The sequence below is a fragment of the Tinamus guttatus genome, unplaced genomic scaffold (genome assembly GCF_059628265.1).
Source record: "Tinamus guttatus ecotype Peru unplaced genomic scaffold, ASM5962826v1 Tinamus_guttatus_pri_ptg000477l, whole genome shotgun sequence".
Classification (NCBI taxonomy): domain Eukaryota; kingdom Metazoa; phylum Chordata; class Aves; order Tinamiformes; family Tinamidae; genus Tinamus; species Tinamus guttatus.
In genome coordinates this window covers 499,045-640,662 of record NW_028289011.1, presented here as the reverse complement: position 1 = coordinate 640,662, position 141,618 = coordinate 499,045, and the positions used below count along the sequence as shown (strand labels likewise).

The window sequence follows — 141,618 nt, the reverse complement described above, 5'->3', positions numbered from 1 at the left end:
GGAAGGAAAGAAAATAGGAAAGAAGGAAAGAAAAATGGAAAGAAGAAAAGAAGCAAAGAAAGAAAGTGAGAGAGAGAGAAAGAAAGAAAGGGAGAGAGAGAAAAAAATGAGAAAGAATGAGAGAGACAGAGAAAGAGAGAGAAAAAAGAAAAAGAAAGTATAAAAATAAAAAAAAAAGAAAAAAGACAAAGACAAGGAAAAAGATGAAAAAGAAAAGGAAAAGAAGAAGGAAAAGGAAACAAAAAATAAATGAATAAAAAAGAAAAAAGAAGAACAGGAAGAAGAGTAAGATAAAAAAAAAGAATAAAAAAGGAAAAGGAAAACGAAAAGAAAAAGAGAAAAAATAGAATAAGTAAAAAGGAAAAGAAAAAGAAGAATAAGAAAAAGAAAAAAGATGGCAAAGGGATTGTGGCATCCCCAGGGCCACATGTGAGGGGAAGTCCTAGAAGTACCTTTTCCTGGACCTCACTTGCCCCAGGGGCTGGAATCTTAGTGACACAAAAATGCATCTTCAGTGGGGATGATTTTAGTACCTGAGATCACCTGGAAACAACATGCAACACTTAAGCAATGATACAGGAATATATATTTAAACAACAACAATTAAAATAAAAAATTAATAAACAATAACAAGAAGAAAATTACAACAATATAATCAAAAATAACAACAATATTATCGACAACAACATTAACAACAACAAATGCTATTATAAGCGTCTATAGAGAAAAATCCACAGAGCAGGTTATCGGTGACATCCATGGGCCCAGCACTTGCTGGCAGCAGCCTGGGTGAAGGGGAGCTTGGCCTGCAAGGGAAAAGGAGGCGTGAGCAGGGCCGAGGAGCGGCTCGGGGGCTCCCGTGGATGAGAAGCCCTGTGTCCCTGTCCACGTGGACGTCCATGGGAAGCTGTTGCTGTCCTTGGACAGCACAGGGACACGCTGCCCTCACCAAACAGAGTCCCCACAGGGAGCTGCAGCACCCGCTCCCCACAGCCTCTGCAAGGGGCAGTGTGGGGCTGCTGGAGCAGCGCAGCAAGGTGTGCGGCCAAACGCACCCGTCTGCCAGCCAAGGCAGGCGCCCTCGCGCAGCGCCTCTCTGCAGGAGCACCGGGGCATGGCCTGGTACCAACTGCCGCCACCATGGCCAGGCCAAGCCCAGCATGCAGCTGCCACTCGTTCCTTCCCACCCATTTCAATTGCAGGATTTTGGTGACATTTCAGTGGAAAACAAACCTGGTGTAAATGTTTTTTGTGGAGCTTAACGATCTCTTTGCAAAGTTCCTCATTCCTTGAGCTTAAAAGAGCCAGGTTATTAACCACCATAGCAGCATTTCTAACCAAAACACTACGACTTAAGCAGGCCAGGAGTGCCAGGAGCTGCTGTCACTCTAACCCATTCCTGGCGCCCAACACAGGGCTAGGACCGGCCAGGTGATGCCTTGAACTGCAGCTGCCCCCTCTTGAGAAGCAGGTGGAGGTGTTTAGGATATTCACCAAACTACAGCTGCTGGCAGTTAAGAAATGATGAGTTATGTGTGAAACTTATGCATTGATTCTTGGACAAAAGCATCTTGCAGCAGTTTGAAGGAGGGTGATCCAGTCTAGAAGAGACATGGTGTTATTGGAGTAAGTCCAACTAAGGGCCCCTTAGATGATTAGGGGACTGGAGCCTCTCTCATATGAGGTGTAGCTGAGCGAGCTGGGGCTGCATAGCCTGGAGAAGAGAGGACGGAGGAGAGTTTTATCAATGTGCTTAAGTATCCAAAGGGAGGCTGTGATAAGGACAGGTCCAGATTTTTTTTCAGTGATGCTCAGTGACAATGATGAAAGGTAATGGGCACAAATTTAAGCACAGGAAGGTTTTTCTGAAAATAAGGAAGGTGTCTGAGCATAGGAACAGGCTGCAGAGGAAGGCAGTGGAGTTTCCAGCCCTGGCAATACTGAACAGGTGTCTGGGCAGGGTCTTGGGCCGCCTGCTGGAGGTAGCCCTGTCAAAGCATGAGGATGAACAAGGTCTGTGAAGGCCCTTTCCAATCTGAGCCATCCTGGAATGTTTAAAGCTGGAATATATCCTTCATGCAGGCAATGTGGAACTTCAGTGTTTCAGAGTGAAACTGATACCTGAGCTCCTGCGTTGGTATTTGTCCAGTGTAAGATGGTTATTGCAATCTATCTTATGACCTTGGCGTTTGCAAATGTTTTGTTCTTTTATTTATTTATTTACTTATTTTTCCTGGCCACGTCTGTCTATGATGTATGCTCTACCCCTTAGAAAACTCCTTATAGTCCATGAAAATGCAAATATTATTTTCTAGGAGTTCTCTGTAACATGACAAGTTCTACATTTTTTTTTTTTTGCTTATTTTTTTTTCCTTACGCTGACCAAGAAACCCTGAAGTGTTTTGACTTTTCTTTGGGAGGCCAAGGCAGGATGCCCCACACTGTCTCCTGAGGAGCTCTCAAATCTACTCGAACTGTCTCCTTATGTCCGCTGTGCAGCGCTTGAGGAGCTACTTCCCAAGAAGCAGCTTGATATTCCTGACAGAAAAGAACATGCCTGCATGTCCGAGATGGAACCTGCCTCAGTGGGTGGGTTCACATGCCGCACTTGCCACCATGTGCTCTGCTGGTCACTGACTCCTTGAGAGATGTTCTGCAGGTGTCCTCACTACTCCTCTAACTGCATCAGGGGGGAAAGGAAACAACGGAATCCTCCAAGCAATTAACCTGAGCGAACTCTGTGTCTCCTGGAAGTCAGGACATTGAACAGCTTCGGCATAAGGTCTTCTGCTGTGCTGGAGAAGCAGATGGTGCCTACAGTGATGATCTGGAAATCACAAGAGCACTAGGACCTGCCATAGTCCCTGTTCCCCAAGGGGCTGAGGGACAGAGCAGCCTCCATCGTGGTCCCCAGCATGGGGCCCTTCCTGGCAGCAGCCCATTTCTGCACCAGCTGCCTCCAGGGACACTGCCCCCCGTGACGTGGTCCCTGAGCGTGTCCCAGCCCTGCTGGGCCCTGTGTCCCCCAGGGACTCAGGGAGCTCGGCCCTGCATCTCCAGGCCCCGTGTCCCTGGGGTGCGACAGCTTCCCTTTGCCTGTGGCTTGCGCCCTGAGGGGACCCATTGTGTGCGGCACCCGGAGAGTTGAGAGCTGCCACACGGTGGGGCTGGGGCTTCTTCCCCTTTGGGCATCCTGTGGGACACGTGTGCAGGTCAGGTGAAGGAAGGCCCTACACTTAGGGATTAATAGCAGGTTGATTTTTAATTGTCCTTGGTATAAGAATCTAATTTGACACATTTTGAGGATGCCCTGAGGCCTTCCCAAATCTCGTACACAGAATTGCTAGCATCGTACATGAGGGAAGCACTACTTGTACGTGGTAAATGCTAGGACATTTCTTCCTGAATGTTCAGGGGATTCTCATCCTTGCAAGCAGTTTCCTTTAGTGCAGGGTGCCGGGTTAAGGGTAAGGGAGGGATTCTCACGGTCCAGCCATAAGTGTTGGTCAGGTGTCATTCCCGATCCCTGCTCCGCTTATCAGTGCTAGGCCCTGTCATTTATACAATTAGGTGGAAGAAGACACGCCCATGATATGGTCATCCTCATAAGGTGATCCTTCCAGAATCTGCAGACAAGTTGTGTAAGATTCTCTGCTCCCTGCTGCATGAGTGAGTTGAGTTGTGCACTGCCAGTGGGTGCCTCTGCAAGACTTTCCAGATCCTTATTTGAGCAGTCCTTGAAAAGTGCATGCAAACTCCAGCATCTGTTCTTGCTGCATCAGTGTCTGTGTGTGCCTTTTTGCTTGCCCATTCCATATGTGTTGTTGGAGGGAGGTATTTGAGTAGGGCAGGTGGATTACTCTAGGCCTGAAGAGAAAAGTGTATTGTTGACAGAGATTTTATGTGGAATGTGTGGGTGTTGGGGACAGCTTTTTAGTAGGGAAATGCTGCAAAGGGAAATGCAGCTGTGGTGCCCGTGCTGGGAAGGGATGAAAGGAAGCAGGGGCAATGTTTGGAGGCTTTGCTAAGCATGCAGTGGCTAGTGATTTTAGCTGTGAGGCCTGTCTTTTGTGGGAGGTGATTGAGCAGGGTGACCATGCTGGTAGCAAGGTGTGAGAAGTGTGGTGTAATGGTTGGGAGGGAATGAAGCAGAGCAAGCAGGTGTTGTGAGGCTGCCCTCCTCACAGAGAGTGAAGGCTTTGTTCTGTCAGTCATTTACATGTAAATCCCCCTTGCCGGTGCACATGTGCAGCATGAACAAAGAACTGTGTGAATGAAGCATGCAGCTTCCTGAATGCATGAATGAAGCATGCAGCAACAAGAATGAAGGGCAGCATGAATGAAGGACTACCATCTCTACATGTGCTTTGGTGAAATCCTGGCTCCAGAAATGACTTCTCAAGCAAACTCTCTTAAGCAGCTCTGTGGAGAGGGGTTTGGGAGGTCTGCTTGACAACAGGTCAAGCAGGAGGCAACAATGTGCCCTTGTGTCAAGGATGGCAGAGGGATGCTGGCCTGCACGAGGAGGAGTGTTGGCAGCAGGTGGAGGGGGCTGATCATGCCCCTCTCCTCAGCTCTGCTCAGGCCACACCTGGACTCTTGTGTGCAGAAATATTGTGGACTGCCCAGGACAAGAGGGATGTGGAACTTGCAGAGTGTGACCAGCTTAGTGCCACAAAGATGATGAAGGAACTGGAGCGTCTATCTTATGAGGAAAGAGTAAGCGAGCTGGGCCTGTTTATCCTGGGGAAGACAAGAGTGAGAGGGGAACTTATTAAGAGGTAAAAACAGCTGAGGGGAGGATGTAAAAAGGACAGGGCCAAACTCTTCTCAGTGGCGCACAGCAATAGCACAAGGGCTAAAGAGTACAAATTGCAATACAGTTTCAATGGATGCAAATTTCTACACACATTCAATGTGCATATGAGGAAGGGCTTTTTGACAGTTAGGGTGACGGAGCACTGGAAGCGGGTGTCCAGCGAGGTTGTGCAGGCTCCTTCTTTGGAGCTCTTCCAAACCCTCCTGGGTGTGATCCTGTGCAACGCACTGTAGGGGTCCCTGCTTGTGCAGGGGGGTTGGACTGATGATCTCGAGAGGTCCCTTCCAAAGTCAACCCCTGTGTGACTGTGTGACTCGGGAGGGCTCCGCGGGCACCCAGGATGGCAGCGATGTTGGAAGGGCAGCGGTGGGGTTTTGTCAGGCCGTAAGGCCTCTTCTCCTGTGGCACCAAGTTTTTGCCATGAGCAGCTGGCAGATGACCCTGCAGACGGCAGAGGGACAGAGCAGCCTCCATCGTGGTCCCCAGCACAGGGACCTTCCTGTCAGCAGCCCATTTCTGCACTAGCTTCCTTCGGGGACCCTGTCTCCTGTGACATGGTCCCTGAGCGTGCCCAGCCCTGCAGGGCCCTGTGTCCCCCAGGGGTTTGTGGAGTTCAGCCCTGCATCTCCAGGCCCCGTGTCCCTGGGGTGCGACAGCTTCCCTTTGCCTGTGGCTCGGGCCCTGCGGAGACACGTTGTGTGCGGCAACTGGAGAGTTGAGAGCTGCCCCGCGGTGGGGCTGGGGCTTCTTCCCCTTTAGGCATCCCCAGGGCCACGTGTGAATGGAAGTGCCGGAAGGAATTTTTTGCTGCCTGTACCCTGCACCTGGTGCACACAGGGCTCCACACAGACACGTGCAGTGGGGATGCCTCTTGTGCCTGAGCTCGCTTGGAAAAAATACGCAACATATGAACAATGATACAGGAATATATATTTAAACAACAACAAAAAAGAATAACAATAACAACAATAACAACAACAATAACGACAACAACAGTAACAACAATATCAAAAATAATATAAACAATATCAACAACTAAGAACTACTGTGACACTACATAGAAAACAATCCACAAAACAGTCCAGGGCCGGAGTCCTCATGCCCAGCGCTTCCTGGCAGCAGCCAGAGTGAAGGGGAGCTTGGCCTGCAAGGGAAAAGGAGGCGTGAGCAGGGCCGAGGAGCGGCTCGGGGGCTCCCGTGGAGCAGAGGCTCTTTGGCGGCTGCGCGGGCTCTTTGGCAGCAGCGCTGCCGTCATTGGTGCCCTGGCAGAGGCTTGGCGTGGCCAGCGCAGCCCAGAGGCCGGCAGAGGGGCTGAGGCAGCAGGTGCCCAGGCCTTGGGCGCTCCTGCGCCCTGTGCAGCTCTGCCCCGGCGCCGCGGCCCGCCAGAGCGCCCGCACACCTGGGCCAGGCTCCCGCGCGGCTGCTCCCCAAAGGCAGCGCGGAGCAGCGCCAAGGGGCCGGGCACAGCCCCAGCTCTGCCCGTGCAGCCGGCAGCAGGGACCATACCTGGGGGCTGCAGCCGGAGCTCTCCCAGTCCATCGGCTCCTCTGTGCTGCAGCCAACCAGGCCGCTGCTCCCCATCATCTGGAAGAGAGCAAGAGACCTTGGTGGCGATGTTGCATGGGGAAGAGGAAGCACAAGGGCATCCAGTGGCTGCGGGGGCTGTACCTGGCTGCTGCTGTAACTGAGCCACTCCATTGCCTCAGGCTGGTCCCCTGTGGGGCTCCCATTCGTGCATGGAGCCTGCAAGAGAGCAAGAAGCTTTTGCAGGACAGGTCCCAGAGCCGGTGCTTCCTGGTCCCCAGGACCTCTCTTCCTCATCTGGTAAACAGGAAAGAGGGAAGGGGCCAGGCTCAACCCCACCTCTTCTCATGTTGCCAGAACCAGGGGCAATACCTGGATGTTGCAGCTGGAGCTCTCCCACTCCATGGGCTCCTCACAACTGCAGCTGCCCAGGCCTTGGGCTCCCGGAGTCTGGAAGAGAGCAGGAGAGCTTGTGGGGACGGTCATGGTGGCAGCGCTGGTTCTGTGCACGGGGCCTCGTGTCCCCTGCGTGCGCGGGGCAGGCGGTGCACAGAGCCAGGGCACCAGGCTCAGGCAGCAGCCCCCGAGGCCTTGGCCGCTCCTGGCCCTGGCGCAGCTCTGCCCCAGCACCCAGGCCTGCCAGAGCTCCCTGCCACCTCTGCCACCAGCCCTGCGACTGCTCTCGCAGAGCCAAGCACCAGCCATCCCCGTGCAGCCTCTGCCTGCGTGCACAGTACCTGCCCGGAACTCTCCCATTCCATCTCTTCAACGCGACAGTTGTCCATTTTTTTTTAGTGTCCAGAGACTGCAAGAGAAAATCAGTTGTTGTCATTTGCAATTCTGAGAGCAGGGGGGGGTCTCTGTCCCAGGAGCCTCTTGGCGTCTCCATGTGTGGGAGCGGTGGGGCATGGAGCAGGCACTGCTGGACCTGCCTGCAGCAGGCTCCTTGCTCCTGGCAGATCCTAGGCAGGCAGGGAGCCCAATGAAAAGTGAAGGAGAGAAAAGGGCAATGTGAGAGGTGTGAGTGCCAAGTGTCGCGCGGTGGCTTTGGAGCCTCCCCCGGAAGGCAGCGCCCAGGCTACCCTGCAGCCCCGCAGCTCCCCTGCATCTTGTGGGCACCACGGGTGGCCCCTGGTGCTGCGCGGCCCTGCTGCTCACCTGGCCTTGCTGCTGCGTGGCCAGCACTGGGGCCACTGTGAGGCGCAGCCCTGGGAAGCATCCGTGTTCCCGTGGCGATAACTGCCCCTCTGGGATGTTCCACTGCTCCGTAGGGGGAGGAGGGCAGTGGCAGGGGCCAGGGGGGCTGCCGTGAGGAAGGGTCTGTGTGTGCTGGACTCCCCCTGGCACTGATGAGCCTGGCGGCAGAGAGCAGTGCGTGGCCTTGGGCTTGCTGGGTGCCAAGGAGGGCTCCTCACGCAGCCCCATGGTGTTGTAGAGGCCGGGCTGTACTTGGGGCTCTGCTTCCATCCCTGCAAATAGCTTTGAATGCCTTCATCTTTCTACCCTGCTCCACTCCTGCCCTTACAGCCCTATTTCCTAAAAAAGATTTTGTTTTCCATGGTCAAGACGTGTTCCTTGGTAGTGCAATGAGCACGAAGGGCAGTTGTGCCCTGGGGCCAGGCGTGCATGTCCTCAGCAGAGCCCTTGTGAGTTGGTGGTGGCCTGGGAGCCCCTGGTGCTGCTGGGCTCCTTCTCTTGTCCTGCCGCGCACCTTGCAGGCGCCATGTGCTGTGGCTGAGAGCAGCCTTGGTGCGGCTCCTGCACTGCTGCCCCTGCCACAGCTTCCTAGGGCTGCAGAGGGCAGAGCAGGCACAAATGTGCCCTCAGCAGCAGCAGGGACCTGCAGCTGCTGCAGCTCTGCCCAGCACAGGGCTACAATGCTCCCTTGCTAACGGAGATAAATTCCTTACACTCAGGTATGAACGGTAAAGCCAGGAGCAGATGGAGCAGGAGATCCTACTCACGCAGGGGAAAACCCTCCAAAAGCAAGCAGCGCAATCCCTGCCACCAAAATGCTGGAGCCCAGAGGAGCATCTTGCTGCTGGCAAGCTTGCTTGCTGGCATGCCACAAGGGGCTGCTGCTGGACAGAGAAACCTCCATCCTGGTCCCCAGATCTTGGCATCACTCATTCCAACGGAAATGCTCTTCGCATCTCTGACATCACAAGCTCAGAAACAAGAACCCTGCTGATCCAGTGTCACCTTTTTCTAAGTAAAGACCAAACGTCGTAAATATATTTTAAGTGACTGACTTTCCCAAGTATGGAAACCTGTGCTGTGCTTGCTGAAGCCAAGGCACCCTCTCCTTTGACACTTTTAGTGCTGGGAATGCGATTGCATGCTGAGTGTTTGGGTCCGGTTTTATCCGGGGCGATGGGCCAGGGATTATACACCAGAGGGGATTTACCCTCCTCTCCCTCTGCCTCCCCCTTCCCCAAACACAGTCTCAGAATACGGGATTGGGATCGTGTCAAACCCTGGTTGCTTTGGTTCCAACAGCAGTTCAGCGGCACACAAAGAGTTAATTTATGGCATGACAGTTTGGCCATGTGTGAAGAGGCCACTTGGCTTTTACCGGAGGATCTCTAAGCCGTGCGCCTGTTCCTGTGCTGCGCACGGCGGCATCAGGGAGGCCGGTGCGCAGGACAGGAGCTGCTCCCTGGGGCAGTGCAGCCCCGCGGCGCAGGGGACAGGGACACTGCATCCTGGGCACCTGTGCAGAGCAGGGGGGTCTTTTCTCCCCTTTGGAAGCAGCTTGGGAAACAGCCAAATACAGGGGTGGAAAGCAGGTTTGGTTGAACTTCCCAGCAAGTGAACAAACTCCCAAGAGCTGAGTGCTTAGCTCTAGGTTAGGGGATCAAGTGCAGCACGGGCAGCTACCAGGACACGTAGCCCCTCTTCCCCCGCACACCTCAGCCCCAGCCCAGCGCCCTCCTGCCAGCAGCCCGTGTGCTTGCGGTGCGCTCCGCGAGCGGCCGTGCCGGCCTCTTGTGCAAGCGCTGTGGCCTCCAGGGCCTCCGCTCCAAGGAGCCCCATCTCTATTGAAGCCATGGATGAGAAGCCCTGTGTCCCTGTCCACGTGGACGTCCATGGGAAGCCGTTGCTGTCCTTGGACAGCACAGGGACACGCTGCCCTCACCAAACAGAGTCCCCACAGGGGGCCGCAGCACCCGCTCCCCACAGCCTCTGCAAGGGGCAGTGTGGGGCTGCTGGAGCAGCGCAGCAAGGTGTGCGGCCAAACGCACCCGTCTGCCAGCCAAGGCAGGCGCCCTCGCGCAGCGCCTCTCTGCAGGAGCACCGGGGCATGGCCTGGTACCAGCTGCGCCACCAAGACCAGGCCAAGCCCGGGACGGAGCTGCCGCTCCTTCCTTGCCATCCATTTCACTTGGGGGGTTTTGGTGAGCTGTCAGTCCAAAGCAAAGCACATGTAAATGCTTTTTGTTGAGCTTAAGAATTTACCTGTAAAGTTCCTGATTCCTTGCAGTTAAAAGAGACAGGTTATTAACCACAAAAGCAGCATTTCTATCCAAAAGACTACCAGGGTCTTATGCAGCCCGGAGTGGCGGGAGCTGCTGCAGCGCTAACCCACTCCTAGCGTCCAAAGCAGAGCTGGGATGGGTCTGGTGTTGCCTTAAACTGCAGCTGTCCCATTTGGAGAAGGAGGTGGAGGTACTTAGGATGTTCACCAAAAAACAGAGCTGGTGAAAGTTAAGAAATGATGTATAATGTGGTGTTTTGGGTGGAGGAAAGAGTCTTGTGGGAGATTGAAGGGGGATGATCCAGTGCAGGAGAGATGATAGGGTGTTACTGGATTGAGTGCAGGTAAGGGCCTCTGAGAAGATTAGAGCGCTGGAGCCTCTCTCATACGAGGGAAAGCTGAGTGAAAAGAGGATGGAGGAGAGTCTTATCAATGTGTTTAAGCATCCAATGGGAGGCTGTGGTAAGGTCCGTGCTGCATTATTTTCTTCTTCTTCCCATTTTCTTCTTCCCCTTTGGGCTATTGTGAAGGGAAGTCCTAGAGGTACCTTTCTGCTGGCCCTCCCCTACCCCTGGTGTCTGAAATCCTGGCCCTCCACACACACACGTGCAGTGGGGATGCTTTCTGTGCCTAAGCTCGCTGGGAAGGAACACGCAACACTTAAACAATGATACAGGAATATATATATATATATGTAAACAACAACAACAACAATAACAATAACAATAGCTATAACAATAACAATAACAATAACAATAAAAAGAATAACAATAACAACAACACTATCAATAAAAGTAACACAACAATATCAACAACAATATAAACCATATCAATAATAAAAAAATACTACTCTAACACGCTACAGAGGAAAATCTACACAACTATCTAAGGTTGGAGTCCTCGGGCCGGGCGCTTCCTGGCAGCAGTCAGGGTGAAAGGCACCGTGGTCTGCAAGGGAAAAGGAGGCGTGAGCAGGGCCGAGGAGCGGCTCGGGGGCTCCCGTGGAGCAGAGGCTCTTTGGCGGCTGCACGGGCTCTTTGGCAGCAGCGCTGCCGTCGTTGGTGCCCTGGCAGAGGCTTGGCGTGGCCAGCGCAGCCCAGAGGCCGGCAGAGGGGCTGAGGCAGCAGGTGCCCAGGCCTTGGGCGCTCCTGCGCCCTGTGCAGCTCTGCCCCGGCGCCGCGGCCCGCCAGAGCGCCCGCACACCTGGGCCAGGCTCCCGCGCGGCTGCTCCCCAAAGGCAGCGCGGAGCAGCGCCAAGGGGCCGGGCACAGCCCCAGCTCTGCCCGTGCAGCCGGCAGCAGGGGCCATACCTGGGGGCTGCAGCCGGAGCTCTCCCATTCCATGGGTTCTTCTTGGCTAGAGCCGCCCAGGCCATTGGTGTCCATCCCCTGAAAGAGCAGGGGACCTTGGTGGGAACGGTGCATGGGGAAGAGGAAGGACAAGCACATCTAGCAGTTGCGGTTCTATACCTGACTGCTGCCATAATTTAGCCATTCCATGGGCTCAGGAGTGTTGGATGCAGCTCCCCCATCCGTGCAGGGAGTCTGCAAAAGAGAAGGAGGCGTTTGCAGGGCAGGTCCCAGAGCCAGGAAGCTCTGGCCCCAGGGCCGCTCTTCCTGCAGCGGGAAGTCGGACAGTGGGAAGGGGCCGAGCCCAACCCCAGCTCTCCTCATAGAGCCTGCAGCCGGGCAATACCTGGAGGCTGTAGCACGAGCTTTCCCAATCCATTGGTTCTGCATTTTGGATGCAAGCATTCATGAACTGGGTGCCAAGAGTCTGGAAGAGAACAGGAGACTTTGCGGGGGACGGTGATGGTGTCAGCGCTGGCTCTGTGCGCGGGGCCTCGTGTCCCCTGCGTGCGCGGGGCAGGCGGTGCACAGAGCCAGGGCGCCAGGCTCAGGCAGCAGCCCCCGAGGCCTTGGCCGCTGCTGGCCCTGGCGCAGCTCTGCCCCGCATCCAGGCCTGCCAGAGCTCCCTGCCACCTCTGCCACCAGCCCTGCGGCTGCTCTCACGGAGCCAAGCGCCAGCCGTCCCCGTGCAGGCACAGTACCTGTCCACTGCACCACGAGCTCTCCCACTCCATGTCCTCAACTTGATATTTATCCATTTTTTTCATCCCTTAGTTCTGGAAGAGAAAAGGACTCGTTGTCATTTGCATCCCTGAGATCAGGGGTCTCTGTCCCAGGAGCCTCTTGGCGTCTCCGTGCACGGGAGCGATGGGGCCCGGAGCAGGCAGTGCTGGGCCTGCCCGCAGCAGCCTCCTCACCCCCGGCAGCCCCTTTGGCAGTTGTGGAGCCCAGTGGCAAGTGGAGGAGAGAGAAGGGCCATGTGAGAGGTGTGAGCACCCAGTGTCGCGCGGTGGCTTTGGGGCCTCCCCTGGGAGGCATCGCCCAGGCTGCCCTGCAGCCCCGCAGCTCCCCTGCATCTTGTGGGCACCACGGGTGGCCCCTGGTGCTGCGTGGCCCTGCTGCTCACCTGGCCTTGCTGCTGCGTGGCCAGCGCTGGGGCCACTGCTCCATGGAGCCCTGGGAAGCATCCGTGTTCCCGTGGCGATAACTGCCCCTCTGGGATGTTCCACTGCTCCGTAGGGGGAGGAGGGCAGCGGCAGGGGCCAGGGGGGCCACCGTGAGGAAGGGTCTGCGTGTGCTGGACTCCCCCTGGCACTGATGAGCCTGGCAGCAGAGAGCAGTGCGTGGCCTTGGGCTTGCTGGGTGCCAAGGAGGTCTCCTCACGCAGCCCCATGACGCTGCTGGCGCCTGCCTGCCCAGAGGCCGGGCTGCACTTGGGGCTCTGCTGCGACCCCTGCAAGCGGCCTTGACCGCCTTCATCTTTCCTCCCTGCTCCCCTCCTGCCCTTACAGCCCCATGGACTCCAGAAAGTTTTGTTTTCCATGGTCGAGACGTGTTCCTCGGTGGCACAATGAGCGCGAAGGGCAGTTGTGCCCTGGGGCCAGGTGTGCATGTCCTCAGCAGAGCCCTTGTGAGTTGGTGGTGGCCTGGGAGCCCCTGGTGCTGCTGGGCTCCTTCTCTTGTCCTGTCGTGCACCTTGCAGGCGCCATGTGCTGTGGCTGAGAGCAGCCTTGGTGCAGCTCCTGCACTGCTGCCCCTGCCATGGCTTCCTAGGGCTGCAGAGGGCAGAGCAGGCACAAATGTGCCCTGAGCAGCAGCAGGGACCTGCAGCTGCTGCAGCTCTGCCCAGCACTGGGCTACAATGGTCACTTGCTAACAGAGGTGAATTCCCAACCCTTGTGTGAGGACAGGAAAGCCAAGGGCAGATGGAGCAGGAGATCTCCGCAGTCCTGTTGAGTGTTGCCCTCGCACAGCAGAGTCTGGTCAGAGGCCGGTCAGGCTGCTCTCCTGGATGCTGCACTAGCCCCGTCTCTGCAGTGCTTTCTTCTGACCTGTTTTGTAAGGCTCTTGCCTTGGCATGACAGTGTTGTTCCAAGGCCTTCTTCAGGGTCTCCCAGGCATCACCAACAAAGGTATTTTTTGCTGTTTACATTGTTGTTACTATTGCTGCTCATATTTTTGTCATTTATTTTAATGATATTGTTATTTTTATTGTTGTTAATGTTGATTATTCTGTTACTGTTATGGTTTAAGTATATATTCCCGTATCATTTTTTTGTGTTGCGTGTTCCTTCCCAGTGAACTCAGGCACAAAAAGCATCCCCATTGCACGTGTGTGTGTGGAGGGCCAGGATTCCAGACACCAGGGGCAGGTGAGGGCCAGCAAAAAGGTCTCTCTAGGACTTTGCTTCACACGTGAACCTGGGGATTCCCCATTCCCTTTTCCTTCTTTTTTCTTTTTCATATTCCTTGTCTTTTTTCTTTTCCTTTTCTTTTTTCTTTCTTGTTCTTTATTGTTATTTTTGCTTTGTCTTTTCTTTTTGTTTTTGCTTTTTGCCTTTTCGTTTTTCTTTTGTTTTTCCATTTTTCTTCTTTCTCATGTTCCTTTTCTTATTTTTCTTTTTATTCTTTCTTTTTTCTTTCTCATTCCTTGTCTTTTTTTCTTATTCTTTTCCTTTTTTTCTTCTTTTTTCTTTTCTTTTTTTGCTGCCTTTCTTTTCATTTTTGTTTGTTCTTTTCTTTCTCTTTCCATTTCTTTCTTTTTTAATTTATTCTTATTCTGTTTTTTTTTCCTTCTGTGTTTTTTGTTTATTCCTCCAAGGTTGGTTCTATGAAAGCAAATTGTGGCAGAAAAAAACAGTTTGGGGCATCGTTCGGCTGAAGAACATTCCCCACAGGCAGCAGGGACCTCAGCTCTGCTCAACACTCATGCGCTCCCCTTCTAAATGCCTGCACTCAAGCAGTGCCAAGAGAGGAGAAGCTCATCCGCGACGAGCAGGCATTGCTCTCTGGAAAGGAAGGGAGTAACGTGTATCCATTCCAATGCCAGGCAATGGAATTTCTTGCTCCGATACTGAGTTGGGAGTGTGTGTATGATGCCTGGGAAAACGGGACAAGTAAGGAAGAAGCCAAGGAGATTGTTGGCAGATGAGCTGGAAGGCAGCACTGCCAGGCCCAGCGGGAGTCGCGCAGCACACGGAGAGCAGCTGAGTGTGCCCAACGGCCTGGCTCATTGCGGCCAATGACCACCTGCAGGGACCAGCCCTCACGCACACGCTCGCCCCAGTCCTGCTTCATTGCTTTAGCCCTCTCTTCAGCTTCTCCCAGAGAAGATGCCCTGATTCTTCCAAATCTCTGCATGGCTCTTGCTTTGGGAGACAGGCCAAGAGGGCAGCCTCACATCCTGAAGGAACCACAAGTGTCTTGAGTGGAGACATGATGTTCACTCCTTCCAGCAGCCTGGAACACAGGGATACACTGGGCCTTGGAACCAAAGCACCAGCAGCACCTGCCCTGCAGGACCACCAAGGCCAGGGGAAAGGAGGGGAGCAGCTTTGGCCCAAAATACCCTCTCTTCAGGCCCCTCAGGCACAACAAAAGGCACCCATCCATATCCTGATCTTCCACAGCTGCAAGGAGCAAGGGCCTCCTTTGGCCCCTTTTCCATGCGCAGCAAGCCAGCAGGGCTGCAGCTTCCCAAGCAAGGCCACTGCAGCTCTGCACAGACCACAACGGGCACTGCGCTCGCACCCGGCAGCAAGCAGTCCTGACACACAGTGCGTGCAGGCTCCTGCCGGCCTCTTGGCACAGCTTGCTGAGCACACCTCTGTGCTCACACACCTCCTGCTCAGCAAGCATTTGCACCTGGCTCCTCGCACCATCTGCCACAAGGGAAAGAGCCCATGCTGAGCCATTCCTCTGGCCATTCCTTCTACAGGGGGCTTTGCAGCAACTGCCAGCTGCACCCATGCACCCCCAAAGCAAGTGGAGCTCTCGGGCTCTCCGCACAAGACCAGCTGCTGCACACAGTGACCTTGCAACCACCAACAGTCTGAACAACCCCAGAGACCTCCCATCTCCTCAGCAGCAAGCTGCTCAGACACAGCTCATGCAGATTGACAGCCCAAGATCAAATGAGATGCCCTCAGGGTGTCCACGTTAAAGAAACTAGGAAAGAAACTAGTTTTCTCCCCTCCCTAAGTTACCCATGAGTTGTTGTAACTCCTTCTTAGAAGTTGGAGTTTTAGCCTTGTTTAGATTCTCAGGTGTTTCAGCTCGTATGGTTTCTGCACCTGCTAAGCATCTCGCTCTTAAGAAAGTCACAGTCCATGACATTTGCTTTCTGGGACTATTAACACTTCCTTAGGGGATATTTCCCAGACTTGTGAGCAGATTTCTGGACACCTTCCTGATCTGGGCGTCTTGGCAACATATCATTGTCATGCTGCAACCTGGTTACTCCCTGTGGCATCTCAAGCTGGGCTAACATCTTTGCTAAATCATTATGGACATTGTTAGAGGAATGTTTATCCCCTTGGGGCAGTTGAGTGAAAGTGTATTGGATACTATCCCATGTAAATGCAGTTTTTTCCCTATATTCTAGATTGCGGACTTGGGGCGGGGGGGAATGATAAAGAATGTAAGCTTAATTCACAGGGTTACCATTCATAGAAGACCTGCTGTTCTGATTTCATTCATTAATTCAGCTCTGTTTGGCACTGTCAGAATATCACCAAGGCATCATTTATTCACAGTGCTGACTGCATGGGGCATCTCTACTCCTAGCAGGCACACCATAAGTTGCGTTAAGCAAATCTTGTCTTTCTGTTACCTACATAGGCAAATGCAGAATCTCTCTTCAGCTCCTAAGAAGGAGGATTCCTTTGAATACTGGGATTATTCTTGGTGCAGATTTCACATTGGGCAACACTTCTGGCAATCATATTGATCATCACTGTGGAACTGTTTCAGTCTCAGCTGCAATTCCCATGGGTGTGCTTTCATGGGGGACGTGCTATCAACTCCCTCCACCTCGCTGGGCAGTCCCTTCCCAGCAGCTCCACTCTGCCTTGCAGGGGCACTGCAGCACGCCAGCAAGCAAGCTTTGCGAGCACGAAGATGGTCCTCCAGGCTCACAGAGTTTGGTGACAGGGGTTGCCACCAAATGGGATGGAAATTCACCTCCATTAGAAAGTGACCATTGTAGCCCAGTGTTCAGCAGAGCTGCAGCAGCTCTTAGCCCAAGATCTTGGGCTCAAGTGCTTGGCCCAAGGACTCCCTCCATAACCCGTTATGTTGATTTCTCTCTATAGAGTGTTATATTAGTAGTTGCTGCTGTTGATATTGTTCGTTCTGTTGTTGATACGTTGTTGTTAATATTGCTATTTTTATTCTTGTTATTGTTGATGATATTGTTGTTCTTGTTGTTTAAATATATATTCCTGTATTATTGTTTAAGTGTTGTGTGTTATTTCCAAGCGAGCTCAGGCACAAAAAGCATCCCCACTGCAGGTGTGTATGTGGAGGCCCAGGATATCAGACGGCAGGTGAGGGAGGGCAAAAGACCCCTGTAGGGCTTCTCTTCACACATGGCCCTGAGGATGCCCGGAGGGGAGGAAGCCCCAGCCCCATTGCGGGGCAGCTCTAAAGCTCTCAGGGTGCCGCAGGCAACATGTCCCGCAGTGCCCAAGGCACAGACTTCTCATGTTCAACAAATGGCTGGTATTTGATACCTACAGTAGGCTTGGTTATCCTCATCTGAGGACCTCTACAGCTCACCACGAGGAAGGGTGTTCACTTACTACTCTAGGCCTTCACAGGGCATCCACACAGACCAGAGCCCCACTTCCTTTAGAGAGTTTGCTTGAGAAGTCCTTTCTGGAACCAGGATTTCACATAAGTGCAGACAGAGATGGTAGCCCTGCCCTTCATTCATGCTGGGGGCATGCTTCATTCATGCATTCAGGAAGCTGCATGCTTCATTCACACATCCCTTCATTCATGCTGCACACGTGTTCCAGGAAGGGGGATCTACATACAAAGAATTGACTTTCAGATACACAGAACTGAAACTACTTTCTCCAAACTGGAACCAACAGCACCCCAGCTGTGACATCTTAGTGTCTCTCTGTAGCCCATGGGTTGCCTGGATCTTATGCTGAAGAGTAAAGCAGTGATACAGACGGAAATGTACATGAAGAGAAGCCTCACCAAATTGTTGAACATTGCATTTATTTCACTCAAACATATGGTCACAGAAATAGGAAAAGTGCAGCAGTCTTCCCTCCATGCACATTCTAAGGGCATGAACTGAGTTCTGTATTGCAGATGTGAAGGCAAATGATGGCCATCCCCTCTTCTCTTGAGTATTTATTGAGAGCCCAGGCCTTCCCAGGCCATGCAAGGAAAAACACTGTGCAAGCCTTCCCTCATGTGGACTGTTGAAGAGAAACTCCTGCTCTTCACCCTTCCTGGTTAAGCATAAGGTCTTGGTGGGTGGGTCATTCCACCACAAGGCAAACAGAGGGTCCGATATGGAGGAGGAAACCTCCTTTAAGGGAAGTCACATGCCTTTCTGGGGTCTGGGTTAAGGATGTAATCAAGAAACTTCCCAGCCTGCTTCCACCCTCACACTACTATGCATTGCTGGCCCTTCATCTCTCAACAGACTAAGTGGCAATGCAGTGCCCGAGAGTAATCAAAAGGGACTTCAAGGGATTGGAATGGATGCTTAGGAACTCGAGTAGGCAAATCATCTTCTGCTCCATTCTCCCCACTGCTGACAGCAACATGTAAAACAGTAGGATACAGTCAATTAAAACATCACTCCATGGCTAGTGGCATCACCCAAACTTCCTCTTCTTTGGCAACAGAAAGCCTTGCATGGGACCAGGCACGTTGGCATTGGGTGGGATTCATCTTTCCCAAAGCAGGAAGAGGGTCCTTGGTCATGAGCTAGTGGGGCTCATTGATGGGGCTTTAAACCAGATTCCACAGGAGAGGGAGATATCATCAGGGATGCTGACATGGGATGATATGACATCTTCCTCAAGCCAAATTACCATCAGCCACAGCAAAGGATGCCTGGAGCCAGGAGAGGGAACACAGCTTAACAGAGAGCTGCGCCAGGCCCACACAGGTCAGTTAAAGCCACCCCTGCTTGAAAGAAAGGCACATTGGGAGCCCAACTCCAATGCCTCTACGCACACACACACAGCATAGGGAATAAAGAAGGGGAATTAGTGATGTGTGTGTGGTTGTAGGGCTGTTATCTCATTGCAGTTACTGAGACATGGTGGGACAGTTCTCATGACTGCAATGTGGCCATGGATGGCTTTCTACTTTTCGGGAGGGGCTGGCCAGGAAGCCGACGTGATGGAGTTGCTCTTTGTGTTGGAGACCAACTGGAATGTAGGGAACTTGCCTAGGGGAGGACAAAGCGCAAGCTGAGGGTCTGTGTGGGAGGATTAAAGGGCAGCCAACAGGGGCTACACAGTGGTGGGTCTTTCCTATAGGCCAGCTGATTAGGGAGAGGAAGTGGATGAGGCCTTCTACAGGCAGCTGCAAATAGCCTCACGATCACAGGCCCTGGTCCTTACACGAGACTTCAACTGCCCTGCTGTCTGCTAGGAAGACAACAGAGCTAGGATCAAAGAGTCCAGAGGGTTCCTGCAGAACATTGCAGATGACTTTTTGATGGAGGTGGGGGATGAGCCGAGGAGGAGGGGGGCGCTGCTGCATAGAGATGATCTGTTTGGAAATGTGAGGGTTGAGGGCAGTGTGCAGTGATCACAAGATGTTAGAATTCACAATACTGCAAGGAGGAAGCTGGTCAAGAAGTAGGATTGCAACCCTGGCTTTCAAGAGAGCTAACTTTGACCTCTTCAGGACCTACTTGGAGGATTCCCCAGGGCAAGAGCCCTAGAAGGAAAAGGTTTCCAGAAGAGTTAGCTAATATTCAAGCACCACTTTCACCAAGTTCAGAATCAGTGCATTCTTACAAGAAACAGTCAAGCAAAGGGGGCAGGAGACATGCATGGATGGGTAAGGAGCTCTTGAGAAAGCTTCAACAGGAGAACAAAGCCTACGTAACATGGAAGAAGGGAGAGACCACTTGGAAGGAACATTGTCAGAAAACGCAGGGATATGAGGAGGAAAGGCATGGCCCATTTGGAATTAAATTGAGAGATGTGAGGGACAGGAAGAGGGGCTTCTTCAAACACATCAGCAGCGAAAGGAAGACGAGGGAAAATGTGGGCCCATTGCTGAATGCCTTGGTGTCAGAGGATATAGAGAAGGCAGAGTTACTGAATGGCCCCTTTGCTACAGTCTATACTGCTAAGGCTTGTTCCCACCAAATATGGAGCCCAGAGAGAAGAGAGGAAATGTGGAGAGAGGAATGCTTTCCCCTTTTGGAAGACAATTGGGCTAGAGGTTATTTAGGCAAGCTAGACACCCCCAAATATATAGGCCCTGATGGGATTCACCCACAGTGCTGAGGGAAGTTGTGAGCATTCTTGCTAAGCTACTCTCTGTCATCTTCAAAAGGTCCTGGAGAAGAGGAGAGGTGCCAGAGGATGGGAAGAAAGCCAACGTCACTCCAGTCTTCAAAAAGGGCAAGCAGGAGGACCGAGGAAACTATAGGCCAGACAGCCCCACCTCCATCCCTGGAAAGCAGCTGCTCTATCACCTGGAGGCCATCTCTAATCACGTCAAGGAAAAGAAGGTGATGAGGAGTAGTCAGCACAGATTCACCAAGGGTAAGTCATTTTTAAGCCACCTGCTAGGCTTCTACGATGGGACGTCTGGCTGGCTGGATGAGGGGAGAGCAGTGGATGCTGTCTCCCTTGACTTCAGCAAGGCTTTTGACACCGTCTCCCTTTACATCCTCATAGAGAAGCTCAGGAAGTATGGGTTAGATGAGTGGATAGTGGATACATGAAGAACTGTCTGGATGGAAGAGTCTAGAAGGTTTTGATAAATGATGCCAAGTTGAGTTGGAGGCCTTATTCTTATTCTGCAGTGACTTGGATGAGGGGACAGAATGTCCCCTCAGCAAGTTTGTGGATGGTACAAAACTGCATGGAGTGTTCAACACACCAGAGCATGTGCTGCCATTGAGAGGGACCTGGAGACTCTGGGGATTTGGGCAAAGAGGAACCTTATGAGGTTCAACAAGGGCAAGTGTAGGGTCCTGCACCTGGGGAGGAATAAGCACAGGCACTAGTACAGATTAAGGATTAACATGATAGAAAGCAGCTCTGTGGAAAATAATGTAAGCATGAGGCAGCTTAATGTGCCCTCGTGGTCAAGATCCCAATGAGATCCTTTCCTGCATTCGGAGGTGTTTTGCCAATGGGGTAAGGGAACACTGGAACATGCAGCACAGAGAGGGCTCCTCTTGGGGAAGGGGGCTTTGGTGGAGTAATGAGTCTGGAAAACTGATGGTCAATGGATGGGCAGGTGTTTTGCATTGCTCCCTGGCCTCGGTTTAGGTTGCTTTTCCAACACTGGAGTATAAAGTCTTGGTGTGTGTGTTGAAGGATAGCATGGTGACGTCTGAATGCCTTCCAGTGTGCTCTGAGCATCATGCTCAGAGGCTAGGAGAACAGACAGGAAGAGATGATTCAACAGTTCCTCTTCAAATGAGGCTTCTGAAAGAATGAGCATTTTAGGAAGCCCGAGTTGTTAGAGCATTGCTTTTTGGGGACTTTTCTCTCATTTGTTAGCAGGAATTTTCTTTCCATCTTACCTTTGAAAGCTATGTCCCAGATAGCTCTAATCCTCATCTTTTAGGCTGTGTCATTTTGCAACCTGCTCCCACAGTTTAATCCTAAAGCAGCAGATTCCTAAAGCAGAGTTTTGCTGCACTGATCTGCTGCTGACTCCACTCACTCACTCCATGGCGCTTTCTTTGGAACCCTCCTTGGGATGTATTTCTTTGTCTACCTTATGCTGCTGCTTCTTCAGAATTTCAGGAACATTATGGACATGAGTTTTAGCACACACTTCTAATTCTAAATGATTTTTTTTCAAATGGTTAGGAGTTTCCCTGGGAAGGGGAGGCTGGGAGAGCGCTGTCTGCAGCCGCCCCTTATGCGTGGGACGTCTGCAACCTGCGCGACTGCAGCCAGCACAGGCAGCACCTGGCTGCGCTCAGGAGAGAGCTCCACAAGACACGTGGGCCGCAACAAGGAGCTAAAGCTCAGGGTTCACAGGACACTTGGTGCTGCAGAGGGCTGGGGCTTCCCTTGTTTGCTCCCAGCAAGGCAGGACCTGGAGGAGCGGGGAAGGCTGCGCTGGCGGGACAGCCCTTGTGGCCTGGAAATGAGTGTGTCAGTCCATGCTGAGCTAATGCAGGGTGCAGGACTAAGGGAAGGGTGGGAAAGTCATCCCCAAGAGCCCTCTGGGAGTGCTGAGGGAAGCCCTTCTCTCCTAGTGTCCCCTTTCCCCCTTCCCCATCCTGGTTAAAGACCTCTTGAAAAGCATGACAATACGGGGAGCTCCAGGAACAAAGACTTCTTGTTTATCCTCTCCAACGAGCATTCTGCACATTCAGGCCTGCAGAAGGGGCCAACAAGCCCCTGATGACAAGCAGAGGTGTCGTGGAGCAGAGGAGGCAACATGCGAGGCAGCCAAGAGCAGGGCAAAGGGGTCACTCCGATCACCGCCTCCACCTCCTCTCTCCAGTTTGCTCACCATTCATTCCTCACATCTTCCTGGTTTCTGTTGCAGAAGTGCTCCAAGGAGGAATGGCATGCTAAAACCTGCACCCCCTGGAGCTGGACTAACCTGAGAGAAGTGCAGGAGCTGGCAGAGAGCAGCTCAAGCGAGTGCTGGAGAGGGTGAAAGAGTTGGAGCCGTCGCTCTGTGTTTTAGGAGGGTGCCCCTGGCACTGCGTAGAGGGTTGTTTGGAAGTGGATGAAGCACAGAGCCTTGGGAGATGCCTCCTCCACATGTGTGGGAGGAAATGTTGCTGGTGGGTGGCTAAGGAGATTGCAGCAAGTCTTCTGGGTGATGTGTTGAAGCGAGGGGCATGCAGCACGTGAGACGCCTCCCAGCCCAGGCTCTTGACCAGGCGGGAAAGGCAGAAGCGTGTTGCCGCAGGAGGCCTACAAGCAGGGACATTCATGGAATGCAGAGGGAGAAAAGCAGAACTGCCTGGGTTTGATGGGGCAGCTTCTCCGCCTTCTATGCACAAAAGCACCAAAGACGTCGTTGAGAGCATTGCTGCCACCTTGCAATGGTTCGAAGAGTCTCCATTTGAGTATCACTTCCGCTGCAAGTTTTCTGAAATCCTAAAGCTGCCCATGGAAGATTACTATTGGTAAGATCCTGCTGCAGCTGCCACAGGAAGCCATGTCATGGAAAAAGGAGGATCATCTTGAGCCTCTGAATGTCAGACTCCAGAAGCCACAGGCCAACTTGCTCAACAACCCTCCCAAAATGCTACTGGTGTTTCCAGGACAGGAACACACTTGCAAGGGAGGGCGTTGCAAATGCAATCATCAAAGTTTAGCAAATTCAAAACTAGCACAGTCAAAATTGTTTGCTGAGACCTCTGTCAATGACGCTTATGAGACCCTGAAGAAGGCCTTGGAACAACACTGTCATGCCAAGGCAAGAGCCTTACAAAACAGGTCAGAAGAAAGCACTGCAGAGACGGGGTTAGTGCAGCATCCAGGAGAGGACCATGACTGGCCTCTGAGTGCAGGAGCTTCAGCAGTGAACTGTGCAAGGCGGGTGACAAAAGAGCCCAGCTGGAGAGATGGGAGCAATGCGAGGCAGGACTATGGACGGCCAGAAGGAAGGACAACCTGAGTAGGAAGGACACCTCGTCCTGGAGAATCAGAGAGGAGTCAGCCAAGGACAAAGCTCCCACTTATCAGCCTGCCAGGACTGGCCAGGCTGTCAGAGCATGCAGCAGAAGGTGAAGAAGCTGCAGAGGAACATGCAGCTCATCTGTTCCCATCTGTACAAACAAACCCTGAGCAAGATGTGCAGAGCACACGGGAAGGTGGGCAGAAGCCCCTCGCTTTCCCCTCATCACCCGCATCAAGACATTGTTCTCCAGTGCTGGAAAATGAACCTAAAGAGAGGACAGGGAGCACACGAGATCTCTTCCCCTCCACAGGGGGAAGCAGCCGCGTAGCCCCGGCTCTTGAGGCTCTGCAAAGCCGTCCTCACGTGTACAGCAAGTGTCTTGGCAAATTCCTCTGGTAGCAGCCAGGGATGCACCTCCTGTCCTCAAAATCCCATCAGAAAAAAAAAAAAAAAAGAAAAGAAAAAGGTGGGGGCAGAGTGAGCGGGTAGAAACAAACTCAAGCCAAAACTGCACAAGTGGCCCAGATCCCAGAGCTTTGGCTCTGGGCACTGGCCTAAGAGAAATGTGCGTAGCAATGGGACATTCTGTCAATTGCAACAGGAAAACTGCATCACGGCTGCAGAAAAGGCAAAAAAAAAAAAAAAAAAAAAAAAAAACCAAGAGTTGCAGCTCTCTGCTGTGGGACAAGGATGACACATGTTCCTGCAGCATCTGGATCAACAGCAGCAGCAGATCCGACAGGACTCATGTGAAATCCGAGCAGCTCTCCCCATGTATTCCTAACTCACTAAAAATGTCACATGTGAAAGAGCTTCTTTGAGCAAGAGTCATCAAGAATCTGGAGAGACAATAAGGCCACACGTTGCCAAACTGTGTGAAACAGCTCTCCCATGGCACTACCAAATCTGGAAAGATGAACTCATTTGTGATGCACTAGCAGCAGAGACACGAATGCCGGGGCTCAGCTGGGAAAGCGCTGAAGAGCCCCACTGCCAGAGTGATACACAGATGTGAAGCAAGCGAACAGCCTCCTATGAAAGATAAGGCAAAATAATCACCCAGAGCCTGAGGGGAAAAGGCAAGAGAAAATTAACCAAAATGTTGCAAAGAAATCAGAAACTCAAAGCAAACGTAATAAACAAGATGCAAAGGGAGGTCTGCGTGCCCAGCAGAGAGATGCTGAGAGACCACACTCTGCCTGGGTGCTGTGGGCACTGCCGCAGGAGAGCAGGGACCCCACGCTGCCTCTGCATCAGCTGCATTCGCCATTGGCCCTTTGACACTGCTTTTTTTCCTGCATCCCGTAGTTCCTCCACTTCTGCATTAAAACGCTTTATCCAGCAGATCAGCCCAAAGGAGTCCTCCCTCCATCTTCTCCACCTAAGTTCAGTGGGGACCAAAAAGTGCCCACTTGACTGAAGCCCTAAACTTGGAGGGCAGATGGAGACACTTCTGCACGTTGCCAACATATCTGTGCTCATGTTCATCTCATGATGCCGTTGGCATCTTTGACTTTGCCAGATTAGAGGCAACAATTCCCCTTATCTGGTGTCACGGTTTCCTAATGAAAGGTAAAGCTAAGTAAATTTTTTAGAAATGACTGCATGCAGACATGAAATGAAATGACTGTATGCACTTCATTCCAAGTATGCAAAACCCATTCTGGACTTGCTGAAGCCAAGGCTCTCTCTCCCCTTGCCTCCTTTGGTGCTGGGATTGCGAGCAGAGGTGGAGTGCCCAACACCAGGTTTATCTGGCTTGATGGGCCAGATTTTATAGACCAGAAGTGATTTACTTAGGGGATTTACCCTCTTCTTCCCCTACCTCCCCCCGCTCCCTGATCCTGGTCTCAGAAAAAGGGTATTGGGGTCCCATCAAACCCTGATTGCTTTGGCTCTAACAGCAGTTCAGCAGCAGCTGAAGAATTAAATTATGCCATGAGAGTTTGGTCATGTGTCAGGAGGCCATTTTGCTTTCAGCAGAGGATCTCTAGGCTGTGTGCCTGGTCCTGCGCTGCTCACGGCGGCATCAGGGAGGCCGGTGCACGGGGCAGGAGCTGCTCCACGGGGCAGTGCAGCCCCGTGGCGCGGGGGACAGGGACGCTGCGCCCTGGGCACCTGTGCAGATCAGGGCAGTCGTTTCCCACCTTTGGAAGCAGCTTGGGAAACAACCAAATACAGGGATGGGAAGTGGGTTTGTTTGGACTTTCCCAGCACATGAGTAAACTCCCAAGAGCTGAGTGCTTAGCTCCAGGTTAGGGGATGAAGTGCAGCGCGGGCAGCAGGACACGTAGCCCCTCTTCCCCTGCACTCCTCAGCCCCAGCCCCGTGCGCTCCTGACAGCCGCCGCGCCGGCCTCTTGTGCAAGCGCTGCGGCCTCCAGGACCTCCGCTCCAAGGAGCCCCCTCTCCATTGAAGCCATGGATGAAAAGCCTCATGTCCCTGTCTGCTTGGAAGTCCATGGGAAGCCGTTGCTGTCCTTGAACAGCGCAGGGAGACGAGCTGCCCTCCCCAAGCAGAGACCCACAAGGGGCCGCAGCGTCTGCTGCAAGGGGCAGTGTGGAGCTGCTGGAGCAGCACAGCCAGATGTGCGGCCAAACGCTCCCGTCTGCCAGCCAAGGCAGGCGCCCTCGCGCAGCCCCTCTCTGCACGAGCTCCGGGGCATGGCCTGGTACCAGCTGCGCCACCAAGACCAGGCCAAGCCCGGGATGGAGCTGCCGCTCATTCCTTGCCATCCATTTCACTTGGGGGGTTTTGGTGAGCTGTCAGTCCAAAGCAAAGCACATGTAAATGCTTTTTGTTGGGCTTAACAATTTACCTGTAAAGTTCCTGATTCCTTGCACTTAAAAGAGACAGGTTATTAACCACAAAAGCAGCATTTCTATCCAAAACACTACCAGGGTCTTATGCAGCCCGGAGTGGCGGGAGCTGCTGCAGCACTAACCCACTCCTAGCGTCCAAAGCAGAGCTGGGATGGGTCCGGTGTTGTCTTAAACTGCAGCTGTCCCATTTGGAGAAGGAGGTAGAGATACTTAGGATGTTCACCAAAAAACAGAGCTGGTGAAAGTTAAGAAATGATGTATAATGTGCTGTTTTGGGTGGAGGAAAGAGTCTTGTGGGAGATTGAAGGGGGATGATCCAGTGCAGGAGAGATGATAGGGTGTTACTGGATTGAGTGCAGGTAAGGGCCTCTGAGAAGATTAGAGCGCTGGAGCCTCTCTCATACGAGGGAAAGCTGAGTGAAAAGAGGATGGAGGAGAGTCTTATCAATGTGTTTAAGCATCCAATGGGAGGCTGTGGTAAGGTCCGTGCTGCATTATTTTCTCCTTCTTCCCATTTTCTTCTTCCCCTTTGGGCTATTGTGAAGGGAAGTCCTAGAGGTACCTTTCTGCTGGCCCTCCCCTACCCCTGGTGTTTGAAATCCTGGCCCTCCACACACACACGTGCAGTGTGTTGCAGATAGTTAGGGAACGGCGGCCGGAAGATATCGTGCTGTACGGAAAGATAGGGCCCCTAATAGCCAATAGTGTTTAGTCTATGGTGTAAGCAGACGGATGTGACGTTGTAAACCTAGCTATATAACACCTTGTTACCCATCAGTAGGGGCCATGTGCCGTCCACCACATTGGTGTCAACTAGCTGATGGCCCGAGTGGCTTGGGGGTGTTCGCCGTGCCGTCCCTGAACCAGGTCGCTGCAGCCATTTGAACTGCAACAAGTGGTGCCGAAACCCGGGAACGTCATCGCCTGGATGAGCGAGCAGCGTGAGCAGCAGCCAGAGCAAGTGGACCACCCCGGCGAAGGGGACACTACCGAATCAACAAGGAGGATGGAAGCCCTCATAAAGGTCGTATCGCAATTACATAACTACTGGGGGATTGATTGTAAGCCAAAAGATTTTACTCTTGCAGTTACAAGGCTTTTGAAAATTAAGGCTATAGACCAGCCGGTGGATATTCTCCACCCTGAACTGTGGGACAAATGTACTAAGGCATTAGCTGAGGAGACAATGTTCTCAGGTTGTGGGAAAAACCTTAAGGCTTGGGGAAAAGTTGTACAAGCCTTACAGAAAGCTATGAAAGAGCAGGAGAGTTGGGTAGCAGTAAAAGACTGTTTATTGGCCACGTCCAACGTGGGAATCGGGACAACTGCGCAGACTTTGGACCCCCCAGATGATGGCAATTCTGCTGAGCCTAAAGGTCAGCAAGAGGGTGAAACATCCCCTCCATCCCCGAACCCCGCCCCGCTTACAGAGGAGCAGAAACAGCCGAAATCTGTTTGGAGCGAGCTAGCCGAGGAAGCTAGGAACATTGAAAAGAAGTCAGAGCATGGTGACGTCTGGGCCAGGCCACCACCCTATGCCCCCCAAAATGGCGCTGAGCCACAAGGGGAAGGGCGGGGCGAGGGTGCCCCCGGTGCGAGTGAGGCGCCGGAAACCAATGGGAGTGACCGGACACCTGAGGGCGGCCCGAGGGAGGGGCCGAGAGGAAGTCCGAGTGAGGGACAAAGAGAAGACCCGAGGGAGGGACCTGGAGCGAGCCCGAGGGAGGGGCGGAGAGAAGGCCCGAGGGAGGGGCGGAGAACCGATCAGAGCGGACATTTCAAAAAACGCCGAAGCCCAACGAAAAAGTACCGGAGCCCGGAAGTGACCAGTCAGTCGAGTTCCGACTCCGGATCAGACACTAGTCAGGACGAGTGGCTCACAATCGATTCAAACATAAGGAAGGAGAAAAAGAAGGTAAACATCCGAATTAAAGAAAAACCGGCGGGAGCATTCATGATTAAGCATGTTGCAAAGGAAGAGCATCTGACCCCAATTCAGGTGGCTGTTACCTTCAAAATAAAACTAATGAAAATTGTGAGTTTCTGTTCACAGGACCAGATCATCGGACACCCCCGTAACCCGTACACCCCGGTGACAAGCATCCCGCCCGAGCCTGCGAGTTCCACGCTGACCGAATCCAGAAAACAACAAAACAGCCTCCGCAAGAGGGGGCCGCGATGCCTTTGCGTTATCTTAATTTTGCAGCTTGTCACTATAGGACAGGTAGAGTCACACCAGCCCTTTAAATGGGGTACTTGAACAGATCGAACAATCTCGAGCAATTAGTACAAAAATAACTACAGGGCCACCAGTTTTCAGTGCCATGCCTTGCCAACTAGCACCCATTGAACCCTGTCCCAAACGCAGCTGGTACAAAAATTTGTTCACCGGTTCGCCGTGGTTAACCACCCTGATATCCACCTTGATAGGGCTGATCACAATGATCATGATGACGCTAATCTTTGGACCCTGTATATTGAATAAGCTCATGCCGTTTGTCAAGAATCGGCTAGAGAAGGTTAACATCATGTTAGTAGAACACCAACAACTGCTTTAAGAATATATCCACTCAGTATTACCCCCAAGTTATCCCAAGGTACACCCTATTCCTACACCCTGGTATTACCTGTCATCCCCTACCTTCTACGCGCCTTCTTCTTTGTGCCTTATGTTTTATGTCAAGTTTATGATATGTAATTTTAAGATTGGTATAACTATAAGAATAGAATAAGATAGTAATAAGAATAAGATAGTTGTATTTTAGCTAGTTTTGTTATGCATAGGGAGGGAGGAAGTTGTTGCAGATAGTTAGGGAACGGCGGCCGGAAGATATCGTGCTGTACGGAAAGATAGGGCCCCTAATAGTCAATAGTGTTTAGTCTATGGTGTAAGCAGACGGATGTGACGTTGTAAACCTAGCTGTATAACACCTTGTTACCCATCAGTAGGGGCCATTTGCCGTCCACCACATTGGTGTCAACTAGCTGATGGCCCGAGTGGCTTGGGGGTGTTCGCCGTGCCGTCCCTGAACCAGGTCGCTGCAGCCATTTGAACTGCAACAGCAGTGGGGATGCTTTCTGTGCCTAAGCTCGCTGGGAAGGAACACGCAACACTTAAACAATGATACAGGAATATATATATTTATATATAAACAACAACAACAACAACAACAACAATAACAATAACAATAAAAAGAATAACAATAACAACAACACTATCAATAAAAGTAACACAAACAATATCAACAGCAATATAAACCATATCAATAATAAAAAAATACTACTCTAACACACTACAGAGGAAAATCTACACAACTATCTAAGGTCGGAGTCCTTGGGCCGGGCGCTTCCTGGCAGCAGTCAGAGTGAAGGGCACCTTGGTCTGCAAGGGAAAAGGAGGCATCAGCAGGGCCGAGGAGCGGCTCGGGGGCTCCCGTGGAGCAGAGGCTCTTTGGCGGCTGCGCGGGCTCTTTGGCAGCAGCGCTGCCGTCATTGGTGCCCTGGCAGAGGCTTGGCGTGGCCAGCGCAGCCCAGAGGCCGGCAGAGGGGCTGAGGCAGCAGGTGCCCAGGCCTTGGGCGCTCCTGCGCCCTGTGCAGCTCTGCCCCGGCGCCGCGGCCCGCCAGAGCGCCCGCACACCTGGGCCAGGCTCCCGCGCGGCTGCTCCCCAAAGGCAGCGCGGAGCAGCGCCAAGGGGCCGGGCACAGCCCCAGCTGTGCCCGTGCAGCCGGCAGCAGGGACCATACCTGGGGGCTGCAGCCCGAGCTCTCCCATTCCATGGGCTCTTCTTGGCTGGAGCCACCCAGGCCATTGGTGTCCATCCCCTGAAAGAGCAGGAGACCTTGATGGGAACCGAGCACGGGGAAGAGGAAGGACAAGCACGTCTAGCAGTTGCGGTTCTATACCTGACTGCTGCCATAATTTAGCCATTCCATGGGCTCAGGAGTGTTGGATGCAGCTCCCCCATCCGTGCAGGGAGTCTGCAAAAGAGAAGGAGGCGTTTGCAGGGCAGGTCCCAGAGCCAGGAAGCTCTGGCCCCAGGGCCCCTCTTCCTGCAGTGGGAAGTGGGACAGTGGGAAGGGACTGGGCCCAACCCCAGCTCTCCTCATAGTGCCTGCAGCAGGGCAATACCTGGAGGCTGTAGCACGAGATTTCCCAATCCATAGGTTCTACACCTTGGATGCAGTCATTCATGAACTGTGTGCCGAGAGTCTGGAAGAGAACAGGAGATTTTGCGGGGGACGGTGATGGTGTCAGCGCTGGCTCTGTGCGTGGTGCGTCGTGTCCCCTGCGTGCACAGGGCAGGCGGTGCACAGAGCCAGGGCGCCAGGCTCAGGCAGCCGCCCCCGAGGCCTTGGCCGCTCCTGGCCCTGGCGCAGCTCTGCCCCAGCACCCAGGCCTGCCAGAGCTCCCTGCCACCTCTGCCACCAGCCCTGCGGCTGCTCTCGCAGAGCCAAGCGCCAGCCGTCCCCGCGCAGGCACAGTACCTGTCCACTGCACCCTGAAGTCTCCCACTCCATATCTTCAACTTGATATTTAGCCATTTTTTTTGTCCCTTAGTTCTGGAAGAGAAAAGGACTCGTTGTCATTTGCATCCCTGAGAGCAGGGGTCTCTGTCCCTGGAGCCTCTTGGCGTCTCCGTGCGCGGGATGGTGGGGCCCGGAGCAGGCAGTGCTGGGCCTGCCCGCAGCAGCCTCCTCACCCCCGGCAGCCCCTTTGGCAGTTGTGGAGCCCAGTGGCAAGTGGAGGAGAGAGAAGGGCCATGTGAGAGGTGTGAGCGCCAAGGGGCGCACGGCGGCTTTGGGGCCTCCCCTGGAGGCGTCGCGCAGGCTGCCCTGGAGCCCCGCAGCTCCCCTGCATCTTGTGGGCAGCACAGGTGGCCCCCGGTGCTGCGCGGCCCTGCTGCTCACCTGGCCTTGCGTCTGTGTGGCCAGCGCTGGGGCCACTGCTCCACGGAGCCCTGGGAAGCATCCGTGTTCCCGTGGCGATAACTGCCCCTCTGGGATGTTCCAGTGCTCCGTAGGGGGAGGAGGGCAGCGGCAGGGGCCAGGGGGGCCGCCATGAGGAAGGGTCTGCGTGTGCTGGACTCCCCTGGCACTGCTGAGCCTGGCGGCAGGGAGCAGTGCGTGGCCTTGGGCTTGCTGGGTGCCAAGGAGGTCTCCTCACGGAGCCCCATGGCGCTGCTGGCGGCTGCCTGCCCAGAGACCGGGCTGCACTTGGGGCTCTGCGGCGACCCCTGCAAGCAGCCTTGACCGCCTTCATCTTTCCTCCCTGCTCCCCTCCTGCCCTTACAGCCCCATGGACTCCAGAAAGTTTTGTTTTCCATGGTGGAGACGTGTTCCTCGGTGGCGCAATGAGCGTGAAGGGCAGTTGTGCCCCGGGGCCAGGTGTGCATGTCCTCAGCAGAGCCCTTGTGAGTTGGTGGTGGCCTGGGAGCCCCTGGTGCTGCTGGGCTCCTTCTCTTGTCCTGCCATGCACCTTGCAGGCGCCATGTGCTGTGGCTGAGAGCAGCCTTGGTGCAGCTCCTGCACTGCTGCCCCTGCCACGGCTTCCTAGGGCTGCAGAGGGCAGAGCAGCCACAAATGTGCCCTCAGCAGAAGCAGGGACCTGCAGCTGCTGCAGCTCTGCCCAGCACTGGGCTACAATGGTCACTTGCCAACGGAGGTGAATTCCCAACCCTTGTGTAAGGACAGGAAAGCCAAGGGCAGATGGAGCAGGAGATCTCCGCAGTCCTGTTGAGTGTTGCCCTCGCACAGCGGAGGCCGGTCAGAGGCCGGTCAGGCTGCTCTCCTGGATGCTGCACTAGCCCCGTCTCTGCAGTGCTTTCTTCTGACCTGTTTTGTAAGGCTCTTGCCTTGGCATGACAGTGTTGTTCCAAGGCCTTCTTCAGGGTCTCCCAGGCATCACCAACAAAGGTATTTTTTGCTGTTTACATTGTTGTTACTATTGCTGCTCATATTTTTGTCATTTATTTTAATGATATCGTTATTTTTATTGTTGTTAATGTTGATTATTCTGTTACTGTTGTGGTTTAAATATATATTCCTGTATCATTTTTTTGTGTTGCGTGTTCCTTCCCAGTGAACTCAGGCACAAAAAGCATCCCCACTGCAGATGTGTGTGGAGGACCAGGATTTCAGACACCAGGGGCAGGTGAGGGCCAGCGAAAAGGTCTCTCTAGGACTTTGCTTCACACGTGAACCTGGGGATTCCCCATTCCCTATTCCTTCTTTTTTCTTTTACATATTCCTTGTCTTTTTTCTTTTCCTTTTCTTTTTTCTTTCTGGTTCTTTATTGTTATATTTGCTTTGACTTTTCTTTTTGTTTTTGCTTTTTGCCTTTTTGTTTTTCTTTTTTTTTCCGTTTTTCTTCTTTCTCATGTTCCTTTTCTTATTTTTCTTTTTATTCTTTCTTTTTTCTTTTTTTCTCATTACTTGTCTTTTTTTCTTATTCTTTTCCTTTTTTACTTCTTTTTTCTTTTCTTTTTTCCTGCCTTTGTTTTCATGTTTGTTTGTTCTTTTCTTTCTCTTTCCATTTCTTTGTTTTTAATTTATTCTTATTCTGTTTTTTTTTTCCTTCTGTGTTTTTTGTTTATTCCTCCAAGGTTGGTTCTATGAAAGCAAATTTTGGCAGAAAAAAACAGTTTGGGGCATCGTATAACATTCGTCCGGAGAGCCATGCTGGGCTACACACCATGGTCCTTTTATCCCCCTAAAACGCATTCCCATATGGTAATTACTGTCTGGTGCTTCATCTGATTTAAAGGAAGGATTTGCCCACCCTGCATGGCAACAGTATTCCAGCTTTCATCTCTTGGGCCAGCATATCTTTTGGATTCCCTTAAAGCCCCTGCTTAATATGATCATACTTGTATGATTTCCACTGCTTACATCCTTCCATTCTACTGTTGTGCCATCAGACACAAATTCAGCAATCACTTTGACCAACTTCTGTCCTTATCCCACTCCCCATTACACTGTAGGTCTTATTAAGCTGAACAATGTGGCAGTTCCTTCTTTTGGAACCTCATTGCTTTCCTAGGTCTCTAGTTTCAAGTCCTGCTCAATATCATATGCAAGGGGTCCCTTGGAGACTTGCAGTAATATCCATGTTGGGCTTTTATCCTTGAGTAATGAACCCGTGGTTCAATATCCTCTACCTTTACTGCAGTGTGAGCTGTCAAGAGTACTTGAAAAGGTCCTTTCCATTTCTCCTTCAGCTTCTCTGAACTCCCAGCTTTTACGCAGATGAAATCTCCTGGTTGAGAAAGATGTCCCAGATTATTGAGAGCAAGGGGTCCTGCCAAGACAGTGTGCCACCAAAGATTTGCCAGAGTCTTTCCGAAAGAAATTAAGGGCTACTGCAAGTCTGCAATGCCTTTTATATGCATTTCTCCTGGCAGTTTGGGTACTTCATGGGATTTCCCTACCAGGGGGATAATATGACTAATTTTGCCATTTTATTTCTCAGATTCTTGTAATAAAATGAGGTCCTTGACAGGATGTATCCTTGGGGTACCTTTCTGGTTGCTGATGATATTGTTCATACTGTTGTTGATACGTTGTTGTTAATATTGCTATTTTTATTCTTGTTATTGTTGATGATATTGTTGTTCTTGTTGTTTAAATATATATTCCTGTATTATTGTTTAAGTGTTGTGTGTTATTTCCAAGCGAGCTCAGGCACAAAAAGCATCCCCACTGCAAGTGTGTATGTGGAGGCCCAGGATATCAGACGGCAGGTGAGGGAGGGCAAAAGACCCCTGTAGGGCTTCTCTTCACACATGGCCCTGAGGATGCCCGGAGGGGAGGAAGCCCCAGCCCCATTGCGGGGCAGCTCTAAAGCTCTCAGGGTGCCGCAGGCAACATGTCCCGCAGTGCCCAAGACACAGACTTCTCATGTTCAACAAATGGCTGGTATTTGATACCTACAGTAGGCTTGGTTATCCTCATCTGAGGACCTCTACAGCTCACCACGAGGAAGGGTGTTCACTTATTACTCGAGGCCTTCACAGGGCATCCACACAGACCAGAGGCCCACTTCCTTTAGAGAGTTTGCTTGAGAAGTCCTTTCTGGAACCAGGATTTCACATAAGTGCAGACAGAGATGGTAGCCCTGCCCTTCATTCATGCTGGGGGCATGCTTCATTCATGCATTCAGGAAGCTGCATGCTTCATTCACACATCCCTTCATTCATGCTGCACACGTGTTCCAGGAAGGGGGATCTACATACAAAGAATTGACTTTCAGATACACAGAACTGAAACTACTTTCTCCAAACTGGAACCAACAGCACCCCAGCTGTGACATCTTAGTGTCTCTCTGTAGCCCATGGGTTGCCTGGATCTTATGCTGAAGAGTAAAGCAGTGATACAGACGGAAATGTACATGAAGAGAAGCCTCACCAAATTGTTGAACATTGCATTTATTTCACTCAAACATATGGTCACAGAAATAGGAAAAGTGCAGCAGTCTTCCCTCCATGTACATTCTAAGGGCATGAACTGAGTTCTGTATTGCAGATGTGAAGGCAAATGATGGCCATCCCCTCTTCTCTTGAGTATTTATTGAGAGCCCAGGACTTCCCAGGCCATGCAAGGAAAAACACTGTGCAAGCCTTCCCTCATGTGGACTGTTGAAGAGAAACTCCTGCTCTTCACCCTTCCTGGTTAAGCATAAGGTCTTGGTGGGTGGGTCATTCCACCACAAGGCAAACAGAGGGTCCGATATGGAGGAGGAAACCTCCTTTAAGGGAAGTCGGATGCCTTTCTGTGGTCTGGGTTAAGGATGTAATCAAGAAACTTCCCAGCCTGCTTCCACCCTCACACTACTATGCATTGCTGGCCCTTCATCTCTCAACAGACTAAGTGGCAATGCAGTGCCCGAAAGTAATCAAAAGGGACTTCAAGGGATTGGAATGGATGCTTAGGAACTCGAGTAGGCAAATCATCTTCTGCTCCATTCTCCCCACTGCTGACAGCAACATGTAAAACAGTAGGATACAGTCAATTAAAACATCACTCCATGGCTAGTGGCATCACCCAAACTTCCTCTTCTTTGGCAACAGAAAGCCTTGCATGGGACCAGGCACGTTGGCATTGGGTGGGATTCATCTTTCCCAAAGCAGGAAGAGGGTCCTTGGTCATGAGCTAGTGGGGCTCATTGATGGGGCTTTAAACCAGATTCCACAGGAGAGGGAGATATCATCAGGGATGCTGGTAATAAGGTACGGGATGATATGACATCTTCCTCAAGCCAAATTACCATCAGCCACAGCAAAGGATGCCTGGAGCCAGGAGAGGGAACACAGCTTAACAGAGAGCTGCGCCAGGCCCACACAGGTCAGTTAAAGCCACCCCTGCTTGAAAGAAAGGCACATTGGGAGCCCAACTCCAATGCCTCTACGCACACACACACAGCATAGGGAATAAAGAAGGGGAATTAGTGATGTGTGTGTGGTTGTAGGGCTGTTATCTCATTGCAGTTACTGAGACATGGTGGGACAGTTCTCATGACTGCAATGTGGTCATGGATGGCTTTCTACTTTTCGGGAGGGGCTGGCCAGGAAGCCGACGTGATGGAGTTGCTCTTTGTGTTGGAGACCAACTGGAATGTAGGGAACTTGCCTAGGGGAGGACAAAGCGCAAGCTGAGGGTCTGTGTGGGAGGATTAAAGGGCAGCCAACAGGGGCTACACAGTGGTGGGTCTTTCCTATAGGCCAGCTGATTAGGGAGAGGAAGTGGATGAGGCCTTCTACAGGCAGCTGCAAATAGCCTCACGATCATAGGCCTTGGTCCTTACACGAGACTTCAACTGCCCTGCTGTCTGCTAGGAAGACAACAGAGCTAGGATCAAAGAGTCCAGAGGGTTCCTGCAGAGCATTGCAGATGACTTTTTGATGGAGGTGGGGGATGAGCCGAGGAGGAGGGGGGCGCTGCTGCATAGAGATGATCTGTTTGGAAATGTGAGGGTTGAGGGCAGTGTGCAGTGATCACAAGATGTTAGAATTCACAATACTGCGAGGAGGAAGCTGGTCAAGAAGTAGGATTGCAACCCTGGCTTTCAAGAGAGCTAACTTTGACCTCTTCAGGACCTACTTGGAGGATTCCCCAGGGCAAGAGCCCTAGAAGGAAAAGGTTTCCAGAAGAGTTAGCTAATATTCAAGCACCACTTTCACCAAGTTCAGAATCAGTGCATTCTTACAAGAAACAGTCAAGCAAAGGGGGCAGGAGACATGCATGGATGGGTAAGGAGCTCTTGAGAAAGCTTCAACAGGAGAACAAAGCCTACGTAACATGGAAGAAGGGAGAGACCACTTGGAAGGAACATTGTCAGAAAACGCAGGGATATGAGGAGGAAAGGCATGGCCCATTTGGAATTAAATTGAGAGATGTGAGGGACAGGAAGAGGGGCTTCTTCAAACACATCAGCAGCGAAAGGAAGACGAGGGAAAATGTGGGCCCATTGCTGAATGCCTTGGTGTCAGAGGATATAGAGAAGGCAGAGTTACTGAATGGCCCCTTTGCTACAGTCTATACTGCTAAGGCTTGTTCCCACCAAATATGGAGCCCAGAGAGAAGAGAGGAAATGTGGAGAGAGGAATGCTTTCCCCTTTTGGAAGACAATTGGGCTAGAGGTTATTTAGGCAAGCTAGACACCCCCAAATATATAGGCCCTGATGGGATTCACCCACAGTGCTGAGGGAAGTTGTGAGCATTCTTGCTAAGCTACTCTCTGTCATCTTCAAAAGGTCCTGGAGAAGAGGAGAGGTGCCAGAGGATGGGAAGAAAGCCAACGTCACTCCAGTCTTCAAAAAGGGCAAGCAGGAGGACCGAGGAAACTATAGGCCAGACAGCCCCACCTCCATCCCTGGAAAGCAGCTGCTCTATCACCTGGAGGCCATCTCTAATCACGTCAAGGAAAAGAAGGTGATGAGGAGTAGTCAGCACAGATTCACCAAGGGTAATTCATTTTTAAGCCACCTGCTAGGCTTCTACGATGGGACGTCTGGCTGGTTGGATGAGGGGAGAGCAGTGGATGCTGTCTCCCTTGACTTCAGCAAGGCTTTTGACACCGTCTCCCTTTACATCCTCATAGAGAAGCTCAGGAAGTATGGGTTAGATGAGTGGATAGTGGATACATGAAGAACTGTCTGGATGGAAGAGTCTAGAAGGTTTTGATAAATGATGCCAAGTTGAGTTAGAGGCCTGTGGCCAATAGTGTGCCACAGGGGTCAGTCCTGGGTCCACTGCTATTCAACTTATTCTGCAGTGACTTGGATGAGGGGACAGAATGTCCCCTCAGCAAGTTTGTGCATGGTACAAAACTGCATGGAGTGTTCAACACACCAGAGCATGTGCTGCCATTGAGAGGGACCTGGAGACTCTGGGGATTTGGGCAAAGAGGAACTTTATGAGGTTCAACAAGGGCAAGTGTAGGGTCCTGCACCTGGGGAGGAATAAGCACAGGCACTAGTACAGATTAAGGATTAACATGATAGAAAGCAGCTCTGTGGAAAATAATGTAAGCATGAGGCAGCTTAATGTGCCCTCGTGGTCAAGATCCCAATGAGATCCTTTCCTGCATTCGGAGGTGTTTTGCCAATGGGGTAAGGGAACACTGGAACATGCAGCACAGAGAGGGCTCCTCTTGGGGAAGGGGGCTTTGGTGGAGTAATGAGTCTGGAAAACTGATGGTCAATGGATGGGCAGGTGTTTTGCATTGCTCCCTGGCCTCGGTTTAGGTTGCTTTTCCAACACTGGAGTATAAAGTCTTGGTGTGTGTGTTGAAGGATAGCATGGTGACGTCTGAATGCCTTCCAGTGTGCTCTGAGCATCATGCTCAGAGGCTAGGAGAACAGACAGGAAGAGATGATTCAACAGTTCCTCTTCAAATGAGGCTTCTGAAAGAATGAGCATTTTAGGAAGCCCGAGTTGTTAGAGCATTGCTTTTTGGGGACTTTTCTCTCATTTGTTAGCAGGAATTTTCTTTCCTTCTTGCCTTTGAAAGCTATGTCCCAGATAGCTCTAATCCTCATCTTTTAGGCTGTGTCATTTTGCAACCTGCTCCCACAGTTTAATCCTAAAGCAGCAGATTCCTAAAGCAGAGTTTTGCTGCACTGATCTGCTGCTGACTCCACTCACTCACTCCATGGCGCTTTCTTTGGAACCCTCCTTGGGATGTATTTCTTTGTCTACCTTATGCTGCTGCTTCTTCAGAATTTCAGGAACATTATGGACATGAGTTTTAGCACACACTTCTAATTCTAAATGATTTTTTTTTCAAATGGTTAGGAGTTTCCCTGGGAAGGGGAGGCTGGGAGAGCGCTGTCTGCAGCCGCCCCTTATGCGTGGGACGTCTGCAACCTGCGCGACTGCAGCCAGCACAGGCAGCACCTGGCTGCGCTCAGGAGAGAGCTCCACAAGACACGTGGGCCGCAACAAGGAGCTAAAGCTCAGGGTTCACAGGACACTTGGTGCTGCAGAGGGCTGGGGCTTCCCTTGTTTGCTCCCAGCAAGGCAGGAGCTGGAGGAGCGGGGAAGGCTGCGCTGGCGGGACAGCCCTTGTGGCCTGGAAATGAGTGTGTCAGTCCATGCTGAGCTAATGCAGGGTGCAGGACTAAGGGAAGGGTGCGAAAGTCATCCCCAAGAGCCCTCTGGGAGTGCTGAGGGAAGCCCTTCTCTCCTAGTGTCCCCTTTCCCCCTTCCCCATCCTGGTTAAAGACCTCTTGAAAAGCATGACAATACGGGGAGCTCCAGGAACAAAGACTTCTTGTTTATCCTCTCCAACGAGCATTCTGCACATTCAGGCCTGCAGAAGGGGCCAACAAGCCCCTGATGACAAGCAGAGGTGTCGTGGAGCAGAGGAGGCAACATGCGAGGCAGCCAAGAGCAGGGCAAAGGGGTCACTCCGATCACCGCCTCCACCTCCTCTCTCCAGTTTGCTCACCATTCATTCCTCACATCTTCCTGGTTTCTGTTGCAGAAGTGCTCCAAGGAGGAATGGCATGCTAAAACCTGCACCCCCTGGAGCTGGACTAACCTGAGAGAAGTGCAGGAGCTGGCAGAGAGCAGCTCAAGCGAGTGCTGGAGAGGGTGAAAGAGCTGGAGCCGTCGCTCTGTGTTTTAGGAGGGTGCCCCTGGCACTGCGCAGAGGGTTGTTTGGAAGTGGATGAAGCACAGAGCCTTGGGAGATGCCTCCTCCACATGTTGCTGGTGGGTGGCTAAGGAGATTGCAGCAAGTCTTCTGGGTGATGTGTTGAAGCGAGGGGCATGCAGCACGTGAGACGCCTCCCAGCCCAGGCTCTTGACCAGGCGGGAAAGGCAGAAGCGTGTTGCCGCAGGAGGCCTACAAGCAGGGACATTCATGGAATGCAGAGGGAGAAAAGCAGAACTGCCTGGGTTTGATGGGGCAGCTTCTCCGCCTTCTATGCACAAAAGCACCAAAGACGTCGTTGAGAGCATTGCTGCCCCCTTGCAATGGTTCGAAGAGTCTCCATTTGAGTATCACTTCCGCTGCAAGTTTTCTGAAATCCTAAAGCTGCCCATGGAAGATTACTATTGGTAAGATCCTGCTGCAGCTGCCACAGGAAGCCATGTCATGGAAAAAGGAGGATCATCTTGAGCCTCTGAATGTCAGACTCCAGAAGCCACAGGCCAACTTGCTCAACAACCCTCCCAAAATGCTACTGGTGTTTCCAGGACAGGAACACACTTGCAAGGGAGGGCGTTGCAAATGCAATCATCAAAGTTTAGCAAATTCAAAACTAGCACAGTCAAAATTGTTTGCTGAGACCTCTGTCAATGACGCTTATGAGACCCTGAAGAAGGCCTTGGAACAACACTGTCATGCCAAGGCAAGAGCCTTACAAAACAGGTCAGAAGAAAGCACTGCAGAGACGGGGTTAGTGCAGCATCCAGGAGAGGACCATGACTGGCCTCTGAGTGCAGGAGCTTCAGCAGTGAACTGTGCAAGGCGGGTGACAAAAGAGCCCAGCTGGAGAGATGGGAGCAATGCGAGGCAGGACTATGGACGGCCAGAAGGAAGGACAACCTGAGTAGGAAGGACACCTCGTCCTGGAGAATCAGAGAGGAGTCAACCAAGGACAAAGCTCCCACTTATCAGCCTGCCAGGACTGGCCAGGCTGTCAGAGCATGCAGCAGAAGGTGAAGAAGCTGCAGAGGAACATGCAGCTCATCTGTTCCCATCTGTACAAACAAACCCTGAGCAAGATGTGCAGAGCACACGGGAAGGTGGGCAGAAGCCCCTCGCTTTCCCCTCATCACCCGCATCAAGACATTGTTCTCCAGTGCTGGAAAATGAACCTAAAGAAAGGACAGGGAGCACACGAGATCTCTTCCCCTCCACAGGGGGAAGCAGCCGCGTAGCCCCGGCTCTTGAGGCTCTGCAAAACCGTCCTCACGTGTACAGCAAGTGTCTTGGCAAATTCCTCTGGTAGCAGCCAGGGATGCACCTCCTGTCCTCAAAATCCCATCAGAAAAAAAAAAAAAAAAGAAAAAGGTGGGGGCAGAATGAACGGGTAGAAACAAACTCAAGCCAAAACTGCACAAGTGGCCCAGATCCCAGAGCTTTGGCTCTGGGCACTGGCCTAAGAGAAATGTGCGTAGCAATGGGACATTCTGTCAATTGCAACAGGAAAACTGCATCACGGCTGCAGAAAAGGCAAAAAAAAAAAAAAAAAAAAAAAAAAAAAAAAAAAACCAAGAGTTGCAGCTCTCTGTTGTGGGACAAGGATGACACATGTTCCTGCAGCATCTGGATCAACAGCAGCAGCAGATCCGACAGGACTCATGTGAAATCCGAGCAGCTCTCCCCATGTATTCCTAACTCACTAAAAATGTCACATGTGAAAGAGCTTCTTTGAGCAAGAGTCATCAAGAATCTGGAGAGACAATAAGGCCACACGTTGCCAAACTGTGTGAAACAGCTCTCCCATGGCACTACCAAATCTGGAAAGATGAACTCATTTGTGATGCACTAGCAGCAGAGACACGAATGCCGGGGCTCAGCTGGGAAAGCGCTGAAGAGCCCCACTGCCAGAGTGATACACAGATGTGAAGCAAGCGAACAGCCTCCTATGAAAGATAAGGCAAAATAATCACCCAGAGCCTGAGGGGAAAAGGCAAGAGAAAATTAACCAAAATGTTGCAAAGAAATCAGAAACTCAAAGCAAACGTAATAAACAAGATGCAAAGGGAGGTCTGCGTGCCCAGCAGAGAGATGCTGAGAGACCACACTCTGCCTGGGTGCTGTGGGCACTGCCGCAGGAGAGCAGGGACCCCACGCTGCCTCTGCATCAGCTGCATTCGCCATTGGCCCTTTGACACTGCTTTTTTTCCCGCATCCCGTAGTTCCTCCACTTCTGCATTAAAACGCTTTATCCAGCAGATCAGCCCAAAGGAGTCCTCCCTCCATCTTCTCCACCTAAGTTCAGTGGGGACCAAAAAGTGCCCACTTGACTGAAGCCCTAAACTTGGAGGGCAGATGGAGACACTTCTGCACGTTGCCAACATATCTGTGCTCATGTTCATCTCATGATGCCGTTGGCATCTTTGACTTTGCCAGATTAGAGGCAACAATTCCCCTTATCTGGTGTCACAGTTTCCTAATGAAAGCTAAAGCTAAGTAAATTTTTTAGAAATGACTGCATGCAGACATGAAATGAAATGACTGTATGCACTTCATTCCAAGTATGCAAAACCCATTCTGGACTTGCTGAAGCCAAGGCTCTCTCTCCCCTTGCCTCCTTTGGTGCTGGGATTGCGAGCAGAGGTGGAGTGCCCAACACCAGGTTTATCTGGCTTGATGGGCCAGATTTTATAGACCAGAAGTGATTTACTTAGGGGATTTACCCTGTTCTTCCCCTGCCTCCCCCCGCTCCCTGATCCTGGTCTCAGAAAAAGAGTATTGGGGTTCCATCAAACCCTGATTGCTTTGGCTCTAACAGCAGTTCAGCAGCAGCTGAAGAATTAAATTATGCCATGAGAGTTTGGCCATGTGTCAGGAGGCCATTTTGCTTTCAGCAGAGGATCTCTAGGCTGTGTGCCTGGTCCTGCGCTGCTCACGGCGGCATTGGGGAGCCCGGTGTGCGGGGCAGGAGCTGCTCCACGGGGCAGTGCAGGCCCGTGGCACGGGGGACGGGGACGCTGCGCCCTGGGCACCTGTGCAGATCAGGGCAGTCGTTTCCCACCTTTGGAAGCAGCTTGGGAAACAACCAAATACAGGGATGGGAAGTGGGTTTATTTGGACTTTCCCAGCACATGAGTAAACTCCCAAGAGCTAAGTGCTTAGCTCCAGGTTAGGGGATGAAGTGCAGCGCGGGCAGCAGGACACGTAGCCCCTCTTCCCCTGCACTCCTCAGCCCCAGCCCCGTGCGCTCCTGACAGCCGCCGCGCCGGCCTCTTGTGCAAGCGCTGTGGCCTCCAGGGCCTCCGCTCCAAGGAGCCCCCTCTCCATTGAAGCCATGGATGAAAAGCCCCATGTCCCTGTCTGCTTGGAAGTCCATGGGAAGCCGTTGCTGTCCTTGAACAGCGCAGGGAGATGAGCTGCCCTCCCCAAGCAGAGACCCACAAGGGGCCGCAGCGTCTGCTGCAAGGGGCAGTGTGGAGCTGCTGGAGCAGCACAGCCAAGTGTGCGGCCAAACGCTCCCGTCTGCCAGCCAAGGCAGGCGCCCTCGCGCAGCCCCTCTCTGCACGAGCTCCGGGGCACGGCCTGGTACCAGCTGCGCTACCAAGACCAGGCCAAGCCCGGGACGGAGCTGCCGCTCATTCCTTGCCATCCATTTCACTTGGGGGGTTTTGGTGAGCTGTCAGTCCAAAGCAAAGCACATGTAAATGCTTTTTGTTGGGCTTAACAATTTACCTGTAACGTTCCTGATTCCTTGCACTTAAAAGAGACAGGTTATTAACCACAAAAGCAGCATTTCTATCCAAAACACTACCAGGGTCTTATGCAGCCCGGAGCGCCGGGAGCTGCTGCAGCGCTAACCCACTCCTAGCGTCCAAAGCAGAGCTGGGATGGGTCCGGTGTTGCCTTAAACTGCAGCTGTCCCATTTGGAGAAGGAGGTGGAGATACTTAGGATGTTCACCAAAAAACAGAGCTGGTGAAAGTTAAGAAATGATGTATAATGTGCTGTTTTGGGTGGAGGAAAGAGTCTTGTGGGAGATTGAAGGGGGATGATCCAGTGCAGGAGAGATGATAGGGTGTTACTGGATTGAGTGCAGGTAAGGGCCTCTGAGAAGATTAGAGCGCTGGAGCCTCTCTCATACGAGGGAAAGCTGAGTGAAAAGAGGATGGAGGAGAGTCTTTTCAATGTGTTTAAGCATCCAATGGGAGGCTGTGGTAAGGTCCGTGCTGCATTATTTTCTCCTTCTTCCCATTTTCTTCTTCCCCTTTGGGCTATTGTGAAGGGAAGTCCTAGAGGTACCTTTCTGCTGGCCCTCCCCTACCCCTGGTGTTTGAAATCCTGGTCCTCCACACACACACGTGCAGTGTGTTGCAGATAGTTAGGGAACGGCGGCCAGAAGATATCGTGCTGTACGGAAAGATAGGGCCCCTAATAGCCAATAGTGTTTAGTCTATGGTGTAAGCAGACGGATGTGACGTTGTAAACCTAGCTATATAACACCTTGTTACCCATCAGTAGGGGCCATGTGCCGTCCACCACATTGGTGTCAACTAGCTGATGGCCCGAGTGGCTTGGGGGTGTTCGCCGTGCCGTCCCTGAACCAGGTCGCTGCAGCCATTTGAACTGCAACAAGTGGTGCCGAAACCCGGGAACGTCATCGCCTGGATGAGCGAGCAGCGTGAGCAGCAGCCAGAGCAAGTGGACCACCCCGGCGAAGGGGACACTACCGAATCAATAAGGAGGATGGAAGCCCTCATAAAGGTCGTATCGCAATTACATAACTACTGGGGGATTGATTGTAAGCCAAAAGATTTTACTCTTGCAGTTACAAGGCTTTTGAAAATTAAGGCTATAGACCAGCCGGTGGATATTCTCCACCCTGAACTGTGGGACAAATGTACTAAGGCATTAGCTGAGGAGACAATGTTCTCAGGTTGTGGGAAAAACCTTAAGGCTTGGGGAAAAGTTGTACAAGCCTTACAGAAAGCTATGAAAGAGCAGGAGACTTGGGTAGCAGTAAAAGACTGTTTATTGGCCACGTCCAAAGTGGGAATTGGGACAACTGCGCAGACTTTGGACCCCCCAGATGATGGCAATTCTGCTGAGCCTAAAGGTCAGCAAGAGGGTGAAACATCCCCTCCATCCCCGAACCCCGCCCCGCTTACAGAAGAGCAGAAACAGCCGAAATCTGTTTGGAGCGAGCTAGCCGAGGAAGCTAGGAACATTGAAAATAAGTCAGAGCATGATGACGTCTGGGCCAGGCCACCACCCTATGCCCCTCAAAATGGCGCCGAGCCGCAGGGGGTAGGGTGGGGCGAGGGTGCCCCCGGCGCGAGTGAGGCGCCGGAAACCAATGGGAGTGACCGGACACCTGAGGGCGGCCCGAGGGAGGGGCCGAGAGGAAGTCCGAGAAGAGAAGACCCGAGGGAGGGGCCGAGAACCGATGAGAGCGGACATTTCAAAAAACGCCGAAGCCCAACGAAAAAGTACCGGAGCCCGGAAGTGACCAGTCAGTCGAGTTCCGACTCCGGATCAGACACTAGTCAGGACGAGTGGCTCACAATCGATTCAAACTTAAGGAAGGAGAAAAAGAAGGTAAACATCCGAATTAAAGAAAAACCGGCGGGAGCATTCATGATTAAGCATGTTGCAAAGAAAGAGCATCTGACCCCAATTCAGGTGGCTGTTACCTTCAAAATAAAACTAATGAAAATTGTGAGTTTCTGTTCACAGGACCAGATCATCGGACACCCCCGTAACCCGTACACCCCGGTGACAAGCATCCCGCCCGAGCCTGCGAGTTCCACGCTGACCGAATCCAGAAAACAACAAAACAGCCTCCGCAAGAGGGGGCCGCGATGCCTTTGCGTTATCTTAATTTTGCAGCTTGTCACTATAGGACAGGTAGAGTCACACCAGCCCTTTAAATGGGGTACTTGAACAGATCGAACAATCTCGAGCAATTAGTACAAAAATAACTACAGGGCCACCAGTTTTCAGTGCCATGCCTTGCCAACTAGCACCCATTGAACCCTGTCCCAAACGCAGCTGGTACAAAAATTTGTTCACCGGTTCGCCGTGGTTAACCACCCTGATATCCACCTTGATAGGGCCGATCACAATGATCATGATGACGCTAATCTTTGGACCCTGTATATTGAATAAGCTCATGCCGTTTGTCAAGAGTCGGCTAGAGAAGGTTAACATCATGTTAGTAGAACACCAACAACTGCTTTAAGAATATTTCCACTCAGTATTACCCCCAAGTTATCCCAAGGTACACCCTATTCCTACACCCTGGTATTACCTGTCATCCCCTACCTTCTACGCGCCTTCTTCTTTGTGCCTTATGTTTTATGTCAAGTTTATGATATGTAATTTTAAGATTGGTATAACTATAAGAATAGAATAAGATAGTAATAAGAATAAGATAGTTGTATTTTAGCTAGTTTTGTTATGCATAGGGAGGGAGGAAGTTGTTGCAGATAGTTAGGGAACGGCGGCCGGAAGATATCGTGCTGTACGGAAAGATAGGGCCCCTAATAGTCAATAGTGTTTAGTCTATGGTGTAAGCAGACGGATGTGACGTTGTAAACCTAGCTGTATAACACCTTGTTACCCATCAGTAGGGGCCATTTGCCGTCCACCACATTGGTGTCAACTAGCTGATGGCCCGAGTGGCTTGGGGGTGTTCGCCGTGCCGTCCCTGAACCAGGTCGCTGCAGCCATTTGAACTGCAACAGCAGTGGGGATGCTTTCTGTGCCTAAGCTCGCTGGGAAGGAACACGCAACACTTAAACAATGATACAGGAATATATATATTTATATATAAACAACAACAACAACAACAATAACAATAAAAAGAATAACAATAACAACAACACTATCAATAAAAGTAACACAAACAATATCAACAGCAATATAAACCATATCAATAATAAAAAAATACTACTCTAACACACTACAGAGGAAAATCTACACAACTATCTAAGGTCGGAGTCCTTGGGCCGGGCGCTTCCTGGCAGCAGTCAGAGTGAAGGGCACCTTGGTCTGCAAGGGAAAAGGAGGCATCAGCAGGGCCGAGGAGCGGCTCGGGGGCTCCCGTGGAGCAGAGGCTCTTTGGCGGCTGCGCGGGCTCTTTGGCAGCAGCGCTGCCGTCATTGGTGCCCTGGCAGAGGCTTGGCGTGGCCAGCGCAGCCCAGAGGCCGGCAGAGGGGCTGAGGCAGCAGGTGCCCAGGCCTTGGGCGCTCCTGCGCCCTGTGCAGCTCTGCCCCGGCGCCGCGGCCCGCCAGAGCGCCCGCACACCTGGGCCAGGCTCCCGCGCGGCTGCTCCCCAAAGGCAGCGCGGAGCAGCGCCAAGGGGCCGGGCACAGCCCCAGCTCTGCCCGTGCAGCCGCCAGCAGGGACCATACCTGGGGGCTGCAGCCCGAGCTCTCCCAGTCCATGGGCTCTTCTTGGCTGGAGCCACCCAGGCCATTGGTGTCCATCCCCTGAAAGAGCAGGAGACCTTGATGGGAACCGAGCACGGGGAAGAGGAAGGACAAGCACGTCTAGCAGTTGCGGTTCTATACCTGACTGCTGCCATAATTTAGCCATTCCATGGGCTCAGGAGTGTTGGATGCAGCTCCCCCATCCGTGCAGGGAGTCTGCAAAAGAGAAGGAGGCGTTTGCAGGGCAGGTCCCAGAGCCAGGAAGCTCTGGCCCCAGGGCCCCTCTTCCTGCAGTGGGAAGTGGGACAGTGGGAAGGGACTGGGCCCAACCCCAGCTCTCCTCATAGTGCCTGCAGCAGGGCAATACCTGGAGGCTGTAGCACGAGCTTTCCCAATCCATTGGTTCTACACCTTGGATGCAGTCATTCATGAACTGGGTGCCGAGAGTCTGGAAGAGAACAGGAGATTTTGCGGGGGACGGTGATGGTGTCAGTGCTGGCTCTGTGCGTGGTGCGTCGTGTCCCCTGCGTGCAGGGGCCAGCAGTGCACAGAGCCAGGGCACCAGGCTCAGGCAGCAGCCCCCGGGGCCTTGGCCGCTCCTGGCCCTGGCGCAGCTCTGCCCCAGCACCCAGGCCTGCCAGAGCTCCCTGACACCTCTGCCACCAGCCCTGCGGCTGCTCTCGCAGAGCCAAGCGTCAGCCGTCCCCGCGCAGGCACAGTACCTGTCCACTGCACCCTGAAGTCTCCCACTCCATATCTTCAACTTGATATTTAGCCATTTTTTTTGTCCCTTAGTTCTGGAAGAGAAAAGGACTCGTTGTCATTTGCATCCCTGAGAGCAGGGGTCTCTGTCCCTGGAGCCTCTTGGCGTCTCCGTGCACGGGAGCGATGGGGCCCGGAGCAGGCAGTGCTGGGCCTGCCCGCAGCAGCCTCCTCACCCCCAGCAGCCCCTTTGGCAGTTGTGGAGCCCAGTGGCAAGTGGAGGAGAGAGAAGGGCCATGTGAGAGGTGTGAGCGCCAAGGGGCGCGCGGCGGCTTTGGGGCCTCCCCTGGAGGCATCGCGCAGGCTGCCCTGCAGCCCCGCAGCTCCCCTGCATCTTGTGGGCACCACGGGTGGCCCCCGGTGCTGCGCGGCCCTGCTGCTCACCTGGCCTTGCGTCTGTGTGGCCAGCGCTGGGGCCACTGCTCCACGGAGCCCTGGGAAGCATCGGTGTTCCCGTGGCGATAACTGCCCCTCTGGGATGTTCCACTGCTCCGTGGGGGGAGGAGGGCAGCGGCAAGGGCCAGGGGGGCCGCCGTGAGGAAGGGTCTGCGTGTGCTGGACTCCCCCTGGCACTGCTGAGCCTGGCGGCAGAGAGCAGTGCGTGGCCTTGGGCTTCCTGGGTGCCAAGGAGGGCTCCTCACGCAGCCCCATGGCGCTGCTGGCGCCTGCCTGCCCAGAGACCGGGCTGCACTTGGGGCTCTGCGGCGACCCCTGCAAGCGGCCTTGACCGCCTTCATCTTTCCTCCCTGCTCCCCTCCTGCCCTTACAGCCCCATGGACTCCAGAAAGTTTTGTTTTCCATGGTGGAGACGTGTTCCTCGGTGGCGCAATGAGTGCGAAGGGCAGTTGTGCCCCGGGGCCAGGTGTGCATGTCCTCAGCAGAGCCCTTGTGAGTTGGTGGTGGCCTGGGAGCCCCTGGTGCTGCTGGGCTCCTTCTCTCGTCCTGCCGCGCACCTTGCAGGTGCCATGTGCTGTGGCTGAGAGCAGCCTTGGTGCGGCTCCTGCACTGCTGCCCCTGCCACGGCTTCCTAGGGCTGCAGAGGGCAGAGCAGCCACAAATGTGCCCTGAGCAGCAGCAGGGACCTGCAGCTGCTGCAGCTCTGCCCAGCACTGGGCTACAATGCTCACTTGCTAACGGAGGTGAATTCCCAACCCTTGTGTAAGGACAGGAAAGCCAAGGGCAGATGGAGCAGGAGATCTCCGCAGTCCTGTTGAGTGTTGCCCTCGCACAGCGGAGGCCGGTCAGAGGCCGGTCAGGCTGCTCTCCTGGATGCTGCACTAGTCCCGTCTCTGCAGTGCTTTCTTCTGACCTGTTTTGTAAGGCTCTTGCCTTGGCATGACAGTGTTGTTCCAAGGCCTTCTTCAGGGTCTCCCAGGCATCACCAACAAAGGTATTTTTTGTTGTTTACATTGTTGTTACTATTGCTGCTCATATTTTTGTCATTTATTTTAATGATATTGTTATTTTTATTGTTGTTAATGTTGATTATTCTGTTACTGTTGTGGTTTAAGTATATATTCCCGTATCATTTTTTTGTGTTGCGTGTTCCTTCCCAGTGAACTCAGGCACAAAAAGCATCCCCATTGCACGTGTGTGTGTGGAGGGCCAGGATTCCAGACACCAGGGGCAGGTGAGGGCCAGCAAAAAGGTCTCTCTAGGACTTTGCTTCACACGTGAACCTGGGGATTCCCCATTCCCTTTTCCTTCTTTTTTCTTTTTCATATTCCTTGTCTTTTTTCTTTTCCTTTTCTTTTTTCTTTCTTGTTCTTTATTGTTATTTTTGCTTTGTCTTTTTTGTTTTTGCTTTTTGCCTTTTCGTTTTTCTTTTGTTTTTCCGTTTTTCTTCTTTCTCATGTTCCTTTTCTTATTTTTCTTTTTATTCTTTCTTTTTTCTTTCTCATTCCTTGTCTTTTTTTCTTATTCTTTTCCTTTTTTTCTTCTTTTTTCTTTTCTTTTTTTGCTGCCTTTCTTTTCATTTTTGTTTGTTCTTTTCTTTCTCTTTCCATTTCTTTCTTTTTAATTTATTCTTATTCTGTTTTTTTTTCCTTCTGTGTTTTTTGTTTATTCCTCCAAGGTTGGTTCTATGAAAGCAAATTGTGGCAGAAAAAAACAGTTTGGGGCATCGTTCGGCTGAAGAACATTCCCCACAGGCAGCAGGGACCTCAGCTCTGCTCAACACTCATGCGCTCCCCTTCTAAATGCCTGCACTCAAGCAGTGCCAAGAGAGGAGAAGCTCATCCGCGACGAGCAGGCATTGCTCTCTGGAAAGGAAGGGAGTAACGTGTATCCATTCCAATGCCAGGCAATGGAATTTCTTGCTCCGATACTGAGTTGGGAGTGTGTGTATGATGCCTGGGAAAACGGGACAAGTAAGGAAGAAGCCAAGGAGATTGTTGGCAGATGAGCTGGAAGGCAGCACTGCCAGGCCCAGCGGGAGTCGCGCAGCACACGGAGAGCAGCTGAGTGCGCCCAACGGCCTGGCTCATTGCGGCCAATGACCACCTGCAGGGACCAGCCCTCACGCACATGCTCGCCCCAGTCCTGCTTCATTGCTTTAGCCCTCTCCTCAGCTTCCCCCAAAGAAGATGCCCTGATTCTTCCAAATCTCTGCATGGCTCTTGCTTTGGGAGACAGGCCAAGAGGGCAGCCTCACATCCTGAAGGAACCACAAGTGTCCTGAGTGGAGACATGATGTTCACTCCTTCCAGCAGCCTGGAACACAGGGATACACTGGGCCTTGGAACCAAAGCACCAGCAGCACCTGCCCTGCAGGACCACCAAGGCCAGGGGAAAGGAGGGGAGCAGCTTTGGCACAAAATACCCTCTCTTCTGGCACCCCAAGTGCAAGAAAAGGCACCCATCCATATCCTGATCTTCCACAGCTGCAAGGAGCAAGGGCCTCCTTTGGCCCCTTTGCCATACGCAGCAAGCCAGCAGGGCTGCAGCTTCCCAAGCAAGGCCACTGCAGCTCTGCACAGACCACAACGGGCACTGCACTCGCACCCGGCAGCAAGCAGTCCTGATGCACAGTGCGTGCAGGCTCCTGCCGGCCTCTTGGCGCAGCTTGCTGAGCACAGCTCTGTGCTCACACACCTCCTGCTCAGCAAGCATTTGCACCTGGCTCCTCGCACCATCTGCCACAAGGGAAAGAGCCCATGCTGAGCCATTCCTCTGGCCATTCCTTCTACAGGGGGCTTTGCAGCAACTGCCAGCTGCACCCATGCACCCCCAAAGCAAGTGGAGCTCTCGGGCTCTCCGCACAAGACCAGCTGCTGCACACAGTGACCTTGCAACCACCAACAGTCTGAACAACCCCAGAGACCTCCCATCTCCTCAGCAGCAAGCTGCTCAGACACAGCTCATGCAGATTGACAGCCCAAGATCAAATGAGATGCCCTCAGGGTGTCCACGTTAAAGAAACTAGGAAAGAAACTAGTTTTCTCCCCTCCCTAAGTTACCCATGAGTTGTTGTAACTCCTTCTTAGAAGTTGGAGTTTTAGCCTTGTTTAGATTCTCAGGTGTTTCAGCTCGTATGGTTTCTGCACCTGCTAAGCATCTCGCTCTTAAGAAAGTCACAGTCCATGACATTTGCTTTCTGGGACTATTAACACTTCCTTAGGGGATATTTCCCAGACTTGTGAGCAGATTTCTGGACACCTTCCTGATTTGGGCGTCTTGGCAACATATCATTGTCATGCTGCAACCTGGTTACTCCCTGTGGCATCTCAAGCTGGGCTAACATCTTTGCTAAATCATTATGGACATTGTTAGAGGAATGTTTATCCCCTTGGGGCAGTTGAGTGAAAGTGTATTGGATACTATCCCATGTAAATGCAGTTTTTTCCTATATTCTAGATTGCGGACTTGGGGCGGGGGGGAATGATAAAGAATGTAAGCTTAATTCACAGGGTTACCATTCATAGAAGACCTGCTGTTCTGATTTCATTCATTAATTCATCTCTGTTTGGCACTGTCAGAATATCACCAAGGCATCATTTATTCACAGTGCTGACTGCATGGGGCATCTCTACTCCTAGCAGGCACACCATAAGTTGCGTTAAGCAAATCTTGTCTTTCTGTTACCTACATAGGCAAATGCAGAATCTCTCTTCAGCTCCTAAGAAGGAGGATTCCTTTTGAATACTGGGATTATTCTTGGTGCAGATTTCACATTGGGCAACACTTCTGGCAATCATATTGATCATCACTGTGGAACTGTTTCAGTCTCAGCTGCAATTCCCATGGGTGTGCTTTCATGGGGGACGTGCTATCAACTCCCTCCACCTCGCTGGGCAGTCCCTTCCCAGCAGCTCCACTCTGCCTTGCAGGGGCACTGCAGCACGCCAGCAAGCAAGCTTTGCGAGCACGAAGATGGTCCTCCAGGCTCACAGAGTTTGGTGACAGGGGTTGCCACCAAATGGGATGGAAATTCACCTCCATTAGAAAGTGACCATTGTAGCCCAGTGTTCAGCAGAGCTGCAGCAGCTCTTAGCCCAAGATCTTGGGCTCAAGTGCTTGGCCCAAGGACTCCCTCCATAACCCGTTATGTTGATTTCTCTCTATAGAGTGTTATATTAGTAGTTGCTGCTGTTGATATTGTTCATTCTGTTGTTGATACGTTGTTGTTAATATTGCTATTTTTATTCTTGTTATTGTTGATGATATTGTTGTTCTTGTTGTTTAAATATATATTCCTGTATTATTGTTTAAGTGTTGTGTGTTATTTCCAAGCGAGCTCAGGCACAAAAAGCATCCCCACTGCAGGTGTGTATGTGGAGGCCCAGGATATCAGACGGCAGGTGAGGGAGGGCAAAAGACCCCTGTAGGGCTTCTCTTCACACATGGCCCTGAGGATGCCCGGAGGGGAGGAAGCCCCAGCCCCATTGCGGGGCAGCTCTAAAGCTCTCAGGGTGCCGCAGGCAACATGTCCCGCAGTGCCCAAGGCACAGACTTCTCATGTTCAACAAATGGCTGGTATTTGATACCTACAGTAGGCTTGGTTATCCTCATCTGAGGACCTCTACAGCTCACCACGAGGAAGGGTGTTCACTTACTACTCTAGGCCTTCACAGGGCATCCACACAGACCAGAGCCCCACTTCCTTTAGAGAGTTTGCTTGAGAAGTCCTTTCTGGAACCAGGATTTCACATAAGTGCAGACAGAGATGGTAGCCCTGCCCTTCATTCATGCTGGTGCATGCTTCATTCATGCATTCAGGAAGCTGCGTGCTTCATTCACACATCCCTTCATTCATGCTGCACACGTGTTCCAGGAAGGGGGATCTACATACAAAGAATTGACTTTCAGATACACAGAACTGAAACTACTTTCTCCAAACTGGAACCAACAGCACCCCAGCTGTGACATCTTAGTGTCTCTCTGTAGCCCATGGGTTGCCTGGATCTTATGCTGAAGAGTAAAGCAGTGATACAGACGAAAATGTACATGAAGAGAAGCCTCACCAAATTGTTGAACATTGCATTTATTTCACTCAAACATATGGTCACAGAAATAGGAAAAGTGCAGCAGTCTTCCCTCCATGCACATTCTAAGGGCATGAACTGAGTTCTCTATTGCAGATGTGAAGGCAAATGATGGCCATCCCCTCTTCTCTTGAGTATTTATTGAGAGCCCAGGACTTCCCAGGCCATGCAAGGAAAAACACTGTGCAAGCCTTCCCTCATGTGGACTGTTGAAGAGAAACTCCTGCTCTTCACCCTTCCTGGTTAAGCATAAGGTCTTGGTGGGTGGGTCATTCCACCACAAGGCAAACAGAGGGTCCGATATGGAGGAGGAAACCTCCTTTAAGGGAAGTCACATGCCTTTCTGGGGTCTGGGTTAAGGATGTAATCAAGAAACTTCCCAGCCTGCTTCCACCCTCACACTACTATGCATTGCTGGCCCTTCATCTCTCAACAGACTAAGTGGCAATGCAGTGCCCGAGAGTAATCAAAAGGGACTTCAAGGGATTGGAATGGATGCTTAGGAACTCGAGTAGGCAAATCATCTTCTGCTCCATTCTCCCCACTGCTGACATCACTCCATGGCTAGTGGCATCACCCAAACTTCCTCTTCTTTGGCAACAGAAAGCCTTGCATGGGACCAGGCACGTTGGCATTGGGTGGGATTCATCTTTCCCAAAGCAGGAAGAGGGTCCTTGGTCATGAGCTAGTGGGGCTCATTGATGGGGCTTTAAACCAGATTCCACAGGAGAGGGAGATATCATCAGGGATGCTGACATGGGATGATATGACATCTTCCTCAAGCCAAATTACCATCAGCCACAGCAAAGGATGCCTGGAGCCAGGAGAGGGAACACAGCTTAACAGAGAGCTGCGCCAGGCCCACACAGGTCAGTTAAAGCCACCCCTGCTTGAAAGAAAGGCACATTGGGAGCCCAACTCCAATGCCTCTACGCACACACACACAGCATAGGGAATAAAGAAGGGGAATTAGTGATGTGTGTGTGGTTGTAGGGCTGTTATCTCATTGCAGTTACTGAGACATGGTGGGACAGTTCTCATGACTGCAATGTGGCCATGGATGGCTTTCTGCTTTTCAGGAGGGGCTGGCCAGGAAGGCGACGTGATGGAGTTGCTCTTTGTGTTGGAGACCAACTGGAATGTAGGGAACTTGCCTAGGGGAGGACAAAGCGCAAGTTGAGGGTCTGTGTGGGAGGATTAAAGGGCAGCCAACAGGGGCTACACAGTGGTGGGTCTTTCCTATAGGCCAGTTGATTAGGGAGAGGAAGTGGATGAGGCCTTCTACAGGCAGCTGCAAATAGCCTCACGATCATAGGCCTTGGTCCTTACACGAGACTTCAACTGCCCTGCTGTCTGCTAGGAAGACAACAGAGCTAGGATCAAAGAGTCCAGAGGGTTCCTGCAGAACATTGCAGATGACTTTTTGATGGAGGTGGTGGATGAGCCGAGGAGGAGGGGGGCGCTGCTACACAGAGATGATCTGTTTGGAAATGTGAGGGTTGAGGGCAGTGTGCAGTTATCACAAGATGTTAGAATTCACAATACTGCGAGGAGGAAGCTGGTCAAGAAGTAGGATTGCAACCCTGGCTTTCAAGAGAGCTAACTTTGACCTCTTCAGGATCTACTTGGAGGATTCCCCAGGGCAAGAGCCCTAGAAGGAAAAGGTTTCCAGGAGAGTTAGCTAATATTCAAGCACCACTTTCTCCAAGTTCAGAATCAGTGCATTCTTACAAGGAACAGTCAAGCAAAGGGGGCAGGAGACATGCATGGATGGGTAAGGAGCTCTTGAGAAAGCTTCAACAGAAGAACAAAGCCTACGTAACATGGAAGAAGGGAGAGAGTCACTCCAGTCACTCCAGTCTTCAAAAAGGGCAAGCAGAAGGACCCAGGAAACTACAGGCCAGACAGCCCCACCTCCATCCCTGGAAAGCAGCTGCTCTATCACCTGGAGGCCATCTCTAATCACGTCAAGGAAAAGAAGGTGATGAGGAGTAGTCAGCACAGATTCACCAAGGGTAAGTCATTTTTAAGCCACCTGCTAGGCTTCTACGATGGGACGTCTGGCTGGCTGGATGAGGGGAGAGCAGTGGATGCTGTCTCCCTTGACTTCAGCAAGGCTTTTGACACCGTCTCCCTTTACATCCTCATAGAGAAGCTCAGGAAGTATGGGTTAGATGAGTGGATAGTGGATACATGAAGAACTGTCTGGATGGAAGAGTCTAGAAGGTTTTGATAAATGATGCCAAGTTGAGTTGGAGGCCTTATTCTTATTCTGCAGTGACTTGGATGAGGGGACAGAATGTCCCCTCAGCAAGTTTGTGGATGGTACAAAACTGCATGGAGTGTTCAACATACCAGAGCATGTGCTGCCATTGAGAGGGACCTGGAGACTCTGGGGATTTGGGCAAAGAGGAACCTTATGAGGTTCAACAAGGGCAAGGGTCCTGCACCTGGGGAGGAATAAGCACAGGCACTAGTACAGATTAAGGATTAACATGATAGAAAGCAGCTCTGTGGAAAATAATGTAAGCATGAGGCAGCTTAATGTGCCCTCATGGTCAAGATCCCAATGAGATCCTTTCCTGCATTCGGAGGTGTGTTGCCAATGGGGTAAGGGAACACTGGAACATGCAGCACAGAGAGGTTGTTGAGTCTCCTTCTTTGGAGATATTAAGAAGTCACCTGGAAGTGATGCTATGCCACATGCTGTAGATATCCTTGCTTGTGCAGAGAGAGTTGCACTGGATGATCTCTAGAGATCCCTTCCAACCTCAATCGTTCTGTGATTCTGTTAACGACTGCAGCAGTTGCTGCTGCCTGGTGTGATGAACTCTGTATCACAAGAACAACAAAAGTACACTAGGACATAAAAGCAGCACTTGGAAATAAACTCATTCTCTGTGGGGCAACCTTTTCCCATAGTTTTCTTGCTGCCTGTTAGTTCTCAGCACTAGCATCAGAAGCAGAGCTGGCCCTGGAGCCACACACCTCCTCAGGACACCCTCCAGCAGCCGCCCAGCCAACACCATCTCTCCTGGCTTCCGCAGTGCCAGCTCATCCAGCATGAGTGTTACACGCCTGTGTCTCCACTGGGCTCCTCTTGGGGAAGGGGGCTTTGGTGGAGTAATGAGTCTGGAAAACTGATGGTCAATGGATGGGCAGGTGTTTTGCATTGCTCCCTGGCCTCAGTTTAGGTTGCTTTTCCAACACTGGAGAATAAAGTCTTGGTGTGTGTGTTGAAGGATAGCGTGGTGACTTCTGAATGCCTTCCAGTGTGCTCTGAGCATCATGCTCAGAGGCTAGGAGGACAGACAGGAAGAGATGATTCAACAGTTCCTCTTCAAATGGGGCTTGTGAAAGAATGAGCATTTTAGGAAGCCTGAGTTGTTACAGCATTGCTTTTTGGGGACTTTTCTCTCATTTGTTAGCAGGAATTTTCTTTCCATCTTGCCTTTGAAAGCCATGTCCCAGATAGCTCTAATCCTTATCTTTTGGGCTGTGTCATTTTGCAACCTGCTCCCACAGTTTAATCCTAAAGCAGCAGAATCCTAAAGCAGAGGTTGACTGCACTGATCTGCTGCTGACTCCACTCACTCACTCCATGGGGCTTTCTTTGGAACCCTCCTTGGGATGTATTTCTTTGTCTACCTTATGCTGCTGCTTCTTCAGAATTTCAGGAACATTATGGACATGAGTTTTAGCACACATTTCTAATTCTAAATGATTTTCTTTCAAATGGTTAGGAGTTTCCCTGGGAAGGGGAGGTCGGGAGAGCGCTGTCTGCAGCCGCCCCTTATGCGTGCAGGGCGCAGGGCTGCTGTGCTGCTGTCCCTGCAGGGGCAGGAGGAGCCCAGCGCTCGCTGCGGGCATTGCGAGCTGCTCTTGCGAGGCTGTGCGGCGCTGCCGCAGCAGCGGGTGCGTGGCCAGGCGGCGCAGCGAGGAGCACGGCTCCGCGCTGGCTGCTGGGAGCCAAGGCCCCCGGCGCTGGGCAGGGCCGCGCGCGCAGGGGAGCAGCTCCCGCGGGGCCAGCGCTCCTCCTGGCAAGGCAGCCTGCGCGGGAGCGCCACGAGCGCCGCCTCCTTGCTGCCCTCATCTCGCCATGGGGCGTCTGCAACCTGCGCCACTGCAGCCAGCACAGGCAGCACCTGGCCGTGCTCAGGAGAGAGCGCGACAAGACACGTGGGCCACAACAAGGAGCTAAAGCTCAGGGTTCACAGGGACGCTTGGCACTGCAGAGGGCTGGAGCTTCCCTTGTTTTCTCCCAGCAAGGCAGGAGCTGCAGGAGCGGGAAAGGCTGCGCTGGTGGGACAGCCCTTGTGGTCTAGAAACGAGTGTGTGGGTCTGTGTTGAGCTGATGCAGGGTGCAGAATTTGGGAATGGGGGGATAGTCATCCCCAAGCACCCTCTGGGAGTTCTGAGGGAAGCCCTTCTCTCCTGGTCTACCCCATCTCCATCCTGGACAGTGGCCTCTCGAAAGCATGACAATGCAGGGAGCTCTTGGAACAGGATCTTTTTGTTTCTAGTTGCAAACTGAGCTTTCTGCACATTCAGGAATGGAGAAGGGGCCAACAAGTCCACCATAACAGGCAGAAGTGTCATGGAAGCAGAGCAGACAACACGCAAGGCAGCCAAGAGCAGGGCTAATGGGTGGCTCCAATCACTTCACCTCCTCCATCTCCTCTCTCCAGTTTGTTCACCATTCATTCCTCACGTCCTCCTGCCGCCAGGCTTAGCAGTGCCAGGGGGAGTCCAGCACACGCAGACCCTTCCTCACAGCGGCCCCCCTGGCCCCTTCCGCTGTCCTCCTCCCCCCACGGAGCACTGGAACATCCCAGAGGGGCAGTTATCGCCACGGGAACACGGAAGCTTCCCAGGGCTGCGCATCACAGTGGCCCCAGTGCTGGCCACGCAGCAGCAAGGCCAGGTGAGCAGCAGGGCCGCGCAGCACCAGGGGCCACCCGTGGTGTCCACAAGATGCAGGGGAGCTGCGGGGCTGCAGGGCAGCCTGCGCGATGCCTCCCAGGGGAGGCCCCAAAGCCACCACGTGACACTTGGTGCTCATGGCTGCAAAAGTAAACATTTCCATTCCATTGCAGAGTCAGTAGAGTGAAAAAAAAATGGAAAAAGATGAAGTGGAAGAGATGGATTGGGAGAGCTCTGTGCAGGTACCGTGCGCGCAGGCAGAGGCTGCACGAGGACGGCTGGCGCTTGGCTCTGCGAGAGCAGCCGCAGGGCTGGTGGCAGAGCTGGCAGGGAGCTCTGGCAGGCCTGGGTGCTGGGGCAGAGCTGCACCAGGGCCAGGAGCGGCCAAGGCCTCGGGGGCTGCTGCCTGAGCCTGGCGCCCTGGCTCTGTGCACCGCCTGCCCCGCACACGCAGGGGACACGAGTCCTTACGCACAGAGCCAGATCTGTCACCATGACCGTCCCCACAAGCTCTCCTGCTCTCTTCCAGAGTCCCAGCACCCACACCTTGATCAGTCATACTAACATGGAGGAGCCAATGGAGTGGGAGAGCTCCTTTTGTGGCCTGCAGGTATTGCCCCTGCTGCCAGTTGCACGGGATAGCTGGGGCTGTGGCTGGCCCCTTCCTGCTTTCCTGCTTCCCGCTGGAGGAAGAGCGGTCCTTGGGTTAGATCCTTCCAGCTCTTTGACCCGCCCTGCAAACCCCTCCTTCTCTCTTGCAGACTCCAAATACACATGGGGCACAAACCCTCAGCACTCCTGAGCCAATGGAATGGCTGAGCTATGGCAGCAGCCAGGTACAGACCCTCCAGTCCCTGGATGCACTTTTCCTTCCTCTTCTCCACGCACCGTCCCCACCAAGGTCTCTTGCTCTCTTCCAGATGATGGGGAGCAGTGGCCTGGTCGGCTGCAGCATGGAGGAGCCCATGGATTGGGAGAGCTCCGGCTGCAGCCCCCAGGTATGGTCCCTGCTGCCGGCTGCACGGGCAGAGCTGGGGCTGTGCCCGGCCCCTTGGCGCTGCTCCGCGCTGCCTTTGGGGAGCAGCCGCGCGGGAGCCTGGCCCAGGTGTGCGGGCGCTCTGGCGGGCCGCGGCGCCGGGGCAGAGCTGCACAGGGCGCAGGAGCGCCCAAGGCCTGGGCACCTGCTGCCTCAGCCCCTCTGCCGGCCTCTGGGCTGCGCTGGCCACGCCAAGCCTCTGCCAGGGCACCAATGACGGCAGCGCTGCTGCCAAAGAGCCCGCGCAGCCGCCAAAGAGCCTCTGCTCCACGGGAGCCCCCGAGCCGCTCCTCGGCCCTCCTGATGCCTCCTTTTCCCTTGCAGACCCAGCTCCCCTTCATGCAGGCTGCTGTCAGGAAGCGCTGGGCATGAGGACTCCGGCCCTAGAATATTTTGTGGATTTTTATGTATGTAGTTTCACAGTAGTTTTGATTGTTTTTGATATTTTTATATTGTTATTGATATTGTTGTTGTTACTGTTATTAATATTATTGCTGTTATTTTTATTCTTTTTTGTTCTTCTTTAAATATATATTCCTGTATCATTGTTCATATGTTGCGTGTTTTTTCCAATCGAGCACAGGTGCAAAAAGTATCCCCACTGCAGGTGTGTCTGTGGAGCCCCAGGATTTCAGGCACCAGGAGCAGGGGGCAACATTAAAAAGGTCCCTCTGGGACTTCCCTTCACACGTGGCCCTGGGGATGTCCAAAGGGGAAGAAGCCCCAGCCCCACCCCGGGGCTGCTCTCCACTCTCCGGGTGCCGCACACAACGTGTCCCCGCAGGGCCCAAGCCACAGCCAAAGGGAAGCTGTCGCGCCCCAGGGACACGGGGCATGGAGATGCAGGGCCGAGCTCCCCGAGTCTCTGGGGGACACAGGGCCCTGCAGGGCTGGGACACGCTCAGGGACTGTGTCATATCGGGCAGTGTCCCCGGAGGCAGCTGGTGCAGAAATGGGCTGCTGCCAGGAAGGGCCCCTTGCTGGGGACCACGATGGAGGCTGCTCTGTCCCTTGCCAGCCCCAGGAACAGGGATCAGGTCATCAAGGAAGGTCCTGCAGCTCCACGGTGGCTCTGTGAAGGGCCCATTTGCTCTGCTCATACTGTGGGACACTCATGTCCTGCCTACAGCCCTTCCCAGCCTTTCCGTGGCCTGAGCTACCTGCCATTTCCAGCACAAAGAGCTCCAGGAAGGCCCGTGCTGAGCACTGCATGTGAGCGCTGGGCCAGAGGCGCTGCCCTTGCCAAGGGGCCCTCCCTGTGCGCAGGGCTCAGAGCGCAGCAAAGCAAGCTGCAAGCTCCCTGCCACGCAGAGAAGGCAGGAGCTGCCAAGAGCAGGGCCCCGCGCTGCAGGGCCGCACGAGGGCAGAGCGTCTCCCACAGCTGCTCTCTGCCCTGCACCAGCTTCCAGAGGCACCTTTGTCCCCAGGGTGCAGCTGGGCCCTGCGTGCAGCAGCCGCCCAGGTGTCCACATGCAGGGGGAAGGTGTCCTTCCCTCAGCACCACAGAGAACACGTTGGCTCCATCCTCTTTACATTCTCCCCTCAGCCAGTTGTACATGTGGAGAAGATCCCCTCTCAATCTTCTTGCTTAGTCTTTCCTCATAAGAGAGATTTTCGAGGCCCTTAATCACACGGTCACCTTCCGTGTGGAACTGGTCGGCTCTGGGCTCCTGGCTCTGGAGAGCCCGGGAGAGGTGAAACGGCCTCCCAGGCCCTTGGGGCCCTTCCGATGTTGACCAGCTGAGTGGACACAAGAGTCTGGGTCACTGTGGCCATCTGCTGCTGTTCACTCCTCAGTCTGGATGCCAGGAGGAAATTGATGCATGGCATCACACATGCACGGCATGACATATTCAGTCATAGATTATTATAAAAACCTTCATACTGAACTATGGTTGCTCATTCTTTTTCTCTATTCCTTTTCCTTTTTCTTTTCCTTTTCCTTTCTCTTTTACTTTTTCTTCTTTTCCTTTTCCTTTTCCTTTTCCTTTTCCTTTTCCTTTTCCTTTTCCTTTTCCTTGTCCTTTCTCTTTTTCTTTCTCTTTCTCTTTATCCTATTCTTTTCTCTTTTTCCTATTCTTTTCTCTTTTTTTATTCATATCCTTTTTTATTGTTTTTCTTTTTTTCTTCCCTTTTTTCCATTACTTCCATTACTCTTCCTTCCATTCCTTCCTTTCATTTGTTCCATCACCCTCTGGACACGAAGGGAACCTCTGAAGTCACACCCAGAAAGGAACAATGTTTCTTTTGTAGAAATGTGTATCCATTCCAGTGACAGGCAGTGGAGTTTCATGATCCCTTAACGGCGTTGGGAATGAGAGTGCGGTGTCTGGGAAAACCAGACATGTAAGGAGGAAGAGAAGGAGGATGTTGGCAGATTGCAGCATATGATGCACACGGACTCCAGTGTAACGTACCAAGGACCTTCTCTCGAGCATCAAATACAATTTATATACCGTACTGCCCCTGATATAATTCCTTATTTGCACAAAGCATGTGAAGATGGTTGCTAAATAAGTCAACAGTCTAACTGATTACGCGCAAGGTTATCCCATCAGCTATGCATTTGTGGCCTTGCAGATGCCAGTAATCAGCTGGCTCCGTGCCATCTCCAATTACTCCCTGCAGTAAGTTTTGCATGGGAAGAGCGAAGGGAGGTCCAGTATTCACTGGTCCTTCAAGGTCATGGGAGAGCGCTGTTCCATCTCAAGCTGCACCGTCTGCCACGGCTCCCCCTGTTTTGTTTAGCCAGGCCGCTGACAAAAGGAGCTGCCCTGATTTGGGCTTCAGGCTTTTTCGCTCTTCTCATCTAGGCCTGCATATTTCATGTATATGAGTAATTATATTTATTCATATATATTCACATACATAATCATATCTATTCATACATGAATAATTTTTTCATATATGAATATATATATATATTTCATATACTTTCATATACATTTTCTCATATATATATTTTCATATATGAATTATATTTTTTCATATATCCATATACATACCCAAATATATATATTATATGTATGTATGCTTCTATGCTTGTATTTATTTATATATATTCATATTCATGAACTATATATGTTCATAGTATATATTTTTTACAGTAATTATTATATTTGTCAATATATATAAAACATATATATTCATAATATACATGCTTCGTATTAATAATAATATTTATTATTTATTCATATATAAATTCTTCCCCTTTTTTATGACTAGTGCTTGTTAAAACAAAGCATTACACTTTGTGATACTCAGATTAGATACTAATAAAAACACACATGGATGTGAAATGCATACCATAAGCTTCTGACTGTGAAGAATGGTCTAATTAGCCTCAGAATGGTTGCTATTAGTCAATAATTGAGAAAGGTTTCTTTTAAAAAAAAAAAATCCGTATGCCATTATTGTCAATTAGAGGGGATGGATCCCATTATGAATGCAGTAAATTTGTGTGAAGGTTATAGGTATTCACTATCTCATCTCATAGGATTCACTCATCACACATAAAAACATCCATAATATTCTATATTGGATATCCATATTAATCATATAGGTTAAAAGCATATACTACTAATTATATAGGTTGAGATCAATGCACAGAAAAGCATAAACTATTAATTATATAGGTTAAGATCAATGTACATAGCAGAATAAAATTGCAAACATCACCACATCTATTCCCTACTGCACCAAATGTTGAAAAATGATTCATGATTCACTCCAATGGCTCATTGGTTTTCGACTCCTGTGCTTGGCTGCAATTCTCCTGTGGCTGTGACTCCTCTGTCGTCAAGTAAGGCTTTACAGTTTTTGCTGGTAACCAGCGAGGACCTGTGCTGTTGCCGTTCAAGCGGCGTGGCAACCTGGTTCAGGAACGGCACGGCGACCACCCCCAGGCCGCTCGGGCCATCAGCTCGCTAACACCAATGTGGTGGATGGCAATGGGGTTTATTGATGGGTAACAAGGTGTTATATAGCTAAGGTTTACAACGTCACATCCATCTGCTTACATCATAAACTAACACTATTGGCTATTAGGGGCCCTATCTTTCTGCACAGCGCGATATCTTCCGGCCGCCGGACCCTAACTATCTGCAACATTTCCCCCCTCCCTATGCATAACAAAACTAGTTAAAATACAACTATCTTATTCTTACTTATTCTTATCTTATTCTAATTACTTATTCTTATTATTATCTTATTCTTATTACTATCTTATTCTATTCTTATAGTTTATAACAATCTTAAAATTATATATCATAAACTTGACATAAAAGCATAAGGCACAAAGAAGAAGGCACGTAGAAGGTAGGGGATGACAGGTAATACCGGGGTGTAGGAATAGGGTGTACCTTGGGATAACTTGGGGATAATACTGAGTGGACATATTCTTAAAGCAGTTGTCGGTGTTCTGCTAACATGATATTAATCTTTTCTAGCCGACTCTTGACAAACGGCATGAGCTTATTCAATATACAGGGTCCAAAGATCAGTGTCATCATGATCATTGTGATCGGTCCTATCAAGGTGGATATCAGGGTGGTTAACCACGGCGAACCGGTGAACAAATTTTCGTACCAGCTGCGTTTGGAACAGGGTTCAATGGGTGCTGGTTGGCAAGGCGTGGCACTGAAACTTGGTGGCCCTATAGTTATTTTTGTACTAATTACTCGAGATTGTTCAAGTACCCATTTAAAGGGCTGATGTGACTCTACTTGTCCTATAGTGACAAGCTGCAAAATTAAGATAACGCAAAGGCATCGCGGCCCCCTCTTGCGGAGGCTGTTTTGTTGTTTTCTGGATTCGGTCGGCGTGGAACTCACAGGCTCGGGCGGGACGCCTTTCACCGGGGCGTCCGATGATCCGGTCCTGTGAACAGAAGCTCACAATTTTCATTAGTTTTATTTTGAAGGTCTGGTTTAATAGACTTAAGTGGGCACCACTTGACTCTGCCATCTTTCCTGACAGTGACCTTTGGGTCGATCTTGGCATGGGGGGAGCGCTGCCAGCGAGTCCCCAGCCAAGGGCAGTTTACTGCAACGTGGCCGGCCTGGCCACATTTAGAACCTGCCATTACGTTGGCTATTGCGGTGTGAACAGACACCTGAATTGGGGTCAGATGCTCTTCCTTTGCAACAAGCTTAATCATGTCTGCGATACTTGACCCCGCCGGCAATGATCGCAGGATTTCTTTGGTTGCCGAATTGCATTGTTGGTGTAAACATTCCGCTACGACCGGGCCTTTTGCCTCCGTGGGCAGGGACGAAGAGTCGACCGCTGCTTGGAGACGATCTACAAATCGTGTAAAGCTCTCACTTTCACTTTGCTTTATTGAGGACCATGGTGATGGTCTGGCAACAACTCTACAGGCTGTGCGAATGGCTTCTCTGGCCGCACGAGTAGTTGTCATAACTTCATGGGCCCGCAGGCCATGGGCCTGCGCCTGGGGGGTGATCATTGTTGGATCTGCACCCATTAACCGCTGCAGGCTGGAGCCGTGTAATGGATGATCTGCCCCAGTTACTTGGGCTAAACACTTTGTACAGTTGTCTTCCCATTCTTGTCTGAAAACGATCATCCCTGCTGCATCAAAGATCAGCCTACAAGTTTGTTTTATATCAAACGGGAGCAGATCGTCCCCCCCGAAGATACCATCTATGAGGGTCGAGACCATGGCAGAATTAGTCCTTTTATCTACAATTGCTTTAACAATCGCTTGTACGTCCTTAGATTTTATCGGCGAGTGGACCCTCTGTCCCCCCTCCGTCACCCGGACCGGGAACGCTAGCGCGGCCGATGGGGCCCACTCGGCACATGCGATCTTTATTTCCTTCCAGTCCGTGAGAGGGGTTCCTCCCCTTCGCGGTTTTTCTTTAATTCGGATGGGAATATTTTGGCTCTTAGCTCTGTTTACCTTCATTTCCTCCTCCCTTAAGTTTGAATCAGTTGTGACCCACTCGTCCTCACTAGTGTCTGATCCGGAGTCGGAACTCGACTGACTGGTCACTTCCGGGCTCCGGTACTTTCTCGTTGGGCTCCGGCCCCGCCTACTTCCGTCCCGCCTACTTCCGTTGCGGGCGGGCTGTTCCCCCCTCCTTGGCTCGCCCCGCCTCCTACTCACAGAGGCGTTTTGTGAAATGGCCGCTCTGATCGGTTCTCAGCGCCTCACTCGGGCCTCCCTCACCTGGCCGGTCACCCGAACCACCTTTCTCCTCCTTGTTGTCCTCCCCCTCTTGTTTATCTAACGGTTCCCGTCTGTTCCTGCCGGGGGCATCCTCGCCCCGACCTTCCCCTTGTGGCTCAGCGCCATTTTGGGGGGCATAGGGTAGTGGCCTGGCCCAGACGTCCCCAAGCTCTGACTTCTTTTCAATGTTCCTAGCTTCCTCAGCTAGCTCGCCCCAAACAGATTTCGGCTGTTTTTGCTCCTCTGTAAGCGGGACGGGGTTCGGGGATGGAGGGGACGTGTCGCCCTCTTGCAGATCTTTAGGCTCAGCAGAATCGCCATCATCTGGGGGGTGCAAAGTCTGTGCGGTTGCCCCGACTCCCATTTTCGGGGTGGCCAACAAACATTCCCTTACCGCCACCCAGGTCTCCTGCTCCTTTATAGCCTTCTGCAACGCCTGTACAACTTTCCCCAAGCCTTAAGGTTTTTCCCACAACCCGAAGACATCGTCTCCTCAGCTAACGCCTTGGTACATTTGTCCCACACTTTAGGGACACACTTCAGGGACTTCAGAATATCCACCGGCTGGTCTATAACCTTAATTTTTAAAAGCCTCGCAACAGCGAGAGTAAAATCTTTTGGCTTACAATCAATCCCCCAATATTTATGTAATTGCGATACGACCTTCACAAGGGCTTCCATCCTCCTTGTTGCTCTGGTAGCGTCCTCTCCGCCAGGCTGCTCCAGCCGCTCCGGCCGCCGTTCACCCGTCCAGGCGATGATCCCGGGTTTCGGCACCACTTGTTGCCATTCAAGCGGCGTGGCGACCTGGTTCAGGAACGGCACGGCGACCACCCCCAGGCCGCTCGGACCATCAGCTCGCTAACACCAATGTGGTGGACAGCAAATGGTGTTTATTGATGGGTAACAAGGTGTTATATAGCTAAGGTTTACAACGTCACATCCGTCTGCTTACATCATAAACTAAACGCTATTGGCTATCTTTCCGTACAGCACGATATCTTCCGGCCGCCGGACCCTAACTATCTGCAACACTTCAGTGTCCGGTGGTGACAAGCCAGAAAAGGCCCATGGTTTGGATGTTGGTTGTGTTGGCCTTTCTGCTTCAGGACCTGATAGACCAGCAGCAGGTCAATGGCCTGGATGTTTGTTAGTGAGGTCACTGCTGTGCCTGTTCCTGTTAGGCCAGAAGCAGGGATATGGCCTGGATAGTGGTAGTGAGGTCACTGCTGGGCCAGTCCTTGACAGCCCAAAAGCAGGGATATGGCTCTGAGGGTGACTGTGAGGTCACATCCTTCTCTGTAGACTTGATGCCATCAGGAGGCTCTGGGTTGCTGAGGTTTCTTGTGACGTCACCTCTGTTCCTGCTGCTGATAGGTCAGAGCCAGTTGAAGGTTCCAGGGCACATTGTGAGGTCACTGCTGCCCCGTGCGGGATTGGCCAGCAGCAGAACCAGCCCCAGCCAAGGGCCTGTGAGGTCCCCTCAGTGTGAGCAGCTGATCAGAGGACAGGGCTGTGACATGGACTGTGAGGACGTGTCTGTCTGTGTAGAGGACAGGCTGGAAACGAGCTGGCCGTGCAGAGCTGTCCCCAGAGCGAGTCCTGGAGATGGAGAAGGAGCAGCAGGTGAACGGCTGTTCCTCATCCATGGACGGGATCCCTGGAGTGCAGGAGCGCACAAGGGAGGTGAGCCGTGGGGCTGGAGGGAGAGGTGGGCGGCAGGGATGGGACCTGCCGGGAGGGCACAGGGATGGTGGGGAAGGAGACCTGGGCCAAGATAGCCAGGCTGGAGCTTCTCCAGCGAGGGGACATGTATTCCTGGCCATGGGCATTTCCTCTCACACAAAGCAGACCAACGGGCACTCTCTCCTGTGCCTGATGCTGATTCGGGAAGAACAAGGTGCCACTGAAGATGTCCATGGGCCTTGACAGCCTTTGATGCAGCCACCCAGAGGTCCTCATTAGCCCATTACCTGTTCATGTCATGTGGGGGGATGAAGAGGAGCTCAGGGGAGGAGAGCTAGAAGGGTTTGAGGGTGCAGGGCCTGGAGCAGAGACATGGCAGGGCCAGGGTGCCTCCCATTTATGCAGCACCCTGGATGTAGACGGGATGGGCTTTCCCTACAGCCAGTGCTGGAATGTCTTTGTTTGGGTACAGGATGGAAACGCAGGATGTCCTGGGGCACTTATCCAGCAATCACTCCAAGGGGACGTGGTTTTCCTGTAGGTCCCTGGCTTTATCTGCTAGACACATGCGGTTGTGCTGGACACCCCTGGCATCTGACAAGGCCCTGCCAGCACTTTTCTGTGACATCAAATCAAGGCTCTGCATTGAATTACAAGAGCTGCTGGTTAATCCTCGAATCTTCCCATACCTCAACTTCATAGGCAGGGTGGCTGTTGTCGTAGTTGTCATCTGGGGTCATTTCAGATGAGCAAGGCAATTCCCCACCTGGACCCCCACTCATGCTCTAGGATGATGCAGGTCTCCCAGTAGCTCCATTGGAGCAAGCAGACACTGGCACATGCCTTGGACCTCCTCAGTCTCTTCCACTGTCACCAGATGTTTCTGTGGGAGCTACTGACTCTCACCCTGCATCTCCAGTGATTATAGCAGAGCTTTGACAAGGAGCTCGTGGGCAGATCTCTGTGCTCTGCTCACTTCAGTTTTGGCAAGGGGAATCCCACCACTTGTGTTTTTGTGGAGTTTACAGGAAGGATCTGAATACGACTTCAGACTCAGATCTAAGCAGGTACAGCCCAGAGTGATATTTCTGAATCAGCACCTGAACCCCGTGTCAATGAACTCCCCACTTGTTCACTCCTCGGTCTCCTGTCTAGTTAAGGGATGTGAAATGAGCCTTCCAGAGTGAGAGGTTTCCAATTTTGATAGATCTTCACTCTCTGATGAAATAAATTGCAATATTAGAATCTCTCTCTCTCCACTTGTTAGCAAAGGACAACAGATGATTATTTTAGTTTATTGAAGTGCACTTTTCCCTGGAGGAGGGAGCACAAGGGACAGAGAAATTGGTGAGTTCAGCTGTTCCTCTGCTCCTGAGCGGGGCCAGGCTCCTGGGACGGATGCAGCTCGTGGCAGCCTGGCAGCACTGCCCGGAGACAGCCGAGTGCAGGAGCAGCTCCTGTGCCAAGAGCAGCAGGGCTGCGGGCACTGCCTGCTGCTGCGGACAGCAGAGGAGAGAAGGCAGCGAGAGGGGAACGGCAGTGTGGAGCGGGAGGACAGAGGAGAACTGGCAGAGAAATCATCACTCCCTTGACATGGTGAGTCTCTGGCTGCAGGGCAATGCTACTGAGGTTCCTGGAGCAGTCTTCTGACCCCAATCCATGCCATTACAGATCGGCATGGGTTCTCTTTTTTCCTCCTGTGCAGAGAATGGGGAGATGCTTCAGAGCAGCGTTCCTGCTACTCCAACACAGGGACAGGATATGCTGCTCTCTTCTCCTGGGGATGGCTGCAGGGTGCGAAGCTGGGGTGTGCACAGCAGTGTCCTTGTGCTCCATGGTGCTGTGTGCCCGGGGCAGTGACTCTGCCACCTGTAAGTGTCAGTGCTCAGCCGGCTTGGGGAGCTCCCCATGGTGCTGTGGGGAGAAGCTCTGGGTTAGAAGAGAAACCCCCAGCAGGGTAGCTTGAGCCTCCCATCAAGAGGATGCTGTATTTTATGCCTTGGGGACATATCAGAGTTGACTTTTCATCAAGAACACCAAGGCAGGGAACCCCTGATAGAGAGGGAGTTGTCATGACTCTGTCCTCTCACTTTTTTTCTCTTTGGGTGGGGGTGAAACAGGCATGGATTTGTCAGGTTTATACAGAGGTTGGAGGCTCATAAACGGTGACACTGAGATAAGAGCAGTAGTGGGACGACCTGAGCAAATGCCTTCACCCACCCCTCAGCCTACAGACAGAGCCAGCATCCCCTTTCCAGGCTCAGCAAGGTCTGTCTCACCCGCAAACACGGAGGTGCCCTGGGCAGGATCCTGCCTCCAGAAGGTGTCTGCAGGGCAGAACGGAGGACCCAGCGGTTGGGATGGGGTCTGGGAGAGTCTCTGGCCATGTGAGGGCAGACACTCAGATGGAGGAACAGCTCCCACAGGGAATGGCTCCCCAGGCAGCAAGGTCATGGCCAGAGGGTTTGAGGAAACTGCCATTTCCAGGACCTCCTCCGCTCTCCCCACCAGCACAACCCTCTGCTCTGCAAGCTGCAGCATCCAGACCATATTTCCTTGGCAGATGGATGTGAAGGAGACACCTCTGAGAGCTCCCTTCTCCCAGGGCTGTCTGGCCCTTCCTCTCTTGGCACAAATCAGGGTGTTGCTCTGTGTTTCACCATGTGCTTCCCTTGGACTCTCTGGGCAGGGGGTTTCTGCTGCAGTCCAGACACTGACCCTGTGGGTCCTGCCATGCAGATGTGTCCTTGAGTGGGAGGTGCCCAATGCCCCTCGCCCTGTGGTGCTTGGAGCCAGGTACTGTGAGGGTTTGGGAATGAGCCAACTCTCTCTTTGGGTCTCTTTAGGACACCCAGTTTTTAAGACATTAGACCTTTTCTCTTTATTTTTGTTGGGCTGCAAGCTGCCCTTCCAGAGGGCACAGCTTCCCCATTACGGGTGAGTCTTATGGAGGGGCTCCATGGAGAAGCTCTCTAGGTACTGAGGCCACAGCACTGCTGCTGGGCAGGTGCATGGGAACAGCTGGAATAAGTCCAATGTGCTTCTGGCTTGAAGAGGAGGGCTGAGACCTCCCTCAGGGACTCTCAAGAGAGGGCACTGGGTTGGGCGATGAACCTGGATTTGAACCTAGATTCCTCTGCACTCCGTGGAGTGATTTCTTTCTATGATAAAATGAGTGAAATGGTCCTCTATATCAGAGGTGCGAACACAGGGCAGCTGGGAACGGGTCAGCTCTTCTCATTCTGCATTAATGCTACAGTGAAGCAGTTTGCCCCTCTATAACCACCACCATTTACTCAGAGTGCAGTAGCAGTGCTGAGGATTTCTGTCTCCTCATGGCAAACTCACCCAGCATCAAGCACAGCTCAAGACATGGACCTCAATGATGGTTTGACTGAGATGGGACTTAATAAAGTGTGTTAGAGGAGGGTTTATGAGAAAAAATTGCACATGGAAATCTGTTCTAATTTCTCAACAACTCTTTTTACTCAGACAGTCCTGCAGTGGCCTGAAGGAGCTAATGACCAACAGCAGCTCATTCAGTGAGTTCCTGCTCCTGCCTTTCACAGACACGCGGGAGCTGCAGCTCTTGCACTTCTCGCTCTTCCTGGCCATCTACCTGGCTGCTGTCCTGGCCAACGGCCTCATCATCACAGCCGTAGCCTGCGACCACCACCTCCACACACCCATGTACTTCTTCCTCCTCAACCTCTCCCTCCTCGATGTTGGCTCCATCTCCACAACTGTTCCCAAATCCATGGCCAATTCCCTGTGGAACACCAGGGCCATTTCCTACTCGGAATGTGCTGCCCAGATATTTTTCTTCGTGTTCTTGTTGGGAGGAGAGTTTTCCCTACTCACAGTCATGGCCTATGACCGCTACGTTGCCATCTGCAGACCCCTGCACTACGGGACCCTCCTGGACAGCAGAGCTTGTGTCAAAATGGCAGCAGCTGCCTGGGGCTGTGGCTTTCTCTATGCTCTCCTGCACACTGGGAACACATTTTCCATACCACTGTGCCAAGGCAATGTGGTGGAGCAGTTCTTCTGTGAGATCCCCCACATCCTCAAGCTCTCCTGCTCACACTCCTACCTCAGGGAAGTTGGATTTCTTGTTGTTAGTGTCTGTTTATTCTTCGGGTGTTTCATTTTCATTGTGGTGTCCTATGTCCAGATCTTCAGAGCTGTGCTGAGGATCCCCTCTGAGCAGGGCCAGCACAAAGCCTTTTCCACCTGGCTGTGGTGTCCTTGGTTGTCAGTACTGTATTGTTTGCCTACCTGAAGCCCCCCTCCATTTCCTACCCACTTTTAGATATGGTTGTGTCCATTCTGTACTCTGTGGTGCCTCCAGCCCTGAATCCCCTCATCTACAGCATGAGGAACAAGGAGCTGAAGGAGGCACTGAAGAAACTCATCCAGTGGGTACAAGGTCAGTGGTAACAAATGTTTCATTCACTCACCAGGATATCTGGCATCAAGGCCGTATTTTATCCATTTCTTTCTTTTTTACTTCTCTCTTTTACACCAATCTTAAAATAATAAATAATAAAATAAAGACACCTAGTTTTTGTCACATCTGCACAGGAATCTCTCATTCAGCACTTAAACATAGATCGTGATTCAGCAGGAAGCCAGGTTTCCCCCTTCACTAGCAGAGAGGGGGGATTCTCTGAGCTGCTTCTTTGAGCTCCTTTGGATGTGCCCAGTGCAGGGAGGAGAGTTTCCCTCTTCAGGGTCTTTTCCAGCACTGACACCAAGGGACCTCTGGGGTACAGAGTCACGGCAGGACAAGGGCAGCTTGGGTGAGACCAGGGGTCCAGTGTTGTTTAGGAGATCTCAGCTCTCATGCCTATGGTGAGAGTGTCATCTCAAATCTCTCTAATATGACAGAAATGGCAACCAAGTGTCACCACAGGTTTCCATGGTTCCATGCAAAGCTCCAACATACAAAACTAAACATGAGTGAATTGAAGGAAAGTCTAGAGGCAGCCTTCCCGTGGCAGTTCATCTTTCCTGAAGACAAATTCAAGGAGGGCAGCAAGACTTTCTGTATTTAGAGTTGTCCTCCTCATTTCCATGCTGTCCTTCCACCCTTTATCCTGCAGATATGGCCCAGGAACTCTCATAACCTGCTAGAGATAGGCTTGTTTTTCCTCGTACCCTGGAAGAACAGGCAGGACCAGTCCTTGGGCTCCCTTAAGACACAGCTGGATTCCAGAATAACATTTCCATAATAAAAGGGGATCTGCCCTATGATGGTCCTGAATCTGGCCTCTCTTTAGAAACCGGAATTAAAAAATATGCCCTAGGGTGTGCAACCACAAATGGGGCTGCTCTTCTGCTTGTGAACTCCATGAGATCCAAGGGATGACCTCAGCATTCCAGGGTGATCTGTTAGCCTCAATCTAGGGTTCATCTCTCAGTGACCACTGCAGATAAGCAATGGTCTCTGCATTGCCTGTGCCAGGCTGCCCCACACGTGACTGTGCTGATGAGGGAACCCCCAGGGATCTCCAGGCACAGGGTTTGCCTGGGAGTGGGCACTGAGTGCAGCTTTAATGAAACAGGGATGACTCACAGTGCAGGGACCAGAAGGTAGAGCACTAAACCCAGGTGCACATGGGGAAAGGAGGGCTCTGCAATCCCCAGGGAGGCAGTGGGGACCCAGGAGGCCCAGGGAAGGGGCAGTGGAGGGCGATTCCTGCACCCGCAGTGAAACACCACAGCCTGGAGCTAGTGGCCACCCAAAGGCATCTCCTGCGCTTGCAATATTGTGGGGCACTCTGAATACCGTCAGACCTCAGCCACCAGTATCAGCGGCTACAAGGGCACACTGATGGCTCATGGTCAATTTAGTGCCAACCACGATTCCCAGGTCCCTTTTTGTGCAGCTGCTCTCCAACAGGTCAATCCCCAGCCTGTCCTGGTGCATTGGGTTATTCCTCCCTAGCTGCAAGACCCTGCATTTGCCCATGTTGAACTTCATGAGGTTCCTCTACCCGCCAATCTCCAGGCTGTCCAGGTCCCTCTTAAAGCCTGCACAGACCTCTGGACTATCAGCCATTCCTCGCACTTTCCTATCCTCAGAAAACTTGCTGAGGGTGCACTCTGTCCCTTCAGGCCACTGATTAATAAACTGAACAGGCTTTGACTGACTCCTGATACCAATAGTTGCAGGTCTCCAACTAGGCTCTGCGTCACTGATGAAGGGATGAAGGGGCCTGCGGTTGGGAGCTCGAGGTCGAGGTGCCCTGATGGGAAGTGTCCCTGAATGAGGGGTCCTGAGGTTGAGGGCCCGAAGGTGACAGGTCCTGCTGGTTGGGGCCCAGCAGTGAGGGCTCCTGGTGCTGGTGGCCCCCCAGAGAGGGCTCCTTGTGCTGGGACCCCCAGGGTGGCAGGTCCCGGTGTCAGCGCCCCAGGGGCACTGGGTGCCGGGGGCCACAGGGCGAGGGGCACCTGTGCAGGGGCTTGCGGGGCCACGTGGGCCCCTGCCACGGGGAGACAGGAGCGTGCCCAGCACATGCGCACACACAGACGCATGCACTCATGGGTTCACACGCACGTCCAAGCACACACATGTCCGAGCACATGCATGTACATGCACATGCATGTCTGAGCACACAGAGAAGCTCCTGGGATGGAGCGGGATTACGAGACCATGTCTGTAAACCAGATCCCATTCAGCCTCTCCAGTTCTGCGCAGGCACTAACAAGTGAGAGGGAGTCCAGCACAGGGACAAGAAGATGGTCAGGGGCTGGAGTGTGGGGCAGAAAAGGAGATGCTGGGAGAGCAGGGTTTGTTCAGCGTAGACCAGAGAAGTCCAAGGGGGATCTTCATGCTGTGCACAACTGCCTTGTGGAGGGCAGAGAGCAGTTGGATATTCTTGGAGGGTCACACAAATGGCAGGTGAGGCAATAGTGAGAGAAAAGGAAATGGACAATGGGAAATGCTCTTAGATGTTAAGAACCAATCTTTTTGTCTATGAGCATGGTCAAACTCTGGCACAGGATCCAGAGAGATTCTCAGGTCTCCATCCTCGGAGATAACCCAAAGTTCACTGGAAAAGGCCCCAAGGACCTGCCTGCTGGGACCTGCCTTCAGCACGGCACTGGATCCCCTGCTGCAACCTCAAGGAATCTACTCTTCTGAAAAAGGATCTACAGGCTCTGTGCTTTTAAAAGCCCTCAGGAAGGTTTCTTGATCAGTGATAAGATAGAGATGATATGTCAGAAAAGAGCAAATATATTCTTAACACATGTCTTCCCTCCAGAGGGCTTGAGATGGGACATTGGTTCCTGACAGGCTCCAAAACCACGGGTCAGGCCAGGTAGAAAATCTGAAGAAGTTTCTCCAAATCCTGTGAATTTTGCGCAGCTTTCTTTCATCTGACCCTGAGGAAAGCTATTTCTCTTTTGCACCTTACTTATGCTTTGGGGTTTGCCATTACACCTCCAAGTAGTGTTTCTCCCGTGGGTATAGTTTTTGGTACCAGCCTGTCTTTGGGATCTGTAGAGCCCTGGCATCCTGCATCTCCCACACTTTTGACCCTGGGTGTCTCAGGACAGGCCCACACACTGCATCCCTCTGTCCAGACTCCCGTATGGAGCCTGTAAGGCACTGCCGTGCCTCAGGAGCTGCATTTTGGCTTGTTCACAAGTCAGTGAGATGACCATCTCCCCATTCCCCTACTGCTGAAGCTTCCAACAACCAACATTCCTCTTCCTGTAGTTTTTTCACAGTCCTGGAGCAAATCTTGCAGAAGGGGGATGGCATCCCTCTTGAAGCTTTCAGATATGTGGCATTCCAGACCCTGAAAAGCAAAGCACGCCTTTCCTCCTTTCTTTCAGTTGCCTATTCAGCCTCTAGCATCCTGTCTTTGGCACAGGAAGGCCCATTCTGGACCCAGGGGTCTCTCCCCTTTCTCTCTTCTGTCTCCTCTGTGTCTGCTCAGTCTGCTCAATGCACTAGGGTCATGGGAAGTGTTGGTTTAGGGAGCTTCCCTGAAGCCATGAGAAGCTGCAGAGCTGGAGGCCTAATGGAGGACGTCTGGGACGTGGCTGTTTTCCCTGTCCCATCCTGCTCCCAAACGAAGGGTTGAGGAAGGTCCAGTGCTTTTGGTGTTGGTGGGTTGGGTTTCCTTTGACATCCCCAAGTCCTTCTTTGTGTTGCTCTAAGCAGCCAGGAAAATCCCTGTTTTCTAAGGTCTTGCATCAGGGCCTTTTCCCTGCTTTTGTAGAGAAGCTGAGGCAGGTCTGGGATCTCCAAAAGCAGCAAGGCCCACATCATGACCCAGGACCCCCAGGAGCTGTGTGGCTCTCCCATTCCCACATGTCCTGCTTAAACTGACAATTTCTAACACCATCTTTACAGGCCACAAGTTGGCCATTGTAGAACCGCAGTATTATGACTCCCCCTGTTACTCTTTGCTCACTTCAGGACCCAGCTGCTGGTTTGCACTTCAAGGAGTTTAAAGGTTGCTCTGTCTTTGAGGAAGGGTGTCCCTTGTAGCAAGGGAACCTCATTGTTGACATGTTGGGCTTAGCCTACACTCAAAGAGCACAATTATTATTTGTGAAATTATTTCAAGCTTTATTTCTGTTTCTTTGCAATTAAGAAAAACCCTGTGTTTGTTTGCAGCTAGTTCTCCAAGAAACTCTCTAAGGAAAGCAGTTGGCAGCTGCAGCAGATGAGCTCTAACTTTCAGTTGCTGATTTCAGTAGAACAGAGAAGCTTCTAACAAGAGTGATGGAAGTCCCAGGTGGCTGATGTGAGAAATGGCAGGTTGGGGAGGGAAGGAAGAGTGTCCATACAGTGCTTGAGCTCTGGGACATGGGTTCTTCTAGATGTCCACACTTCATTGGGAGTCATTCTGGATTGATTCCAATTCCAGAATATTGCTGTCGATTACTCTGAAAGCTGGATGTTAACAGTAGCAATAAAAACCTGTAAAATCAGAAATGCTTGTATATTACTGATGTCTCCAACTTTCAGCTACAGTCCCCAAACCTCTCCAATTAGTCAAGCAAGCCTAGACAAAAATTGCAGGGAGAGACATGGTTTGTGAGAGCTTTTTGCATTTTTATGAGCCCCATGGTATATTTCATGCTGAATCCATGAACCTCAGTTACTGAGAGGAGAATTTAAAGTCAAGATCAACCCACAACATTTTGTTGAGTTTTAATGGGTCCCACTGATAGTTGTTAGCAATAAAGACTACCCAGGGACTGATTAGAACAGAAAATTGTCATCACTGATAACAGGTAGGCAGAGAATCATGCAGGAGGCTCTGATGCCACATTAACCCTTGGTGTGTTTTATCAGTCAAAATCTCCAAGCTCAGCCCCTGCGCTTCTGGGAAGGGAGATCCTTTCCCCCACATGTTTTACAGGTCCTCCTGAGGACAGTGTGTGTGGGGGGTGTGCAGTGCTCAGTGCAGGACAATGATACGACACCTTTCAGGGTATCAGCAAGAGGGACACTGAGGCTCCAGTGTCTCCTGACAGGCCTCGGTGGCAGAGACAACAGCCATAGCCAAGAGGATGAAGGCCTCCTCTGGTGTCTGTGAGCCCAGGCAGAGCCTGTGTCTGTCTCCACCTGAGCCTGTCCCATGCTGGTTCATACCTGCAGCTGTGTCCATGCATCCTACAGACACCCAGCCTGCTTCCCCTGTCACAGCCCTGAAGCCCCAGAAATGCCTGAAGGCTGCAGAGGAGACAGAAATTATTTCATCTTAAGCTTGGTCCCTGCTCCTGAGCTGAGCCTGGCTCCTGGGACTGCAGGAGCCCATGGCAACCTGGCAGGTGCTGCAGAGAGACAGCTCTGCCCAGGAGCAGCTCCTCATAAAGGAGCATCAAGACTCAGGGCACTGCCCACAGGCACCAGGCTGCGATGAGTCCCTCGTAAGTGAGGGACAGGTGAGGGAGAGTTAGGAATGGTAGGGTGATTGAGAACTCACTGCAGGGAGAAATCTTACCAGCCCAAGATATGGAAAGTGTCTGTCTGCAGGACAACACTGCTGTGGTTACTGGAATGATCTTTTGAATGTAGCACCTTCCCCAGCTGGGGTGGCTCTCCCAGCTTCTCCTGCTTGGAGCTGGTGGTGCTTTGGAGCAAGGATTCCCAGCCAGACCATCAAAGGGACCAGGCATCACGGCTGCCTTCTCCCTGGGATAGTGCAGGGGTGTGAAGCCAATGAGTGCACCCAGGTCTGCATGGGCTGCAATTCAGAGCAGTGTCCCTGTGCCGCAGGGTGCTGTGTCCCCAGGGCACTGCCACCTGCCTGGGACTGCAGCACTAACCTTGCCTGGGATATCCCCATGGTGCTGCAGGGAGAAGCTCTGGGTGTGAGGAGAGACTCCCATAAGGACAGGTTCATTTTCTGAAAGAGCCTTTTCAAGAGGACAGTGAAGGCAGTGTTAATGTCTAAGATCAGGAGATTTCTTGTGTCTGCTTTCCGAAAACCCGGGGGTGTATGGAAAGGAAATGCCAGGTTAGAGCAGGAACCTGACACTCTAGTCCTTTAAATGGAGAGATTTGTGAGGAACCTCAGAAAACCCTTGCCCCCCTGCCCTGATTGAAGACAGCACCAGCATCACCTTCTCTGGCCTCACCAGGGCTTGTCTGACCTTCTCCTTACTACCTGCAGAGAGATGTCCCTGGACAGCGCCCTGCTGCTGAGATACTGCTGTAGGGCAGAGTAAGTGTCCAGGGGGTGGGATGGGTTGTGCGGCACTGACAGGGAGAAGACATGGGCAAGAGCAACTGCAGCCATCAGGAAAAGCTCCAGCAGTGGAGATAAAATCAGAAAATGGGAGGGAACTAGAAACATAATCACTGTGGAAGGGGGGATTTGGATCCCTCCCCGCCAGTCAGTCCCTGCAACACAGATGTCTTCCTCTAAGCAAAGCCCTGTGTCCCCTCTCCCACCCCTCAAAGCCATGGGGTCCCAGCCATGAGTACCCTCCTTGGTAGAAGAGGGGCTGTGTCTCTACTGCAGCCTGGTCCTTTCCCACTGCAGGAGAAGGGGACTGAGAGGGACTGCCTGGAGATGTTGCTCTCTGGGAGGTGGCTTGCACAGCTTGGGGAGGGGAAGCCTTTCCCCAGTGCTCCTCTGTCTGTTACTCCTTCCTGTCCCTTGGCATAAGGTTCATAGTGTTGCTCTACATTTCTTCACCTCTCATTCTGGTCTGGTTCTTGCTCCCTTGAGTTAAGGACAGGGAGTCAGCTGCAGTTAAGGCAGAAACTTCCCTCTCCAGCTGCATTGTGTCAAGTAAGAGTGAAGATGTTAAGATGCTCAGAGGACAGGGTCCATTTCAGACACTTCTGTTCAAAAGGGTAAGCTGGAGATGAATCCTTCCCAACAATGTTTTCTTTCAAAAAGAGCTGTCATGAGTGATGCCATTTGCGCAAAAGGAATTAGAGAATATTGCTATTGAGTCACTGGATCAAATCCCCTTCACTCAGTTCATGGGGCCCATCCCCTGGTCTCCTCACTAAATACATGAGGCAGTTGGACACCTCCATTTACACCACCCACAAGAGCAGGACTGACTGCTCTGGAGCCCAAGCACAGATGAAGAGCATACTCAGCCAGCACAAACCAGAGGTCAGACAAGGGAGCTGAACAAGGTAAAGGAGAGAGAAAATATGGCTTTACTAAGAGGAGTAGAAGGAGTTTTGCTCAGAGAAGGACTTTTGCTCAGAGAAGCCTATTCTAACGTGTTGACGCTTTTTCCTCATTGGACAGTGCTCCGAAACAACAGCAGCTCCTTCAAAGAGTTCCTCCTCCTGCCATTTGCAGAGAGGCGGGAGCTGCAGCTCTTGCACTTCTCGCTCTTCCTGGCCATCTACCTGGCTGCCCTCCTGGCCAACGGCCTCATCATCACAGCCGTAGCCTGCGACCACCGCCTCCACACCCCCATGTACTTCTTCCTCCTCAACCTCTCCCTCCTCGATGCTGGCTCCATCTCCACCACTGTCCCCAAATCCATGGCCAATTCTCTGTGGGACGACAGGGCCATTTCCTACTTAGGATGTGCTGCACAGGTCTTTATGTTTGCCTTTTTCATTTCGGCAGAGTATTGTCTCCTCACAGTCATGGCCTATGACCGCTACGTTGCCATCTGCAGACCCCTGCACTATGATGTCCTTATGGACAGCAGAGCTTGTGTCAAAATGGCCGCAGTTGCCTGGGCATCTAATTTTCTCAATGCTCTCTTGCACACTGGGAACACATTTTCCCTGCCACTGTGCCAAGGCAATGAGGTGGAGCAGTTCTTCTGTGAGATCCCCCACATCCTCAAGCTCTCCTGCTCAGACTCCTATCTCAGGGAAGCTGGGCTTCTTGTGGTTAGCGTCTCTTTAGGCTTTGGGTGTTTCATTTTCACTGTGGTGTCCTATGTGCAGATCTTCAGAGCTGTGCTGAGGATCCCATCAAAGCAGGGCCGGCAAAAAGCCTTTTCCATGTGCCTCCCACACCTGGCTGTGGTCTGTATGGTTGTCAGCACAGCAGTGTTTGCCTACCTGAAGCCTCCCTCCATTTCCACCCCAGCTCTGGATCTGGTTGTAACTGTTCTGTACTCAGTGGTGCCTCCAGCACTGAACCCTCTCATCTACAGCATGAGGAACAAGGAACTCAGGGATGCACTGAAAAAAATGATTCAATTGGTAATATTTCAGCAGCAATAAGCTGAAATCCCATCCATCTACTCAAATGATATCTAATTTCTCTCAGACAACTCCTGTGATTTCGGCATCCTTGCTTTAATAATGAGGTTTGTGCACAAGTTCCTGAATTCATCCCACTTCTCCAGAGGTGTTAACTGTGTCTTTCTGACCCAGAGGTCTTTTTTAAATGTGTCTATCATTGTGTCAGAGCTGTCGTTCCCCCAAGTAAAGGGTATGTTTTCAGTGCATCTCGTGGATTGGGCTCTTCTTCCAAAGCTGGTGCCAAGAATTTGCTGAGAATTTGCTGAATTTTCAGCCTGAGAGATGCTTGTTGCTTTTCTGGGGCTCTTCATGGGCCCAAGGCAATGAGCTCCTGGGGGGATATGTTAGGGAATAAGGACTGGATTCAGTTCTCACTTGTGAGTGCTCGGTGCTCCTCATAGTGATGAATGTCTAAGCAGTATCTGCCTGGGACTGTCCCCCGTATGGTGGCCTATGACCATATAGGGCACTTTGCAGGCACAGGAAAAGGAGCTTCAAGAGCCGCCCATGGTAGCTTATACCTGAAGTCATTGTCTGGGTCTAGGGACACATGAACACAGCCTGAGCCATTTTATAGGCCCTGTGATTGCTCAGAGCATCATTCACAGATAGAAGCCTCTTGATATGGTGTTCTCAGGTACAATGATGCCTGTCCTGCTGGGTCTGTGTCCAACCATGAGCACAACAACTGCAGAGTCACCCTGTGACCCCAGAGCACCACGGCCCACTCACTCTGCAGAGCAGCACCAGCATCTCGGGGTCCTGCAGGGAGCACCGGGGAGGCTCCAGGACCTTCCAGACAGACCATAACTAAGCAATGAACCTGGGGAAGGGTTTTCCAGGGAGCAGGGATATCCCTGGGGAAGGGGAAAAGGAGCAATTGTGCTCTTAGAAGGAGGAATAAATGGGGAAAAGAAATATATTTCTGTGCATGTCAGCTAGGGGCTGGCTGCTGTGTCCCTGGCAGCAGGAGGTGCCAGCAGAGCCCCAGGGCAGGGAGCCTTGTGCTGTGCTGGAGAGAGGGGCTGGCATGGGGGCTGCAGGCAGCCTGGGGTAGGGAAGCTCTGGGATACAGGAACAAGAGGCACAGAGTGTCACTGTTCTCTGTGTCCGTATGCCACTGGGGCCAGTTCCAGCTTGGAGCCTGATGGGGCACCTGACACACACAGCCCTGTCCCCTGGAGCTGCTGTGCCCACAGTGGGGCTGGGGCTGTGGGGTGAGTGCCCTGCGGGGGGCACTGCTGTGGGGCCACCCCCAGCCTGGTCTGCTCTGCTGGGTGGGCTGGGAGAGGGCAGGGCAGGTGGGGAGAGCTGGAGAGGGGCTGGGCTGGGCTGGGCTGGAGAGGGTCCGGAGAGGAAAAGGACGTTTGCTGAGCTGGGTGTCCTTGGTTGCATGGCCTGGCTGTGAAGGGGCCACGGGGCATTTGTCACGGATTGGTCTGTCACTTTGGCCATTTCCAGCACTCCTCCGACATTGGACATTCACAGGACTCAGCAGGGGCAGGTTGCAGGGGGTGGCTGCCCAAGCAGGAGGGCTGTGGTGGGCTGAGATACCAAGGGTTGTTGCTGGGTCCATGCTGGGGAGACCTTTCCCCATCCTGGAGTGCTCCCTGCCCCATGCAGTGCCTGCACATCAGGACCATGGGACGCTTGTGGTTCCTTCGGGATCTGAGGCTGCCTTCTTGGCCTGTCTCCTGAAGCAAGAGCCATGCAGAGAAGTGGCAGAAGCAGGGCATCTTCTTTGGGGGAAGCTGAAGAGAGGGCTAAAGCAGTGAAGCAGGATGGGGCAAGCATGTGCGTGAGAGCTGCTTCCTGCAGGTGGTCATTGGCCGCAATGAGCCAGGATGTTGGGCGCACTCAGCTGCTCCCCGTGTGCCGCATGACTCCTGCTGGGCCTGGCAGTGCTGCCTTCCATCTCATCTACCAACAACCTCCTCGTCTTCTTGCTTGCTTGTCCTGTTTTATCAGGCACCATACACTTATTCCCAGCTCCATAAGGGAGCAAGAAATCCCACAGCCTGGCATTGGAATGGATGCACATTGCTGGAAAAGAACCATTGTTCCTTTGCAGGCCTGGCCTTGGAGGCTCCCTTCCTTTCCAGAGAGCAATGACTGCTCTCCTGAGGATGAGCTTGTCCTCTCCTGGCACTGCTTGAGTGCAGGCATTTAGAAGGGGAGCGCCTGAGTGTTGAGCAGAGCTGCGATCCCCGGTGCCGGTTGGGAATGCTCTTTGGCTTCATCATGTCCTACACTCTTTTTCTGTGCCACAATTTCCAAGAAGGAAAAAAAAAATAAGAAGAAATAAAAAGAATTGGAAATGGAAAGAAGAAAGGGAAAAAGAGAAAAGAAAACAAAACAGCATTAGGAAAAGATTAAAAGGAAAACAAAAAAAAAAAGAAAAGGGAAAAGAAAAAGAAAATGAAGAATAGAATAAGTGAAAAAGAAGAAGAAAAAAAACAGATGGAAAACTGGCTGGGACATCCCAAAGTGCCATGTGTGAAGAAAGTCCTAGAGGGAACCTTTGCAGGCCCTCCCTTGCTCCTAGGGGCTGAAATCTTAGCACTACACACACACATCTTCAGTGGGGATGATTTTAGTGCCTGACATCACTTGGATAAAACATACAACACTAAAACAATGATACAGGAATATATATTTAAACAACAACAAAAACAGAACAATATATTAAACGATAACAACAACAATAATAAAAACAATATCAATAAAACTAACAACAGGAATATCAACAATATCAACAGGAACAAATACTACTATAAAAGTCTCTAATGAAAAATCCAGATAAGAAGTTATTGCTGCAGTCCCTGGGCCCAGTGCTTCCCAGCAGCAGCCAGAGCGAAGGGGAGCTTGGTCTGCAAGGGAAAAGGAGGCGTGAGCAGGGCCGAGGAGCGGCTCGGGGGCTCCCGTGGAGCAGAGGCTCTTTGGCGGCTGCGCGGGCTCTTTGGCAGCAGCGCTGCCGTCATTGGTGCCCTGGCAGAGGCTTGGCGTGGCCAGCGCAGCCCAGAGGCCGGCAGAGGGGCTGAGGCAGCAGGTGCCCAGGCCTTGGGCGCTCCTGCGCCCTGTGCAGCTCTGCCCCGGCGCCGCGGCCCGCCAGAGCGCCCGCACACCTGGGCCAGGCTCCCGCGCGGCTGCTCCCCAAAGGCAGCGCGGAGCAGCGCCAAGGGGCCGGGCACAGCCCCAGCTGTGCCCGTGCAGCCGGCAGCAGGGACCATACCTGGGGGCTGCAGCCGGAGCTCTCCCAGTCCATCGGCTCTTCTTGGCTGCAGCCGATCAGGGTGATGCTCCCCACGGTCTGGAAGAGAGGAGGAGACCTTGGTGGGGACGGTGTGTGGGGAAGAGGAAGGGCAAGGGCATCCAGGGGCTACGGGGGCTGTACCTGGCTGCTGCCGTAACTGAGCCACTCCATAGGCTCAGGGTGGTCCCCTGAAGGCCCCCTATCCATGTGCGGAGCCTGTAAGAGAGAGGGAGGCATTTTCAAGACAAGTCCCAGAGCTGGGGAGGTCTGGCCCCAGGGCCCCTCTTCCTGCAGCGAGAATCGGGAAAGCGAGAAGGGGCCAACCCCATCCCCAGCTGTCCATGTGCACCCGGCAGCAGCAGCAATACCTGGAGGGCACAGCTAGAGGTCTCCCACTCCATAGGCTCTTCATCCTGGCTGCATCCAGCCAGGCTGTGGGTTCCTGGGCTCTGGAAGAGAGCAGGAGAGCATAGGGGGACAGTCATGGTGGCAGATCTGGCTCTGTGCATGGGGCCTCATTTCCCCTGCGTGCACGGGGCAGGCGGTGCACAGAGCCAGGGCACCAGGCTCAGGCAGCAGCCCCCGAGGCCTTGGCCGCTCCTGGCCCTGGCGCAGCTCTACCCCAGCACCCAGACCTGCCAGAGCTCCCTGCCACCTCTGCCACCAGCCCTGCGGCTGCTCTCGCAGAGCCAAACGCCAGCCGTCCCCGCACAGCCTCTGCCTGCACGCACAGTACCTGCACTTAGCTCTCCCACTCCATCTCTTCAACTTCAGAGTTATTTTCTTTCACTCTCCTGAGTCTGCAACGGAATGGAATTGTTTACATTTGCAGCCATGAGCACCCAGTGTCGCGCGGTGGCCTTGAGGCCTCCCCTGGGAGGCATCGCGCAGGCTGCCCTGCAGCCCCGCAGCTCCCCTGCATCTTGTGGGCACCACGGGTGGCCCCTGGTGCTGCGCGGCCCTGCTGCTCACCTGGCCTTGCTGCTGCGTGGCCAGCACTGGGGCCACTGTGAGGCGCAGCCCTGGGAAGCTTCCGTGTTCCCGTGGCGATAACTGCCCCTCTGGGATGTTCCACTGCTGCGTGGGGGGAGGAGGACAGCGGCAGGGGCCAGGGGGGCCGCCGTGAGGAAGGGTCTGCGTGTGCTGGACTCCCCCTGGCACTGCTGAGCCTGGCGGCAGAGAGCAGTGCGTGGCCTTGGGCTTGCTGGGTGCCAAGGAGGGCTCCTCACGCAGCCCCATGGTGCTGCTGGTGGCTGCCTGCCCAGAGGCCGGGCTCCACTTGGGGCTCTGCTTCCACCCCTGCAAGCAGCCTTGAATGCCTTCATCTTTCTTCCCTGCTCCCCTCGTGCCCTTACAGCCTGATGGACTCGAGACAGCTTTCTTTTCCATGGTCTAGACATGTTCCTTGGCAGTGCAATGAGTGCGAAGGGCAGTTGTGCCCAGGGCCGGGTGTGCATGTCCTCAGCAGAGCCCTTGTGAGTTGGGGGTGGCCTGGGAGCCCCTGGTGCTGCTGGGCTCCTTCTCTTGTCCTGCCATGCACTTTGCAGGCACCATGTGCTGTGGCTGAGAGCAGCCTTGGTGCAGCTCCTGCACTGCTGCCCCTGCCATGGCTTCCTAGGGCTGCGGAGGGCAGAGCAGGCACAAATGTGCCCTCAGCAGCAGCAGGGACCTGCAGCTGCTGCAGCTCTGTCCAGCATTGGGCTGCAATGCTCACTTGCTAACAGAGGTGAATTCCCAGCCTTTGAGTAAGGACAGGTAAGGTGCCTTTGGGTAAGGTGCCATCAGGTTAGTCCTCACATTGGTGAAAACCCTCCAAAAGCAAGCAGCGCAACCCCTGCCACCAAAGTGCTGGAGCCCAGAGGAGCATCTTGCTGTTGGCTAACCTTGCTTGCTGGCATGCCGCAGTGCCCCTGCGAGGCAGAGCGCAGCTGCTGGGAAGGGGCTGGTGCCAGAGGTGCGCGGAGGGCTCTGGGTGGCTCCCAAGCAGCCGCAGGGCTGGTGGCACGGGGAATTGCCGGCAGGCATTTGTCTGCTGCCCTGGGAATGCTGGAGGGGAAGTGTGAAGCAGAGCAGTGTTCCCTGGAGGGAGGCGCGAGCAGAGGGCTGGGCAGCCAGCTCAGCCCCGTGGCTGTGAGGGCAAGTGCTGGGAGCCCCCTTGTCTGCGCGCGTGACGCCTGCAGAGCCCAGGTGTGCGTGGTGCCCCCGTCGGCAGGAAAGGCGCTGGGAAGCCCTTGCCCCATGCAGGTTGCTTGCAGAGAAGCTGCGGCTCGTCTGCCCCTCGACCTGGGTACACAGGCCCTTGCAAGGAATGTGTTTATTCTGTGCCCAGCTACTGCCCTCTCTCAGCACTTGTGTTGCCCTGGCGTGTTTGTCAGCAGCTTTACATAATGTGTGTCTCCACTGGGTCCCTTTCTGGGAAGTGGTGTGTGCAGGTGCAGGAGGGATGTGCTGCCTGGAGTCATGCTAAGCAGTGGAGGGGAAGCATCTCGTGTGCTCCCTGTTTTCGCCTTTGGTAAAGTCAATGAGATATGGAGAAGGTAACATCCCCTGTGCCAGAGAAGCTGCTATTGTCTGCAGTGATTGACTGAAAATTTTTTTAAAAGGCAGGAACACTTGTTTGTAAAAGCCGGGCTGTGAAATAAGCTTCTCATTCCCATCGTCTCCTGTAACATTGTTGTAGGGATGCTGGGAAGCTCAGGCAGTTTGATTTGGTTAAGTGCAGAGTGCGTCGATCAAGAACTGGCTGGATGGCAAAGCTTAAAGAGTTGCTATCAGAGGTGCTGAATCTAGTTGAAGGCCTGTGGCCAGTGGTGTTTCACCGGGAAGAGTGGAATTAAAGGCAGGGGCAAAGTCTTTAAGATAAAGGCAATCAGAGGACAAGATCTAAGGGCTATCATTCAAAGAGTGGTTTATATATATCTAGTTGTAGAAAATGTACAAAAAGCTCCATGTTGTGAACAAAGAAGAAAGAAGCAAGGACCATGGACCATAAATACATCACCTCAGAAAGCTGAATTGCGTGTTTTAACAGAGACTCTGGAGTTACCTGGAGGAAAGTGGGCCAGTATCTATGTGACTTAAAATAGACCTTTGGGGTTGTGCATGCACTTGTGGCCATTTAGAAGGAAAGGGGATTGTTCTCTTCACAAGGGAACGCTATAAATACAGTAGAGAGATTAGTTGTGCTACTTGAGGGGAGGTGAGGGATTCTCGTGGTCTAGCCTTAGGACTTGGTCAGATGTCATTCCTCATCCCTGCTCAGCTTCTCACTGCTAGACCCTGTTATGTATACCTTCAAGAGGAAGAAGCCATGACTGTGATATGGTCATCCTCATAAGGTGATCCTTTCAGAATCTGCAGGCAAGTTCCATAAGATACTCTGCTCCTTGCACCATGAGAAAGTCGAGTTGTGCACTGTCAGTAGATGCCTCTGCAAGACTTTCCAGTTTCCTGTTTGAGCAGTCCTTGAAAATACATGCAAATTCCAGCATATGTTCTTGCTGCATCAGTGTCCGTATGTGCCTTTTTACTTGCCCATTCCACATGTATTGGTGGAGGGATGAAGTTGAGTAGGGCGAGTGGATTACCCTAGACCTGAGGAGAAAAGTGTGTTGTTGATAGAGATTTTGTGTGTGAGCACAGAGGTGTGCTCAGCAAGCTGTGCCAAGAGGCCGGCAGGAGCCTGCACGCACTGTGCGTCAGGACTGCTTGCTGCCGGGTGCGAGCGCGGTGCCCGTTGTGGTCTGTGCAGGGCTGCAGTGGCCTTGCTTGGGAAGCTGCAGCCCTGCTGGCTTGCTGCGTATGGCAAAGGGGCCAAAGGAGGCCCTTGCTCCCTGTAGCTGTGGAAGATGAGGATATGGGTGAGTGCCTGATGGAATAATCTTGCGTGTAACTAGTTAGACTGTTGGCTCATTTAGCAACCATCTTCACGTGCTTTTTGCAAATAAGGAATTATATCCAGGACGATACAGTATATAACTTGTATTTGATGCTCAAGAGAAGGTCTTTGGTACATTACACTTGAGTCCATGTGCATCATATGCTGCAATCTGCCAAAAACATCCACTTCCTCCTTACATGTCTGGTTTTGCCAGACACCACACTCTCATTCCCAACTCCAGAAGGGCGCAAGAAACTCCACTGCCTGGCATTGGAATGGATACACATTTCTACAAAAGAAACATTGTTCCTTTCTGGGTGTGGCTTCAGAGGTTCCCTTCGTGTCCAGGGAGTGATGGAACAAATGAAAGGAAGGAATGGAAGGAAGAGCAATGGAAGTAATGGAAAAAAAGGAAGAAAAACAGAATAATAATAAAAAAGGATACAAATAAAAAAAGAAAATAATAGGAAAAAGAGAAAAAGAAAGGAAAAGAGAATGGAAAAGAGAAAGGAAAAGAGATCGAGAACAAGAAAGAGAAAGAGAAAGAGAAAGAGAAAGAGAAAGAGAAAGAGAAAGAGAAAGAGAAAGAGAGAGAAAGAGAGAGAGAAAGAGAGAGAGAAAGAGAAAGAGAAAGAGAAGGAGAAAGATAAAGAGAAAGAGAAAGAAAAGGAAAAGAAGAAAAAGTAAAAGAGAAAGGAAAAGCAAGAGAAAAAGAAAAAGAAAAAGGAATAGTGAAAAAGAATGAACAACCAAAGTTAAATACGAGAGTTTTTATAATAATCTATGACTGAATATGTGCTCAAAACTGCCGTGCATCAATTTCTTTCTGGCATCCAGACTGAGGAGTGAACAGCAGCAGACGGCCACAGTGACCCAGACTCTTGTGTCCACTCAGCTGGTCAACATCGGAAGGACCCCAAGGGCCTGGGAGGCCGTTTCACCTCTCCCGGGCTCTCCAGAGCCAGGAGCCCAGAGCCGACCAGTTCCATACGGAAGGTGACCGTGTGATTAAGGGCCTCGAAAATCTCTCTTATGAGGAAAGACTAACCAAGAAGATTGAGGGGATCTTCTCCACATGTACAACTGGCTGAGGGGAGAATGTAAAGAGGATGGGGCAAACGTGTTCTCTGTGGTGCTGAGGGAAGGACACCTTCCCCCTGCATGTGGACACCTGGGCGGCTGCTGCACGCAGGGCCCAGCTGCACCCTGGGGACAAAGGTGCCTCTGGAAGCTGGTGCAGGGCAGAGAGCAGCTGTGGGAGACGCTCTGCCCTCGTGCGGCCCTGCAGCGCGGGGCCCTGCTCTTGGCAGCTCCTGCCTTCTCTGCGTGGCAGGGAGCTTGCAGCTTGCTTTGCTGCGCTCTGAGCCCTGCGCACAGGGAGGGCCCCTTGGCAAGGGCAGCTCCTCTGGCCCAGCGCTCACATGCAGTGCTCAGCACGGGCCTTCCCGGAGCTCTTTGTGCTGGAAATGGCAGGCAGCTCAGGCCACGGAAAGGCTGGGAAAGGCTGTAGGCAGCGCAAGAACACGAGTGTCACACAGTATGAGCAGAGCAAATGGGCCCTGCACAGGAAATGCCAGAGTCACTGTGGAGCTGGAGGACCTTCCTTGGTGACCTGGTCCCTGTTCCTCGGGCTGCCAAGTGTGTCCCCAAGGGGCTCGGAGAGGTCGGCCCTGCATCTCCAGACCCCATGTCCCTGGGGCACAACAGCTTCCCTTTGCCTGTGGCTTGGGCCTTATGGGGACACTTTGTGTGCGGCACCTGGAGAACTTGACACCTGCCCCGTGGTGGGGCTGAGGCTTCCTTCCCTTTGCGCATCCCCAGGGCCACATGTGAATGGAAGTCCAGGAAAGAATTTTTTGCTGTTGCTCCTGTGCCCCTGGTGCACACAGGGCTCCACACACAGACCTGCGGTGGGGATGGTTTTTTGTGCCTGAGCTCGCTTGGAAAAAATACGCGACATATGAGCAATGATACAGGAATATATATTTAAACAAGAACAAGAAAGAATAACAAAAACAGCAATAATGACAACATTATCATTAACAGTAACAACAACTATACCAAAAACAATATAAACAATATCAACAACAACCAAAAACTACTGTGACACTACATAGAAGAAAATCCACAAAACAGTCTAGGGCCAGAGTCCTCATGCCCAGCGTTTCCTGGCAGCAGCCAGAGTGAAGGGGAGCTTGGTCTGCAAGGGAAAAGGAGGCGTGAGCAGGGCCGAGGAGCGGCTCGGGGGCTCCCGTGGAGCAGAGGCTCTTTGGCGGCTGCGCGGGCTCTTTGGCAGCAGCGCTGCCGTCATTGGTGCCCTGGCAGAGGCTTGGCGTGGCCAGCGCAGCCCAGAGGCCGGCAGAGGGGCTGAGGCAGCAGGTGCCCAGGCCTTGGGCGCTCCTGCGCCCTGTGCAGCTCTGCCCCGGCGCCGCGGCCCGCCAGAGCGCCCGCACACCTGGGCCAGGCTCCCGCGCGGCTGCTCCCCAAAGGCAGCGCGGAGCAGCGCCAAGGGGCCGGGCACAGCCCCAGCTGTGCCCGTGCAGCCGGCAGCAGGGACCATACCTGGGGGCTGCAGCCGGAGCTCTCCCAGTCCATGGGCTCCTCTGTGCTGCAGCCACCCAGGCCACTGCTCCCCATCATCTGGAAGAGAGCAGGAGACCTTGGTGGGGACGGTGCGTGGGGAAGAGGAAGGACAAGGGCATCCAGCGGCTGCAAGGACTGTACCTGGCTGCTGCCGTAACTGAGCCACTCCATTGCCTCAGGCTAGTCCCCTGTGGGGCTCCCATTCATGCATGGAGCCTGCAAGAGAGCAAGAGGCTTTTGCAGGACAGGTCCCAGAGCCGGTGCTTCCTGGTCCCCAGGACGTCTCTTCCTCATCTGGGAAACAGGAAAGAGGGAAGGGGCCAGGCCCAACCCCGCCTCTTCTCATGCTGCCCGAAGCTGGGGCAATACCTGGATGTTGCAGCTGGAGCTCTCCCACTCCATGGGCTCCTCACAACTGCAGCTGCCCAGGCCTTGGGCTCCCGGAGTCTGGAAGAGAGCAGGAGAGCTTGTGGGAACGGTCATGGTGGCAGCACTGGCTCTGTGCACGGGGTCTCGTGTCCCCTGCGTGCGCGGGGCAGGCGGTGCACAGAGCCAGGGCACCAGGCTCAGGCAGCAGCCCCCGAGGCCTTGGCCGCTCCTGGCCCTGGCGCAGCTCTGCCCCAGCACCCAGGCCTGCCAGAGCTCCCTGCCACCTCTGCCACCAGCCCTGCGGCTGCTCTCGCAAAGCCAAGCGCCAGCCGTCCCCACGCAGCCTCTGCCTGCACGCACAGTACCTGCACCGAGCATTCCCATTCCATCTCTTCAATGGGAGAGTTGTCCATTTTTTTTAGTGTCCAGAGACTGCAAGAGAAAAGGAGTTGTGGTCGTTTGCAATTCTGAGCACAGGGGGGGTCTCTGTCCCAGGAGCCTCTTGGCGTCTCCATGTGTGGGAGCGGTGGGGCATGGAGCAGGCACTGCTGGACCTGCCTGCAGCAGGCTCCTTGCTCCTGGTAGACCCTTTAGCAGGTGGGGAGCCCAGGGTCAAGTGGAGGAGAGAAAAGGGCAATGTGAGAGGTGTGAGCACCTAGTGTCGCGCGGTGGCTTTGAGGCCTCCCCTGGGAGGCATCGCGCAGGCTGCCCTGGAGCCCCGCAGCTCCCCTGCATCTTGTGGGCACCACGGGTGGCCCCTGGTGCTGCGCGGCCCTGCTGCTCACCTGGCCTTGCTGCTGCGTGGCCAGCACTGGGGCCACTGTGATGCGCAGCCCTGGGAAGCTTCCGTGTTCCCGTGGCGATAACTGCCCCTCTGGGATGTTCCACTGCTGCGTGGGGGGAGGAGGACAGCGGCAGGGGCCAGGGGGGCCGCCGTGAGGAAGGGTCTGCGTGAGCTGGACTCCCCCTGGCACTGCTGAGCCTGGCAGCAGAGAGCAGTGCGTGGCCTTGGGCTTGCTGGGTGCAAAGGAGGTCTCCTCACGCAGCCTCATGGTGCTGCTGGTGGCTGCCTGCCCAGAGGCTGGGCTGCACTTGGGGCTCTGCTTCCACCCCTGCACGCAGCGTTGAATGCCTTGATCTTTCTTCCCTGCTCTATTCCTGCCCTTACAGCCCGATGGACTCAAAGTTGTTTTGTTTTCCATGGTCGAGACGTGTTCCTTGGTAGCGCAATGAGCGCCAAGGGCAGTTGTGCCCTGGGACCAGGTGTGCGTGTCCTCAGCAGAGCCCTTGTGAGTTGGTGGTGGCCTGGGAGCCCCTGGTGCTGCTGGGCTCCTTCTCTTGTCCTGCCATGCACCTTGCAGGCGCCATGTGCTGTGGCTGAGAGCAGCCTTGGTGCGGCTCCTGCACTGCTGCCCCTGCCACGGCTTCCTAGGGCTGCAGAGGGCAGAGCAGGCACAAATGTGCCCTCAGCAGCAGCAGGGACCTGCAGCTGCTGCAGCTCTGCCCAGCACTGGGCTACAGTTGTCACTTGCTAACAGAGGTGAATTCCCAGCCTTTGGGTAAGGACAGGAAAGCCAAGGGCAGGTGGAGCAGGAGATCCCCCTCACGCAGAGGAAAATCCCTCCAAAATCAAGCAGTGCAACCCCTGCACCGAAGTGCTGGAGCCCAGAGGAGCATCTTGCTGCTCGCCAAGCTTGCTTGCTGGCATGCTGAAAGGGGCTCCCGCTGGACAGAGTAACCTCCTTCCTGGTCCCCAGATCTTGGCATCTCTCATGCCAACAGAAATGCGCTTCGCATCCCTGACATCACAAGCTCAGAAAAAAGAACCCTGCTTATCCAGTGTCACCTTTTTCTAATTAAAGACCAAAATTCGTAAATATATTTTAAAATTGCTCACTTTCCCAAGTATGGAAAAGCTGTGCTGTGCTTGCTGAAGCCAAGGTGCCTTCCCCCTTAACTCTATTGGTGCTGAGTGTTTGGCTTAACTCTATTGCAGGCTGAGTGTTTGGCTCCAGTTTTATCTGGGGCAATGGGCCAGGGATTATAGACAAAGGGGATTTATCCTCCTCTCCCTCTGCCTTCCCCTTCCCCAAACGCTGTCTCAAAATACGGAATTGGGATCGTGTCAAACCCTGGTTCCTTTGGTTCCAGCAGCAATTCAGCAACACACAAAGAGTTAATTTATGGCATGAGAGTTTGGCCATGTGTGAAGAGGCCACTTGGCTTTTAGCGGAGGATCTCTAAGCCGTGCGCCTGTTCCTGTGCTGCTCACGGCGGCATCAGGGAGGCCGGTGCGCAGGACAGGAGCTGCTCCCTGGGGCAGTGCAGCCCCGCGGCGCAGGGGACAGGGACACTGCGTCCTGGGCACCTGTGCAGAGCAGGGGGGGTCTTTTCTCCCCTTTGGAAGCAGCTTGGGAAACAGCCAAATACAGGGGTGGAAAGCAGGTTTGGTTGAACTTCCCAGCAAGTGAACAAACTCCCAAGAGCTGAGTGCTTAGCTCTAGGTTAGGGGATCAAGTGCAGCACGGGCAGGTACCAGGACACGTAGCCCCTCTTCCCCCGCACACCTCAGCCCCAGCCCAGCGCCCTCCTGCCAGCAGCCCGTGTGCTTGCGGTGCGCTCCGCGAGCCGCCGTGCCGGCCTCTTGTGCAAGCGCTGTGGCCTCCAGGGCCTCCGCTCCAAGGAGCCCCATCTCTATTGAAGCCATGGATGAGAAGCCCTGTGTCCCTGTCCACGTGGACGTCCATGGGAAGCCGTTGCTGTCCTTGGACAGCACAGGGACACGCTGCCCTCACCAAACAGAGTCCCCACAGGGGGCCGCAGCACCCGCTCCCCACAGCCTCTGCAAGGGGCAGTGTGGGGCTGCTGGAGCAGCGCAGCAAGGTGTGCGGCCAAACGCACCCGTCTGCCAGCCAAGGCAGGCGCCCTCGCGCAGCCGCTCTCTGCAGGAGCACCGGGGCATGGCCTGGTACCAACTGCCGCCACCATGGTCAGGCCAAGCCCGGGATGCAGCTGCCACTCGTTCCTTCCCACCCATTTCAATTGCAGGGTTTTGGTGACATTCCAGAAAAAAAATACTTTTTTGAGGAAATTGGGCTATAAGGGCAGGAGGGAAGCAGGAAAGAAAGATCAAGACACTCAAGGCTGCTTGCAGGGGTGGAAGCAGAGCCCCAAGTGGAGCCCGGCCTGTGGGTAGGCAGCCGCCAGCAGCACCATGGGGCTGCATGAGGAGCCCTCCTTGGCACCCAGCAAGCCCAAGGCCACGCACTGCTCTCTGCCGCCAGGCTCAGCAGTGCCAGGGGGAGTCCAGCACACGCAGACCCTTCCTCACGGCGGCCCCCCTGGCCCCTGTCGCTGCCCTCCTCCCCCCACGGAGCAGTGGAACATCCCAGAGGGGCAGTTATCGCCACGGGAACACGGATGCTTCCCAGGGCTGCGCCTCACAGTGGCCCCAGTGCTGGCCACGCAGCAGCAAGGCCAGGTGAGCAGCAGGGCCGCGCAGCACCAGGGGCCACCCATGGTGCCCATGAGATGCAGGGGAGCTGCGGGGCTGCAGGGCAGCCTGCGCGATGCCTCCCAGGGGAGGCACCAAAGCCACTGTGCGACACGGTGCTCATGGCTGCAAAAGTAAACATTTCCATTCCATTGCAGAGTCAGTAGAGTGAAAAAAATGGAAAAAGATGAAGTTGAAGAGATGGAGTGGGAGAGCTCAGTGCAGGTACTGTGCCCGCAGGCAGAGGCTGTGCGGGGACGGCTGGTGCTTGGCTCTGCGAGAGCAGCCGCAGGGCTGGTGGCAGAGGTGGCAGGGAGCTCTGGCAGGCCTGGGTGCTGGGGCAGAGCTGCGCCAGGGCCAGGAGCGGCCAAGGCCTCGGGGGCTGCTGCCTGAGCCTGGTGCCCTGGCTCTGTGCACCGCCTGCCCCGCGCACGCAGGGGACACGAGACCCCACGCACAGAACCAGCGCTGCCACCATGACCGTCCCCACAAGCTCTCCTGATCTCTTTCAGACTCTGGTAGCCCAAGGCCTGGGCAGCTGCAGTTGTGAGGAGCCCATGGAGTGGGAGAGCTCCAGCTGCAACATCCAGGTATTGCCCTTGCTTCTGGCCGCATGATGTGAGCTGGGGCTCAGCTCGGCCCCTTCCCTCTTTCCTGTTTCCCAAATTAGGAAAAGAGGTCCTGGGGACCAAAGAGCGCCGGGCTGGGACCTGCCCTAAAAATGCCTCTTGCTCTCTTGCAGGCTCCATGCATGAATGGGAGCTCTGCAGGGGACCAGCCTGAGCCCATGGACTGGCTCAGTTATTGTAGCAGCCAGGTACAGTGCTTGCAGCCACTGGATGCCCTTGTCCTTTCTCTTCCCCACGCACTGTCCCCACAAAGGTCTCTTGCTCTCTTCCAGATGATGGGGAGCAGTGGCCTGGGCAGCTGCAGCCAGGAGGAGCCCATGGAGTGGGAGAGCTCCGGCTGCAGCCCCCAGGTATGGTCCCTGCTGCCGGCTGCACGGGCAGAGCTGGGGCTGTGCCCGGCCCCTTGGCGCTGCTCCGCGCTGCCTTTGGGGAGCAGCCGCGCGGGAGCCTGGCCCAGGTGTGCGGGCGCTCTGGCAGGCCGCGGCGCCGGGGCAGAGCTGCACAGGGCGCAGGAGCGCCCAAGGCCTGGGCACCTGCTGCCTCAGCCCCTCTGCCGGCCTCTGGGCTGCGCTGGCCACGCCAAGCCTCTGCCAGGGCACCAATGACGGCAGTGCTGCTGCCAAAGAGCCCGCGCAGCCGCCAAAGAGCCTCTGCTCCACGGGAGCCCCCGAGCCGCTCCTCGGCCCTGCTGATGCCTCCTTTTCCCTTGCAGACCAAGCTCCCCTTCACGCAGGCTGCTGTCAGGAAGCGCTGGGCATGAGGACTCCGGCCCTAGAATATTTTGAGGATTTTTATGTATGTAGTTTCACAGTAGTTTTGATTGTTTTTGATATTTTTATATTGTTATTGATATTGTTGTTACTGTTATTAATGTTATTGCTGTTATTGTTATTCTTTTTTGTTCTTCTTTAAATATATATTCCTGTATCATTGTTCATATGTTGCGTGTTTTTTCCAATCGAGCACAGGTGCAAAAAGTATCCCCACTGCAGGTGTGTCTGTGGAGCCCCAGGATTTCAGGCACCAGGAGCAAGGGGCAACATTAAAAAGGTCCCTCTGGGACTTCCCTTCACGTGTGGCCCTGGGGATGTCCAAAGGGGAAGGAGCCCCAGCCCCACCGCGGGGCAGCTCTCAACTCTCCGGGTGCCGCACACAACGTGTCCCCGCAGGGCCCAAGCCACAGCCAAAGGGAAGCTGTCGCACCCCAGGGATACAGGGTCTGGAGATGCAGGGCCGAGCTCCCAGAGTCCCTGGGGGACACAGGGCCCCGCAGGGCTGGGACACGCTCAGGGACTGTGTCGTATCGGGCAGTGTCCCTGGAGGCAGCTGGTGCAGAAATGGGCTGCTGCCAGGAAGGGCCCCTTGCTGGGGACCACGATGGAGGCTGCTCTGTCCCTTGCCAGCCCCAGGAACAGGGATCAGGTCATCAAGGAAAGGTCCTGCAGCTCCACGGTGGCTCTGTGCAGGGCCCATTTGCTCTGCTCATACTGTGTGACACTCATGTCCTGCCTACAGCCTTTCCCAGCTTTTCCCTGTCCTGAGCCGCCTGCCATTTCCAGCACAAAGAGCTCCAGGAAGGCCCGTGCTGAGCACTGCATGTGAGCGCTGGGCCGGAGGAGCTGCCCTTGCCAAGGGGCCCTCCCTGTGCGCAGGGCTCAGAGCGCAGCAAAGCAAGCTGCAAGCTCCCTGCCACGCAGAGAAGGCAGGAGCTGCCAAGAGCAGGGCCCCGCGCTGCAGGGCCGCACGAGGGCAGAGCGTCTCCCACAGCTGCTCTCTGCCCTGCACCAGCTTCCAGAGGCACCTTTGTCCCCAGGGTGCAGCTGGGCCCTGCGTGCAGCAGCCGCCCAGGTGTCCACATGCAGGGGGAAGGTGTCCTTCCCTCAGCACCACAGAGAACACGTTTGCCCCATCCTCTTTACATTCTCCCCTCAGCTAGCTGTACATGTGGAGAAGATCCCCTCTCAATCTTCTCGCTTAGTCTTTCCTCATAAGAGAGATTTTCGAGGCCCTTAATCACACGGTCACCTTCCGTATGGAACTGGTCGGCTCTGGGCTCCTGGCTCTGGAGAGCCTGGGAGAGCTGAAACGGCCTCCCAGGTCCTTGGGACCTTCCAATGTTGACCAGCTGAGTGGACACAAGAGTCTGGGTCACTGTGGCCGTCTGCTGCTGTTCACTCCTCAGTCTGGATGCCAGAAGGAAATTGATGCATGGCAGTTTCAAACACATATTCAGTCATAGTGTTGGGTCCGGTTCTCGAATTGACGGAGAGAGAGAGAAACACCATTGGTCTATACTGTGCCTTTAATAATAGGAGAAAGATAATAAGTATTACCAGCTAGCTGGGGTCCGGGCTTTCCCACGCAGGGGTCACACCACGGACCCCGACTACTTCGGTCGTCCCTCTTTTATACCGGATTCGCCCCAAAAATGTTCCCCCCCCTCCCGTTCCTTTGTTCTACTTTGTTCTACTTTGTGCTACTTTCATGTTAATGTTATCTATATTGTATTGCTAACCAGGACATCTGGACAGGCAACCCCTCCATGCAGAACCTCCTGACTCGCCATTTTTAGGAGTCGTCCTTGTAGATAGGCAACCCCTCCATGCAGAGCCATCTGTCATGCCATTTATCAAGAGTCCTTGCGTTTTGAGACTAAGTATTGACTAGCTTATTAGTACACTCTACATTAACTATTTAATCCCCATTAGTACACTCTACATTAACTATTTAATCCCTACATTCCCCCCTTTTTCTTTTGCTAATATCAGAGAATCCTTTCTTGATCCTTCTGAGTTTGTCGCATGAACATTATATGCACAGAATTAACTCGGTTTGTAGCCCTTTCCATCATCCCCATTACACATTTCCACAGTATACAGATACTCAGTAACAGTAATAACAGAATCACAAATATGCGCAATCCTTCTTTTATCAGTCCTGATATCCATCCAGGTAGTTCCCCAAACAACGACTTTAGCCATCCGTCCATCAGTCCTTCTTCCCGTGTTATCTTCCGAGTATGTTCCTTAAGCCAGCGCAATTGTTGTTGAATCGATTGGCTGTGGTCCGACAGGTTAAAACAACATAGTCCTTCAAACTCTTCACATCCATGTCCATGCGCGAGGAGCAGGAAGTCTATAGCCGCTCTGTCCTGTAGTAATGCATGTCGCAGGCTATTCTGATCAAGTAGCAGTTGTTCCAATACCTCGGTTGTCACATTTGCTTGCTTCTCACTCCAACAGGCTAACTTCGAAAGTTCCCTTAATGCATTTCCTGCTGCAACTCCTGGTACAAAGATAGCTAAGGCGACCCGCGCGGTTACAGATATTAACTGTACATTATCATTACATTCCGGTGATAAACCAAGGGAACGCTTTTGCCTTCTTTGTTCCTGCTTCATAGTTAACAACTTAGCTCTAGACGGGGCTATCATTGCCAGTTGCCCTAAATAACACGGTCCTCCATAAGCATTCTTAGGTATTCCCTGCCACGCTCTATCCCCACAAATTAAAAACACTCCATCTGGCAAGGTCTTAGCGGTATCATTATTCCATAGTAAATCTGTCCTTTTATACAACTGTCCTGATGGATCCCCCCCATATGCTCCTAAGGGTAGTCCCGCAGGGAACCGATCTTGTACCCTGTCGACTGTCCCATTTATTCCACAGAATGTCCCGTTTGTATATATAGGACCGAAGACTCCATCTCCTCCTATGGTCTTATGCCAGTCAAATATTGGGTCGGGAGATACATCAGTCCAACCCGAAACATTCCACCATTGAGGCTTAGGGCCACCTTTAATTATAATGTTCCATTGTGCCAGGAGTCTCACTCCTCCCTTTTCTCCGAAAAACTTGTCCCCAAACATAAAACACATTTGGGTCCAATTTTCGGAACTATTTCCAATTGCTTGTGCCCCCATCAAATTGAGCTCTTGGGGGTCCCAAGGCAATGAGGTATTCAGTCCCTTAATTAGCCTTACGGCACATTCTGAGGCATTCACTACCCCTGAACAGTTTCCCGTAGATACCCCTTTAAAACTGTTGTCATCAAATCCCGGCTTCCCAAACAGGCAGGTTCTGAACGGATTACTAGCGGAGGCGAGTGACAGGCAGAACTCTTGATTCCCCGTGTTATTTGCCCAAGTCACCCACATATTACTTCTCTCTTCTATGTTGTATATCCCATTAGAACACTTCAGAATCGTAATTGCCAGGACCACTATCACCCAAATTGTGTTACTGTACATTTCTCCTAATTAATTTCAATTTCAGAGGATTGTTGCTATTCCGTCGGACCTCCCACTCCTCTGCTTTCTTCTGCTCTTCTTTATTCAGCTTCCGGACATGGGAATGGTGAATCCAATGTCCTACGCCATCGACCTTAACGGCGGTAGGTGTTACTAAAATTACGACGTAAGGTCCTTTCCATCTGCTTTCTAACGTTTTTGGGTTATGCCTTTTTACCCACACCCAATCTCCAGGTTCGACATCCACTTCTGACCCCTTCTGATTTCTTTTATACCAATCTTGTAGTAACGGGAATAACTCATCTTGTATTTCTTTTAAGATTTGCATCTCCTTTCTCATTCCTAAGTTCTTAGTCATTCCCTTCCTTATTTCTAAGGGATACACTGGAGGCAGGGTCCCATACATTATTTCAAATGGTGTGAATTCTAATACGTATGGAGTTATCCGGACCCGATAAAGGGCAAAAGGTAGCATTGTTACCCAGTTCTCTGCAGTTTCTTTTACTAACTTAGCAAGGGTTTCCTTTAAAGTTCTGTTCATCCTTTCCACCTGACCCGAACTTTGAGGATTATATGCACAATGTAATTTCCAGTTTGTACCCAGTGCTCGGGCTAATTCCTGTGTAATCCTAGCCACAAAAGCTGGTCCATTATCAGACCCCATGCTCACCGGTATCCCATATCTGGGGATTATTTCTTCCAAAAGTACTTTCGCCACCACCTGGGCTGTTTCTTGTTTAGTGGGAAAGGCCTCTACCCACCCCGAAAAAGTGTCTACTAATACCAACAGATATCTATACCCATATTTCCCTGGTTTTATTTCCGTAAAATCTACTTCCCAATGCCTTCCAGGTTCACCGCCTCTTTCCCTTATACCTTCATGCACTTTTCTGACCTTTGATGGCTTCATTTCCTGACACGCTTGACACCCCTCTACTATCCCTCTTAATATTTTCCTCTGATCTTGGAATCTCAACCCGAACTTTTCTATTAACAGTCCCATTTTTCTTTCCCCCAAGTGTGTGGTTCTGTGTAACTGCTGCGCCATCTTCTGTCCCATTTGTTTAGGAATTAACATTCTTCCGTCTGTATCATAATGTCCTTCTCCTGCGCTTTGCTTTTCTGCAACTTTTTGAATCCACTCTCTCTCCTCCGGGGTATATTCATCCTCCCCAATTTCCTCACCTTCTCTCAAAGCGTTATCAGTCAGGAATAGTACATTCTGTATTTGTCCTTCTAATGCAGCTCGCCGAGCTGCAGTATCCGCAGCTGCATTTCCTTTGCTTATTGTATCAGTTTTCCTTTGATGTCCTAAGGTATGCACAATTGCTACTGCTTTTGGTTTCTGCAGAGCTGACAGCAAATGCAAAACCTCTTCTTTGTTTCGGATTTCTTTTCCTGCGGAGGTAAGAAATCCTCTTTCTCTGTATATTGCTCCGTGTATATGCACTGTCCCATATGCGTAGCGACTATCTGTATAAATCGTCACTCGCTCTCCTTCTGCCATTTCTAGTGCTTTAGCCAAGGCTATCAGTTCTGCCCTCTGAGCCGAAGTGCCGTCTGGTAAACGCTGGCTCCAAACTACTTCTCCTTTCTGATTTACCACAGCAGCTCCCGCCCTTCTTCTCCCTTGTTCGACCAGGCTGCTTCCATCTGTAAACCATACTTTTCCCCCTTGTAGCGGCTCATCCTTTAAATCCTCCCGCACTGTCGCAGTTTCAGCTAACACCTCCTGACAATCATGCACAGGTGTTTCATATTCTGGGTTAGGTAGGAGAGTGGCTGGATTTAAAGTCGTTGGGGACGTATACATAATCCTTTCCGGGTTTAAAAGCAAGGCTTGGTAATGAATCAGCCTAGCATTTGTTATCCATCTTTCTGGTGGCTGTTTGAGTAATGCCTCTACGTAATGAGGAGCTGTTACATACAGTTTTTGCCCAAATGTGAGTTTGTCCGCATCCTTAACCATCATTGCCACGGCTGCAATAATTCTAAGGCACGAGGGCCACCCTGCGGCGACTGGGTCTAATTTCTTTGATAAGTACGCCACTATCCTTTTCCAAGGTCCCTGCTTCTGCGTTAGCACTCCTTTAGCAATTCCTGCTTTTTCGCTCACATACAAATGGAAATCCTTGGCTGGGTCCGGGAGTGCAAGTGCAGGGGCCTCTAGCAGGGCTAATCTCAGTTCCTCAAAGGATTTTCTCATAATTTCTGTCCACTGCCAGTCTGGTTTGTCTCGACTCGCCTCATACAGAGGTTTCGCTTTTTCTGCAAACCCAGGTATCCACAAACGGCAGTATCCTACTGTCCCCAAGAATTCTCGAACCTCCCTTGGAGATCTGGGTTCCTGAATTCGAAGAATAGTCTCTTTCCTGGCATCAGTTAGCCATCTCCTACCATCTCGTATCTTATATCCCAGATATGTTACTTCGGGACTACATAGCTGGGCTTTCTTAGCAGTAACTCGGTAGCCCAGTTTATTTAATTCTTGCAACAACTTCCTTGTTCCTTCCTCGCACTCCTCTTTCGTTCTTGCCGCTAGCAGCAGATCATCCACATACTGAAGCAATTTCACACTAGGATTCTGTCTCCTCAATTCACTCAGATCTTCCTGCAGTATTTCATTAAATAAAGTCGGTGAATTTTTGAACCCTTGTGGTAATCGGGTCCAAGTTAACTGACCCTTGTATCCGCTCTCGGGATCTTCCCATTCAAAAGCAAACATTTCCTGGCTTTGTTCCGTCAGGGGGATGTTAAAAAATGCATCCTTTAAGTCTAAAACCGTATACCATCCCATATCTGGTGGCAATGTACTTAACAGGGTGTATGGATTCGGGACTGTAGGATGCACATCCTCCACTCTTTTATTAACTTCTCTCAGATCTTGAACTGGCCTGAAATCTCCTCCGGGCTTCTTTACTGGCAATAGAGGAGTATTCCACGGAGACTTGCATTTACGCAGAATGCCAGCTTCCAGTAACCTTTTAATGTGCTTCGCTATCCCTTGTCGTGCTTCAGGGGTCATTGGGTACTGTTTAACCCTAATCGGGTGAGCTCCTGGTTTTAATTCCACGACCAGAGGAGTTTTCCCTTTGACCTCTCCCACTCCCGAATTCTCTGCCCATACTTCTGGCAGTTCCCTCATCCATTTTTGAGTTTCTGGTCCAATTTCTTCCTTCCTCTCTTCATACAGTCTATATTCGTCCTCTAGTCTAACGGTCAGGACCTGTATCGGTCGTCCTTCCCGGTCATTGATTTTTACCCCATCGTCCTCAAAATATATCCTTACCCCCAATTTAGTTAAGAGATCCCGGCCCATTAAGGGTACCGGACTCTCCGGTATGTACAGGAATGAGTGTGTGATTTGTCTATTAGCTACATCTATCTTCCTTTCTGATGTCCACCGATATACCTTGCTCCCATTTACCCCTCGTACTCGAGTTTTCCTTGTCGACAGTTTCCCCGCTTCTTTATTTATTACTGAGTATTCAGCCCCTGTGTCTACCAAAAATTTTACACGTTTCCCTTCCATTTCTAATTCTACCCAAGACTCGGGGAAGGGTTCCGAGTCCCGGCCCCTTCAGTCGCTATCTTCTTTTGCCACCAGTACTCTAGGTGGCCTCCTTTCTCCTTTTTCCGGACACTCATTTTTCCAATGTCCTTTCTTTTTGCAAATTGCACATTGATCCCTTCCTAACCGTGCCCCAACTCCTCTGGGGGGTGGTGGTCCCCTTCTTCGCCTCCCTGATTTTTCTCCTGCTTCAAAAAGTATCCTAGCCATCTCCCTTTGATTTCTCCGATTTTCTTTTGCCTGATATTCCCGATCTTCCCTTCTCACTCTTTCCTGTTTTTCTTCTGGAGTCTCCCTGTTGTTATACACCTTTTCTGCTACTTTTAAAAGATCCTGTAAGGTTTTCTCCCCCAAATTCTCAACCTTTTGCAATTTCTTTCTTATATCTGGTGCAGCTTGATTTACAAATGCCAAGATGACAGCTGCCCGATTCTCCTCCTTCATAGGATCTAAAGGAGTGAATTGTCTAAACGCCTCTAATATCCTCTCTAAGAAAGCGGCAGGATTTTCCTCGGCTTCCTGCCTGACAGCATGTACTTTAGCTAAGTTAGTAGGTTTACGCGCCGCCGCCCGCAACCCTGCCATCAACGTTTGCCGGTATGTTCGGAGACGCTCCCTACCTTCGGGTTGTTCAAAATCCCACGGCGGTCTTACCAACGGGAATCCCTCATCGATAAGGTTTAGTTGTCCGGTGGGTCTCCCGTCTTCGCCCGGCACCAACTTCCGCGCCTCGGCCAGGATCCTCTCACGCTCCTCGGTCGTGAACAGCACTTTTAAAAGCTGCTGACAGTCATCCCAGGTAGGGTTATGTGTGAACAGGATAGATTCTAATAAATCGATTAATGCCCCTGGCTTCTCGGAGAAGGAGGGGTTTTGACTTTTCCAATTATACAAATCGCTAGAAGAGAATGGCCAGTATTGATACGTACGCTGTCCCTGTGGCCCAGTTGCTCCAATTGTCCTAACCGGGAAGGCATGAGTAGTACTTGATACTCCCTCTTCCTCTTCTCTCTGATGAGATCGTGTCCCATATGCGGGACCCCTATCTTCCCTTCTCTCCCTTCCTTGATCATTATTACTCGCCCCCCTTCGTGCCTCGGGCTGAGGCGCGTAAGGAGGGGGGTTATGCCTGCTTTCTTCGTCCAATATTTCTGGATATAAGGTCGAATCTGATAGTACTGCCTTTCTCTCTTCCTTTTTCATTACATAAACATCAGTTTTTCCATCTTTTCCACCCTCTCCTAAAAGAGGTTTCAGCCATGGGGGTGGATACAGAACCAAGTCCTCCCATGTGATTATATATGGAAATTGATCTGGGTGCCCTTCCGACCCAGGTCTCATGATAACCTCTTTTACTCTCCTTATTAATTCTAAATCTGAACTCCCTTCGTTCGGCCAGCCTACGTCAAAACTTGGCCATTCACTTTTACAAAATAGCTCCCACCGATGTTTATACACTTCTACAGACAAATTATGTGCCCGACGTTTAACATATCCAAAATGATTTAACGTCAGTGACAAAGGAGTAGATTTTCCTTGTCCCATTGTGTCAATTTCGTCACGCAAAACTAAAATCAACACAACTGCCAGTAAACCAGTAAAGGCGATTATTAAAATACCTCGCCCTTCCCAGACCGGTCTCCCCTCGTCAAGGAGAAACGGTATTCCCAACCAGCCACCCTTCCTTTTTCTGGGAGTCCGAGGGACGTCTCCCTCGGGCTCCAGCCGACAATCCTCTGGTGCGTCCACCTGGATTACCGTCGGCTCACCACCACACCCTGAGGCCTCCCCTGACCTATTATCTTTCTCTATTCCTTTCTCCTCTCCTGCATTCGAATCCCGGACGAGCCCCCAAATGTTGGGTCCGGTTCTCGAATTGACGGAGAGAGAGAGAAACACCATTGGTCTATACTGTGCCTTTAATAATAGGAGAAAGATAATAAGTATTACCAGCTAGCTGGGGTCCGGGCTTTCCCACGCAGGGGTCACACCACGGACCCCGACTACTTCGGTCGTCCCTCTTTTATACCGGATTCGCCCCAAAAATGTTCCCCCCCCTCCCGTTCCTTTGTTCTACTTTGTTCTACTTTGTGCTACTTTCATGTTAATGTTATCTATATTGTATTGCTAACCAGGACATCTGGACAGGCAACCCCTCCATGCAGAACCTCCTGACTCGCCATTTTTAGGAGTCGTCCTTGTAGATAGGCAACCCCTCCATGCAGAGCCATCTGTCATGCCATTTATCAAGAGTCCTTGCGTTTTGAGACTAAGTATTGACTAGCTTATTAGTACACTCTACATTAACTATTTAATCCCCATTAGTACACTCTACATTAACTATTTAATCCCTACAATAGGTTATTATAAAACCTTTCATATTGAACTATGGTTGCTCATTCTTTTTCTCTATTCCTTTTCCTTTTCCTTTTTCTTTTTCTTTTCCTTTTCCTTTCTCTTTTCCTTTCTATTTCTCTTTTTCCTATTATTTTCTTTTTTTTATTCGTATCATTTTTTATTGTTATTCTTTTTTTCTTACTTTTTTCCTATTACTTTCATTACTCTTCCTTCCTTTCCTTCCTTTCATTCGTTCCATCACTCTCTGGACATGAAGGGAGCCTCTGAAGCCACACCCAGAAAGGAACAATGTTTCTTTTGTAGAAATGTGTATGCATTCCAATGCCAGGCAGTGGAGTTTCATGCTCCCTTGTGGAGTTGGGAATGAGAGTGCGGTGTCTGGCAAAACCAGACATGTAAGGAAGAAGAGAAGGAGGATGTTGGCAGATTGCAGCATATGATGCGCATGGACTCCGGTGTAATGTACCAAAGACCTTCTCTTGAGCATCAAATACAACTTATATACGATACTGTCCTGGATATAATCCCTTATTTGAAAAAAGCACATGAAGATGGTTACTAAATGAGCCAACAGTCTAACTGATTACACACAAGGTTATCCCATCAGCTATGCATTTGTGGCCTTGCAGATGTCAGTAATCAGCTGGCTCCGTGCCATCTCCAATTACTCCCTGCAGTAAGTTTTGCATGGGAACAGCGAAGGGAGGTCCAGTATTCACTGCTCCTTCAAGGTCATGGGAGAGCGCTGTTCCATCTCAAGCTGCACCGTCTGCCACGGCTCCCCCTGTTTTGTTTAGCCAGGCCGCTGACAAAAGGAGCTGACCTGATTTGGGCTTCAGCCTTTTTCGCTCTTCTCATCTAGGCCTGCATATTTCATGTATATGAGTAATTATATTTATTCGTATATATTCACATACATATTCATATCTATTCATACATGAATAATTTTTTCATATATGAATAAATATATATATTTCATATACTTTCATATATATTTTCTCATATATATATTTTCATATATGAATTATATTTTTTCATATATCCATATACATACCCAAATATATATATTATATGTATGTATGCTTCTATGCTTGTATTTATTTATATATATTCATATTCATGAACTATATATGTTCATAGTATATATGTTTTACAGTAATTATTATATTTGTCAATATATATAAAACATATATATTCATAATATACATGCTTCATATTAATAATAATATTTATTATTTATTCATATATACATTCTTCCCCTTTTTTATGATTAGTGCTTGTTACACAAAACAAAGCATTACACTTTGTGATACTCAGATTAGATACTAATAAAAACACACATGGATGTGAAATGCATACCATAACCTTCTGAGTGTGAAGAATGGTCTAATTAGCCTCAGAATGGTTGCTATTAGTCAATAATTGAGAAAGGTTTCTTTTTTAAAAAAAAAATCCATATGCCATTATTGTCAATTAGAGGGGATGGATCCCATTATGAATGCAGTAAATTTGTGTGAAGGTTATAGGTATTCACTATCTCATCTCATAGGATTCACTCATCACACATAAAAACATCCATAATATTCTATATTGGATATCCATATTAATCATATAGGTTAAAAGCATAAACTACTAATTATATAGGTTGAGATCAATGCACAGAAAAGCATAAACTATTAATTATATAGGTTAAGATCAATGTACATAGCAGAATAAAATTGCAAACATCACCACATCTATTCCCTACTGCACCAAATGTTGAAAAATGATTCATGATTCACTCCAATGGCTCATTGGTTTTCGACTCCTGTGCTTGGCTGCAATTCTCCTGTGGCTGTGACTCCTCTGTCGTCAAGTCAGGCTTTACAGTTTTTGCTGGTAACCAGCGAGGACCTGTGCTGTTGCCGTTCAAAGCGGCGTGGCGACCTGGTTCAGGAACGGCACGGCGACCACCCCCAGGCCGCTCGGGCCATCAGCTCGCTGACACCAATGTGGTGGACGGCAAATGGCGTTTATTGATGGGTAACAAGGTGTTATATAGCTAAGGTTTACAACGTCACATCCGTCTGCTTACATCATAAACTAAAAACTATTGGCTATTAGGGGCCCTACCTTTCCGTGCAGCGCGGTATCTTCCAGCCGCCAGACCCTAACTATCTGCAACATTTCTCCCCTCCCTATGCATAACAAAACTAGCTAAAATATCTTATTCTTACATATTTTTATCTTATTCTAATTACTTACTCTCATTATTATCTTATTCTTATTCCTATCTTATTATTATCTTATTGTGATCAATTATTCTAATTATTATCTTACTCTTACTTATTGTCATTATTACCTTATCCTTATTACTTACTCTTATTATTATATTACTCTTACTTATTCTTATTATTATATTATTCTATTCTTATAGTTTATAACAATCTTAAAATTATATATCATAAACTTGACATAAAAACATAAGGCGCAAAGTGTGGAAGGTAGGGGATGACAGGTAATACCGCGGTATAGGAATAGGGTGTACCTTGGGATAACCTGGGGATAATACTGAGTGGATATATTCTTAAAGCCGTTGTCAACATTCCACTAACATGATGTTAACCTTCTCTAGCCGACTCTTGACAAACGGCATGAGCTTATTCAATATACAGGGTCCAAAGATCAGTGTCATCATGATCATTGTGATCGGTCCTATCAAGGTGGATATCAGGGTGGTTAACCACGGTGAACCAGTGAACCAATTTTCGTACCAGCTGCGTTTGGAACAGGGTTCAATGGGTGCTGGTTGGCAAGGCGTAGCACTGAAAATTGGTGGCCCTGTAGTTACTTTTGTACTAATTACTCGAGATTGTTCGATCTGTACAAGTACCCATTTAAAGGGCTGATGTGACTCTACCTGTCCTATAGTGACAAGCTCCAAAATTAAGATAACGCAAAGGCATCGCGGCCCCCTCTTGCAGAGGCTGTTTTGTTGTTTTCTGGATTCGGTCGGCGTGGAACTCACAGGCTCGGGCGGGACGCCTGTCACCGGGGCGTCCGATGATCCGGTCCTGTGAACAGAAACTCACAATTTTCATTAGTTTTATTTTGAAGGTCTGGTTTAATAGACTTAAGCGGGCACCACTTGACTCTGCCATCTTTCCTGACAGTGACCTTTGGGTCGATCTTGGCGTGGGGGGAGCGCTGCCAGCGAGTCCCCCAGCCAAGGGCAGTTTACTGCAACGTGGCCGGCATGGCCACATTTAGAACCTGCCATTACGTTGGCTATTGCGGTGTGAACAGACACCTGAATTGGGGTCAGATGCTCTTCCTTTGCAACATGCTTAATCATGTCTGCGATACTTGACCCCGCCGGCAATGATCGCAGGATTTCTTTGGTTGCCGAATTGCATTGTTGGCGTAAACATTCCGCTACGACCGGGCCTTTTGCCTCCGTGGGCAGGGACGAAGAGTCGACTGCTGCCTGGAGACGATCTACAAATCGTGTAAAGCTCTCACTTTCACTTTGCTTTATTGAGGACCATGGCGATGGTCTGGCAACAACTCTACAGGCTGTGCGAATGGCTTCTCTGGCCGCACGAGTAGTTGTCATAACCTCATGGGCCCGCAGGCCATGGGCCTGCGCCTGGGGGGTGATCATTGTTGGATCTGCACCCATTAACCGCTGCAGGCTGGAGCCGTGTAATGGATGATCTGCCCCAGTTACTTGGGCTAAATACCTTGTACAGTTGTCTTCCCATTCTTGTCTGAAAACGATCATCCCTGCTCCACCAAAGATCTGCCTACAAGTTTGTTTTATATCGAACGGGAGCAGATCGTCCCCCCCGAAGATACCATCTATGAGGGTCGAGACCATGGCAGAATTAGTCCCTTTATCTGCAATTGCTTTAACAATCGCTTGTACGTCCTTAGATTTTATCGGCGAGTGGACCCTCTGTCCCCCCTCCGTCACCCGGACCGGGAACGCTAGCGCAGCCGATGGGGCCCAGTCGGCACATGCGATCTTTATTTCCTTCCAGTCCGTGAGAGGGGTTTCTCCCCTTCGCGGTTTTTCTTTAATTCGGATGGGAATATTTTGGCTCTTAGCTCTGTTTACCTTCATTTCCTCCTCCCTTAAGTTTGAATCAGTTGTGACCCACTCGTCCTCACTAGTGTCTGATCCGGAGTCGGAACTCGACTGACTGGTCACTTCCGGGCTCCCGTACTTTCTGGTTGGGCTCCGGCCCCGCCTACTTCCGTCCCGCCCACTTCCGTTGCGGGCGGGCTGTTCCCCCCTCCTTGGCTCGCCCCGCCTCCTACTCACAGAGGCGTTTTGTGAAATGGCCGCTCTGATCGGTTCTCAGCGCCTCACTCGGGCCTCCCTCACCTGTCCGGTCACCCGAACCACCTTTCTCCTCCTTGTTGTCCTCCCCCTCTTGTTTATCTAACGGTTCCCGTCTGTTCCCGCTGGGAGCATCCTCGCCCCGCCCTTCTCCTTGTGGCTCAGCGCCATTTTGGGGGGCATAGGGTGGTGTCCTGGCCCAGACGTCCCCAAGCTCTGACTTCTTTTCAATGTTCCTAGCTTCCTCAGCTAGCTCGCCCCAAACAGATTTCGGCTGTTTTTGCTCCTCTGTAAGCAGGACGGGGTTCGGGGATGGAGGGGACGTATCGCCCTCTTGCAGATCTTTAGGCTCAGCAGAATCACCATCATCTGTGGGGTGCAAAGTCTGTGCGGTTGCCCCGACTCCCATTTTCGGGGTGGCCAACAAACAGTCCCTTACCGCCACCCAGGTCTCCTGCTCCTTTATAGCCTTCTGCAACGCCTGTACAACTTTTCCCCAAGCCTTAAGGTTTTTCCCACAACCCGAAGACATCGTCTCCTCAGCTAACGCCTTAGTACATTTGTCCTACAGTTATAGGGACACACTTCAGGGACTTCAGAATATCCACCGGCTGGTCTATAACCTTAATTTTTAAAAGCCTGGCAACAGCGAGAGCAAAATTTTTTGGCTTACAATCAATCCCCCAATATTTATGTAATTGTGATACAACCTTCACAAGGGCTTCCATCCTCCTTGTTGCTCTGGTAGTGTCCTCTCCGCCGGGCTGGTCCAGCCGCTCCGGCCGCCGTTCACCCGTCCAGGCGATGATTCCCGGGTTTCGGCACCACTTGTTGCCGTTCAAACGGCGCGGCGACCTGGTTCAGGAACGGCACGGCGACCACCCCCAGGCCGCTTGGGCCATCAGCTCACTGACACCAATGTGGTGGACGGCAAATGGCGTTTATTGATAGTTACACGGTGTTATATAGCTAAGGTTTACAGTGTCACATCTGTCTGCTTATGTCATAAACTAAACGCTATTGGCTATTAGGGGCCCTATCTTTCCGTACAGCGCGGTATCTTCCGGCCGCCGGACCCTGACTATCTGCTGTCAGAGCGTGAGGATGAACAAGGTCTCTGAAAGTCCTTTCCAATCAGCCATCCTGGAGTGTTTAAAGCTAGAATATATCCTTCATGCAGGCAATGTGGAACTTCAGTGTTTCAGAGTGAAACTGATACCTGAGCTCCTGCATTGGTATTTGTTCAGTGTAAGATGGTTATTGCAATCTATCTTATGACCTTGGAGTTTGCAAATGTTTTGTTCTTTTATTTATTTATTTACTTATTTTTCTTCGCTGCGTCTTCCTACGTTGTATGCGCTACCCCTTAGAAAACTCCTTATAGTCCATGAAAATGCAAACATTATTTTCTAGGAGTTCTCTGTAACATAACGAGTTCTACAGTTTTTTTTTTTTTTTTTTCTCCTTGCACTGACCAATAAAGCCTGAAGAATTTTGACTCTTTCCTTTAGGAGGCCAAGGCAGGATGCCCCACACTGTCCCTTGAGGAGCTCTTAAATCTACTCAAAATGTCTCCTTATGTCCGCTGTGCAGCCCTTGAGTAGCTACTGCCCAAGAAGCAGCTTGATATTCCTGACAGAAAAGAACATGCCTGCATGTCCCGGATGGAACCTGCCTCAGTGGGTGGATTCACATGCCGCACTTGCCACCGTGTGCTCTGCTGGTCACTGACTCCTTGAGAGATGTTCTGCAGGTGTCCTCACTACTCCTCTAACTGCATCAGCGGGGAAAGCAAACAACGGAATCCTACCAAGCAATTAACCTGAGCAAACTCTGTGTCTCCTGGAAGTCAGGACATCGAACAGCTTCGGCATAAGGTCTTCTGCTGTGCTGGAGAAGCAGATGGTGCCTACAGTGATGATCTGGAAATCACAAGAGCACTAGGACCTGCCATAGTCCCTGTTCCCCAAGGGGCTGAGGGACAGAGCAGCCTCCATCGTGGTCCCCAGCACGGGGCCCTTCCTGTCAGCAGCCCCTTTCTGCACCAGCTGCCTCCAGGGACACTGCCCCCCGTGACGTGGTCCCTGAGTGTGCCCAGCCCTGCAGGGCCCTGTGTCCCCCAGGGACTCGTGGAGTTTAGCCCTGCATCTCCAGGCCCCGTATCCCTGGGGCGGGACAGCTTCCCTTTGGCTGTGGCTTGCGCCCTGAGGGGACCCATTGTGTGTGGCAACCTGAGAGTTGAGAGCTGCCCCGCGGTGGGGCTGGGGGTTCTTCCCCTTTGGGCATCCTGTGGGACACGTGTGCAGGTCAGGTGAAGGAAGGCCCTACACTTAGGGATTAATAGCAGGTTGATTTTTAATTGTCCTTGGTATAAGAATCTAATTTGACACATTTTCAGGATGCCCTGAGGCCTTCCCAAATCTCGTACACAGAATTGCTAGCATCATACATGAGGGAAGCACTACTTGTACGTGGTAAATGCTAGGACATTTCTTCCTGAATGTTCAGAGGATTCTCATCCTTGCAAGCAGTTTCCTTTAGTGCAGGGTGCCGGGTTAAGGGTAAGGGAGGGATTCTCACGGTCCAGCCATAAGTGTTGGCCAGGTGTCATTCCCGATTCCTGCTCCGCTTATCAGTGCTAGGCGCTGTCATTTATACAATTAGGTGGAAGAAGACACGCCCATGATATGGTCATCCTCATAAGGTGATCCTTCCAGAATCTGCAGACAAGTTGCGTAAGATTCTCTGCTCCCTGCAGCATGAGTGAGTGGCATTGTGCACTGCCAGTGCGTGCCTCTGCAAGACTTTCCAGATCCTTATTTGAGCAGTCCTTGAAAAGTGCATGCAGACTCCAGTATATGTTCTTGCTGCATCAGTGTCTGTGTGTGCCTTTTTGCTTGCCCATTCCATATGTGTTGTTGGAGGGAGGAAGTTGAGTAGGGCAGGTGGATTAATCTAGGCCGGAGGAGACAAGTGTATTGTTGACAGAGATTTTATGTGGAATGTGTGGGTGTTGGGGACAGCTTTTTAGTAGGGAAATGCTGTTAAGGGAAATGTAGCCGTGTTGCCTGTTCTGGGGAGGGATAAAAGGAAGAAGAGACAGTATTTGGGGGCTTTGCTAGGCATGCAGTGGCTAGTGATTTCAGCTGTGAGGTTTGCATTTTGTGGGAGGTGAACTCTCTCAGCATGGGCTCCTTCCCTTGGGCAGGTGGTGTGAGGAGCCAGGCGCAAATACTTGCTGAGCAGGAGGTGTGTGAGCACAGAGGTGTGCTCAGCAAGCTGTGCCAAGAGGCCGGCAGGAGCCTGCACGCACTGTGCGTCAGGACTGCTCGCTGCCGGGTGCGAGCGCAGTGCCCGTTGTGGTCTGTGCAGAGCTGCAGTGGCCTTGCTTGGGAAGCTGCAGCCCTGCTGGCTTGCTGCATATGGCAAAGGGGCCAAAGGAGGCCCTTGCTCCCTGCAGCTGTGGAAGATGAGGATATGGGTGGGTGCCTTTTCTTGTGCCTGGGGTGCCTGAAGAGAGGTCAGTTTGTGCCAAAGCTGCTCTCCTCCTTTCCCCTGGCCTTGGTGGTGCTGCAGGTCAGGTACTGCTGGTGCTTTGCTTCCAAGGCCCAGTGTATCCCTATGTTCCATGCTGCTGGAAGGAGTGAACATCATGCCCTGTTTGGGACACCTGTGGTTCCTTCAGGATCTGAGGCTGCCCTCTTGGCCTGTCTCCCGAAGCAAGAGCCATGCAGAGATGCGGCAGAAGCAGGACATCTTCTCTGGGAGAAGCTGAAGAGAGGGCTAAAGCAGTGAAGAAGGACTTGGGCAAGTGTGTGCGTGAGGGCTGGTCCCTGCAGGTGGTCATTGGCTGCAATGAGCCAGGCGGTTGGGTGCACTCAGCTGCTCCCTGTGTGCAGCGCGATTCCTGCTGGGCCTGGCAGAGCTGCGGTCCCTGCTGCCTGTGGAGAAAGCTCTTTGGTTCGGTGATGTCTTACACTCCTTTTCTCTGACACAATTTCCTCCCAGAGAACCATCTTGGAGGAAATAAAAGAAAAAAAGAGGTAGGAAAAAAAAATAGGATAAAAACAAATTAAAAGAATTGCAATGAAAAAAAAAAGAGGAAAAAATGGAAAAAAATAAAGAAGAGGAAAAGAAAAATAAGGAAAGATAAAGAAGAAAAAAATGTAAAGAACAAGAAAAAAGAAGAGTAGAAAAACAGGAAAAGAAGACATGAAAAAGGGTGGAAAATGAGTTGCGGTATCCGAAGGCCAATGTGTGAAGGGAAATCCTAGAGGGAAACTTTGCTGGCCCCCTCTTTCCCCTAGGGTCTGAAATCTTAGGGCTACACACACACATCTGCAATGGGGATGATTTTTGTGCCTGACCTCACTTGGAAACACCACACAACAGTGAAAGAATGATACAGGAATATATATTTAAACAACAACAAAAATAACAATATAATAAACAATAACAGTAACAAGAAAAATTAGAACAATAAAATCAGCGATAACGACAATAAAACCAAGAACAATATTAACAAGAATAAATCTTAATATAAAAGTGTACAGAAAAAAATCCAAAGAAGAAGTTGCTGGTGTCCCTGGGCCCAGCGCTTCCTGGCAGCAGCCAGAGTGAAGGGGAGCTTGGCCTGCAAGGGAAAAGGAGGCGTCAGCAGGGCCGAGGAGCGGCTCGGGGGCTCCCGTGGAGCAGGGGCTCTTTGGCGGCTGCGCGGGCTCTTTGGCAGCAGCGCTGCCGTCATTGGTGCCCTGGCAGAGGCTTGGCGTGGCCAGCGCAGCCCAGAGGCCGGCAGAGGGGCTGAGGCAGCAGGTGCCCAGGCCTTGGGCGCTCCTGCGCCCTGTGCAGCTCTGCCCCGGCGCCGCGGCCCGCCAGAGCGCCCGCACACCTGGGCCAGGCTCCCGCGCGGCTGCTCCCCAAAGGCAGCGCGGAGCAGCGCCAAGGGGCCGGGCACAGCCCCAGCTCTGCCCGTGCAGCCGGCAGCAGGGACCATACCTGGGGGCTGCAGCCGGAGCTCTCCCAGTCCATGGGCTCCTCTGTGCTGCAGCCAACCAGGCCACTGCTCCCCATCATCTGGAAGAGAGCAAGAGACCTTGGTGGCTGTGTTGCATGGGGAAGAGCAAGGAAAGGGCATCCAGTGGCTGCGGGGGCTGTACCTGGCTGCTGCCATAGCTGAGCCACTCCATGGGCTCAGGATCATTTCCTACTGGCCCTCTGTCCATATGAGGCGCCTGCAAGAGAGAAGGAGGCGTTTGCAGGGCAGGACTGAGAGCTGGAAGTGTCTGGACCCAGGATGTCTCCTTATGCAGTGAGAAGCAGGAAAGTAGGAAGAGTCCAGGCTCAACCCCAAATCTTCCGTTGCAGCCGGCTGCAGGGTTCAATACCTGAAGGGCAGAGCTGGAGTATTCCCACTCCATTGGCTCCTCATCCATGCAGCTGGCCAGGCCTTGTGTGCTTGCAGTCTGGAAGAGAGCAGGAGATCTTGTGGGGACGGTCATGGTGGCAGCGCTGGCTCTGTGCGTGGGACCTCGTGTCCCCCGCGTGCGCAGGGCAGGCGGTGCACAGAGCCAGAGCGCCAGGCTCAGGCAGCAGCCCCCGAGGCCTTGGCCGCTCCTGGCCCTGGCGCAGCTCTGCCCCAGCACCCAGGCCTGCCAGAGCTCCCTGCCACCTCTGCCACCAGCCCTGCGGCTGCTCTCGCAGAGCCAAGCGCCAGCCGTCCCCGCACAGCCTCTGCCTGCACGCACAGTACCTGCACAGAGCTTTCCCACTCCATGTCCTCAACTTCACCATTATCCATTTTTTTCAGTTTCCAGGAACTGCAAGAGAAAAGAAGTCATTGTCATTTGCAGCCATGAGAGCAGGGGTCTCTGTGCCAGGATCCTCTTGGCGTCTCTGTGCGTGGGAGTGGTGGGGCACAGAGCAGGCAGTATTAGGCCTGCCCGCAGCAGCCTCCTTGCCCCCTGCAGTCCCATTGCCATGCAGGGAGCCCAGTGCCATGTGGAGCAGAGAAAAGGGCAATGTGAGAGGTGTGAGTGCCAAGTGTCGCGCGGTGGCTTTGTGGCCTCCCCTGGGAGGCATCGCGCAGGCTGCCCTGCAGCCCCGCAGCTCCCCTGCATCTTGTGGGCACCACGGGTGGCCCCTGGTGCTGCGCGGCCCTGCTGCTCACCTGGCCTTGCTGCTGCGTGGCCAGCACTGGGGCCACTGTGATGCACAGCCCTGGGAAGCTTCCGTGTTCCCGTGGCGATAACTGCCCCTCTGGGATGTTCCACTGCTCCGTGGGGGGAGGAGGGCAGCGGCAGGAGCCAGGGGGGCCGCCGTGAGGAAGGGTCTGCGTGTGCTGGACTCCCCCTGGCACTGCTGAGCCTGGCGGCAGAGAGCAGTGCGTGGCCTTGGGCTTGCTGGGTGCCAAGGAGGGCTCCTCACGCAGCCCCATGGCGCTGCTGGTGGCTGCCTGCCCAGAGGCCGGACTCCAATTGGGGCTCTTCTTCCACCCCTGCAAGCAGCCTTGGATGCCTTGATCTTTCTTTCCTGATCCCCTCCTGCCCTTACAGCCTGATGTAATTGAGAAAGTTTTGTTGTCCATGGTTGAGACGTGTTCCTTGGTAGTGTGTGCCTGTTGTGACTTTTTCAGATGTTAACCCTTTACTCACCCCTTCCATATGTATTGTTGGAGGGAGGAGGTTGAATAGTACAGGTGGATTAGCCTGGGCCTGGGGAAAAATGTAGCTGTTGCCATTTTCATATAATGCGTGGGTTTTGGGGAGAGCTTTTTAGTAGAGCAATGCTGCTACGGGGAATGTGTGAATAGCCGTAGTGCCTGTGCTGGGAAGGGATGCAAGGAAGCAAGGGCAGTATTTGGGTGCTTCCCTAAGCATGCAGCGGCTGGTGATTTTTGCTTTGAGGCCTGTATTTTGTGGAGGGGAAAGAGCAGGGTGAGCATGCTAGTAGCAAGGTGTGAGAAGTGTGGTGTAATGGTTGGGAGGGAATGAAGCAGAGCAAGCAGGTGTTGTGAGGCTGCCCTCCTCATAGAGAGTGAAACTTTTGTTCTGACGTCATGCTGCCTGGGACACAATTAAGCAGAATGACACTCTAAGTAGCAAACGCTAAGCAGACATGCTATAAGAATCAAAAGGAAGAAAGAGAGGAGAATGAAAGAAAGGACAGATATGGGCCTGGGTTGCCTTGGGAAATATGTGGTGGTCTTGGTGTGTGAGATGAAAGGCTTGTGATGCCTGTTTCCTGGGGAAGATACGTGAGTAATGTAACAGTCCTATATGTAAATGTAGGACTAGCAATATGCTAGACTCTCTCCATGCGTCTCTGAGCAAGCGCCCAGCAGCTATCCCTGTCCCTAGCAAGCAATCTCCAGTACTGCAGATGGGCCGTGTGTGGGTGAGGTCCTCCCCTCATGTACCCAGCCAGAAATCCCAGCTTCCCATCCCACCCTGGATGGGCACTTGCCTTCAGGAGCTTCCTCTGCACCCATCTCTCCAGCCTGTCCAGGGCTCTCAGAAGGGCAGCCCAGAGCTCTGCTGTAGCAGCCATTCCTCCCACTTGTACATCACCATCCCCCTCGTGCAGGGGAAAACCCTCCAAAAGCAAGCAGCGCAATCCCTGCACCAAAGTGCTGGAGCCGAGAGGGGCATCTTGCTGCTGGCCAAGCTTGCTTGCTGGCATGCCGCAAGGGGCTGCTGCTGGACAGAGAAACCTCCATCCTGGTCCCCAGATCTTGGCATCTCTCATGCCAACAGAAATGTTCTTCGCATCTCTGACATAGCAAGCTCAGAAACAAGAACCCTGCTTCGCCAGCATCACCTTTTTCTAATTAAAGACCAAACTTGGTAAATATATTTTAGGTGATTGACTTTCTCAAGGAAAACCTGTGCTGGGCTTGCTGAAGCCAAGGTGCCCTCTCCCATGATTCTGTTGGTGCTGGAAGTGCGATTGCAGGTTGAGTGTTTGGCTCCAGGTTTATCTGGGGCGATGGGCCAGGGATTATAGACCAAAGGGGATTTAACCTCCTCTCCCTCTGCCTTCCCCTTCCCCAAACACAGTCTCAGAATACAGAATTGGGATTGTGTCAAACCCTGGTTGCTTTGGCTCCAGCAGCAGTTTAGCAGCACCCGAAGAGTTAATTTATGACGTGAGAGTTTGGCCATGTGTGGAGAGGCCACTTGGCTTTTAGCGGAGGATCTCTAAGTCGTGCACCTGTTCCTGTGCTGCTCACGGCGGCATCGGGGAGGCTGGTGCGCAGGGCAGGAGCTGCTCCCTGGCGACAGGGGGACAGGAACATTGTGCCCTGGGCACCTGTGCAGAGCAGGGGGGTCATTTCTCCCCTTCAGAAGCAGCTTGGGAAACAGCCAGATACAGGAATGGAAAGTAGGTTTTTGTGGACTTCCCCACTAATGAGTAAATTCCCAAGAGCTGAGTGCCTAGCTCTAGGTTAGGGGATCAAGTGCAGCACGGGCAGGTACCAGGACACGTAGCCCCTCTTCCCCCGCACACCTCAGCCCCAGCCCAGCGCCCTCCTGCCAGCAGCCCGTGTGCTTGCGGTGCGCTCCGCGAGCCGCCGTGCCGGCCTCTTGTGCAAGCGCTGTGGCCTCCAGGGCCTCCGCTCCAAGGAGCCCCATCTCTATTGAAGCCATGGATGAGAAGCCCTGTGTCCCTGTCCACGTGGACGTCCATGGGAAGCCGTTGCTGTCCTTGGGCAGCACAGGGACACGCTGCCCTCACCAAACAGAGTCCCCACAAGGGGCCGCAGCACCCGCTCCCCACAGCCTCTGCAAGGGGCAGTGTGGGGCTGCTGGAGCAGCGCAGCAAGGTGTGCGGCCAAACGCACCCGTCTGCCAGCCAAGGCAGGCGCCCTCGCGCAGCCCCTCTCTGCAGGAGCACCGGGGCATGGCCTGGTACCAACTGCCACCACCATGGCCAGGCCAAGCCCGGGACGGAGCTGCCGCTCCTTCCTTGCCATCCATTTCACTTGGGGGGTTTTGGTGAGCTGTCAGTCCAAAGCAAAGCACATGTAAATGCTTTTTGTTGAGCTTAACAATTTACCTGTAAAGTTCCTGATTCCTTGCAGTTAAAAGAGACAGGTTATTAACCACAAAAGCAGCATTTCTATCCAAAACACTACCAGGGTCTTATGCAGCCCGGAGTGCCGGGAGCTGCTGCAGCGCTAACCCACTCCTAGCGTCCAAAGCAGAGCTGGGATGGGTCCGGTGTTGCCTTAAACTGCAGCTGTCCCATTTGGAGAAGGAGGTGGAGATACTTAGGATGTTCACCAAAAAACAGAGCTGGTGAAAGTTAAGAAATGATGTATAATGTGCTGTTTTGCGTGGAGGAAAGAGTCTTGTGGGAGATTGAAGGGGGATGATCCAGTGCAGGAGAGATGATAGGGTGTTACTGGATTGAGTGCAGGTAAGGGCCTCTGAGAAGATTAGAGCGCTGGAGCCTCTCTCATACGAGGGAAAGCTGAGTGAAAAGAGGATGGAGGAGAGTCTTATCAATGTGTTTAAGCATCCAATGGGAGGCTGTGGTAAGGTCCGTGCTGCATTATTTTCTTCTTCTTCCCATTTTCTTCTTCCCCTTTGGGCTATTGTGAAGGGAAGTCCTAGAGGTACCTTTCTGCTGGCCCTCCCCTACCCCTGGTGTCTGAAATCCTGGCCCTCCACACACACACGTGCAGTGGGGATGCTTTCTGTGCCTAAGCTCGCTGGGAAGGAACACGCAACACTTAAACAATGATACAGGAATATATATATATATATGTAAACAACAACAACAACAATAACAATAACTATAACAATAACAATAACAATAACAATAACAATAAAAAGAATAACAATAACAACAACACTATCAATAAAAGTAACACAACAATATCAACAACAATATAAACCATATCAATAATAAAAAAATACTACTCTAACACGCTACAGAGGAAAATCTACACAACTATCTAAGGTCGGAGTCCTCGGGCCGGGCGCTTCCTGGCAGCAGCCAGAGTGAAGGGGAGCTTGGTCTGCAAGGGAAAAGGAGGCGTGAGCAGGGCCGAGGAGCGGCTCGGGGGCTCCCGTGGAGCAGAGGCTCTTTGGCGGCTGCGCGGGCTCTTTGGCAGCAGCGCTGCCGTCATTGGTGCCCTGGCAGAGGCTTGGCATGGCCAGCGCAGCCCAGAGGCCGGCAGAGGGGCTGAGGCAGCAGGTGCCCAGGCCTTGGGCGCTCCTGCGCCCTGTGCAGCTCTGCCCCGGCGCCGCGGCCCGCCAGAGCGCCCGCACACCTGGGCCAGGCTCCCTCGCGGCTGCTCCCCAAAGGCAGCGCGGAGCAGCGCCAAGGGGCCGGGCACAGCCCCAGCTCTGCCCGTGCAGCCGGCAGCAGGGACCATACCTGGGGGCTGCAGCTGGAGCTCTCCCATTCCATGGGTTCTTCTTGGCTAGAGCCGCCCAGGCCATTGGTGTCCATCCCCTGAAAGAGCAGGGGACCTTGGTGGGAACGGTGCATGGGGAAGAGGAAAGACAAGCACATCTAGCAGTTGTAGCAGTTGCGGTTCTATACCTGACTGCTGCCATAATTTAGCCATTCCATGGGCTCAGGAGTGTTGGATGCAGCTCCCCCATCCGTGCAGGGAGTCTGCAAAAGAGAAGGAGGCGTTTGCAGGGCAGGTCCCAGAGCCAGGAAGCTCTGGCCCCAGGGCCGCTCTTCCTGCAGCGGGAAGTCGGACAGTGGGAAGGGGCCGAGCCCAACCCTAGCTCTCCTCATAGAGCCTGCAGCCGGGCAATACCTGGAGGCTGTAGCACGAGCTTTCCCAATCCATTGGTTCTGCATTTTGGATGCAAGCATTCATGAACTGGGTGCCAAGAGTCTGGAAGAGAACAGGAGACTTTGCGGGGGACGGTGATGGTGTCAGCGCTGGCTCTGTGCGCGGGGCCTCGTGTACCCTGCGTGCGCGGGGCAGGCGGTGCACAGAGCCAGGGCGCCAGGCTCAGGCAGCCGCCCCCGAGGCCTTGGCCGCTGCTGGCCCTGGCGCAGCTCTGCCCCACACCCAGGCCTGCCAGAGCTCCCTGGCACCTCTGCCACCAGCCCTGCGGCTGCTCTCACGGAGCCAAGCGCCAGCCGTCCCCGTGCAGGCACAGTACCTGTCCACTGCACCACGAGCTCTCCCACTCCATGTCCTCAACTTGATATTTATCCATTTTTTTCATCCCTTAGTTCTGGAAGAGAAAAGGACTCGTTGTCATTTGCATCCCTGAGAGCAGGGGTCTCTGTCCCTGGAGCCTCTTGGCGTCTCCGTGCACGGGAGCGATGGGGCCCGGAGCAGGCAGTGCTGGGCCTGCCCGCAGCAGCCTCCTCACCCCCGGCAGCCCCTTTGGCAGTTGTGGAGCCCAGTGGCAAGTGGAGGAGAGAGAAGGGCAATGTGAGAGGTGTGAGCACCTAGTGTCGCGCGGTGGCTTTGGGGCCTCCCCTGGGAGGCATCGCGCAGGCTGCCCTGCAGCCCCGCAGCTCCCCTGCATCTTGTGGGCACCACGGGTGGCCCCTGGTGCTGCGCGGCCCTGCTGCTCACCTGGCCTTGCTGCTGCCTGGCCAGCGCTGGGGCCACTGTGAGGCGCAGCCCTGGGAAGCATCCGTGTTCCCGTGGCGATAACTGCCCCTCTGGGATGTTCCACTGCTGCGTGGGGGGAGGAGGACAGTAGCAGGGGCCAGGGGGGCCGCCGTGAGGAAGGGTCTGCGTGTGCTGGACTCCCCCTGGCACTGCTGAGCCTGGCGGCAGAGAGCAGTGCGTGGCCTTGGGCTTGCTGGGTGCCAAGGAGGGCTCCTCACGCAGCCCCATGACGCTGCTGGCGCCTGCCTGCCCAGAGGCCGGGCTGCACTTGGGGCTCTGCTGCGACCCTTGCAAGCGGCCTTGACCGCCTTCATCTTTCCTCCCTGCTCCCCTCCTGTCCTTACAGCCCCATGGACTCCAGAAAGTTTTGTTTTCCATGGTCGAGACGTGTTCCTCAGTGGCACAATGAGCGCGAAGGGCAGTTGTGCCCCGGGGCCAGGTGTGCATGTCCTCAGCAGAGCCCTTGTGAGTTGGTGGTGGCCTGGGAGCCCCTGGTGCTGCTGGGCTCCTTCTCGTCCTGCCGCGCACCTTGCAGGCGCCATGTGCTGTGGCTGAGAGCAGCCTTGGTGCGGCTCCTGCACTGCTGCCCCTGCCACGGCTTCCGAGGGCTGCAGAGGGCAGAGCAGCCACAAATGTGCCCTCAGCAGAAGCAGGGACCTGCAGCTGCTGCAGCTCTGCCCAGCACTGGGCTACAATGGTCACTTGCTAACGGAGGTGAATTCCCAACCCTTGTGTAAGGACAGGAAAGCCAAGGGCAGATGGAGCAGGAGATCTCCGCAGTCCTGTTGAGTGTTGCCCTCGCACAGCGGAGGCCGGTCAGAGGCCGGTCAGGCTGCTCTCCTGGATGCTGCACTAGCCCCGTCTCTGCAGTGCTTTCTTCTGACCTGTTTTGTAAGGCTCTTGCCTTGGCATGACAGTGTTGTTCCAAGGCCTTCTTCAGGGTCTCCCAGGCATCACCAACAAAGGTATTTTTTGTTGTTTACATTGTTGTTACTATTGCTGCTCATATTTTTGTCATTTATTTTAATGATATTGTTATTTTTATTGTTGTTAATGTTGATTATTCTGTTACTGTTGTGGTTTAAGTATATATTCCCGTATCATTTTTTTTGTGTTGCGTGTTCCTTCCCAGTGAACTCAGGCACAAAAAGCATCCCCATTGTACGTGTGTGTGTGGAGGGCCAGGATTCCAGACACCAGGGGCAGGTGAGGGCCAGCAAAAAGGTCTCTCTAGGACTTTGCTTCACACGTGAACCTGGGGATTCCCCATTCCCTTTTCCTTCTTTTTTCTTTTTCATATTCCTTGTCTTTTTTCTTTTTCTTTTCTTTTTTCTTTCTTGTTCTTTATTGTTATTTTTGCTTTGTCTTTTCTTTTTGTTTTTGCTTTTTGCCTTTTCGTTTTTCTTTTGTTTTTCCATTTTTCTTCTTTCTCATGTTCCTTTTCTTATTTTTCTTTTTATTCTTTCTTTTTTCTTTCTCATTCCTTGTCTTTTTTTCTTATTCTTTTCCTTTTTTTCTTCTTTTTTCTTTTCTTTTTTTGCTGCCTTTCTTTTCATTTTTGTTTGTTCTTTTCTTTCTCTTTCCATTTCTTTCTTTTTAATTTATTCTTATTCTGTTTTTTTTTTCCTTCTGTGTTTTTTGTTTATTCCTCCAAGGTTGGTTCTATGAAAGCAAATTGTGGCAGAAAAAAACAGTTTGGGGCATCGTTCGGCTGAAGAACATTCCCCACAGGCAGCAGGGACCTCAGCTCTGCTCAACACTCATGCGCTCCCCTTCTAAATGCCTGCACTCAAGCAGTGCCAAGAGAGGAGAAGCTCATCCGCGACGAGCAGGCATTGCTCTCTGGAAAGGAAGGGAGTAACGTGTATCCATTCCAATGCCAGGCAATGGAATTTCTTGCTCCGATACTGAGTTGGGAGTGTGTGTATGATGCCTGGGAAAACGGGACAAGTAAGGAAGAAGCCAAGGAGATTGTTGGCAGATGAGCTGGAAGGCAGCAGTTCCAGGCCCAGCGGGAGTCGCGCAGCACACGGAGAGCAGCTGAGTGCGCCCAACAGCCTGGCTCATTGCGGCCAATGACCACCTGCAGGGACCAGCCCTCACGCACACGCTCGCCCCAGTCCTGCTTCATTGCTTTAGCCCTCTCCTCAGCTTCCCCCAAAGAAGATGCCCTGATTCTTCCAAATCTCTGCATGGCTCTTGCTTTGGGAGACAGGCCAAGAGGGCAGCCTCACATCCTGAAGGAACCACAAGTGTCCTGAGTGGAGACATGATGTTCACTCCTTCCAGCAGCATGGAACATAGGGATACACTGGGCCTTGGAACCAAAGCACCAGCAGCACCTGCCCTGCAGGACCACCAAGGCCAGGGGAAAGGAGGGGAGCAGCTTTGGCCCAAAATACCCTCTCTTCTGGCACCCCAAGTGCAAGAAAAGGCACCCATCCATATCCTGATCTTCTACAGCTGCAAGGAGCAAGGGCCTCCTTTGGCCCCTTTTCCATGCGCAGCAAGCCAGCAGGGCTGCAGCTTCCCAAGCAAGGCCACCGCAGCCCTGCACAGACCACAACGGGCACTGCGCTCGCACCCGGCAGCAAGCAGTCCTGACGCACAGTGCGTGCAGGCTCCTGCCGGCCTCTTGGCGCAGCTTGCTGAGCACAGCTCTGTGCTCACACACCTCCTGCTCAGCAAGCATTTGCACCTGGCTCCTCGCACCATCTGCCACAAGGGAAAGAGCCCATGCTGAGCCATTCCTCTGGCCATTCCTTCTACAGGGGGCTTTGCAGCAACTGCCAGCTGCACCCATGCACCCCCAAAGCAAGTGGAGCTCTCGGGCTCTCCGCACAAGACCAGCTGCTGCACACAGTGACCTTGCAACCACCAACAGTCTGAACAACCCCAGAGACCTCCCATCTCCTCATCAGCAAGCTGCTCAGACACAGCTCATGCAGATTGACAGCCCAAGATCAAATGAGATGCCCTCAGGGTGTCCACGTTAAAGAAACTAGGAAAGAAACTAGTTTTCTCCCCTCCCTAAGTTACCCATGAGTTGTTGTAACTCCTTCTTAGAAGTTGGAGTTTTAGCCTTGTTTAGATTCTCAGGTGTTTCAGCTCGTATGGTTTCTGCACCTGCTAAGCATCTCGCTCTTAAGAAAGTCACAGTCCATGACATTTGCTTTCTGGGACTATTAACACTTCCTTAGGGGATATTTCCCAGACTTGTGAGCAGATTTCTGGACACCTTCCTGATCTGGGCGTCTTGGCAACATATCATTGTCATGCTGCAACCTGGTTACTCCCTGTGGCATCTCAAGCTGGGCTAACATCTTTGCTAAATCATTATGGACATTGTTAGAGGAATGTTTATCCCCTTGGGGCAGTTGAGTGAAAGTGTATTGGATACTATCCCATGTAAATGCAGTTTTTTCCCTATATTCTAGATTGCGGACTTGGGGCGGGGGGGAATGATAAAGAATGTAAGCTTAATTCACAGGGTTACCATTCATAGAAGACCTGCTGTTCTGATTTCATTCATTAATTCAGCTCTGTTTGGCACTGTCAGAATATCACCAAGGCATCATTTATTCACAGTGCTGACTGCATGGGGCATCTCTACTCCTAGCAGGCACACCATAAGTTGCGTTAAGCAAATCTTGTCTTTCTGTTACCTACATAGGCAAATGCAGAATCTCTCTTCAGCTCCTAAGAAGGAGGATTCCTTTGAATACTGGGATTATTCTTGGTGCAGATTTCACATTGGGCAACACTTCTGGCAATCATATTGATCATCACTGTGGAACTGTTTCAGTCTCAGCTGCAATTCCCATGGGTGTGCTTTCATGGGGGACATGCTATCAACTCCCTCCACCTCGCTGGGCAGTCCCTTCCCAGCAGCTCCACTCTGCCTTGCAGGGGCACTGCAGCACGCCAGCAAGCAAGCTTTGCGAGCACGAAGATGGTCCTCCAGGCTCACAGAGTTTGGTGACAGGGGTTGCCACCAAATGGGATGGAAATTCACCTCCATTAGAAAGTGACCATTGTAGCCCAGTGTTCAGCAGAGCTGCAGCAGCTCTTAGCCCAAGATCTTGGGCTCAAGTGCTTGGCCCAAGGACTCCCTCCATAACCCGTTATGTTGATTTCTCTCTATAGAGTGTTATATTAGTAGTTGCTGCTGTTGATATTGTTCATTCTGTTGTTGATACGTTGTTGTTAATATTGCTATTTTTATTCTTGTTATTGTTGATGATATTGTTGTTCTTGTTGTTTAAATATATATTCCTGTATTATTGTTTAAGTGTTGTGTGTTATTTCCAAGCGAGCTCAGGCACAAAAAGCATCCCCACTGCAAGTGTGTATGTGGAGGCCCAGGATATCAGACGGCAGGTGAGGGAGGGCAAAAGACCCCTGTAGGGCTTCTCTTCACACATGGCCCTGAGGATGCCCGGAGGGGAGGAAGCCCCAGCCCCATTGCGGGGCAGCTCTAAAGCTCTCAGGGTGCCACAGGCAACATGTCCCGCAGTGCCCAAGGCACAGACTTCTCATGTTCAACAAATGGCTGGTATTTGATACCTACAGTAGGCTTGGTTATCCTCATCTGAGGACCTCTACAGCTCACCACGAGGAAGGGTCTTCACTTACTACTCTAGGCCTTCACAGGGCATCCACACAGACCAGAGCCCCACTTCCTTTAGAGAGTTTGCTTGAGAAGTCCTTTCTGGAACCAGGATTTCACATAAGTGCAGGCAGAGATGGTAGCCCTGCCCTTCATTCATGCTGGGGGCATGCTTCATTCATGCATTCAGGAAGCTGCGTGCTTCATTCACACATCCCTTCATTCATGCTGCACACGTGTTCCAGGAAGGGGGATCTACATACAAAGAATTGACTTTCAGATACACAGAACTGAAACTACTTTCTCCAAACTGGAACCAACAGCACCCCAGCTGTGACATCTTAGTGTCTCTCTGTAGCCCATGGGTTGCCTGGATCTTATGCTGAAGAGTAAAGCAGTGATACAGACGGAAATGTACATGAAGAGAAGCCTCACCAAATTGTTGAACATTGCATTTATTTCACTCAAACATATGGTCACAGAAATAGGAAAAGTGCAGCAGTCTTCCCTCCATGCACATTCTAAGGGCATGAACTGAGTTCTGTATTGCAGATGTGAAGGCAAATGATGGCCATCCCCTCTTCTCTTGAGTATTTATTGAGAGCCCAGGACTTCCCAGGCCATGCAAGGAAAAACACTGTGCAAGCCTTCCCTCATGTGGATTGTTGAAGAGAAACTCCTGCTCTTCACCCTTCCTGGTTAAGCATAAGGTCTTGGTGGGTGGGTCATTCCACCACAAGGCAAACAGAGGGTCCGATATGGAGGAGGAAACCTCCTTTAAGGGAAGTCGGATGCCTTTCTGTGGTCTGGGTTAAGGATGTAATCAAGAAACTTCCCAGCCTGCTTCCACCCTCACACTACTATGCATTGCTGGCCCTTCATCTCTCAACAGACTAAGTGGCAATGCAGTGCCCGAGAGTAATCAAAAGGGACTTCAAGGGATTGGAATGGATGCTTAGGAACTCGAGTAGGCAAATCATCTTCTGCTCCATTCTCCCCACTGCTGACAGCAACATGTAAAACAGTAGGATACAGTCAATTAAAACATCACTCCATGGCTAGTGGCATCACCCAAACTTCCTCTTCTTTGGCAACAGAAAGCCTTGCATGGGACCAGGCACGTTGGCATTGGGTGGGATTCATCTTTCCCAAAGCAGGAAGAGGGTCCTTGGTCATGAGCTAGTGGGGCTCATTGATGGGGCTTTAAACCAGATTCCACAGGAGAGGGAGATATCATCAGGGATGCTGACATGGGATGATATGACATCTTCCTCAAGCCAAATTACCACCAGCCACAGCAAAGGATGCCTGGAGCCAGGAGAGGGAACACAGCTTAACAGAGAGCTGCGCCAGGCCCATACATGTCAGTTACAGCCACCCCTGCTTGAAAGAAAGGCACATTGGGAGCCCAACTCCAATGCCTCTACGCACACACACACAGCATAGGGAATAAAGAAGGGGAATTAGTGATGTGTGTGTGGTTGTAGGGCTGTTATCTCATTGCAGTTACTGAGACATGGTGGGACAGTTCTCATGACTGCAATGTGGCCATGGATGGCTTTCTACTTTTCGGGAGGGGCTGGCCAGGAAGCCGACGTGATGGAGTTGCTCTTTGTGTTGGAGACCAACTGGAATGTAGGGAACTTGCCTAGGGGAGGACAAAGCGCAAGCTGAGGGTCTGTGTGGGAGGATTAAAGGGCAGCCAACAGGGGCTACACAGTGGTGGGTCTTTCCTATAGGCCAGCTGATTAGGGAGAGGAAGTGGATGAGGCCTTCTACAGGCAGCTGCAAATAGCCTCACGATCATAGGCCTTGGTCCTTACACGAGACTTCAACTGCCCTGCTGTCTGCTAGGAAGACAACAGAGCTAGGATCAAAGAGTCCGGAGGGTTCCTGCAGAGCATTGCAGATGACTTTTTGATGGAGGTGGGGGATGAGCCGAGGAGGAGGGGGGCGCTGCTGCATAGAGATGATCTGTTTGGAAATGTGAGGGTTGAGGGCAGTGTGCAGTGATCACAAGATGTTAGAATTCACAATACTGCGAGGAGGAAGCTGGTCAAGAAGTAGGATTGCAACCCTGGCTTTCAAGAGAGCTAACTTTGACCTCTTCAGGACCTACTTGGAGGATTCCCCAGGGCAAGAGCCCTAGAAGGAAAAGGTTTCCAGAAGAGTTAGCTAATATTCAAGCACCACTTTCACCAAGTTCAGAATCAGTGCATTCTTACAAGAAACAGTCAAGCAAAGGGGGCAGGAGACATGCATGGATGGGTAAGGAGCTCTTGAGAAAGCTTCAACAGGAGAACAAAGCCTACGTAACATGGAAGAAGGGAGAGACCACTTGGAAGGAACATTGTCAGAAAACGCAGGGATATGAGGAGGAAAGGCATGGCCCATTTGGAATTAAATTGAGAGATGTGAGGGACAGGAAGAGGGGCTTCTTCAAACACATCAGCAGCGAAAGGAAGACGAGGGAAAATGTGGGCCCATTGCTGAATGCCTTGGTGTCAGAGGATATAGAGAAGGCAGAGTTACTGAATGGCCCCTTTGCTACAGTCTATACTGCTAAGGCTTGTTCCCACCAAATATGGAGCCCAGAGAGAAGAGAGGAAATGTGGAGAGAGGAATGCTTTCCCCTTTTGGAAGACAATTGGGCTAGAGGTTATTTAGGCAAGCTAGACACCCCCAAATATATAGGCCCTGATGGGATTCACCCACAGTGCTGAGGGAAGTTGTGAGCATTCTTGCTAAGCTACTCTCTGTCATCTTCAAAAGGTCCTGGAGAAGAGGAGAGGTGCCAGAGGATGGGAAGAAAGCCAACATCACTCCAGTCTTCAAAAAGGGCAAGCAGGAGGACCGAGGAAACTATAGGCCAGACAGCCCCACCTCCATCCCTGGAAAGCAGCTGCTCTATCACCTGGAGGCCATCTCTAATCACGTCAAGGAAAAGAAGGTGATGAGGAGTAGTCAGCACAGATTCACCAAGGGTAATTCATTTTTAAGCCACCTGCTAGGCTTCTACGATGGGACGTCTGGCTGGCTGGATGAGGGGAGAGCAGTGGATGCTGTCTCCCTTGACTTCAGCAAGGCTTTTGACACCGTCTCCCTTTACATCCTCATAGAGAAGCTCAGGAAGTATGGGTTAGATGAGTGGATAGTGGATACATGAAGAACTGTCTGGATGGAAGAGTCTAGAAGGTTTTGATAAATGATGCCAAGTTGAGTTAGAGGCCTGTGGCCAATAGTGTGCCACAGGGGTCAGTCCTGGGTCCACTGCTATTCAACTTATTCTGCAGTGACTTGGATGAGGGGACAGAATGTCCCCTCAGCAAGTTTGTGCATGGTACAAAACTGCATGGAGTGTTCAACACACCAGAGCATGTGCTGCCATTGAGAGGGACCTGGAGACTCTGGGGATTTGGGCAAAGAGGAACCTTATGAGGTTCAACAAGGGCAAGTGTAGGGTCCTGCACCTGGGGAGGAATAAGCACAGGCACTAGTACAGATTAAGGATTAACATGATAGAAAGCAGCTCTGTGGAAAATAATGTAAGCATGAGGCAGCTTAATGTGCCCTCGTGGTCAAGATCCCAATGAGGGATTCGGAGGTGTTTTGCCAATGGGGTAAGGGAACACTGGAACATGCAGCACAGAGAGGGCTCCTCTTGGGGAAGGGGGCTTTGGTGGAGTAATGAGTCTGGAAAACTGATGGTCAATGGATGGGCAGGTGTTTTGCATTGCTCCCTGGCCTCGGTTTAGTTTGCTTTTCCAACACTGGAGTATAAAGTCTTGGTGTGTGTGTTGAAGGATAGCATGGTGACGTCTGAATGCCTTCCAGTGTGCTCTGAGCATCATGCTCAGAGGCTAGGAGAACAGACAGGAAGAGATGATTCAACAGTTCCTCTTCAAATGAGGCTTCTGAAAGAATGAGCATTTTAGGAAGCCCGAGTTGTTAGAGCATTGCTTTTTGGGGACTTTTCTCTCATTTGTTAGCAGGAATTTTCTTTCCATCTTGCCTTTGAAAGCTATGTCCCAGATAGCTCTAATCCTCATCTTTTAGGCTGTGTCATTTTGCAACCTGCTCCCACAGTTTAATCCTAAAGCAGCAGATTCCTAAAGCAGAGTTTTGCTGCACTGATCTGCTGCTGACTCCACTCACTCACTCCATGGCGCTTTCTTTGGAACCCTCCTTGGGATGTATTTCTTTGTCTACCTTATGCTGCTGCTTCTTCAGAATTTCAGGAACATTATGGACATGAGTTTTAGCACACACTTCTAATTCTAAATGATTTTTTTTTCAAATGGTTAGGAGTTTCCCTGGGAAGGGGAGGCTGGGAGAGCGCTGTCTGCAGCCGCCCCTTATGCGTGGGACGTCTGCAACCTGCGCGACTGCAGCCAGCACAGGCAGCACCTGGCTGCGCTCAGGAGAGAGCTCCACAAGACACGTGGGCCACAACAAGGAGCTAAAGCTCAGGGTTCACAGGACACTTGGTGCTGCAGAGGGCTGGGGCTTCCCTTGTTTGCTCCCAGCAAGGCAGGACCTGCAGGAGCGGGGAAGGCTGCGCTGGCGGGACAGCCCTTGTGGCCTGGAAATGAGTGTGTCAGTCCATGCTGAGCTAATGCAGGGTGCAGGACTAAGGGAAGGGTGGGAAAGTCATCCCCAAGAGCCCTCTGGGAGTGCTGAGGGAAGCCCTTCTCTCCTAGTGTCCCCTTTCCCCCTTCCCCATCCTGGTTAAAGACCTCTTGAAAAGCATGACAATACGGGGAGCTCCAGGAACAAAGACTTCTTGTTTATCCTCTCCAACGAGCATTCTGCACATTCAGGCCTGCAGAAGGGGCCAACAAGCCCCTGATGACAAGCAGAGGTGTCGTGGAGCAGAGGAGGCAACATGCGAGGCAGCCAAGAGCAGGGCAAAGGGGTCACTCCAATCACCGCCTCCACCTCCTCTCTCCAGTTTGCTCACCATTCATTCCTCACATCTTCCTGGTTTCTGTTGCAGAAGTGCTCCAAGGAGGAATGGCATGCTAAAACCTGCACCCCCTGGAGCTGGACTAACCTGAGAGAAGTGCAGGAGCTGGCAGAGAGCAGCTCAAGCGAGTGCTGGAGAGGGTGAAAGAGCTGGAGCCGTCGCTCTGTGTTTTAGGAGGGTGCCCCTGGCACTGCGCAGAGGGTTGTTTGGAAGTGGATGAAGCACAGAGCCTTGGGAGATGCCTCCTCCACATGTGTGGGAGGAAATGTTGCTGGTGGGTGGCTAAGGAGATTGCAGCAAGTCTTCTGGGTGATGTGTTGAAGCGAGGGGCATGCAGCACGTGAGACGCCTCCCAGCCCAGGCTCTTGACCAGGCGGGAAAGGCAGAAGCGTGTTGCCGCAGGAGGCCTACAAGCAGGGACATTCATGGAATGCAGAGGGAGAAAAGCAGAACTGCCTGGGTTTGATGGGGCAGCTTCTCCGCCTTCTATGCACAAAAGCACCAAAGACGTCGTTGAGAGCATTGCTGCCACCTTGCAATGGTTCGAAGAGTCTCCATTTGAGTATCACTTCCGCTGCAAGTTTTCTGAAATCCTAAAGCTGCCCATGGAAGATTACTATTGGTAAGATCCTGCTGCAGCTGCCACAGGAAGCCATGTCATGGAAAAAGGAGGATCATCTTGAGCCTCTGAATGTCAGACTCCAGAAGCCACAGGCCAACTTGCTCAACAACCCTCCCAAAATGCTACTGGTGTTTCCAGGACAGGAACACACTTGCAAGGGAGGGCGTTGCAAATGCAATCATCAAAGTTTAGCAAATTCAAAACTAGCACAGTCAAAATTGTTTGCTGAGACCTCTGTCAATGACGCTTATGAGACCCTGAAGAAGGCCTTGGAACAACACTGTCATGCCAAGGCAAGAGCCTTACAAAACAGGTCAGAAGAAAGCACTGCAGAGACGGGGTTAGTGCAGCAACCAGGAGAGGACCATGACTGGCCTCTGAGTGCAGGAGCTTCAGCAGTGAACTGTGCAAGGCGGGTGACAAAAGAGCCCAGCTGGAGAGATGGGAGCAATGCGAGGCAGGACTATGGACGGCCAGAAGGAAGGACAACCTGAGTAGGAAGGACACCTCGTCCTGGAGAATCAGAGAGGAGTCAGCCAAGGACAAAGCTCCCACTTATCAGCCTGCCAGGACTGGCCAGGCTGTCAGAGCATGCAGCAGAAGGTGAAGAAGCTGCAGAGGAACATGCAGCTCATCTGTTCCCATCTGTACAAACAAACCCTGAGCAAGATGTGCAGAGCACACGGGAAGGTGGGCAGAAGCCCCTCGCTTTCCCCTCATCACCCGCATCAAGACATTGTTCTCCAGTGCTGGAAAATGAACCTAAAGAGAGGACAGGGAGCACACGAGATCTCTTCCCCTCCACAGGGGGAAGCAGCCGCGTAGCCCCGGCTTTTGAGGCTCTGCAAAGCCGTCCTCACGTGTACAGCAAGTGTCTTGGCAAATTCCTCTGGTAGCAGCCAGGGATGCACCTCCTGTCCTCAAAATCCCATCAGAAAAAAAAAAAAAAAAAGAAAAGAAAAAGGTGGGGGCAGAGTGAGCGGGTAGAAACAAACTCAAGCCAAAACTGCACAAGTGGCCCAGATCCCAGAGCTTTGGCTCTGGGCACTGGCCTAAGAGAAATGTGCGTAGCAATGGGACATTCTGTCAATTGCAACAGGAAAACTGCATCACGGCTGCAGAAAAGGCAAAAAAAAAAAAAAAAAAAAAACAAGAGTTGCAGCTCTCTGCTGTGGGACAAGGATGACACATGTTCCTGCAGCATCTGGATCAACAGCAGCAGCAGATCCGACAGGACTCATGTGAAATCCGAGCAGCTCTCCCCATGTATTCCTAACTCACTAAAAATGTCACATGTGAAAGAGCTTCTTTGAGCAAGAGTCATCAAGAATCTGGAGAGACAATAAGGCCACACGTTGCCAAACTGTGTGAAACAGCTCTCCCATGGCACTACCAAATCTGGAAAGATGAACTCATTTGTGATGCACTAGCAGCAGAGACACGAATGCCGGGGCTCAGCTGGGAAAGCGCCGAAGAGCCCCACTGCCAGAGTGATACACAGATGTGAAGCAAGCGAACAGCCTCCTATGAAAGATAAGGCAAAATAATCACCCAGAGCCTGAGGGGAAAAGGCAAGAGAAAATTAACCAAAATGTTGCAAAGAAATCAGAAACTCAAAGCAAACATAATAAACAAGATGCAAAGGGAGGTCTGCGTGCCCAGCAGAGAGATGCTGAGAGACCACACTCTGCCTGGGTGCTGTGGGCACTGCCGCAGGAGAGCAGGGACCCCACGCTGCCTCTGCATCAGCTGCATTCGCCATTGGCCCTTTGACACTGCTTTTTTTCCTGCATCCCGTAGTTCCTCCACTTCTGCATTAAAACGCTTTATCCAGCAGATCAGCCCAAAGGAGTCCTCCCTCCATCTTCTCCACCTAAGTTCAGTGGGGACCAAAAAGTGCCCACTTGACTGAAGCCCTAAACTTGGAGGGCAGATGGAGACACTTCTGCACGTTGCCAACATATCTGTGCTCATGTTCATCTCATGATGCCGTTGGCATCTTTGACTTTGCCAGATTAGAGGCAACAATTCCCCTTATCTGGTGTCACGGTTTCCTAATGAAAGGTAAAGCTAAGTAAATTTTTTAGAAATGACTGCATGCAGACATGAAATGAAATGACTGTATGCACTTCATTCCAAGTATGCAAAACCCATTCTGGACTTGCTGAAGCCAAGGCTCTCTCTCCCCTTGCCTCCTTTGGTGCTGGGATTGCGAGCAGAGGTGGAGTGCCCAACACCAGGTTTATCTGGCTTGATGGGCCAGATTTTATAGACCAGAAGTGATTTACTTAGGGGATTTACCCTCTTCTTCCCCTGCCTCCCCCCGCTCCCTGATCCTGGTCTCAGAAAAAGGGTATTGGGGTCCCATCAAACCCTGATTGCTTTGGCTCTAACAGCAGTTCAGCAGCAGCTGAAGAATTAAATTATGCCATGAGAGTTCGGCCATGTGTCAGGAGGCCATTTTGCTTTCAGCAGAGGATCTCTAGGCTGTGTGCCTGGTCCTGCGCTGCTCACGGCGGCATCGGGGAGGCCGGTGCACGGGGCAGGAGCTGCTCCACGGGGCAGTGCAGCCCCGTGGCGCGGGGGACGGGGACGCTGCGCCCTGGGCACCTGTGCAGATCAGGGCAGTCGTTTCCCACCTTTGGGAGCAGCTTGGGAAACAACCAAATACAGGGATGGGAAGTGGGTTTGTTTGGACTTTCCCAGCACATGAGTAAACTCCCAAGAGCTGAGTGCTTAGCTCCAGGTTAGGGGATGAAGTGCAGCGCGGGCAGCAGGACACGTAGCCCCTCTTCCCCTGCACTCCTCAGCCCCAGCGCCGTGCGCTCCTGACAGCCGCCGCGCCGGCCTCTTGTGCAAGCGCTGTGGCCTCCAGGGCCTCCGCTCCAAGGAGCCCCCTCTCCATTGAAGCCATGGATGAAAAGCCTCATGTCCCTGTCTGCTTGGAAGTCCATGGGAAGCCGTTGCTGTCCTTGAACAGTGCAGGGAGACGAGCTGCCCTCCCCAAGCAGAGACCCACAAGGGGCCGCAGCGTCTGCTGCAAGGGGCAGTGTGGGGCTGCTGGAGCAGCGCAGCAAGGTGTGCGGCCAAACGCACCCGTCTGCCAGCCAAGGCAGGCGCCCTCGCGCAGCCCCTCTCTGCACGAGCTCCGGGGCATGGCCTGGTACCAGCTGCGCCACCAAGACCAGGCCAAGCCCGGGACGGAGCTGCCGCTCCTTCCTTGCCATCCATTTCACTTGGGGGGTTTTGGTGAGCTGTCAGTCCAAAGCAAAGCACATGTAAATGCTTTTTGTTGGGCTTAACAATTTACCTGTAAAGTTCCTGATTCCTTGCACTTAAAAGAGACAGGTTATTAACCACAAAAGCAGCATTTCTATCCAAAACACTACCAGGGTCTTATGCAGCCCGGAGTGGCGGGAGCTGCTGCAGGCACTAACCCACTCCTAGCGTCCAAAGCAGAGCTGGGATGGGTCTGGTGTTGCCTTAAACTGCAGCTGTCCCATTTGGAGATGAGGTGGAGATACTTAGGATGTTCACCAAAAAACAGAGCTGGTGAAAGTTAAGAAATGATGTATAATGTGCTGTTTTGGGTGGAGGAAAGAGTCTTGTGGGAGATTGAAGGGGGATGATCCAGTGCAGGAGAGATGATAGGGTGTTACTGGATTGAGTGCAGGTAAGGGCCTCTGAGAAGATTAGAGCCCTGGAGCCTCTCTCATACGAGGGAAAGCTGAGTGAAAAGAGGATGGAGGAGAGTCTTATCAATGTGTTTAAGCATCCAATGGGAGGCTGTGGTAAGGTCCGTGCTGCATTATTTTCTCCTTCTTCCCATTTTCTTCTTCCCCTTTGGGCTATTGTGAAGGGAAGTCCTAGAGGTACCTTTCTGCTGGCCCTCCCCTACCCCTGGTGTTTGAAATCCTGGCCCTCCACACACACACGTGCAGTGTGTTGCAGATAGTTAGGGAACGGCGGCCGGAAGATATCGTGCTGTACGGAAAGATAGGGCCCCTAATAGCCAATAGTGTTTAGTCTATGGTGTAAGCAGACGGATGTGACGTTGTAAACCTAGCTATATAACACCTTGTTACCCATCAGTAGGGGCCATGTGCCGTCCACCACACTGGTGTCAGCGAGCTGATGGCCCGAGCGGCCTGGGGGTGTTCGCCGTGCCGTCCCTGAACCAGGTCGCTGCAGCCATTTGAACTGCAACAAGTGGTGCCGAAACCCGGGAACGTCATTGCCTGGATGAGCGAGCAGCGTGAGCAGCAGCCAGAGCAAGTGGACCACCCCGGCGAAGGGGACACTACCGAATCAACAAGGAGGATGGAAGCCCTCATAAAGGTTGTATCGCAATTACATAACTACTGGGGGATTGATTGTAAGCCAAAAGATTTTACTCTTGCAGTTACAAGGCTTTTGAAAATTAAGGCTATAGACCAGCTGGTGGATATTCTCCACCCTGAACTGTGGGACAAATGTACTAAGGCATTAGCTGAGGAGACAATGTTCTCAGGTTGTGGAAAAACCTTAAGGCTTGGGGAAAAGTTGTACAAGCCTTACAGAAAGCTATGAAAGAGCAGGAGACTTGGGTAGCAGTAAAAGACTGTTTATTGGCCACGTCCAACGTGGGAATCGGGACAACTGCGCAGACTTTGGACCCCCCAGATGATGGCAATTCTGCTGAGCCTAAAGGTCAGCAAGAGGGTGAAACATCCCCTCCATCCCCGAACCCCGCCCCGCTTACAGAAGAGCAGAAACAGCCGAAATCTGTTTGGAGCGAGCTAGCCGAGGAAGCTAGGAACATTGAAAAGAAGTCAGAGCTTGGGGACGTCTGGGTCAGGCCACCACCCTATGCCCCTCAAAATGGCGCCAAGCCACAAGGGGAAGGGCGGGGCGAGGGTGCCCCCGGCGCGAGTGAGGCGCCGGAAACCAATGAGAATGACCGGACACCTGAGGGCGGCCCGAGGGAGGGGCCGAGAAGAAGTCCGAGTGAGGGGCGGAGAGAAGACCCGAGGGAGGGGCCGAGAACCGATCAGAGCGGACATTTCAAAAAACGCCGAAGCCCAACGAGAAAGTACCGGAGCCCGGAAGTGACCAGTCAGTCGAGTTCCGACTCCGGATCAGACACTAGTCAGGACGAGTGGCTCACAATCGATTCAAACTTAAGGAAGGAGAAAAAGAAGGTAAACATCCGAATTAAACAAAAACCGGCGGGAGCATTCATGATTAAGCATGTTGCAAAGGAAGAGCATCTGACCCCAATTCAGGTGGCTGTTACCTTCAAAATAAAACTAATGAAAATTGTGAGTTTCTGTTCACAGGACCAGATCATCGGACACCCCCGTAACCCGTACACCCCGGTGACAAGCGTCCCGCCCGAGCCTGCGAGTTCCACGCTGACCGAATCCAGAAAACAACAAAACAGCCTCCGCAAGAGGGGACCGCGATGCCTTTGCGTTATCTTAATTTTGCAGCTTGTCACTATAGGACAGGTAGAGTCACACCAGCCCTTTAAATGGGGTACTTGAACAGATGGAACAATCTCGAGCAATTAGTACAAAAATAACTACAGGGCCACCAGTTTTCAGTGCCATGCCTTGCCAACTAGCACCCATTGAACCCTGTCCCAAACGCAGCTGGTACAAAAATTTGTTCACCGGTTCGCCGTGGTTAACCACCCTGATATCCACCTTGATAGGGCCGATCACAATGATCATGATGACGCTAAACTTTGGACCCTGTATATTGAATAAGCTCATGCCGTTTGTCAAGAATCGGCTAGAGAAGGTTAACATCATGTTAGTAGAACACCAACAACTGCTTTAAGAATATTTCCACTCAGTATTACCCCCAAGTTATCCCAAGGTACACCCTATTCCTACACCCTGGTATTACCTGTCATCCCCTACCTTCTACGCGCCTTCTTCTTTGTGCCTTATGTTTTATGTCAAGTTTATGATATGTAATTTTAAGATTGGTATAACTATAAGAATAGAATAAGATAGTAATAAGAATAAGATAGTTGTATTTTAGCTAGTTTTGTTATGCATAGGGAGGGAGGAAGTTGTTGCAGATAGTTAGGGAACGGCGGCCGGAAGATATCGTGCTGTACGGAAAGATAGGGCCCCTAATAGTCAATAGTGTTTAGTCTATGGTGTAAGCAGACGGATGTGACGTTGTAAACCTAGCTGTATAACACCTTGTTACCCATCAGTAGGGGCCATTTGCCATCCACCACATTGGTGTCAACTAGCTGATGGCCCGAGTGGCTTGGGGGTGTTCGCCGTGCCGTCCCTGAACCAGGTCGCTGCAGCCATTTGAACTGCAACAGCAGTGGGGATGCTTTCTGTGCCTAAGCTCGCTGGGAAGGAACACGCAACACTTAAACAATGATACAGGAATATATATATTTATATATAAACAACAACAACAACAACAATAACAATAACAATAAAAAGAATAACAATAACAACAACACTATCAATAAAAGTAACACAAACAATATCAACAGCAATATAAACCATATCAATAATAAAAAAATACTACTCTAACACACTACAGAGGAAAATCTACACAACTATCTAAGGTCGGAGTCCTTGGGCCGGGCGCTTCCTGGCAGCAGTCAGAGTGAAGGGCACCTTGGTCTGCAAGGGAAAAGGAGGCGTGAGCAGGGCCGAGGAGCGGCTCGGGGGCTCCCGTGGAGCAGAGGCTCTTTGGCGGCTGCGCGGGCTCTTTGGCAGCAGCGCTGCCGTCATTGGTGCCCTGGCAGAGGCTTGGCGTGGCCAGCGCAGCCCAGAGGCCGGCAGAGGGGCTGAGGCAGCAGGTGCCCAGGCCTTGGGCGCTCCTGCGCCCTGTGCAGCTCTGCCCCGGCGCCGCGGCCCGCCAGAGCGCCCGCACACCTGGGCCAGGCTCCCGCGCGGCTGCTCCCCAAAGGCAGCGCGGAGCAGCGCCAAGGGGCCGGGCACAGCCCCAGCTCTGCCCGTGCAGCCGGCAGCAGGGACCATACCTGGGGGCTGCAGCCCGAGCTCTCCCATTCCATGGGCTCTTCTTGGCTGGAGCCACCCAGGCCATTGGTGTCCATCCCCTGAAAGAGCAGGAGACCTTGATAGGAACCGAGCACGGGGAAGAGGAAGGACAAGCACGTCTAGCAGTTGCGGTTCTATACCTGACTGCTGCCATAATTTAGCCATTCCATGGGCTCAGGAGTGTTGGATGCAGCTCCCCCATCCGTGCAGGGAGTCTGCAAAAGAGAAGGAGTCGTTTGCAGGGCAGGTCCCAGAGCCAGGAAGCTCTGGCCCCAGGGCCGCTCTTCCTGCAGTGGGAAGTGGGACAGTGGGAAGGGACTGGGCCCAACCCCAGCTCTCCTCATAGTGCCTGCAGCAGGGCAATACCTGGAGGCTGTAGCACGAGATTTCCCAATCCATAGGTTCTACACCTTGGATGCAGTCATTCATGAACTGTGTGCCGAGAGTCTGGAAGAGAACAGGAGATTTTGCGGGAGACGGTGATGGTGTCAGCGCTGGCTCTGTGCGTGGTGCGTCATGTCCCCTGCATGCAGGGGCCAGCGGTGCACAGAGCCAGGGCGCCAGGCTCAGGCAGCAGCCCCCGAGGCCTTGGCCGCTGCTGGCCCTGGCGCAGCTCTGCCCCAGCACCCAGGCCTGCCAGAGCTCCCTGCCACCTCTGCCACCAGCCCTGCGGCTGCTCTCGCAGAGCCAAGCGCCAGCCGTCCCCGCGCAGGCACAGTACCTGTCCACTGCACCCTGAAGTCTCCCACTCCATATCTTCAACTTGATATTTAGCCATTTTTTTTGTCCCTTAGTTCTGGAAGAGAAAAGGACTCGTTGTCATTTGCATCCCTGAGAGCAGGGGTCTCTGTCCCTGGAGCCTCTTGGCGTCTCTGTGCGCGGGATGGTGGGGCCCGGAGCAGGCAGTGCTGGGCCTGCCCGCAGCAGCCTCCTCACCCCCAGCAGCCCCTTTGGCAGTTGTGGAGCCCAGTGGCAAGTGGAGGAGAGAGAAGGGCCATGTGAGAGGTGTGAGCGCCAAGGGGCGCGCGGCGGCTTTGGGGCCTCCCCTGGGAGGCATCGCGCAGGCTGCCCTGGAGCCCCGCAGCTCCCCTGCATCTTGTGGGCACCACGGGTGGCCCCTGGTGCTGCGCGGCCCTGCTGCTCACCTGGCCTTGCGTCTGTGTGGCCAGCACTGGGGCCACTGTGAGGCGCAGCCCTGGGAAGCATCCGTGTTCCCGTGGCGATAACTGCCCCTCTGGGATGTTCCACTGCTCCGTGGGGGGAGGAGGGCAGCGGCAGGGGCCAGGGGGGCCGCCGTGAGGAAGGGTCTGCGTGTGCTGGACTCCCCCTGGCACTGCTGAGCCTGGCGGCAGAGAGCAGTGCGTGGCCTTGGGCTTGCTGGGTGCCAAGGAGGTCTCCTCACGCAGCCCCATGGTGCTGCTGGTGGCTGCCTGCCCAGAGACCGGGCTGCACCTGGGGCTCTGCGGCGACCCCTGCAAGCAGCCTTGACCGCCTTCATCTTTCCTCCCTGCTCCCCTCCTGCCCTTACAGCCCCATGGACTCCAGAAAGTTTTGTTTTCCATGGTGGAGACGTGTTCCTCGGTGGCGCAATGAGCGCGAAGGGCAGTTGTGCCCCGGGGCCAGGTGTGCATGTCCTCAGCAGAGCCCTTGTGAGTTGGCGGTGGCCTGGGAGCCCCTGGTGCTGCTGGGCTCCTTCTCTTGTCCTGCCGTGCACCTTGCAGGCGCCATGTGCTGTGGCTGAGAGCAGCCTTGGTGCGGCTCCTGCACTGCTGCCCCTGCCACGGCTTCCGAGGGCTGCAGAGGGCAGAGCAGGCACAAATGTGCCCTCAGCAGGAGCAGGGACCTGCAGCTGCTGCAGCTCTGCCCAGCACTTGGCTACAATGCTCACTTGCTAACAGAGGTAAATTCTAAGCCCTTGTGTAAGGCAGGAAAACCAAGGGCAGATGGAGCAGGACATATCCGCAGTTCCATCGGGTGTTCCCTCGCACATAGGAAAGCCCTCCAAAAGCAAGCAGAGCGCAGCTCCTGGGAAGGGGATGCGCGGAGGGCTCTGGTTGGCCCCCAAGCACCTCCAGGGCTGGTGGGCATGGGGAATTGTCGGCAGGCATTTGTCTTCTGCCCTGGGAATGCTGGAGGGGAAGTGTGAAGCAGAGCAGTGTTCCCTGGAGGGAGGCGCGAGCAGAGGGCTGGGCAGCCAGCTCAGCCCCGTGGCTGTGAGGGCAAGTGCTGGGAGCCCCCTTGCCTGCGCGCGTGACGCCTGCAGAGCCCAGGCGTGCACGGTGCCCCTCCTGGCAGAAAAGGTTCTGGGAAGCCCTTGCCCCACGCAGGCTGCTTGCAGAGAAGCTGCGGCTCCTCTGCCTCGCAGCTTGGCCACCAGGGCTTTCTTGGACAATCCCCTCTCTGGGAAGGTGCTTGAAGGCACAGGCTGCTTAGAAGGTGCTTGAAGGGACAGGCTGCCTGGAATCCTGCTGACCCCTGGAGGGGAAGGGGTCTCGCCTGCTTCCTGGCCTCCATTCAGAGTGAATTTTCAGCAATGCAGAATAATGTCTTGATTCAGTTAGTGAGGGGGAAGCAAGGGGCTCCTGCACACCTTTAAGCTTGTTCCGCACATCTTGCTCAGAGGTTTGTTGCATGGATAGGAACAGGTGAGCTGAATGTTCCCCTGTTGCTTCTTCAGCTTCTGCTCCATGTTCCAAAAGTCTAGCCATTGGTGGCAGGACGATAGGTGGAAGTTTTGTTCTTGGCTTACTCAGCTTGGATTCTCCCAGAGGAGTTGTCCTTCATGGTCCTGCCTCGCATTGCTCCCCTCCCTGGGGATGGGCTCTTTTGCCCCCCACCTTGCACAGTTCTCTGCTGAAGCTGCTGCAGTCAGAGGCCGGCCAGGCTGCTCTCCTGGCTGCTGCACTAGCACAGTCTGCAGTGCTTTCTGCTGACCTGTTTTGTAAGGCTCTTGCCTTGGAAGAGTGGATGTCGCTGTCCCAAATCCTTCTGCAGGCTTTCCAGAGCATCACTGACAAAGGTCTCAGCATGCATGTTTAGATCTGAGCTGAGTTTGCTAAAGGAGCTGAGTTGCCAGCCCTCAGGTAAAGGCAAGGTGGACGGAGTAGGAGATCTCCTCAGTGCCGGAGGAGCTGCTGATGTCTGAGCAGGCAGGAATACAGGCATGGAAAAGCAGGGCTTCAAGGAAGCTGCTCATTCCCACGGTTGCCCCTAAACATCCTAGGGAAGATCAGCAAGTGTGCTTCACATGAGTGGACAGTGTGTGGCTGGAGAACTGTGTGGATTGCAGAGCTCAGAGGGTTGTGCTAATCGGTGCTGAGTCTAGTTGGAGGCCTGTGGCTAGTGTTGTCCCCCAGGGGGTCAGTGCTGGGTCCAGTGCTACTCACCTGTTTGCTCAGTGCCTTGCAGGAGGTGACAGAGTGCCCCCTCAGCAAGTTTGCACATGAGACAAAGCTGGATGCAGTGGCCGACACTCCAGGGGGCCGTGCTGCCATTGAGGGGGACCTGCAGAGGCAGGAGAGTTGTGCAGAGAGGAACCTCCTGAGACTGAAAAAAGGCAAGTGCAGGGTCCTGCACTGGGGGAGGAAATACCTTGAGACTCCAGTTCAGATTAGGGGTGGAGCTGCTGGAAAGCATCTCTGTGGAGAGGGGTTTGGGAGGTCTGCTTGACAACAGGTCAAGCAGGAGGCAGCAATGTGCCCTTGTGTCAAGGATGGCCAGAGAGATGCTGGCCTACATGAGGAGGAGTGTTGGCAGCAGGTGGAGGGGGCTGATCGTGCCCCTCTCCTCAGCTCTGCTCAGGCCACACCTGGGCTCTTGTGTGCAGAAATATTGTGGGCTGCCCAGGACAAGAGGGACGTGGAACTTGCAGAGAGCGACATGCTTAGTGCCACAAAGATGATGAAGGAACTGGAGCATCTATCTTATGAGGAAGGAGTAAACGAGCTGGGCCTGTTTATCCTGGGGAAGACAAGAGTGAGAGGGGAACTTATCAACAGGCACAAACAGCTGAGGGGAGGATGTAAAAAGGACAGGGCCAAACTTTTCTTAGTGGCACCCAGCAACACCCCAAGGGCTAAAGAGTTCAAATTGCAACACAGTTTCAATGGGTACAAATTGCTACAAACTTTCAATGTGCATATGAGGAAGAGCTTTTTGACTGTTAGGGTGACAGAGCACTGGAAGAGGGTGTCCAGCGAGGTTGTGCAGGCTCCCTCTTTGGAGCTCTTCCAAACCCTCCTGGGTGTGATCCTGTGCAACGCACTGTAGGGGTCCCTGCTTGTGCAGAGGGGGTTGGACTGATGATCTCGAGAGGTCCCTTCCAACGTCAACCCCTGTGTGACTGTGTGACTCGAGAGGGCTCCGCGGGCACCCAGAATGGCAGTGATTTTGGAAGGGCAGTGGTGGGGTTTTGTCAGGCCGTAAGGCCTCTTCTCTTGTGGCACCAAGTTTTTGCCATGAGCAGGTGGCAGATGGCCCTGCAGACGGCAGAGGGACAGAGCAGCCTCCATCGTGGTCCCCAGCACAGGGTCCTTCCTGGCAACAGCCCATTTCTGCACCAGCTTCCTCCAGGGACACTGCCCCCCATGACGTGGTCCCTGAGCGTGTCCAGCCCTGCAGGGCCCTGTGTCCCCCAGGGGCTCGTGGAGTTCGGCCCTGCATCTCCAGGCCCCGTGTCCCTGGGGTGCGACAGCTTCCCTTTGGCTGTGGCTTGGGCACTGCAGGGACACATTGTGTGCGGCACCCGGAGAGTTGAGAGCTGCCCCGCGGTGGGGCTGGGGCTCCTTCCCCAGGGCCACGCGTGAATGGAAGTGCTGAAAGGAATTTTTTGCTGTCGCTTCTTTGAGGCTGGTGCACACAGGGCTCCACACAGACACATGCAGTGGGGATGCCTTTTGGGCCTGAGGTCAC

The 141,618-nt window shown here is 52.4% G+C and overlaps 1 protein-coding gene across 1 annotated transcript; it reads right to left on the bottom strand.

Moving 5' to 3' along the window:
• Window positions 1-45,948: 45,948 nt before the first annotated feature.
• Window positions 45,949-97,379, bottom strand: LOC148592929 (endogenous retrovirus group PABLB member 1 Env polyprotein-like). The gene is made up of 5 exons (XM_088533052.1): window positions 97,373-97,379; window positions 96,251-96,996; window positions 46,759-46,839; window positions 46,533-46,607; window positions 45,949-46,011 (listed from the first exon to the last, which is right to left on the bottom strand). Exons 1-5 carry the CDS (start codon window positions 97,377-97,379, stop codon window positions 45,949-45,951), a joined length of 972 nt encoding a protein of 323 aa, XP_088389178.1.
• Window positions 97,380-141,618: the final 44,239 nt, after the last annotated feature.

Bases quoted from the DNA above. Each gene is read 5' to 3' on its own strand.
- LOC148592929 (XM_088533052.1), bottom strand. The intron at 46,840-96,250 runs GTAATGGGGATG...GTTCTCTTCCAG, and splicing joins TCTGTATACTGTGGAAATGT to ACTCTCGGCACCCAGTTCAT. The intron at 46,608-46,758 runs GTATTGCCCTGC...TCTCTTTTGCAG, and splicing joins GCTCGTGCTACAGCCTCCAG to ACTCCCTGCACGGATGGGGG.